At 39.7% G+C, this 138,070-nt stretch overlaps 3 protein-coding genes across 8 annotated transcripts; 2 read left to right on the top strand and 1 right to left on the bottom strand.

Moving 5' to 3' along the window:
* The first annotated feature begins 19,516 nt into the window (after window positions 1-19,516).
* fli1 (Fli-1 proto-oncogene, ETS transcription factor) lies at window positions 19,517-51,768 on the top strand. 5 transcript variants are annotated; one of them, XM_056234247.1, is made up of 10 exons: window positions 19,518-19,631; window positions 21,873-21,960; window positions 30,660-30,871; window positions 30,973-31,124; window positions 32,205-32,408; window positions 41,569-41,637; window positions 48,964-49,023; window positions 49,319-49,381; window positions 49,591-49,638; window positions 50,899-51,768. In XM_056234247.1, the coding sequence occupies exons 2-10, from the start codon at window positions 21,916-21,918 to the stop codon at window positions 51,414-51,416; spliced, it is 1,371 nt and encodes a 456-aa protein (XP_056090222.1). In that variant the 5' UTR covers window positions 19,518-19,631; window positions 21,873-21,915; the 3' UTR covers window positions 51,417-51,768. The 5 variants fall into 5 exon arrangements, with proteins under 5 accessions (XP_056090225.1, XP_056090222.1, XP_056090221.1 ...); XM_056234246.1 differs by having other exon boundaries at window positions 21,873-21,987; XM_056234250.1 differs by lacking the exon at window positions 32,205-32,408 and having other exon boundaries at window positions 19,517-19,631; window positions 21,873-21,987.
* A 2,148-nt stretch (window positions 51,769-53,916) lies between these two features.
* kcnj5 (potassium inwardly rectifying channel subfamily J member 5) lies at window positions 53,917-109,053 on the top strand. The gene is made up of 4 exons (XM_056234254.1): window positions 53,917-53,957; window positions 97,841-97,923; window positions 99,611-100,487; window positions 108,257-109,053. Exons 2-4 carry the CDS (start codon window positions 97,861-97,863, stop codon window positions 108,598-108,600), a joined length of 1,284 nt encoding a protein of 427 aa, XP_056090229.1. The 5' UTR covers window positions 53,917-53,957; window positions 97,841-97,860; the 3' UTR covers window positions 108,601-109,053.
* Window positions 54,829-57,742, bottom strand: LOC130070006 (ATP-sensitive inward rectifier potassium channel 1-like). Of its 2 annotated transcripts, none has more exons than XM_056234255.1 (2): window positions 57,526-57,742; window positions 54,829-56,038 (listed from the first exon to the last, which is right to left on the bottom strand). In XM_056234255.1, the coding sequence occupies exon 2, from the start codon at window positions 56,023-56,025 to the stop codon at window positions 54,907-54,909; it is 1,119 nt and encodes a 372-aa protein (XP_056090230.1). In that variant the 5' UTR covers window positions 56,026-56,038; window positions 57,526-57,742; the 3' UTR covers window positions 54,829-54,906. The 2 variants fall into 2 exon arrangements, with proteins under 2 accessions (XP_056090230.1, XP_056090231.1); XM_056234256.1 differs by having other exon boundaries at window positions 54,829-56,034.
* Window positions 109,054-138,070: the final 29,017 nt, after the last annotated feature.

Below are 138,070 nucleotides of genomic sequence, written 5' to 3'. Positions count from 1 at the left end.
ATTTTAGACATTCTACTAAATATGAGTAACTTTGCAGCTACATTTCAACTAACTCTTATTAGACTATTAGTAGAACTCAAAACCATATGAGTCTCCGCTCCTCCACATCGGTGTAAAGCTCTTGAGTAACTGTGCTTCATTACTATACTTAACTTTTATTACTAAGAACTCTCATTAGAGTATTAGTAGACTGTTAGATTAGGGTTAGGGCTAGTGGAATAAGTTGACGTAGTTGTAAAGTTATTTTATAGTCAGTTGAATGTCTGTTGAGGAGCATCAAAATAAAGTGTTAGCAGATATTAAGCAGAAAGTCTACTAATACTCTAATGAGAAGTGGACCATTGTAAATGGATCTTTTACAAATGCTATCCGGGAGATTTCTCAAAGATGAATGCAATGGTGCCAATAATTCAGAAAGCCCCGTTCTTAAGGAGTAGCTTTAGCCCTTGATATTATCTTTAATTAAGTCGCCAATACTTTGGACGAGGCCTGCTAAGTCATACAAACATCCCCAGTATTTGATGCCTTGGAAAATGTAGCTTTCTCCAGATGTTCAAGTTTCTCGAAGGTTCTAGCAACACAAAGGCCAGGCTAGGACTTCTGCCCTTCCACCGGGCTTCGCTGGGCCTCGTAACCTCCGATACGCTCCCTGGTCGGGACACTTGTGCCGGAACTCATTCTGAGGAGCTTTGTTTGTCCGAGGCAACCCGGGAGCAGGGAGTGTCGCTCGGCCGCTGTTGACCACAATCGGATATAGTTCTGCTCAATGGAGGTGTGAACCTTGGCCAACAGTGAGAAAAGGTCATAGTGACTCAAGAACCCTGCATGAACTGAGTACAGTGTTAAGAAGACATGTGTTGCTGTATTACATAAAACAATTGCTTTCCCTTAAAGGGATAGTTCCCCCAAAATTTAAAATTACCCCATGATTCACTCCCCCTCAAGCCATCCTAGGTGTATATGACATTCTTCTTTCAGACGAATCAGAGTTATATTAAAAAATGTCCTGGCTCTTCCAAGCTTTATAATGGCAGTGAACGGCCGTTTCTGTTTTGAAGTCCATAAAAGTGCATCTATCCATGATAAAAGTGCATCTATCCATGATAAAAGTGCATCTATCCATGATAAAAGTGCATCTATCCAACAGAAAAGTGCATCTATCCATTATAAAAGTGCATCTATCCATCATAAAAGTGCATCTATCCATTATAAAAGTGCATCTATCCATCATAAAAGTGCATCTATCCATAATAAAAGTGCATCTATCCATGATAAAAGTGCATATATCCATTATACAAGTGCATCTATCCATGATAAAAGTGCATCTATCCATGATAAAAGTGCATCTATCCAACATAAAAGTGCATCTATCCATTATAAAAGTGCATCTATCCATCATAAAAGTGCATCTATCCATTATAAAGTGCATCTATCCAACATAAAAGTGCATCTATCCATTATAAAGTGCATCTATCCATGATAAAAGTGCATCTATCCATAATAAAAGTGCATCTATCCATTATAAAGTGCATCTATCCATCATAAAAGTGCATCTATCCATCATAAAAGTGCATCTATCCATAATAAAAGTGCATCTATCCATCATAAAAGTGCATCTATCCATAATAAAAGTGCATCTATCCATCATAAAAGTGCATCTATCCATTATAAAGTGCATCTATCCATCATAAAAGTGCATCTATCCATAATAAAAGTGCATCTATCCATTATAAAGTGCATCTATCCATAATAAAAGTGCATCTATCCAAGATAAAAGTGCATCTATCCATTATAAAGTGCATCTATTCATGATAAAAGTGCATCTATCCACAATAAAAGTGCATCTATCCATGATAAAAGTGCATCTATCCATTATAAAGTGCATCTATCCATGATAAAAGTGCATCTACATTATAAAGTGCATCTACCCATGATAAAAGTGCATCTATCCATTATAAAGTGCATCTATCCATGATAAAAGTGCATCTATCCATAATAAAAGTGCATCTATCCATGATAAAAGTGCATCTATCCATAATAAAAGTGCATCTATCCATTATACAAGTGCATCTATCCATGATAAAAGTGCATCTATCCATTATAAAAGTGCATCTATCCATGATAAAAGTGCATCTATCCATGATAAAAGTGCATCTATCCATCATAAAAATACATCTATCCATTGTAAAAGTGCATCTATCCATCCTAAAAGTGCATCTATCCATCATAAAAGTGCATCTATCCATGATAAAAGTGCATCTATCCATTATACAAGTGCATCTATCCATGACAAAAGTGCATCTATCCATAATAAAAGTGCATCTATCCATCATAAAAGTGCATCTATCCATGATAAAAGTGCATCTATCCATCATAAAAATACATCTATCCATTATAAAAGTGCATCTATCCATCAAAAAAGTGCATCTATCCATTATAAAAGTGCATCTATCCATCATAAAAGTGCATCTATCCATCATAAAAATACATCTATCCATTATAAAAGTGCATCTATCCATCATAAAAGTGCATCTATCCATAATAAAAGTGCATCTATCCATCATAAAAATACATCTATCCATTATAAAAGTGCATCTATCCATCATAAAAGTGCATCTATCCATCATAAAAGTGCATATATCCCTGATAAAAGTGCATCTATCCATGATAAAAGTGCATCTATCCATTATAAAAGTGCATCTATCCAACATAAAAGTGCATCTATTCATCATAAAAGTGCATCTATCCATAATAAAAGTGCATCTATCCATCATAAAAGTGCATCAATCCATCATCAAAGTGCATCTATCCATAATAAAAGTGCATCTTTCCATAATAAAAGTGCATCTATCCATGATAAAAGTGCATCTTTCCATCATAAAAGTACATCTATCCATTATACAAGTGCATCTATCCATCATAAAAGTGCATCTATCCATCATAAAAGTGCATCCATCCATTATAAAAGTGCATCTATCCATCATAAAAGTGCATCCATCCATTATAAAAGTGCATCTATCCATCATAAAAGTGTGTCTATCCATTATAAAAGTGCATCTATCCATCATAAAAGTGCATCTATCCATCATAAAAGTGCATCTATCCATGACAAAAGTGCATCTATCCATGATAAAAGTGCATCTATCCATAATAAAAGTGCATCTATCCATGATAAAAGTGCATCTATCCATGATAAAAGTGCATCTATCCATCATAAAAGTGCATCTATCCATAATAAAAGTGCATCTATCCATGATAAAAGTGCATCTTTCCATCATAAAAGTACATCTATCCATTATACAAGTGCATCTATCCATCATAAAAGTGCATCTATCCATCATAAAAGTGCATCCATCCATTATAAAAGTGCATCTATCCATCATAAAAGTGCATCTATCCATGATAAAAGTGCATCTATCCATCATAAAAGTGCATCTATCCAACATAAAAGTGCATCTATCCATCATAAAAGTGCATCTATCCATTATAAAGTGCATCTATCCATGATAAAAGTACATCTGTCCTTAATAAAAGTGCATCTGTCCATGATAAAAGTGCATCTATCCATTATAAAGTGCATCTATCCATGATAAAAGTGCATCTATCCATTATAAAGTGCATCTATCCATGATAAAAGTGTATCTATCCATAATAAAAGTGCATCTATCCATAATAAAAGTTCATCTATCCTTAATAAAAGTGCATCTATTCATTATAAAGTGCATCTATCCATGATAAAAGTGCATCTATCCATTATAAAGTGCATCTATCCATGATAATAGTGCATCTATCCATAATAAAAGTGCATCTATCCATCATAAAAGTGCATCTATCCATAATAAAAGTGCATCCATCCATTATAAAAGTGAATCTATCCATAATAAAAGTGCATATATCCATGATAAAAGTGCATCTATCCATTATAAAGTGCATCTATCCATGATAAAAGTGCATATATCCATTATAAAGTGCATCTATCCATTATAAAGTGCATCTATCCATTATAAAGTGCATCTATCCATGATAAAAGTGCATCTATCCATTATAAAGTGCATCTATCCATTATAAAGTGCATCTATCCATTATAAAGTGCATCTATCCATGATAAAAGTGCATCTATCCATCATAAAAGTGCATCTATCCATCATAAAAGTGCATCTATCCATTCTAAAATGCATCTATCCATGATAAAGTGCAAGTGCATCTACTTTTAAAGCAGAGAGAGAGTGTAAAAAACTCAATTATTCAAACTGAGTATATCAAACCAAATAAATCTTCTCTTAGGTCTGCTATTGCAGGTGTTTCACCTCAGAGTGTGTCTTTATGGAGATGGATCACAGCACAGTTTAATGTGTGCCAGTGGAGCAGATTGTCTGTTTGGAAAGGAAGAAAAGAAGACTAAAAATAAGGGCAATCCAACGATAGAGCAAAAATTAATTCTTAGTCTTGATAAGAGACTGGGATCAGTCCAAAACAAACAAGCCTCCACATCCAACAGCACAGAACTTCTCTTCATTAGTGCTCGAAAATCTGACATTTAAAGCGCACACACACACACACACACACACACACACACACACACACACACACACACACACTGTAATTAGGAGGGAAAAGTTGTGTGGATCAGTTTTCATCCATTACTCCTCTTTTCACAAGAAAAAGTGCCAAACACAGATTAATATTAGTGCATCTCTGTGTGCGTTTGTGTGGCTTTTGGGAGAAATGTCCTTAAAGTGGCCTGTTCCGTGTGTGTGCTGATGGGCCATGGTAAGAGTTGAGTGACTCCAGCTGTCATGGTCTCTGTTTATAGCACAGCTTTCACGGCAAATTAGAAAGCCACCAAAAGGATAAGAGATAAACTGTTCCAAAACTTCCAACTGATTTGGTTTTTAACCAATCACTCAGCTTCATATCAATTCTGAATATCACAATTGGCATAAGATATACATTTATAATATAAAATATTTTTTGTTTTGTTTTTGTTTTTTGGAAACTTACCATAATTACGAGATTTGTGCTTGTAAAAAGCGTTAACGTCCTCGACTTAGAGCTCTAACTCTGATCTCGTTATTATGTTAATCCGTCATAACGTGAATGAGCCACTAGTTCCGGTCCTCAAATCTGATTGGTCGAGCAGCATTGTTCCAAACGTCCAACAGCAATGGGACTTTTCACTGTTTGTATCACTCCGCTTGTCCGGTTAGTTCCAGATAGACTGTTATGTTGTTCATGAGCAATGAAAAACTAATGATAGCAAAGCTATTTGATAATTCAGAATTTTCAATATAAATGACTTTAAAATTCAGCTCCGTATGACAGTTATTTTAAGCCCTATCCAGCCCGATCTCACGGCAATTCGTACGAATTTTACGAGGTAACTAATTCGTACTAATTCATACGACCTCACTCGTACAAATGCGTACGATTTTTGCTAATTCGTACATATTTTACGAGTTACCAAATTCGTATGAATTCGTACGAATGACCTACCCCTGACCCCGCCCCTAAACCTACCCATCACGTGGGTTTAGACAAATCGTACGAATTCGTACGAGTGAGGTCGTATTAATTAGTACAAATTAGCCACCTTTTAATCACTCGTACGAATTCGTACGAATTGGTCGTGAGATAGCGTTGGCCCTATCCCACACATTTCAGCCCTCCAAAAGCTCTTACAGTAAAAGGTACAGTTTTCAAAATAAATAGGCGGTAGGGGTTATGACTGATGATCAAAATAGGGGCAAGGATATTTGTGACTCCTTCTGCATTATTGTTACGCCAGTATGTGGCGAAAGTTTTCTGACTTCATAAGTGAATCGTTGATTCATTCATTCAAACGATTCATTCAGGAAGGAAACAAGTGACTTAATAAGAGGGAGTCTTTGAATCATTCAACCGATTCGTTCAAAAACACAGAATCATTCATAAACAAAACACCACTGTATGTTTCTGCCGTAGTCATATGGCCTTAAGGCCTGTTCACACCGGGACGAATTTAACGCCGTTAAATTTAAAAACGCCGTCGTTTAACGCCTCGTGACTAAACAAAGGGCGCCAATGTGAGTGTGCACACCGACACGAAAAACGCCACGCGTAAAAGCGTCATTTTTTAAAAAACGCCTCGGGTTCGTTTTTTTGGTTTGACGCGCCGCGTCAAAAACTATCCGACCAATGAGATTGGCGCTTTTACTCACGTGTCTGGAGCTTCTGAAGTTACAGTAAAACACAACTTGGGGGCGCTCAAACACAAAACGGTCTTGCTGAGCACACATACGTAACGGCGAAGAAGATGCGCCAAGTAGCGTCTACACCATAGTTATATAATAAAGGCTAGATGTCTCGTCCGCGCTGTTGCCCAAATATGGTCTTTATTATGGACATCTATGGTGTTTAGACGCTACTTGGCGCATCTTCTTCGCCATTACGTATGTGTGCTCAGCAAGACCGTTTTGTGTTTGAGCGCCCCCAAGTTGTGTTTTACTGTAACTTGTAGAGCTGCTGGTCTCGTTGGTGTCGGAACATAAAGAACTATATGACAAACGCGACAGCGACTACAAAATAGGACTATTTCTGTTTTACATTAAGCGCCATCTAATGTCAGGGAATGAATTTGCATGTTCACTCGGCTCATCGCCAGCGAAAATCGCTTGGGTGTGAACACAAAAACCGCGTTGAAAAACGCTGACGAATAACGCGCGCCGATATTCGTCCCGGTGTGTACGGGGCTTAAGTCGTCGCTGATGTTCTTGGTGAAGTTTTCAAAATTGTGATGGAGATTTGGAAAGCCTATCTTTTGAACTAATAATTGCAGATCTTGCAATAAAGAAGTTCCATACAAACACAACAGTGTCTGGACACTAATTGTTTACATGTAGTCCATGTATCTGTTGCACAGCAATATCCAGTCACGAGAGTGCATTATGAACATTTATCAGCATATATAATGAGTTAATGAGGCTATAACCTTTTTAAATAATAATCCTGTGGGCTGTTTACACTACACCGTTTTCAACAAAAAAATTTTTTGGGGTGCCGAAAAACACAAACTTTGAAAACGTTGTCAGTGTAAACAACAAAAAACGCGAATCTCTGAAGACGATGACATCATGCACATGCGTATCACGTGTTCAACCTACAGTGTTGCATCGCCATCTAATGGCCTGGCAGGAGAATACAGCGTTTTTAGTCGTTTTCGCGGATCCGTGTAAATGGGGATCGTTTTGACAATGGTGTCGTCTGTACGCTGAAAACTCAAAGGAAAAACTTCTCCTTTTTAAGCTAGGCCCAAACCTGGTCCCATATCTGTGATGTTCAATGTCCATTTAGTACATCCATCAAAACAGTTCCCACAATGGCTTTCAGGTGTTCCCGCTTATGTTAGGTTGTAAGCAGAGTGTCATAACCTGCAGACCATCTTGAGGCTGTATTTGCTGTATCCGGATGAAAATTGATGGCTGACCGTTGGGAGATGGAGAAGATCTGGGTTCAGCTGAAGGGTTTCGATTACAGACACATAAATAATCAGCCCTCGTTCCCATCAAACTTCACTCTAAAATGGAACAACTCCCGGATTTTCCCAACACACACACACAAATGCTAATGTGCTTATTATGTACAGCCAACCAGACAACAGTATGAACACACACACACACACACACACACTAGACTAGATTACACCAACCACAAAACAATAGGAGTATTTTTAGACATGGTTTAAGGAAGTAGAGTCTATCCTGTAGTCTGACATTAATGGTCGAAATGGATTGAGCTCTTTTTCTCTCCCTCTCTTTTTTCTTTGCTGGTGATTAAACCCCTTCTTTGCTCTTATCAGCAGTCTAGTGAATGTGGTTTGTTCTTGTCCTATATTTAATCTGAGCTCAAATCAGCGGCCCCATGCAAGCCTCTCGTCCCAAAGACGACTCCTCCACCTCTGCCCACAGTATCTGCCTCTGCCTGCCCGCGTACGCTCATTTATTTTAAACTTAGAAGATGAAATGACATGATAACTGAGGAAGATTGCAGCAGGGACGTCATACATAGGTTTTTTAAAACTAAATCTGACTGCCAGTGATCGCCATGTATTTGTGTTTAGCTGTGACATTCTGCTAATCATTTTATTTGTGTTCCATGAGAAAAAAAAATTACCAAACAATATGAGGGTGGGTAGATAATGACAGAATTTCCCATTTAAAGAAAGTCATTGTTGTTGTCATTATGTTCAAATACTCTAATATGCAGGGACCACAATGAGTGAACATTTAAAATCAGTTTGAGCAGGATTGATACTAGCAGACACATTGTATTAATGATCCATGAAGTTCTATATTGTAACAGAGATGTAAGTTTGAAGATACAGGTGTGTGTGTGTGTGTTTGTTTTTGTGATATATGAGGACACAAATGTGTATAATGACATGCATATTACACTGGTATTACAACTTACACGTGATATATGAGGACATTGCATGAGTCCTCATATTTCAAATAGCTTAAAAAACATAAAAAACAATGTTTTTTTTTAAATGTAAAAATGCAGCATGTCTCCTGTGATGGGTAGGTTTAGGGATAGGGGCAGTGTAGGGGGATAGAATATACAGTTTGTCCAGTATAAAAGTCATTACGCCTATGGAATGTCCTCATATATCACAAAAAAAAAGCTGTGTGTGTGTGTGTGTGTGTGTGTGTGTGTGTGTGTGTGTGTGTGTGTGTGTGTGTGTGTGTGTGTGTGTGTGTGTGTGTGTGTGTGTGTGTGTGTGTGTGTGTGTGTGTGTGTGTGTGTGTGTGTGTGTGAGGGAATGTGTGTCAGTGCGGCGACACGTTTGCATGTGAGTGTGTGGGTGCAGAGTGTGTTTGTCTTTGCCTCTAGATGTATTTTTGTGGATTTTGCTGTACATGTCTGTGTGTTTGTGCTTATGAGTTCCACTCCCTCAAAATATAATAATATATATATTAATATGTTTAATAATTAATTGGATCGGAGCTACAACAAATTCACAAAACACAATTTTGGGATAATATATGGTCAACAACATCTCACATTTTCAGTCATGATTTTATTGTTTTGTTTATTCTGTTTTAGAAAAGCAAATCTTTGTGTTCAATGTGTATAATATATGTAGACACTGATGGTTATGTATATATGTTTTGGTCTCTTCCATAGCTCAACTCTGCCCTCTATCAGTCAATGGAAATTATTACAGTACTTTATGTATTCTGAAGTGTGTGTGACTGTGTGTGTGTGTGTGTGTGTAGTTGGTATTTCCTACATTTATGTCCTGTAAAACAAAAGAAACAATTTTCAAAAAAGCAGCCGAATGGAAGTAAAAATAAGTACCAGTAAATTTTGAAAAGGTAAAATTAAACTTTATGAGGACTTTTTTTGTTTTGGTCCCTATGAGGAAAACAGCTAATAAAGCATACTAAATTAAGTGTTTTGAAAGTCTAAAAATGTCCCCATAAAACATGGAAACCAGTGTGTGTGTGTGTGTGTGTGTGTGTGTGTGTGTGTGTGTGTGTGTGTGTGTGTGTGTGTGTGTGTGTGTGTTGGCACATAACCACAGAAAATGTTCTGTCTCTTTAAGGATGAGGAAGAATGCTGTGGTTTTTGCCAGGGCGTTTAGAGCAGTGCCCCTGCAGTCAGTCACACATGCACCGTTTTTAGGCTTAACTCCCTGTCTCTCCTTTTGGAAGTTTGCTTTCCAACTCCATCCTTTGAGACAGGCATCCCATGTCATGTTGTGCATCTGATCATTTAATCTTTAGTTAATTCTCTAACTAAATAGTCAGCAAACCCCCTCACTTATCAGGCAAACGTAACGTGTGTGTGTGGCTTGGTCTGTTTCCAGTTTCATACGTTTGTTTGTTGCCCCAGGGAAATGAGAGAAGGAGGGGTTCACTTTGTGCCTCCCAAAAAGGCCTATCTGTGCATACAAACACATTAGGCTTTAAAGTGACTTGCAAAAAGATAGTAGATGATGGAAATGAAGGCTGAAAGTCTAGCAGCTGAGATATGGACAAAGCAGTTGCAGTGTCCGGATGTGTCCTTTCCTGCATCCCTGACATTGCTGATTAAGTTCATTTATATGAGTGGAAAGTTTCATTGAATGTCCTTGTAATTGCTATGTCCATTTGATTAGTGAATTAAATGGTGCCGAATTTTAAATATGTTTTACTCATTTTATGTCACAACCTTTCTTTGCACAATTAAGTCTCATGGTTCTCGCTTTCTTGCCTCAAAGCTAGCTCAAAGAACCCCCTAGTGGAGGAGAACCACCACCGCATGTTTCAGTGAGACAAGGGATCAATAGTATCCTGCTTTATTGGATCCAGATTTGAGCGTCGGAGCCACAGATGAATGAGTTTTGTAGTCTGGTGAGCGGCTCACGTGGAGTTCAGGCTGTCAGACACGTCTGGTGGGGGTTTTGGGGAGTGAGAGCAAATGCCTGAGAAAAAGAGCATGGCACGGTAAACCTGAGAGTCCTGTCCCACTTCCCCAGGAACAACACGCTCTCTCACGGGCCCGGGCTGTGGACAGAAATGAGAGGTGACAGCGTATTCATTTCAGTTGCTGCTTTCTTTAAGGGCCCGCTAAAAGCCTGTTGAATGATGAGTGGTCAGAGGATTTATTGAGGAGAGATGACTTTAAATTTTCTTAGACGAGGTGTGCAGTCATATGCCTTGACTTGCTGTTTTCCACCAAGGATTTTGTTTTCCTCCACATGGCCCTGGCTAGTATTAAATGCTAAGATGAATGCCATGGAGTTTCATAGAAGGCCGATGAATTAAATGAGAACAGATCAAATTAATAGCTGTGATTTGGCGCTCGGTCTGGGTAAAAATATTGGTTTCAGATGAATGCAATCGTCATTCGAACAAACCTTACTTTGAAAACCTTTACAGCGCATCTCGTCCTGCTGAACTAGCGATCCAAAAGTGGGCTTCGGTTTTTACGTGTTCGCTAAGGCAGGGGTTCTCAAAGAAAATGTGGGGCCAGGGACCCCTTATAGGGCAGAAAAATTTCTAAGAACCCTCTCATAATTAAAACAGTGATACATATAGGTGGGAGTATGATTCCTTGGCGTAAATGGTCCCCATCTGTAAATATTGAATTTTGCAATAATACAGCATTTTCTGGAAAATAAGTTAAAAAAAAATACAGTTAATTAAAACATTTATAAAAACGTATATAACATTATGAACACATTATAAACACGTATTTTATTTTATAATACAAATAAATAGCCTAATAGTGGCATTCAGCCTAAACTAATTTATTTAAAGTGAAACTAAAACTTGGGCTTATTCGGCAAAAGTCCAACATTTCCATATCCGCATGTTTGGATGCTAAACTATTATTTATTATGTAAACAAGGCTTTGTACATCACTCTTATCCCAATATGCATGTAAAACAGCATACTTCACATGCGCACAAATAGTTTGGAGTAGCCTCAATGGACGGTGACGCAGCCTGACTATTTAAACTGAGGCAAATAACTTTCTCTATATTTAGATGACTGATTGTTTAGTTTGATGAATAGGCTGTGATATCAATTTAGAGATGCTAACTGATATGTTATTTGGCGCAATCACTTGAATTTTTTTCCGTATAGCAGCTGAAACAACTTAAAGAGTAAGACAACATTCAAAACTGTACATTAAAAATAACAACAACACGTTTGATTTTGTAAAATAAAGAAAACAAACCGGATGCGTTGTAATCTCGTGCTCCATGACCTTCTTCTTGGGAGCACGTCACAAAAATGAACCAAAACACAGGGAATGATAAATATGTCTATAAAAACCTTTAAAGGCCCACTGAAGTGCCTTGGAACACGCTTTGTATGATGCATTGACGTAATTTCCACTGAAACCGGAAGTTAAGGCGGGACATATTGAATGGCTCCTCCCCCTTTTTCAAATAGCCAATAGTGTTTAGTTTACCTCACAGACTGCAAGTCGTACTTGACAGCACCATGGAAGCGAATCCGAGCGCTGATGCTACGTTGGATTCAATGGTAGAGCTGTGAATAAATTCTAGCAATTTCATTCTTAACCAACGTACAGTTGTAAAGCAGAATAAAACTCGAGCGTTTGAGGAACCGAACACACACTCCAACCCATATTGCTCCGTGACGTGTCAACGATCGCTTTGGCCAGGTGGTGTTTATAGCATAGGAGGCGGAGCTTTAGATTCTAGAGAGCTTTTGATTGGACAGAAGACGTGATGAGAAGCTGAAGTCCGTGGTGATGTCATAACAATCTGTGACCCATTTTAGCGGAAGTGAGAGACTGTAGTTTTGAATACTTATATCTCCTAAATGGGAATTTTGTCATTGTTTTGGAACACACCAGCTTATTCATAACCTTAAGCCTTAACAAAATTTTGATTGCAGGGGGCCTTTTAGTGTCTATTTTGTGCTTATTTTACGTTAAATGCATATAAGTCACTTTTGGAATATAAGTCACAGCACTTTTTAGATGATAAAAACATCCACTTTACGCTCATGGAGTCAACTTTGCGCGATACGGAGCAGAACTCGGAAACTGGAGTATAGCCTACTTTCTTCTGAACGCTCAGCTCGCACATGCACCTTGCTTTATACATTCGGCAGTATGAATATGCTAATCATTCGCGTCTAAACTAAGTACATGTAGCCTATACAGTGGACTTAACTCACCCATGTATCGTAAAACAGGACAATGCAATAACAATAGTGTGTACTGTGAAATAAATCAAAGAAAAGCATTTCTTTTGAGTTGTTACGCAAACTGCACGTGACACACAGTGCGAACAGTGTACGATTAGAATAAAATGGTTCTTATGAGTCCGCTCTTTTTTAGTGAATCAGACACATTCCCAAAAAGAAGAACGTCACTTATGAATTTAAATGAGTAGGTCAAAAAGGCAACTTACATGTTTGAATCTCTATGACACAAAATAGCCTACTGTATAATTTACAGCCTTAAAGGTGCAGTGTGTATTTTTTAGCGCCATCTAGCGGCTCGGTTGCGAGTTGCACTAATGGCTCAGCCCACTGCTCACCCCTCCCTTTCGAAGAAGCTACGGTGGCTCAAACGGGACAAACATCGTCGTCTGAGACAGCAGAGAATAGCCAGAGTAAGCCAAGAGTGTGTAACATTGTCACTGTTTCTGTACCACAGTCCATTATAAACCACATCATGGATAAAGTTTACAAAGCCATATAGGTGAGGATCAAGGGTCTTAATATATAATATAATAATAGTAATCAGCTGATTGTCTCACAAACGTAACCAGCACATTTCTCCCCACATAGCAACCCATAATACAGCGAGGGAGAAGAACCACTCTATATGCAACTATATATGTTTTCTAACAGGGTAGTAAAAGTTTAGCTGGCTAATATGAGCTGTTACTGTGGCTGAGCTGGTTAAAGCGTAAAGCCTTGTTTAAACTCGACGCGTCCGCATGAGCCCAAAGGTGCGCGCGAAAGAAATGACGTGATTGTAACAGCGCGCGCGCCTCCGCGTCCCCTAGACACCATTTACTACACACAATAGGCTTTTTTTCACTGATTTTGAAAACTCTTCGCGATCGACTTAAAATGCTTCCAAGATCGACTTGTCGACCGCGATCGACGGGTTGGTGATTCCTGTAACATTACTGTTTTACGGTCAATGACAAGAGTGCTAATCAGCTGTCTCACGAACGTAACCAGCACATTTATCCCAACATAGCAAAGCCATAACACAGCGAGAGAGAAGAACTAAGTTACATGAAACAATCCAACTACATATTTTACACCACTGACAAGGGGAAAGTCACTACTCACGGTGTTTAAGGCTAGCTTCTAGCTTTCTGCTGCTTCTCTTTCAAGGTAGTGACGAAACGCGCTCGTTAGCGCTGTGTGTTCGCGGTCGGCTACGGTAGAAACATGACGTCACAACATGTCGACCTTCATAGAAGGGGGTGCCCGCGGTTATGTAGATATAAATGTCTCATTCTAAGGTAATAAACACATTACGCTTTATTAAGTAAGTTCTTTATACACCACTGAAAACATAGTTATGGATGTCATATTGCATTTCTGTTAATAGATACTCAAAATTTTTACACATTGCACCTTTAAAGGGTAAAATTTCTGAAACTGACCAGAAAGTCCTTATAGATGCATGTTAAGAATGTGATTAACTAAATTAATTGTCTAATTTTATAGTTTGCTATTCTGGAGGTATAAACTAAAATCATTCTGAATGAAAGACAACCTGATGTCTGATTAAACCAGATGTGTGACATTAGTGCAATGTCATCTATTTCTCCGTTTGGATGGAGGGAACACAGTCGTGATGATTGGTGTCTTATGAGGAAGTTCAGCACTTTCACTGCCACTGGTAAGACCTTACCTTTATAAATGCTCTCTTATAAACCAACCACAGCGTTTAATTTCCCTTTGCAAATTCGAATGACACGCATGAGTGGTCTGCTGTTTGCATATACAGATACATTTCCAGATCCAGTTTCACCTGTCTGTGAAATTCATATTACAAACCATGAATCTAAAGAGTCCACACTCAACACATGAAATCCATGCGAGGCTTCGTGAATAAGGACAGGGAAAAGTGGACAGCCCTCTCCAGGTGTTCATATGTGTAGTTTTATGAGGGCTAAGGGAGTAGAGAATAAGATTAAGTCACACGATTTTGCAGAACTTTTCACAATCTCCAGAGCTGAAATCACTGACATTTAAGTATGAACGAGTCTGATTGGAGTTTGAGAAAGCCCTTGGGTTTATCCTGTTGCGTGTGGGCCTTGACGGGGTTAGCGTGAAAAGAGTTGCCCTGCCTTCACTGGTGCCGGCATCTCATTTTCCCGTTCCCCAAAGATGTGGAAAATGAGCTATCTTCATCTCGTTTGCTCTCTTGCTTCTCCAGTTAAATAAATAAGACATTACGCTGGAGGACCCAGGCCTTCATTACTACATACTCGATGTAATCAGACACGTCTGTATGTTTCTGCATATTCCTAAATAGACATATATTAGAGAGGTCCCAGGAGGAGGAGTTGGACCTTTGAGATAAGTCACACCAGCCATGGGGGCTGATCACAGATGGGATCCAGGAATTCGTCTCTTCGTGAGAGACAGTTACATTTGTAACCGTTTTATGGAGACTGATCTGGTTCAAATATGTCCTTTTCTTGAGTGTATTCCTGATCCCCTTTAACCTTTGATTGCATCATTCGGTTCTGGGGTGTGTTTCCCAAAAGCATCGTTGGCCAACTATGATTGCAATTTCCATTGAACTCTATTGGTAACGACGGATCTTGTGACCATAGTTGGCTTTGGGAAACGCACTCCTGAATAGTAATACCAAGTGATGCATAAAATATAAACTGTCGTGTTCAAAAGTTGACAGTTTTTTAAAGGGATACTCCACTTTTTTTGGAAATAGGCTCATTTTACAACTCCCCCAAAGTTAAACTGTTGAGTTTTACCGTTTTTGAATCCATTCAGCCGATCTCCGGTTCTGGCGGTACCACTTTTAGCTTAGCATACATCATTGAAGTGGACAAGACCATTAGCATTTCTAAAAAAAAAAATGACCAAAGAGTTTACATATTTTTCCTATTTAAAACTTGACTCTTCTGTAGTTACATCGTGCACTAAGACCGACGGAAAATGTAAAGTTGCGATTTTCTAGGCTGATATGGCTAGGAACTAAACTCTCATTCCTGCGCAATAATCAAGAAACCTCACTGCCGTACCATGAGAGCAGCAGGCGTAATGATATGACGCAGCGCCTGAAAAAAGGCCACCTTCCGTCAACACAACGGAACTATTTTCAGGCGCTGCGTCATATCATTACGCCTGCTGCACTCATGGTACGGCAGTGAGGTTTCTTGATTATTGCGCAGGAATGAGAGTATAGTTCCTAGCCATATCAGCCTAGAAATTCGCAACTTTACATTTTCCGTCGGTCTTAGTGCATGATGTAACTACAGAAGAGTCAAGTTTTAAATAGGAAAAATATCGAAACTCTGTGGTCATTTTTTTTTTAGAAATGCTAATGGTCTTGTCCACTTCAACGATGTATGCTAAGCTATGCTAAAAGTGGTACCGCCAGAACCGGAGATCGGCTGAATGGATTCAAAAATGGTACAACTCAACAGTTTAACTCTGGGGGAGTTGTAAAATGAGCCTATTTCCAAAAAAGTGGAGTATCCCTTTAAAGTAAAAAAAAAACATTTGAAAAAACTTAAAGCAAAAAGCTGATAAAAATGCGTTTTGTCAAAGACTAAGTGCAGATCAGATTCAGAACGATGGTCAGAAAACAGATGGAGTAGATCGAGTCCATCAACACCACTAAAGCTTCACAGTCCTGTAGCTCGTCCTGGGTCGACATTTCACTCAGTAACATTAGGCAGTTTTGATTTATATGCTGTTTAACGTTGATGATCGCGTTATTTTACATATGCATCTGCTTACATATGCTGCTTATTCTTCACATTTCTTTTGATCAGGAGATCCAGTACTCTTTCAGAAGATGTGTAATAGCGCCCCCTACCCTATAACAGTGAAAACACAGAAAACAAGAAATGCCCGTATAAATGGCGAGGAAAGAGTTAAAATGTAACACTATAGGCTTGGGACATTTAGGGTATCTTTACATGACAATGATGTACTTAAAAAGACACTTACAGATGACAAATTTGTCAAAATGATCCCCGTACACACGGATAACACAACGCTATCTCACGACCAATACGTACGAATTCGTACGAGTGATTAAAAGGTGGCTAATTCGTACTAATTCATACGACCTCACTCGCACGAATTCGTACGATTTGTCTAAACCCACGTGATGGGTAGGTTTAGGGGCGGGGTCAGGGGTAGGTCATTCGTACGAATTCATACGAATTTGGTAACTCGTAAAATATGTACGAATTAGCAAAAATCGTACGAATGTGTACGAGTGAGGTCGTATGAATTAGTACGAATTAGCCACCTCGTAAAATTCGTACGAATTGCCGTGAGATCAGGCTGGATAACACGGAAACGAGGAAAGTCGCTGTACTCTTCAGCCAGGCCAGTAGGTGGCGATATCACTTTGTAAAGAAACACTACGCGTCTATAGACTGAACACTTAATACGCATGAGCATGTTGTCACCGTTTTCACAAATTCACGTTTTTGTAATTTACTTGATAACGGTATAGTTTTAAAAAACTCGCTCTTTGAAACCCGTCTTCAAAAGTTTCAGCCCCCCTAAATGCCGTTGTTGTGTAAATAAATGGCCAACAAGTTGAAAAAACGGTGTTGTGTAAACGGCCCCTAAGTTTGTCAAGAGAGGACATAGGCCATTTCTATTGAGAACAGTTGTTTGAATATCTTTGTATTTTCATTCCTTTAACATTTGTATTCCTGTTCCTTATTACTGACCTTGATATGAGTAGCAACAGTAACAGTGTTAAAGCAACAAGACAAAGGAATGGAAAAAACAACCATTTTCTGAGAACTATAACACTAGCAGTGTTTATTGTTCTGTACTCCTGTCATAAGGCATTTGGATGGAAGTGCGTCATCCAGCCATTGATGTGTTCTCAATCCCGACATCTGTACAATTCCAGGAGTTACTTAGACAGTATATATTGACAAATAAAAAAAATAAAAATAATAATAATACTGCATATAGAGGTGACGGAAATAAAGCTTTTCTATGTTGGTTAAAGATTGCAAGAATTGTACATGTTGTAAATGACAGTCAGACACTGCTAGTAAAGTGCCGGTTGCCTTCAGATATGTTTCCCGTCTGGCTAAGGTGGCAATTTCCTGCTATTGTTCAAAAGAATGTATGTGATCTTACGAGAACGTGGCGTGTTATTCCCAACACGGTTTATCTCAGAGTTTACGGGTTTACCTAAATCAGTCAGGTAAATTTAGACACATGGGAACATTTTATTTTTTCAATACTATTTTATTATTAGTTGTCACATTTGTATAACAATCTAGTTTTGGGACCATGAGCTCAAACTAAATTATTACAAAAATCCTTTAGAAACAACACATATAATCCTTATGCAATACATTTTACATTGTGTAATAATTGTTTACAAAAGCAAGCAATTTGTATGGTAACACTTTATTTTAAGGTGACATACATGTTACTACATTTACTTACTAACAATAAATTGTGCATAACTAACCCTAAACCAGACCCTATCCCTATTAGGGTTAAGTAAGTACATGTAGTAAATTAATATTACTTGTATAATGTAACAACGTCACCTTAAAATAAAGGGTAACACTTTATTTAGTGTCCTTGTTACATGTACTTACCATATAATAACAGCAAATTATGCACAATTAGATGCAACTAACCCTCCTCAACCAAACCCTAACCCTATAGTTAATGCTAATTAATATTACCCAGTACTTATAATTACACTGTAATGACATCTTAAAATAGTGTATAACCAAATAAAGTGTAACCATTTGTACAATCACAAGCAACTCCACAATATGATTTGGCTACATATTAAGTGTTGTTAATTTGTAAAATACCCAGTAGCCTATATATGCTGATATCTAACCCTTGTAAGGATGATAAGTGTCATCAAGCTTAAAAACTGTCAGGCCTGATGTGAGAACCGCCTTCAGGTCAGATCAACGAGGAGTGTATATTAAGTGTTTGGTTCCCTGCTGATATCCAAACGTCACGCATCAGCAGATCTGCCCACTGTAAACCTGCCGCTGGTTCTTTGAAGGAGTTTTCTGGTGGAGGAAATGGAGTTAGTGAAGTGAACAGGGTCAACCAAACAGGAAAGAGACGCTCACGGGCGACGCGTGGATGGGACATGATATACTAAATAAACTAAATCATTAGCCAAAACATAAATGCTATTTATTATTTTAAATGGATTTTTTCTTGTAAAAAATATCACGAAGCACAAACAGAGACATTTTTTTTATTTATTAGTTTTTCAAATGGTGTGAAAGAAATAGTACTGAGCCCCTAAAGGAACATTGTGGTGCGGGAAATAAATATGAGATGGGGAAAAATAATAAGTCAATGCTATTGCGTTCTTTCACGAATGTTTTGCGTTCCCCGTGAAACTTTGCGTTCCCTTGCAAAAACTTTTGAGCTCAAGTTTCTCGGGGAAAGCAAAACATTTGCAAGGGAACTAAAAAGTACTCTATTAACAATTTTTTTTTCCCTCCATCTCATGTTTTTTCTTTCACCGTGTCCCTTTAGGGGCTCCGTAACAAAATCAGCAAATGTATCGAATGAATGACATTTGAAAACTTTGAATGTTTTTAAATGTTAATATAGTGTCTGCAGAAGATATTCGGATGTCCTCAAGTAAGCTTCACGATTTCCCCCCTCTCTCTCTCCTTCTCTTTTATGGTCTTGTGCTCATTTCAGTCAGATTTCCCTTATTTCACGGTTCAGTGGATGTGCAGGGGTGAGCTCGCGCGTTCTCATTGGTCAGCCAGCCGCCTCTCTCTCATCTCTCTTTCCCCATTCATACATCCCTCCTCTCCTCCTCAGCATTACTCACACTTATCCATGACAATCACTTTCTCATAGACGGGACTAATTATTTAAGACTGGAAACGAGTTCAAAGTTACCGAGAGACAAAGACCAGACAGGTGAGTTTGTGTACGGTGTGTGAGGTTCAGAAGCTGAGCATGTGTTCTTTCTGTTTTAGTAGTTCAGTCGCTCTGCAATGGTCTTGAATAAAAACACATGCACGTGGAGCTACTTTTTATTTTGAATTCCTTGTGCATTTTGTTATGTCGCTTCTTTGCTCTGTCCCAATGTGTTGACAGTCGAGGGAAAAGCTATTTGATTGATAACACGCACACGCTTCAAATGCAACACTAGACGCTCTTCGGAGGAGAGACGATGCAGTTACTTAACAGTCCTGTTGAGCCTCCAGTCATTTAATTGGCCACAGATGCGGAATTCTATGCTCTTTTACCGTTTAGAAATTGGATGCATTTGGGAAAGTTTATGAGGCGAGCCCAGCCCTCGCCCGCAGGAGCCCGGGGTCTGACGCTGCGAATATAAATCGAGCGAATTATAAGACTCCTGATTTATTCATTACGGTCAGTATGTTCAGGTATCGAAATGTCAACATCTCGTTCCTTATCGCGATGACAGGCAACTGACGAATGCATTTTAATTTTCATAATTGGCGTGTTGCATATTTCGTTTATTGTTGCATTATTCGATCTGTAAAGTGTGTAAACACGTATGATGCTTTATGCACAAATTGATTTCAAAGAAATGTTGTTTCAGTAGTCAAGTTCAATATGAAATTACAACTAGAACTGAAAACACAAGGTGAATTTTCGCTTGCATTTTTTTTTTTCGTAAACACAAAATGACAACCTGCAGTCGTACATTTAAATTACTTTAAATTACGATTGATGAAGAAAGCCGCGTTGACGCACTGAAAAATAGAAATACAGAAATGACTTTAATAAGTTTAGTGGATTGAAACAAAGCTGATATTAGCCTATACTACGCAATGAATGAATATAAAATACTGTTTTTTACACTGATGGTTCGGGAAATCTGACCTGGTTATCAAGAAAGGCCTTCCTCTGTTTTGCTATAAAACCTAAACACTCGACAAACCAAAAAAAAGTTGTAGCCTATTTATTATTATAGGCTACCGATGCAACTCATCACCATGCTATTCATCAAACAAAATCACCATTAAATAAGTATAGCCTCTAAAGAAGGATAAATACTCTTTATGTGTGTCAATTTGATGTGTCAAAAGTGTGCGTTTGCCTATTTCTCTTGTGTTCTGATATGGCCATCGGGTATTTTGATTGTGTTGCTGAACTGCTGAGGAATGTTGAATAATTCTAGTGCCAGTCTGCTCTGTAATTGCACGCCGAGGGAAAGGCAAAAGACACCGTCCCCGAGGTGCCCTTTCACCCCAGACTCTGTAAGCTACACTTATTAAAACGAAAAGTGTTTCAATATGTGTCTGCTCTGGAAGTGAAGGGGCTGGGCCTGTACTGCACTAATTGACTTATCTCATATAGCACATATAGAAACATATCCAAAAACGAAAGAAGAACGGGAAAGAAAAGAAAAAGCATTAAACGGATACATTGTTTATATAATCATAACATGCAAAAATTAATTCATTATTATTATTATTATTATTATTATTAATGATGGCTTCACTGACACCTTAGCCATACTTCATGAAACAGAGGCGTATGAGGTTAATAAAAAAATAAAAAAATAAAAATTGAACCTCTGGAGGGATGAAAGGTAAAAGCTACAATTCTTAAAGGAATAAATGCAGCTCTGTTTCACTGTGCTCCGGTCTTGCCTCTCATAAGCTCATGAACCAGATCTGACCTCTCTGTTTAGATTGGCTGGATGTGGTTTTACGGGCTGGAAAGCAAGGTGCCCAAATATACACAATAACTGCTGCGTTGCAAACGATTTGACCATAAATATCCAATGCAGGTATACAGAAAATGCAGATACATGAGTTTTATCTATGAAAACATCTCTGTAGTGGATGAAGAAATGTATTTCTTAGAATCTGAGACGCAAATCAATATTGAGAGGAAATGGCTTAGCTGTTCGTGGAGGAGAATTCGTCAAAAATTCAATAAATGAAATATTTGTGTCCAGATTTGTGAGATAGGAATTAATGAATGACTATAATGAATGAATTTCAGTAGACTAGAATCAAGTAAATTTTTAGAAGTTAAGACACTTTTCTTGGGGTGGGGATCAGAATTAAGTCAGAATTAAGGAACAAATATGGCTTTTTGTCTAATTATTATTATTATTATAGATTTTTTGTAGACTCTAGTTTCCCCTAAGATGACATGTGGACTTGTTTTTTGAAGGGGCCGTGAAGTGAACATCACACATTTCCGGGCTCTCTGTCCAATGAAAATGTTTCAGACCGTCCCCGACACTTCGTCTTACGTCAAGGTAAGACAACATCGTCACTACGAGCAGGTAATGTTGGAGGAAACAGACTGGAACTTCTAAATTGCCTTTTTCCTCTTACGAGTTACATGGTGATGATGATGACTGACGTAAATGGTTTGTAAAAACGCAGATTCGCCTCTCGTCATATTTGCCGTAAAATGAATGTTTAGTTTGACGACTGGGTTCGTTTGTTTACTACACATCTCTCTAGCTTGATCTGAACATTGAATGAAGGGACAGGCCATCTTTGACCTTCACAAATGTTACTTATATTGTACATTATTGCATTTGACATGGTGCCCTTTTTTCCTCTCTCTACATGCTTTTAAAGAATGTAAACATTGCAAATGGCAGACATCTGTTTTTGCATGAACGACCAACCAGGGAAGTTTCCATTTAGAATTCAAACTCGAGCTGTTTAAGGAATCTCTGATGGGTTCGAGTCCACTGTAGAAGCCACTGAACACATTCAGACTGACATTGAGGATACCACTTCTACTGAATTGCGCTCTTTCTGATGCAAACATGGTTAAATACCTCTCTATGAAAGGTATTAGTATCACTGTTCATTTTTTAAAGGATGAAATTTGCATATTTTGATGGTTATTTATGGCAAAGTGCCACAGCAATAACTTTAATGTATCAGAAGGCTTAGTGCACAGCATACAGACAGAGCCATGAAAATGAAGTATTGTGCCTGCTAAAGTCATTCATTATATCTTTACAATCAGCATACTTTCCAGAGCCGAGTTGTTATGTTATGGAGACTTATTGCCCCCCTGCATAAGGGAGCTTTTCATGCAGACGCTATAGTTTGTGTTCCTCCACAGAGGGGCTGCGTTTCACAGTCCCACGAACAGTCCTCGATTTGTTTCGAGACATTAGCAGCGCAGGAATGTTGAGGGAAAACCTTCTCTTTGAAATCCAGCTTTCTCTCCACAGACTGAATAATAAATAGTACACTGCATGGCATTGGAGTCGGGCTGCATACAAACAACAATAAAACGAAGCAATAGAAAGAGTCTTTGAGAAGATTATTATTATTATTATTATTTTATGTTTGTTATTTTTTTCATTTTGCATGTATTCTTATTTTTAAACAAGTAAACAAGTGTCTGTGTTATAAGACAGTCTTCTCCCAAAACCAAAACTAAGTTTTTGTTTTGGTCAAAATTTAGAAATATTTAACAAATGTGTTCCAGAAGTGACCCCTTTCCTTTTCACATTTCCGGGTTTCTCAGAAGCGGAAGTCATAGTTGGGTAAACTTGTATAGCGGTGAATGAGAGACTACATAAAAAGTGTTCCCATTTGCTCAAATAGCAAAATAAAAACTTTTCATAACTTTCAAAAAGAGCAACCTCACAGCAGCATTCACTAGTTTCTGGGGGGGATTTTTTGTCATTTGACACAAAGGTAATATAATACAAAGTAGTGTTATAAATGTAGGGTACATACATTTAAAAAACATATATAAAACGTTGCAGGATTTATGATTTATGACCGTTAAAACGCGTCATCACAGTCCGCCAGATATCATATTTGAATGTTGTTGCTGCCGGGCAGAATTTCAGCGGGAAATGGATTTACCTCAGCACGCCTCAAGAAAGGCAAGTTTCAGAGAAATATTCAGCCTCATTCAGGCGAAGCCATGAGTTAAGGTTTTTGTTTGGTTAAGGCCGGGCGAGACTGGAGCTTTCCAATAAAAATAAATCTCAAATTAATTATGGCCCGGAGCAGGAGGCCAGACAGTTTGGTGTTGTGTGCTGCAGTCTCTATTTTTTCGATGTGCGTGTCAGCTCGTGACGGTCTCGCGCAACCTGAGAAGCACCATGCGATTACCGGTAATGTGTTTCGAATATTTGTCTAAAATCGTAAGATAGATAGATAAGGTATATTGGCTACTTGTAGATCAACCTTTAGTTATGTAATTGTATGGTCGAAAGTCCATTTACCACCAGAGGAAGCCTCTGGCCTCACTTTGGGTTAGTCTTACTCAGGCACTTCAGGGTTTTTCCAGTAGCGTTGGGCCACTGGCTTCCCACAGGTCGTGGTTGGGAGAAATGCCTGGCTGTCAAGCTCCAGCGTCGAGCCAGATGTTCTGTGGCTCACTACATAAACCAACATGCATTTGTTTATTGGCCTTCCAAAATGTTTGTTACCGCTGGACTCATAATGACCTGGGCAAGTGCCACGCGGGAAAAGAGACTGGTTTTCTTTCTTTTTTTAGGTTTAATGATGCACCTCTTAGATATGTTTGCTCCATAAATAAAAAAATTATTTATTTTGGACTTGTTATCATTACATCTTGAAAGTTGAAAACACACTGTATCTGGAAAGAAACATGGTTTAGACAAGAAGATGATACCTAAATTGTGGATTTCTAGAGGAAGATAAGACTGTCGTCATCAAAAGATCGACAAAATGTTTGCTTGAAAGGACTGTGAATGAAACGACTGTGTTCACTATTTATCTTAGCTTCGAGTAAAGAGACGTCTCATTTATAACAATCGAAATAGAGACCATAAAACATAATTATACTGTCATTAGTGACCCCTCTCCGCCAGATCTCAGTCTCGTCATGCGCTCAGAGATAATGGTGTTTTAATTAAAAGAATTGTGGAGTCTAAGCGGCCCCTCTAGGGAAACATATGTTTCAGCTATCAAGTCCCACGCTCTGTGAAAATGATGCCCACCCTTCCACTGCAACACGCATACATGTCGCAAAACCTGATATGATGATCCACATCTGCATTACTCAACCATAAGTAGCCTAATGTAAGATTAGTTCCGACTAAAACCCAATTCCTCTCCTTCTGCTTTGTCAGATCCCTCTACTTGTCTTATATTCCCCACTCAATTAGGAATGCAGAACACAGAAATTGATAAATATATGCCAACACCGTTTATTTGAATAAAAGAAAAATCAGGGTTGTTTTGTGCACGAGAGAGGCACGGACTCGAAATGGTTAAACAAGGTGTCTCCGTTAATTACTGCGCAGGCCTCAGGCAGGAGAAGCCTTGACCCCTAGCAGGATCCAGATGTGGAGCTCTCGAGGGGGCCTCCCCCTCCCCCTCCCAGACCCCCATGTCGCAAACAGCGTAAGTCAGCCGGCGCAGACTCAGTCTCGCTCCCCGAGGCTTGGCCCTCTCGGTCAGGGGGTCTCAGGATCCGGGGGTCTGGCTGCGCGTCTTGCGCTCGGTAATGCAGCTCACCTTTAAAAAAAAAAAATCGTAGGGGTGGAGATACACTCGCATTTAGAGAGATTGGTAAATACAAAAAAAAAAAAAAGAACGCTGGGCTGTTTTAACATGTTTGGGTCACATATGGACAACCCCAACCGTTGGTTTACTTTTTTTTAACCCAACTGTTGGTTTAAACTTTTTATTTTATTTTTTAAACCCAACGGTTGGTTTAAAAAGTTAAACATTTTAAAACCCGACTGTTAGTTTAAACTTTTTAAAACTGTTTAACCCAACGGTTGGTTTAAACTTTTTACATTTTTAAACCCAAAGGTTTTGGTTTTAATGTTTTAATCTGGTAAACCCAACGGTTGGTTTATTTATTTATTTTATTTTATTTAAAATTGTAAACCCAACCTTTGGGGTTTGTCTATATTTGACCTAAACATGGGTTGAAACAACCCAGCATTTTTTTTAGAGTGTAATATTTATTCAAAATAGAATTATTGACACTACACTGCAAAATCGGTTTAAATCGTGATAAATAATGTGTATTTCAATCTTTTTCCAGAACGAAAGTAAATATTTACTGTAGAAATATTGTCTAGAATAGAGACTGTTCCCCTCATTGCACATGAAGACATGAAAGAAAGAAAAAAGTGAGGCCATGTGCTATTGATTTGGAGAATTGTTGAACAGCAAGCACTCGAGAGGTATCAGCCTCTCTATATGATCCATATACAGCCAGTGTTTCTGGAGAAATGCTATGCGTGTGCATTCAGAAGCGCGCACACGTGTGGAGCAGACAGACTCGACGCTGCGGGCTTCGCTTTTATTAATGGAAACCCATATTAGCAGCGAAAGAAGTTCGGACAGGCTCGTCACATTCTTCACTTCACATGGGTACATCCAACTCGCGTTTTCGTTTATAGCGGAATAGCGATCATAATATCATCCCGTTATGAATTCGATTTCAACAAACCTGTATGACAATAACCATCTGCATTCAAACGATTTATAAAGTTATTATTTTATTATAATATTTTTCTCTCCACTTATTCTTTGTCTTTTTTTTCTTTTTTAGAGTTTTATTATTAATTATTATGTTTAACACACAGTGATTCTAACAAATCTATGTCTATTTTAATGTTGGAAAAAGCGCAACAAATGTGAAGAGCTGGCATGCATTCTGTAAATATTTCCAGGCAAAAACATGTACAGAGGAAAGAAACACTATTGTTTTGGTGTCTTATCTTCTCGGGACAAATATCCTGCTTTGGGTGCCGTAATGAAGGCAGGGCCAGTGACACACACACACACACACACACACACACACACGCACGCACGCACGGCTTCCTTCTCAAGCGCAGTGACTTCACTTCCCAAATTTAGAGGAAAAAAACCATCCGGCGAAACTGTCTCTGTCTCTCCGCCACATATCGGGGCTGGAATTAATTCAGACGCGTGTCATGTTTGGAATATTGTCGGGCTCCACTGAAAATTGCGCAAAATGGACGGAACTATTAAGGTAAGAGCGGAGGAGAGGGATCTTTCTGAGATGGACAGAGTTTGAGAGCTTGTAGTCTGGGACTTTTCAGCCGCTCCGAGTTGCGCTTTTCCTCTTCTCTCTCTCTCTCTCTCTCTCTCTCTCTCTCTCCCTCTCTCTCTCCAAGTTTCCTTTTCCTTTTCGTCGAAACTTTGTTGAAAGTTGAAAACTGTAGCGGAGGATACGAGCGTTCAGACGGACTCGACGCGCGCTCTTGGACGCTCGTGAAAACGCACGGGCTGTTTGTGATGGAGTAAAGATGTTTCGCCAAGAAAGGAAAAAGTTTCGTTTTAAAGATTAGAATAGCGAACGTCCGGTGCTCGACGAGGCTGCTTTGAGTTTTCAGTATATCGTGGCGCGCGCGCGCGCGTGTGTGTGTGTGTCTGTGTGTGAATGCAGTGCAGTGGTTTATATAAATCATAAAGCTTTAGGCTGGAGATGTGGCTGCGCAATTGGAGTGGCACCGTGCCGAGGTTTTCCAACCATTCATATAGTTCAAAAGCCGAGCCCACCCACAGTAAAATATCACTCCACGTTCTTTCCCTTCTTCTGATAACTGATAATAATTGCTATAGTGTGCTCTTGAATGGGTTGTGCGTACACAACGACTACAGTCCACAGAGTAAAACAACAACAACAAAACTTGCGCTCTATTTAGAAGAATAAGTTATGTGTGGTCCACGCCGCTGATCTGTGCATTTCGATATTTAGAGTAATCTAGCATGGAGTTTTATATTTATATATATATATATTTAAATAGGTAATCCTCATATTCAATCTCTGATTAAAAACAACTATCAATATTTGAATTAAAATGTTACGAGCATCAAATAAGGTAATGATCACTGATTAATTGTTGACTCTTGTCTGGAGGGGAGGGCTGCACATTCAAACACTCCTTTTTTTGCGGTCATATAAGTGGTTTTGGGTGTGGTATATGTTTGGGGCCGTACACATTATGCTTGTTTTAGATTGTATCATGTTAAATAGACTGTTTCGATTGCAGTGGGGTGACTGAGGACACATGGATGATGATTTTAATGAAGCCTTATAGTTCAAAGGGCATAAAATTATTGTTGCAAGTTGTATAGCATTGAGAAAAGAAGTTATTGTATGATAATGGTTGGCATTACTTGTTAATATAGCATATTATTAGTAGAAGTATTAGTATTATAACAATTCCAACATATAATTCATTTCTATTCTTTACTATTGTAGCTATGTATCTTTGGAAATAAGTTTAATTTGAATAAATCATAACTCAGTTTAAATAATATACTAATATATTCTGATGAACACTAATCTTATGTAAGTTATATATATTGCACTGTTCAAAAGCTGGAAACATTACTATTTTTAATGTTTTTGAAAGAAGTCTCTTATGCTCATCAAGATCAAGAATACAGAAAAATAGTAATATTGTAAAATATTATTGATTTAAAATATTTATTTTTTTCTTGTAATATACTTTAAAATATAATTTATGTCTCTGATGTAGAGCTGAATTTTATCAGCCATACTCCAGTGTTCGGTGCGTCAAATCATTGCATGAGCAACCCTCATATATACATTAAACATTATATTAAACATTAAAAATACGTGTAATATACTTGCAATATACTTTGTAATATAGATACATTAAACATTAAACATTAAAAAATGCTTGTAATATACTTGTAATATACTTCAAAATAGAATATATTTCTCTGATGCAGAGCAGAATTTTCATCAGCCATACTCGTGTTCAGTGTCAAATCATTGCATGAACAATATATATATATATATAAAACACTAAACCTAAACTTTTGACTTTAAATGAAGTACATAGTGTATAAAATACAACTAATATAATGTGTGACTCGTAATTATCTTGAAATGTCGTCATCAATTATTCATTTTTATAATTGCATCTTCTGTATCATGAATGTGTGTGTTAGTCCTTTGGAGTTTGACTCGGATAGCTCTCTTGATTGATTTTTAACTGTTCACTTTAGTCGACAATGAGGAGGGTGTCTCAATCCATGGGTGTTTCCTGTCCCACACAATCTGGTTTCCTGTCAGGTTTCCTTTTCCTCCTTAAACAAAAGACAGGAATGGCCTCTGTATAAAATAGCACTGTGCTTTTAATGTGTCTGTACATCCCGACATCATGACTCGTCTTCTGTGGGACAAGCGATGATGATCGTGGCTATTCAATTTCTCACATGCAAATGTTCAAAATAGCTTTTTCTAGAGATCATTTCTAATATACGGTATGGCATTTCTAATATGGCTCAGTGTAAATCTCCAACACCGAACCAGTGTAACCCTGTGGTTCTGCATGGTTTAAGCGAGCCATGCAGACACGGCCAATTTATAGCTCAAGGAAATTGGCACCTTTGCGAGTATTTTAACCTCATTGTAAGAAGAAGCTGCACTTGTGCGCTGACCATTGCTTAGCACTCGATTTCACAGAGATGAAGGAATTTCGCCTTTTGACAGGCCCGTATGTACGAGCGTGAGTGTGGAATTAGATTTTCCTATTTTTACAGCCCTCTGTAATCTTGGGAAAGACTGACTGCCAATCATGAATTATATGGTGGAGGCTGATATGTCTGCGTGTAAGTAACGTGTAACAGTCATAATAGCAGCTCTGGCCTTATCTGGCAGCATGAAGGCATTCCTTAACTCTGCCATACTTATCATGCCACCGGCCTGCTGCTGTGGGTCGCCCCGATACTGTCCGCGGGACACTGATCAAATTGATGACGACTGTCAGCAAAGTTCGAAAAAACCCAATAGGGAAAATTAATAACTGCTGATGGAGTGTCCCAAGATCCCCTTAGCCAGAGACGGAATGGTTAATTGTGAAATGCATGCATTTGGATGCTTAATGGTGTGTATGTTTCGATTAAAAAATGCCAAAGAGGAAGCATTCTTTTGTTATCGAACAGTATCAAAGCCTTAATCTCCAAAATCACCCTCAAAGTCTATGTGCATATTTTTTTAATGGTGAATTTTCACATTTATTGAGTATAAAGTTTTACAGGTGTTTGTAACTGAAATAAGAGGGAAATCTAGGCGACTGATTGGAGATAGTCTTCATGAAACCGAAAGAAAGCTTTGAGTGAGAAGTGAATGGAGACGATCACATGCACGTGTAGACGCGGATCTCTCCGGAGGAGCCTGTCTGCCGCGTTTGTTTTCTTTAATAAAACTACATCACCCCAGCTGAGCGCCTGCAACAAGAGCAAATGTAGAAGTGACCTTGCCTCTGTTCCGTCTCTCATATGAGTCATGAACCAGAAATCTTTGGCTTATTGAAAGTCACATTTTAAAATTCTTCTCGGAAACAAAAGGTTTAAAAGTCAATGTTAAGTTGTACGGTTGTGTTTATTTTCCCCCAATAATAACTCTGAAGTAAATGGCTGAATTTTATTATTATTATTATTATTATTATTATTGTTGTTTCTATGCACCTGATACATAAAACTGTGAAGTCAACATGAAATCAAAATGTGCGACCTTGTTTACTTTTCCAATGCAAATTCCCAATTTTAGTGTCCACAATTCATTGGTGCACATTATTCCAAGAAAAAAAAAATTGATCAAAACAGAATAAATTTCTCCATCTCTGACACATGACATCACAAATCCCTCTTTTTTTAACTCCTCCCCTTCCAACACCTACTCTTCACAATCCCATCAATGCCCAGTGGTCCTTTTTTATTTCGTTTTTTTGTATTGAATATCCGTTTCACATTTATGTCAAATAAAGTACACCTGCGTTTCATGTTGACTTCACATATTAAATATATGAAAGCAATCAATTGCACTGCTTCCTTTGCGCTCCGCATCTGTGGTTCTAATGCCCTTCAGCGAGCAACAATTTAGAAATGTGTGTTGCCTTGATTACACACGATGAACTGAAAGTCATTTGTCATGTGCTTTAATGAGAAACAGTGATGTAGCTTGCGCTCTACAATCCTCCAGGAGGCGCTGTCAGTGGTGAGTGAAGACCAGTCTCTGTTTGAGCCTCCATACGCTTCTGCTGCTCCTTTACCCAAGACGGACATGACTGCGTCCGGCACACAGGATTACGCTCAGACACACAAGATCAACCCTATTCCTCCTCAGCAGGAGTGGATCAGCCAGCCGGTGCGAGTTAATGTCAAACGAGAATATGACCACATCAATGGATCCAGGTACCTCCTCATTTGTTAAGACCATTATTCTGTTGTTCTGTCTGAGATAAGCATTAGTAAGCAATAACCTTTCTCTCTCTCTCTCTCTCTCTCCCTGGCAGAGAGTCCCCGGTGGACTGTAGTGTGGGCAAATGCAATAAAATGGTGGGTGGGACCGACACATCTCAGATGAACTATACTGGCTACATGGATGAGAAGTGTGCTCCGCCTCCAAACATGACAACCAATGAGAGGAGAGTTATCGTCCCAGCAGGTATTCATTGTTCGTCAACATTAGGGGTGTACCGATACCCTCATGTCACGATTCGATACATATCACCATACTGAACTCACGATATGATATTATTGCGAGACTCCAAGACTTATTATAAAAGGTTAACAAAAAATGTACTCTTGATTAAAATGCCAAATTTGATATGGATATAATTTGACTTGGTGCTGGAAACCCAATGCACAGGACAACAGAGACACCAGAATAAAAAAAAAATCATGATTCTGAAGCTGAAAATACAGAATTATTTTAGACGAATAAAATAACGCTTGCACTCTGTCACTGACTAGATCTATTTAAAATAATGTAGGACACTTTTTACTGGTAGCATAAGACATTTGGCATTATCAAGACCCACAAATATTCCCCCATTGCATTATTATGCTTTATATTAAATGTTATTCCTCACACAGTAAGTATTATGAGTGAACTATACACAATACATATTGTCTCTTTCCACGATACATATTGTTGCAATTTTTGTATTGCAAGACATGATATATTGTTACACCCCTAGTCAACATAAATCCATAACATATTGAATGCTACATCAGGGGTACAACGTTAATACCAAAAAGATATTAAAATAAAATAGTTGAATATCAAATGTTCAGTTCTATTAAAGGTGTGTAAGCTGCACCAAACTGAAGTTATGTTTCCAAACATAAGGAAGCCAGCAGTGGCCATGCATTATTATTATTATTATTATTATTATTATTATGTTCTTGGTTTCTTGAGATTGTGATTGATTTTCCTCATAATCCCAATGATTGTTATATCTGGAGAAAATAAGATAATGATGCATGACCTTTGGTTGTTTATTGGAGTCATAACTTTTGCATTTCTGTTTGGTGCCACTAATGTTGCAGAAATTATTACTTAGTTTATCTGAAAATGTTTCAGTACAACAAGACAGTAAAAGATCTGTTCTCTGCTTTAGTACTCACTTTAAAACAGTTACTGTCTTTTCACACTTAAACCAATGAACGCTGCTTGTAAGCTATATCTAAACCTTGAGTCTTCAGCTAATGTGTGGCTTTATTTTGTGTTTTGCCATCTCAGACCCTTCTCTCTGGTCTCCAGACCATGTGCGGCAATGGTTAGACTGGGCCATTAAAGAGTATGGTCTTCAGGAGATCGACACAGCCATGTTCCACAACACCGATGGAAAAGAGCTTTGCAAGATGAGTAAAGAGGACTTCCTGAGACTTACCAGCGTTTATAACACGGAGGTCCTGCTCTCACATCTCAATTACCTCAGGGAAAGTAAGTCCACCCGATTTATTGTATTCGATTGAGATTGGATAGTTTGGGTCTTTCACTTTTGCTGCATTTCTCTTACTGGGTTTGTGCCTACATATGTGTCAACTTGTTTTATTCTATGGATTGCTTTATGACGTCAATATACTGTATATTGCAACATATCTCAACCACAATATTATAATATTTTTGTCAGAAAAAAAAATGGTTGTACCATTTCAAAAGGTACTACACTCTAAAAAATGCTGGGTTGTTTCAACCCAAATTTGGGTCAAATATGGACAAACCCAAATGTTGGGTTAAAAATGTAATTAACGAGTTCGTTTGCCCATAAAATCTTTAAGATATTAGGTTAAACTTATTTGGCTTGCTGTCCGCTGGAGAGGGGCTCGATGAAGCAGCTTCAACTCGAGCTCTGATATACCCCCCAGTGGCTAAATGTAGGACCTGTTAATTAAAGGGCAAGGTACCTAAGATGAAGGTGGAGTTTGGGGAGGTGGAGGGATACTGGAACAGCTGATACTAGGGAGAGGTAAGCGGCTGCTTATATACTCTGTTTGTTGATTGAAAGATTGGATGGGCTCGCTCCTCCCTAACTTACGTTTAGGAACTTCATTTAAAACATTTACAGGTGAAAGTTGAAGTTGGGTTAAAATTTAAAATTCCTTTTTGAACCCAACATTTGGGTTTGTCCATATTTGACCCAATTTTGGGTTAAAACAACCCAGCATTGTTTAGAGTGTAATATGAACACTTTAGGTAATAATAGGGGATTTTGTACTAGTTATGGGAACTAACCACTAGGGCGTTCGCCCGAGAACTAAATGTTCCCCTAGTGCCATTTTCCTGGTTGCATTCACACTGACAGTAGGAACTCTGAAGTGACGTAAAATAGCATAAGCCTAAGTTGATCGTAGAACAATTGCCACTAATGGTCTCTACGATCAATGCTCTCGATGCTTTTGGAAAACGCAGCCCTTGTTGTTGTGCGGGACTTTTATTTTGACGGCGCTGAGATCACTAGAGCACACAATGCTCCCATTCTCCGTCTTCATTAGTTTACGATATTTTTAACAGTCCTGTCTAATATGCTATTGGATAGAACTGTTAAACAAAGAAAGTAAACGGTATACGGATAAAATATTGTAGCGTTTGCCGTGTGGTTGATGACCGATGGCGCTAGCTGAGCAGAAATACATAATCATGTTTCGCTTGGTCCCTTCAAAGTTGCGTTGCAGTTCCTCCGTAGGGTAAAGGTTGAGAAGTGCCTGGACTTCGACATCGGCCCATCTATCGCTGTTTTGTGTGTGGAGTAAATGTATACCGTAGCCTATAAACTGTGTTTACACTAGTTTTTAAAAATGGTGGGTGCGCATGCGTTCAGGCCAATCATCGTACACTTCCTAAAAAAGCTGTTCCTTAAATCGATCCGAGTTCCTGCGTCCCAAAAAAGCAGGTACTTCCGCCGAATGTTCCTCCAGTGCCCCTGACATGTACCTTGAAGGTACTAATATGCACCTTTAGGGGTAAATAGGGAACAAAACTGTACCTTTTGAAAGAACACTGCCCCAGTGACCGCTTTTGTACTTTTCTCTGAGTGTATGATAAGACACAGATGAATAACTAATCTCACACTAGTTGAAATGGTGTGACTATCTTTGATAACAGATTGCATTAATGACTTCAAAACAAAACCAGCTTAATTTCAACGTCACTGAACATCCCTCCAAAGCCTTTGCAGTGTTTATATTTTGTTTATGACTATTTATGAAGTGCCAAGCAACTGACCAATAAATTGTTTCCTAACTAGTTCGAAAAGCTTGTATTAATTGTACCACAACAGTAAAAATTTTGGAAGTAATTGTAACTGTTTAATGCATGACCATCCATGCGAGAGATGGAGCCAAAGTGGTCTAGTTTATTCCACATGGTTGCTATCATTGTTTTTGCCACGCCGTGGCACAGTCACTCGAACCACACTGAGATCAAGTTTACAACAATATTTTATAAGATAGTTTGCACATTATTCCACATGAGCGTTTCAGTAGGGAGAGCTCCTGTCTCGCTCCACCTGCTTGACTTTTACTGGACGCATTTGGTTTGGCAGAGTCGCTATGATTATGAATTTCAGCAAGCATCCCATCCCGAGCATCTCCCCCTGAGTGCTTTGGGCCTCAGACTTGGAGAGATGAAGCCCAGGTGCATGGCCTCAGGAAACGAGGCCCATGCAGGCACACTGTTGCACGGGAAAGTTTATCCCTAATTTACAACAGAGGCATCTTGCCCCATTTCTCTTCCAAGGGATTTCTTATGTTATTTCCCTTCGTTTTTTTGGCAAGAATCCCATGGCTTTGGCGAAAACTAAGTCCACTCATCCACTTGAATACTCCAGTGCCATCTATAAGTGAGATGTCGGGAGGATACGCCGCATCTGTGCGTGGATCGTCGCTTTGTTTGCACGAGAACTACATCGGTAAACAGAAGCTACGCGTTCTCTGAAGGGTCGCGTTTAGATGCAGTTTGCTGGGATGGTGAGAGCAGCTGGCCCGTCCAAACATTATGACAGCAGCTCGCCTTGAGGTGGGTGGAGTCCCAACAGGGCCGAGTGCTTAAAAACGGTCCTCCTTAAAAAACAGTGATGGATTCTGCTGTGAGGTAATGGGAACTTTATTCCGTGGGTGTCAACGGTTTTGTGCCGGTGGCCAGGCTGTGGGCCTGCATACAGACTCGCAGTTTAACAGAGAGCCATTGTGAGTTGTAGGGCAGAGCTCGGCCTGTCTGTGAGCTGTCAGGTGTTGTTTTTTAGTTTTTTTTTAAGAGAACTGGGTTTTTTAGTTTTCATTAGGGACGATTGCCTCGGGACTGAGCCAGAGCTTACGCGCCGGGCATTGTGGATCTGCCTTCTGCTCTTTCTTTGATTTAGCCTGTGTGTTTTGGAAACAGAAGAAAAAGTTCGTAATCCTCCACTCCACCATTTGTATTGCCTTGGAAGGCGTCCCGAGTGAAAATCAAATAATAAGAAGAGAGATGGTCTTGTCCCATCTACCAGAGGCTACTCGCTCTCTGCCAAAAGATATTTGAGTTCCTTTTACCTGTTTGTGACTTTATAAGGGTTAGTTCATCCCCCAAATTTAAAATTCTGTCATCATTTACTCACCCTCATTTCATTCCAAACATTTTTTTTTTTTTTTACACAAAAGGAGATATTTTGAAATACGATTGATGTCAGTGGTCCACAACAATATGGTCCAAAGCAATATAGTATCCCCTCAAAAATATTCCTTTTGTGTTCCAGAGAAGAACAATAAAAACTCTTCTGATATTGAAAACATAATCTGATATTCATGGTAAAAAATAAAAAGGAGGTTGTGGCTGCTTTACTGTAAAAATACATAGAAAATGTATGTCAATTTGTGTTTGTGTTCACTGTAAAGATATAACTGTAATTATACGATGACTTGTTCTTTTTCACTTCCAAAAACTGTTTATTTAACAGTATGTCTCACTTGTCACCGTATATAGTAAGGCAACTTACTGTTCACCAATTAACATAAATCATTTTTACAGTCTTTTAACATTAAGAGTTGACACATTCTTCAAAATATAGTACATTTTTGGGTGAACTATCCCTTTAAGAGGACCATGTGTTATGTAGTTTACATGTAGGAATGTGTGTACATGTATGTAGGACCATATGTTTAACTTTCTCTTGAGCCCCGGGGCTCGGGGTTAGAAACCAAAGATGATCATTTTCCTCTTGTAACACAAACAAACACAATCACAGCCCTCCACAATAAAGCCCTCTGGTTCTGCTCACACACTCGGTCTGGATCCGCAAACACACGCACACACACACCCTGCTTCCCTCGGCCTGCTGCGTGTTTCCGGTCCCCGCTGTCCGCGAATGTGTCAGTCCGCAGTGTAATCGTTTCATACACATATGTAGATGCTGTGGAGAGTCTGATTAGCATTCCTGTGTGTTATTAAGTCTATACACAGCGGAGCAGGGCAGGGACGGGCACCGCCTCTGGTCAAACTGCAGGCAAACGCTGACTCATACACACACACACACACACGCGCGCGCATCATAACCAGCCGAAGACGCAGAGCTGGTGAATATGTTCGCTGGTGTGTTTGGTGATGCTGAAGCTCAATGGTGATGATATCTGTAGGAGGTTTTGTTTTGACTTCGCAGTTGGTCAGTTATTCAGATTTTATTAGCGATTGCCGCCCACTCACCAATGTGCTTTCAATTTGGCTGCAATTTGAGAATTTGTTGGAATTTCATTGCAGGAGGGGAGCGGTGCTGAACTGCCTTTAGCTCAACTTACACACTGTACAGACTGGAAAGGTGTGTGTGTGTGTGTGTGTGTGTGTGCATGTGTTAGAACGCTTCCAGGAGTAAGACTATATATGCACAGAAATACACACTTATGCTCACAAAGATGTAATGCTCTTGTTGAATTACTTGCAGCTCTTGTGATGAATGTGTTTTCAGCTACTGAATTCAGTTTATCTTGTTTAATTAAAATAAAAAAGGGTCACTTTATGGTAGTTGTATTAAGGAAAGAAGCTTAATCATCTCATTATAATGCTGAAAGAGTAGTAGTTTAGCACAATCCTTTAAGAAGAATATCATTAATATTGTGTTTTTAATATCATGAAAACTTCCACAGTTTACATGATATTAATTTTGACATTTAGAACTGAATTGAAAAGGCTTAATTCAAACTCTAATTCAATTCCTACATTTTAGTGCAGTTTTTGTTAATTGCTTACACACTAAAAGTGGCACTTGAGGTATATATGTCTAATCTTCAGACCAAGTCTGCAAAATTGCGTGCATTTCTGCTTTATACTCAGTTTGCAATTGTAAAACAAACTTTTTGCAATATGCTAAACACAGTTCTCTACATTATCATTCAAAACTAACAGCTCGTGTGTTTCATTTAGAAAACACTGCCATTTAAATCGCCACAATCATTTCCCTATACCCAACGGTCATGTGTGAAAACACTAATACATAAATTGATCACTTAGAAATCAAAACTCAATGTTTTGAGAAACAAATACATTTTTTACCCTTGCATTTCTGTTCATTTAGTAAATATACAGTAGGCCTACACTGAATATGGATGTCAAGTCAAGTCAATTTTATGTCTAAAGTGCTTTATACAATTCAGGCTATTTCAAAGCAGCTTTACAACATAACATATTCAAATTCACATATTTAAATTCTGCTGCTCTAACTAGCCAATAGTGTCAATATTCAGCTCAGGTTAGTTCAGTTTTGATTCTGTTCAGTTCAATAACTGTAAAATGTATTATTGTGCATACATACTGTATATACAGTGTATGCACATACATACATTGAAGAAGCAAAAGACTCTAGATAGAAGTGTTTTACATCTGTCACATCCGTGTGTAGTTCGGCGTGTATGTGGCTAATCATTGGATGGATTGTGTGTATGCAAAAACACCATTTTCAGAAGAGTTCAAATAGTTTTGAATAAAGTGTTTGCTTTTGCAATAGATGTGTGATGTTTTGCATGTTGTGTGTTTTGTGGTTTTGTATGTTGAGTATTGAGAAAATGAGCCATGGTTTCATAAATTGAAAGCATTTTTTTTACAATTTAGCTAATAGAATCGCAATTTGAATGTAAAGAAGTATATCTAAAAATGTATTGGAATTCAAAGAAATTCATATAACACATTTTTGACTTGAAAAGCTAAATTTGTCATTGAGGGTTTTATTTTTGATGAAAGGTCTGAGAAAAAAGTTGACAGACACACACACAGTTGCTGCAGGTCTGGCTGTAGTTATGAGACAGACTGGTCACAGTGATAATTCAGAGTGGGACATTCAGAGACCGTTGATGGTTTACACAGACCATAAACATATGAACAGCCTATTCTCTCTCTCTCTCTCTCTCTCTCTCTCTCTCTCTCTCTCTCTCTCTCTCTCTCTCTCTCTCTCTCTCTCTGTTTCTCTCTAGCTCTCTCTCCCTTTCCCACAAGCTTTTATTGATCTGTCCTCCATTTGTGGTGGATTATCGCTTATGTTGGATGTTTCAGCACCTTCCTAAATACTGTTGTGGGATTTTGTGCATCTCTGGATCCACATTTCTACTGTACAGCTTCTGGAAGATTGAGTCATAACTTATAAAGTCTGGGATTAAACCTGAGCACTGTTGTAGTCTCACATCGGCTGTTCTTCTGTTTTCTGTGCTGATGAGTTTGCGGTCTGTGTTATATGTGTTGTGTAATGAACACTAATGCAATGATCCAGACCTGCAACAGAACTGAATTCATTTCCAATTCGAATGTGAATGTAAAAAAGATGTAAAGTGAATTGGGATGGAGGGATGGATGGACGGACGGACGGATTGATGGATGGATATAGATGGATGGATATAGATGGATGGATGGATGGATATAGATGGATGGATGGACGGACGGACGGACGGATTGATGGATGGATGGATGGATGGATGGATGGATGGATATAGATGGATGGATGGATGGATGGATGGATGGATGGATAGATGGATGGATGGATATGGATGGATATGGATGGATGGATAGATGGATGGATGGAGGGATGGATGGATAGATGGATGGATGATATGGATGGATATAGATGGATGGAAGGATGGATGGATGGATGGATGGATGGATATAGATGGATGGATGGATATGGATGGATGGATATAGATGGATGGATGGATATGGATGGATGGATGGATGGATGGATAGATGGATGGATGATATGGATGGATATAGATGGATGGATGGATATGGATGGATGGATATAGATGGATGGATGGATATGGATGGATGGATGGATGGATGGATGGATAGATGGATGGATGATATGGATGGATATAGATGGATGGAAGGATGGATGGATGGATGGATGGATATAGATGGATGGATGGATGGATGGATATGGATGGATGGATATGGATGGATGGATGGATGGATGGATGGATGGATGGATGGAAGGATGGATAGATGGATGGATGGATATGGATGGATATAGATGGATGGAAGGATGGATGGATGGATGGATATAGATGGATGGATATGGATGGATGGATGGATGGATATGGATGGATGGATGGATGGATGGATGGATATAGATGGATGGATGGATATGGATGGATGGATATAGATGGATGGATGGATATGGATGGATGGATGGATGGATGGATGGATAGATGGATGGATGATATGGATGGATATAGATGGATGGAAGGATGGATGGATGGATGGATGGATATAGATGGATGGATGGATGGATGGATATGGATGGATGGATATAGATGGATGGATGGATGGATGGATGGATGGATGGAAGGATGGATGGATAGATGGATGGATGGATATGGATGGATATAGATGGATGGAAGGATGGATGGATGGATGGATATAGATGGATGGATGGATATGGATGGATGGATGGATGGATATGGATGGATGGATGGATGGATGGATATGGATGGATGGATGGATGGATGGATGGATGGAAGGATGGATAGATGGATGGATGGATATGGATGGATGGATGGATATGGATGGATGGATGGATATAGATGGATATGGATGGATGGATGGATGGATGGATGGATGGAAGGATGGATGGATGGATGGATGGATGAATGGATATAGATGGATGGATGGATATAGATGGATGGATGGATATGGATGGATGGATGGATATAGATGGATGGATGGATATGGATGGATGGATGGATGGATGGATGGAAGGATGGACGGACGGACGGATTGATGGATGGATGGATGGATGGACGGACGAATGGATGGATGGATATAGATGGATGGATGGATATAGATGGATGGATGGATGGATGGGTGGATGGATGGATGGATAGATAGATAGTTAAGCGCTTGTAAAACTCAGCTGCTGCTTAACAAAGATGTTGTTGTACCGAACGTTTGTCTTTATTTTTCATGCTGGTTTTCCTATAAAAGTTTCTCTCTCTTTCTTTCATGGATTTGTGGGGGGTTATTTTTGTATAGGAACAGCAGTCTTTGATTGCCATGTGCGGATCGCACCCCACACAAAGCCTGCCCTGTTCTGTGGCCCCAACAGCACCGCTCAGGGGGGTTTAGGGGCCCGGAGGTTAAAATATGTCTTCAATGCGCTCTCCTCCCCCGTAAAAACATACTTACACACATTAAAACACCCTTCTATCTTCTCTGAGCTGATCAAAGAAAAACGACAAATATCACCCCTTCCTTTTCTTCATTCAGAAAAAAATAATGAATCCCTCCTTTCGCATTTGCTGAAATCCCACCGCTTGAACCGTCCGTAGTAGGAAGACTCGTGTTTTGCCAGTGCAATTTTCCTTCTGTTTTCCTTTGCGCTGATTTATGAGTTAAAGCAGCTAAAATTAAGAGAGCGCTTCAGGGACGGCTCGCTGGAAACACTCTCAGACTGCACATGAATGCCTCTCTCTGTGCAAAGTGTAGATTGTGTTTGGATGACAAAAACCGAGGAGCTGGTGTGAAGAGAAATGAATGTTGGGAATCAATGATAGATGTTTAATGCTTGATTAAGTGCCTTGTTACATAATATGCAATTAGATAACTTGTTACAATGTAATTACATAGTTATTACATGTGTATACACCTCAAAACTAAGACATAAGCACATAAATAGGTACAATTTTCATGGCCAACATTTTTTTTTTTACAAATGCTAAAGTTATAAAGCAAAAGCATAACATTAAATATAATATTTGTTTCTAATATTATATAAGTATTGTCATCTGCATTTGATTTTGTTATCCTGGCTGATTTTGAACCTCACCGAATAATCATTTAATATTTAAGAGTGGAATTATTTTTATTATAAAATTGTGTTTATTATATAATTTATACTTTATATTATAATAATAATTTATTTTTAAGAATATAATATATGTTTATTTATATTAATATATTGTGTTATATAATAATATATAATACATTGTATATATCATACCATTATAGTAAACATATTAATTATATAAAGCTAAATGTTTAAGTCTTGTCAGATAATCTATATTGAAAGAAAGTGTATCTGATTTTTAACCTCAATGAATGTATTACTCTGACATCTTTATCATTCTAAAATGTATTTTTGTTGTGTGTGTTTCAGGCAGCTCATCAATATCATACAACACACCATCTCATGCCGACCAGTCTCCTCGCTTGGCTGCCAAAGACGGTATGTTTCGATGATTGTCAACAATCATTTTCATTAGTTCTACACTGTATATACATTTGCAATAATACCATTTCCACTGGGTATCCTTATGGTGCCATCCACGGGTTACTAATTCTGAGGCACAAAAGGCACATAGGTGAACAATGCATATGGAAATGGCATGAGGATTGAGGAAGTCTTAACATTATATCAAAATAATGGCATTACAGAGTGTTTTGTTGGCCCCGTCCCCTCTCTCGGTGTATCAGAGCAGGGCTCCAGGGCCAGCAGGTGCTGTCTTTGTGTGGCGCAAATAAAAAGCATCAAGCATTCAATTTCCACCTGAACATGGACAGCAGAGGGCTCTCAGAGCACAGAGACCATTAGCAAGACAAAAGCCACGTGCCACACTGGAACGAGAGACACAGGGACACACACACAGAGAAAGGCTAGAGACAGGTGTCTCTGTGGACAATACAGCAGAACTGAACTCAAGCGTCTACAAATCGTGTTAATGGAAGACACGTGTACCACAATAACAGTGATGTAGGGGTGTATTGTGCATGAGGACTTGATCTAAACTGATTTTATAGCATTGAAACATTTTTTTTTTGTTAGTCTACTGTAGTATCAATATCTGCTCCAAAATGACTTGTTGCTTGCGATAATAGAAACAATCTGGCATAGTGTAAAATCAGACAGTCATATTTATATATACATACATTTTTATTATTATTATTATTTGAATTTTTTTGCTTGTTTCACCCTTTTACACTTATAGTGTGCATGCTTTTTTTAGTGTCCATTTTTTCCCATTTTGGATTATTTTTCTATTTGCATTAACAGCAACACATAAAACCAGTCAACAACCCAGGGGTTGCTAAATAATGCATTTTTGAAACAGAAACAGTTCGTTTTTGGACAGCGTTGGGCTTTGGATTTTTGTGGATTGTTGTTGAATTGTCTGCTGGGACTTCGAAATCAAAATATTTTTAAATTAAATTCATTATATTATATTATATTATTAATAATAAAAACAATATAAAATAAATCCACGCTGTTGAATCTTCAGCTGTATAAGCTGCAGTCCTTATAGTGTATTATATCAGGTAGGATCAATTGAATATTAAACATCAATTGATTAATATTCATGTGCAAAGCTGCTAAGTTGCCCCCCCCCCCCCCCCCAAAGTTTTTAGATCGCTCATGCGTACATGACCACAGAGATGATAGACAACGATTGCTGTGACTCATTTACGTAATTTACTTGTGTACTTTCCAATGATAACACAAGATACGCATCCAAATTAAATCAGCCTCTCAAACTCATCATGGAAATCGGTTTCCATAAACCATTTAAGGAAATGTTTGACAGTCTCTCTGGAGAACGGAGCACTTTGGTCATTCCCACTTCAGAAAGCACGAGACTGCAATAACAGTGATAGTCCTGAGCTCCTGGGAGTAGTGCTATCTGGAGAAGACCAGAGGACCGGCTATCCTGATCAAAGCCAGAAGTCAGACCACCTGTTCTCAACTCCCAGCCAACAGACTCACATTAGGGTCATTAGTACTGTGAACTTGAAGATAAGATAATGCTGAGAAGGCTGTATGACCTTTGACCCTCTTCTCACAGCTGTCAATCACAGCAGAGCATTAAGTGACGGACAGACTGATGGCAGAGTGTTTCGTGAGAAAACTTCTCGAGCGTCCTTTATATAACGCTGGAATAGTGAAATTTGCTTTAGCTAGTGATCTAATCAAAGGCATAAAAATGCTAAAACTCCTCAAAAAAGTGGCCATTTAACAGGTCGTCGTTTATCAGCAGGAGATCAAACTTTTGATAGCAAGACTTATGGGCTGGATTTATTTTCACTTGCCCTTTCATCTTTGGCCATTTATTTTAGGCCAATTTCACACGGGTAGTTAAAGATTAATACAGATTAATCCTCCACTTAGAACAATAAATAGCATATTATACTGATCTTAACAACTGGCTCTTTTTCAAAGCCCAGTTTGTATATTAAGGCATCGTAAGTTCACTGCCGATAACTGTTCCAAAAAGTAATCAGTCAGCATAGTTATGCTGCCTACTGTGTGTGTGTGTGTGTGTGTGTGTGTGTGTACTACACTCCTGTACTAAGAAGTGTGTTACTAAACAACCAATAAGCGACTAGAACAAAGTAGATAGATAGATAGATAGATAGATAGATAGATAGATAGATAGATAGATAGATAGATAGATAGATAGATAGATAGATAGATAGATAGATAGATAGATAGATAGATAGATAGATAGATGGATGGATGGATGGATGGATGGATGGATAGACAGATGGCTGGAAAGATAGTAGATGGATGGATGGATGAATGGATGGATGGATGGATGGATAGACAGATGGCTGGATAGATAGATGGATGGATGGATGGATGGATGGATAGACATATGGCTGGCTGGCTGGCTGGCTGGCTGGCTGGATGGATGGATGGATGGATGGATGGATGGCTGGATGGATGGATGGATGGATGGCTGGATGGATGGATGAATGGATGGATGGATGGATGGATAGACAGATGGCTGGATAGATAGATGGATGGATGGATGGATGGATAGACATATGGCTGGCTGGCTGGCTGGATGGATGGATGGATGGATGGATGGATGGATGGATGGATGGATGGATAGACATATGGCTGGCTGGCTGGCTGGATGGATGGATGGATGGATGGATGGATGGATGGATGGATGGATGGATGGATGGCTGGATGGATGGATGGATGGATGGATGGATGGATGGATGGATGGATGGATGGATAGACATATGGCTGCCTAGATAGATAGATAGATAGACAGATATAGATAGATAGATAGATAGATAGATAGATAGATAGATAGATAGATAGATAGATAGATAGATAGATAGATAGATAGATAGATAGATAGATAGACAGATAGATAGACAGATGGATGGATGGATGGATGGATGGATGGATACTATTTTGCCCTATATTTAGTGTGTGTTATTGTTTGATTTATACTCATTTCTCTTATTTCAGCATTACACTCAGAGCTGCTGCTTTATTCTCTCACTCGTGTTATGAGGCTTCATGTCAGTCCGGCTCGGCAAACGCAGGGGAACTCTCCATATTTTAGAGTCAAACCGCGTTCTTTTGCACTGTTTTGAATGCGTGAGTGCGTCCCGTATAAACGGCCACTTGGACGGACATTTGAATCTCACTTTAGGCATTGGTTTGCTTAAAAATGCCCATATACCTTGAACTTTTTTACGTCCCGTTTAAACCGTGAGCTAGTCTAGACGTCTGGCTGGGCGAGAATCTTGTTTTGACTCTGAGAGCAGAAGCCTGGTCTCTCGAGGAGACACCACACCCAAACACACACAGCACACTAACAACACAACATGCTGGAGACCGCCTGCTCGGCCCTGTGATATAGAGCCTTCCCTTTTATTCATGGCGGAGAATAGCACGCATTAGTGACAGTGAAGCAAATCTAAATTTATGGCCATCGAATCAGGACAGGAGACATTTAAAAAAAGCATCCGATCCGTTCTATCCATATCCCAGATGCACATCTGTCTGCTGTTTCGCAGTCAAGTTCTGACGTGATTGAATTAGGACTACGGGCCTCGCTGAGAAGATCTGGTGGTGGGATCCGTCAGTGTTCGTTCCTCGTCTCTATCAGACAGTAGCGACGGCCACCACCACTGTTTTCTTTGCAAATTCCGATGATGTGTACCGTCTGCTCTCCATCTCTCTCTCTCTGCCTTGCTCTGTTCTCCCCATCGGTTTCTGACCCCTCTTCTCCTCCTGGCTGCTGTGTGTTTTTTCATGGTGGAGGGGGATGAAAAAACGAGGGAAAAAAAGGCCAGTAAAACAAAGAGAGGTTGTGTGAGCAGACTCGGCAGGCAGGAAACGTAACTCTCTCAGGACTCTCTCTCTCTCTCTCTCTCTCTCTCTCTCTCTCTCTCTCTCTCTCTCTCTCTCTCTCTCTCTCTCTCTCTCTCTCTCTCTCTTCTCTTCGCTTCTCTCCGGCCCTGCTCCAGATCAGATCTGACAGACACCGAGAGAGTGAAGGATGGAAGATCGTTAGAGGGAAAGAGTGAGTGTTTGAGGACAAAGAATGATAGAAGGCCTAAAATAGAGGAACATTAAATGAAAAGCAACTTTTCCCAGAAGTGACATGGATTCAGGGTCTGGGTGTGTAGTGCAGTTCATGCAGTTTCAATATTTATAGTTCAAAAATATGCATCTGAGTTGCCTTGAAGGAATGGTTCATCCAAATGAAATTAAAATAGAGTTATTTTCTCATTATGTTGTCACAAACCCAAATGCTTTTCCCCATGGGACACAAAAAGAGAATTTTTGAAGAATCTTTAACAATGCTTAAGTTTAGAGGTCAGTTAAAATAATGTTATTGGTTCTTGCATGTGTATTGATCTTGAGGACAAAGCAATATGACTTCTGAAGACATGAAATATAAAGTTCTTTAGACTAATTTTAATGATGTTTTTAATATGCTTGTTTATTTGGTAACACTTTAGGTCTCATTTATTAACATTAGTGAATGCATTAGCTAACATGAACTGGCAATGAGGAATATATTTGAAGCATTTATTAATCTTTGCCAAATAAAAATCTCATCGTTAAAAATCTCGTCACAACTTTAGATTTTGATTACTAAATGTTAACTTTGATTAATGAATGCTATAAGAATTGTTCATTGTTAGTTCATGTTAAGTAAACTAATGTTAACAAATGAAACCTTATTGTAAAGTGTTACCGTTTATTTTTTACCTTTGATAATGTCATTATAAAACTGTCGTTTTGTTGAAACTTCTATATGGAACTTTCTTAAAAGTTTAAAGAGAAATATACATTTTTGGGTGATTTATTCCTTTAATCTAAGACTTGAACTAATGTGCTGTGTATTCAATAATGCAATGCGTAAGTCTTCTCCGTCAAGTTCAGCTCTGGATCTCACGATAACCAGGAGCAATGAAAGCCTTGCACTTTCTCACTGAAGGAGATGCTTTTAGAGATTAGCCTCTTCCTTTTTCTTGGATTCTGTTTTTGCTGAGAAACGCTGGCTGGAGATACTGCTTTGCTTTTGAAACGTGGGCCATGTACTTTTATCAGCGCTTTCCAAACTAAACATTTTTCTTTGTCTTCAGAGGATAATGTCTCTAAGTTCCACCCAAACTTGGAAGAGATTTCAAACACAGTGACCAGAAGAGGGCAGTGTTTTATCACAACTGTTCAGGTGGAGTTGTGCACTAAAGTTCGAGCCATCAGGACAGTCATACCACAACGGTTACTTTCAAAGACATAATTCCAGTAAACTAGCATTGGGCCAACATTTTTTGGCCGTCTCTGGCAGTTTCATCCATAGGGTCGTACATAGAGCCCATCTAAAGCCCTAGAGGAAGCACTCGCTCTGGAACCAAGGCCAAAAAGCCCATCTAGGGCATGTAGAAACTTGATTAGTGCCAGTCATTGGTTCATTTCCGTTCGGGAAAAAGGGATCACTACAGTGCTGCAAGGCATGATGGGAATGTTTTAAGAGTACGTTTGAGAATGAAGGGGAATCTGGCCGTTTTCCGAGGAGAACGGATGCGGCGTTGCCATGCGAGAATAAAAACCTGTGTTTCCTGGGATCACTCTTACAGTGAAAACACATGCTTCTTAGACTGAGTTATTAAACATTTTTGGAAATTTGTTCAATAGGTTTCATCCATTCATCCATCCATCCATCCATTCATCCATCTTAATAAATCAGCTAAGCCTTACGTAGGTTTACAGAAAATTTAGAACTTCAAAATGCAACTCTGTGGCAAAACTTTTATTAAAACTATAGGCTATAAAAAAAGGTAACGCTTTATTAAAGGGTCCAATTTTGACTATTAACAAGTGGCTTATTAGCTTGCATATTACTAGGATATTGGCTGTTTATTAGTACTTATAAAGCAATGCTTTATCATATTCTACATTTCTTAATCCTACCTAAAACGTAACAACTACCTTACTAACTATTAATAAGCAGTTATTAGGAGTTTATTGAGGCAAAAGTCATAGTTAATAGTTAGTTAATAGTGAGAATTGGACCTTAATCTAAAGTGTGACCAAATAAATTGATCATTTAGTTTTAGCTATTGATAATAACCCAGCTCTGTGCCACAATGGAATTACTTAATAAGAAATAAGCACATTACAGACTGTGTGAAGATCCAGGCTTGAATCTGTCAGTCGGTGGGACTTTTCTCTCCCAATGCTCTCTATAGCAAGTCCATCCCTATCAGCACAAATATGATTTATATTTCATGCATTAAAAATGAATGCACTATGTGGGGAAGGCCAGGGAAACGATTGCAGCAATGATTTGAAATTGAAATGAGTTTGAGTTGTTAGGAGTTTCTAGTGTTTAAATGAATCCATTTATTAAAAATATGCATGCACTTAACCACCACATACATTTACATTTACTTTTCAAAATGTTCACAGGTTTATTGGAAAGCGTTTGGAAAAGGAACTATTTCATGTGCTAATAAAACATGTTATGGGAGGAAATATTTCATTGTTAGAGCATAACGCATACCACTGAAGCCTGGGAGACGGATATAACTTGTTTCTTGGCTCTGAAATCAGTCACAGTCTGCTGTGTACCTATGTGCTCAAAATGTGTGTGCAATTTGTGGTTGTGTGAGATCTCTAAAAACAAGACGAGCTGATGTTCATGATGTTCTTACCAAACAGATTCAAACTGCAATCCTGACAACGTTATTATTGGCTTCTCAGTGTGATTGCATTAGTATGTGAGTGTGTTGTGAGTTTGTCAGATAAAACCAAACAGCTTGTTGAGTTTTCATGATTTATGGGGACTTTCCATAGACATAATGATTTTTATACTGTATAAACTGTATATTCTCTCCCCTTACACTAACTCTACCCATCACACAAAACGTTTTGCATTTTTACATTTTCAAAAAACATCACTTAGTATGATTTATAAGCTGTTTTCCTCGTGGGGACCAAAATATGTATAAGGATTTCGTATATTGACATCTTTGTGGGGAAATTTTGTCCCCATATTGTAGGGTTACACGACCCCCCCCACCCCCTACTCACTCACACACACACAAACACACACACACACTCACACACACACAGCTTGAGTTTGCTCCTCAGGCAAGGACATTGGATATAAACTGCTATAATCAATCCAAATAAAATTCTGCAGGACCATTAAAACATTTTCCAAAGCCGTACTGAGCTTTTGGAAAAAGCAATAGCAGGTTAGAAAAACACCTTTAAATTCTTTTCTCTTTTCTCCAGATGCGTCCTATGATGCTGTCCGGAGGGCAGGCTGGTCAAACAACATGCACAGCGGCAAAGGTCAGTGTCAGCAGTCCACCTTGATTCATTGCTTTTATTGGGTGGTCAGACACTGAAACGCATCAGTGTTGGTGGGCGATGTTCTTGATCTGAGCGTTGTCCTGGACAGGAGAGTCAGCAGATGGCCAGGCTTTAGTTTAGGGACACTGGGAGCTGGAGAGGCTCATTAAGTGCTTAGCAGTTCGGCCAGCTTTTGCCCTTGTTTTCTTTGGAGCGAGACTTGAGCGTCTGCTCGCCCAGACGAATGTGCTGAACTCTTTTTCTCTCTCTTTCTTTCTTCCTTTCCATTTCTCAGGCTCTCCTACAGTGGTCTCTCAGAACGTGTCCAAGAACAGTGAGCCGGCTCGGCCTCAGCCCGGTAAGCGTTCACATAGATTTCATATTTATGTATTTAGCAGGTGGTAGCCTAAATGTGCATTTGGATTATAGATTCATTGAAGTCATGTCCCTTTTGTTGCTAGTACTATTCTTCTTCAGTTCAGCTAGTAGATCTCCTATAAAATTGTGGAATTTGTCAGCTATCCTAGTGCTAAGGTCACATCCAGATTCATTTCTCTTTCCTTTCAGACCCTTACCAGATATTAGGACCCACTAGCAGTCGACTTGCCAACCCAGGTAACAACAGGAACACTTACTGTACTTTTTTATGTTGTACTTTTAAGAAAAACAGGTCATTTTAGAAACATTGTTTTAAAATATTAATATTTTATCAAAATTCTGGCCAGCACAGATGTTACGGCCAGTAATTAAGAAACGGGTGATTGTATACTATTTCTCTGCTTTTCTAAAATTCTACTATTTGGTCTAAATAGATTTAAAACTAAAACTAAAATAATTTTGGTAACACTTTACAAAAAAGCTCTAACTAACATGATCAAACAGTGAGCAATAATATTATATAATATTATATAATATTCGTTACATGATTTAAAACAGCGTTAACTGTTAAAAATGTTAATTATATTATTTCAGCGATTTGCCAAAGCACAATTTCCCACTTTTTAGTTTAACTTAAACTAAAAATGTACATAAAATAAAGATTAATAAGAACTATACATACATATTTAAAAACTTTTCTTTTTTTTTACACACCAAAATTACTAAAACTTAACTAAGATTAACAATTGAAATATTAAAAAATACACTTCATAATATTAAAAGCAGCAAATCAGTGATAGTAAAAACAACAGTGCTCAAAAATTGCTTAATAAATTTCACAAATAATTGCATTATTTGAATAATTAATTAAATGTTAAATTTTGAAGTAGAAAGTAGTAAAATAGTAGCCTGGTTAAAACCAGACCATTCTCAGTTGTAACTGAGTTATGGTCTGGCAAAGCGTCATAGACAAATAATTTCCAGAGGGGCGTCACCAACGGACGTCGCGGATAGACCTAAACCCAATCAGAGCGATGAAGGAGATGACGTATGCAGAGCGGCGGAGAAACATCTCCGAGTGTTGTTCTTTGCTCGGTTTTTAACTAAAAGGAAACGTTCAAATCGCTTAAAACAGACGCGATAGCTGATTCGAACGAGTGATGTTTGTAATGTAGGCTACAAAATCTGCTTCAAAATCCCAGCGCTGTCTTCATCGTGTAAAGCCCGCCCCAACGCTTCTGATTGGTGCCTCGATTTCGACGGATTGGAAATGGGCTTGAATGAGCTCTTTGCCAGACTAACTTTCAGAGCAAATCTAAATTTGCCGGAAGTTGTCTGGGTTTTCCCAGGCTAAGTAAAATAGTATTTTCTACTAAAACTTTGTTTTATTGACAATTAATTTAATTGCTATATATATATATATAAACAAGACCCATAACAGAAGTGATATTATCACATGCATGTCTGGTAAGATTCCCTCTTGGTGTGGTTGTCCAGGTTCGGGTCAGATCCAGCTGTGGCAGTTCTTGCTCGAGCTTCTCTCTGACAGTGCCAACGCCGGCTGCATCACCTGGGAGGGAACCAACGGAGAGTTCAAGATGACGGACCCCGACGAAGTAGCGCGTCGCTGGGGTGAGCGCAAGAGTAAGCCCAACATGAACTACGACAAACTCAGCCGAGCCCTGCGCTACTACTACGACAAGAACATCATGACCAAAGTGCACGGCAAGCGCTACGCCTACAAGTTTGACTTCCACGGCATCGCTCAGGCCTTGCAGCCCCATCCCACCGAGTCCACCATGTACAAGTACCCCACCGAGCTGCCCTACGTGCCCAGTTACCACGCTCACCAGCAGAAGGTCAACTTCGTTTCGCCCCATCCTCCGTCCATGCCCGTCACGTCCTCCAATTTCTTCGGGCCCACAACCCCATACTGGAGCTCTCCGACAGGTGGGATTTATCCCAATCCCGGCATGCCCCGTCATACCAATTCTCACCTAGGCAGTTACTACTAAACTAAAGCCCCTCACCTCTCACCCGCTCCCCGCATGCCGAAACCTGAACTGCACTCGGAGCGAAGACAAACAAGGACGCTGGAAAGGGAGGGATTTTGGCCGAAACGTTTTGTACAAGGAAGCAGATGTTGAAAGACAGAGAAAGTAAAGACAAAATGGACCAAAAATGGCGGATCCTCTTCAAAATGGAGTACTACTTATTCAAAGGACTTGGGTTGGTGTTTGTTTTGGAGAGTTTGCGCATGTGCCTTTCCACACCCGAAAGCTGCACCGATGGGCCAGAGTCCCTTTCTACCAAATAAAGACCACCTCTATTATGTATAAGTCGGCGTACGTACGAACGACCGACCGACCGACCGAAAAAACGAATCACTGTAAACTCACCCTGTGTGTTAATGCAATTGTGAACCGAGTGTTTATATTTTTGGACCTAGTCCCTGCTTCCCTTTTGGATTTTATCTAAACCCACCTTGGTTACATGAATTTATCTTTTGTAAGTTGTGACTGAAACTCTCTTTTCTAAAGCAAATCTGGCAACTGGAACAAATATTGGCATTCAGCCGCCATTTATCCTCCTTGCTGGAGGACGTGGCGCCTGATTGTTTTTTAGGAGCTTCTCAGGCTAGCTGGCTCAAGCTAAACTCACTTACTCATCTTTAGCACTCCTCTACGCTGATGAAGAAGACGGTGTTGATGTGAAAGCTTTGTCGAATGGATCGAAACCTGCTTTACATTTCTGATGTCCCGTGTGAATCTCACTGCCTCCTCAGTGAAAATCCACTCGTTTTCATCTCAAAACAGCCAAAGTGTTCAAATTCACATGATATTTGTTTGCATTCCTATATGTCTTAAAAATCCTGACTAGATTATTGGATCGCTGAATGCGGGCATCATGCAAAGTACCTCTTTCAAAGAAAAGAAAACAAAATAACAGCTAAAACAGCAGCACAAGACGTTGAAACCAGAGATTCGCGAACGCTGTGCGTTTGTCAGACCTATTTGCTAGTATTTCTTTTTTTTTTTTTTTTTGATCAAAGGTCAACTAGGCATTAAACGCATCTTACTGTATAAATTATGCAGAGCTATTTTCATATGTGACAGTGTTAAGAATCATACGTTAATACGAGTTGACCTCGGTCAAAATGCAAACTTTTTTTATCAGTTACTGAAGGTAGTTTGAACTACGTAGGTGTTTTGTATCTGTACATATGGGCAATAAGTTTATGAATGTTCTCTTGTATTTTTCAGAAAATGCATTTTCTAATGCCGTGACAATAAGAAAGTTATTTTGATATGTAGTTAATATTTGTATTCACTAGAAGCAAATGCCTTACCAAACATGCTTGGAGACAATCGGTTTTCCGAAGTGCCATAATAAACCCTCAATGCCAAATCGTATTACTGGCAAACGTATGTGCCTAAAAAAAAGTGTTCGGACAGTGTTAGTTTCACACAAGCGTTTCCTCTTGTGTATTTTGTAGCATTAAGACAAAAGATGATCGGAAATTCCCAACTGTTCATCACTCTCAGATATGAAGGAATTGTGCTATTTTATATATGCAAGTATTTGGATATTAAATTTATTGCTATATAAATATATATATATGAAATATTGCAATTAATCTTTTTTTTGGTAATTTTGTCGTTTCTGCAATTTATTAAGTATTACCTTTTGTAAAAGGGTCTGTTGAATAGGTAAAATGTGACAAAATAAATGTTTTTACATTAAAAATCTCTCCATATAACTGTGTGTGTGTCATTTGACCAATGCGGCAGTTGAAAAGAAAATACAGGGTATTATTTAAGGTGACGTAGTTACACATTACTACATGTGCTTACTATAGTAATAACAGTATAATTACAAATGCATAATTACAAATAACTAACCCTAAACACTAACCGTAACTCTATAGTAAGTACATACTTAATTAAATTACTCAGTATTTGAATAAGTACAATAAAACTACGTCACCTTAAAATAATATGTAACCAAATATGTGATATTTTGATTGAATTTGTTAAAAGGGTGATGTTCTAAACCGCTAAACTAAACAATGCATTTATATGATCACATTAAATACAGTTGTGAAAAATATGACTATTTTTTATCAAATTTTAAATCACCCTTGCAAACGGACCAATAGAAAAATCTGAGTCTGACTTCTGAATCAATCTTAAGGTCTAGACTACATGATACTTCATCTAATCCAGTACTGAGTGATCATGAACCATCATGAGCACATCTGGGGAGCATGATGGCACATTAAATCTGCTGAGTATTAGTGATTTTTATTAGCAAATTACGTGAGGAGCACGTGAGGAGGCTGTATACACATAGTCGACTCACCTGTGTTCCTCAATGTTTTCCTGCATGCCTCCGTGACCCCGAATCCTCACTCTCGTTTGGTTCCTATCCCAGCCAGGAAGTACTCTGGGTTCGGACCAAAGTCCTCCCCTCGGAGAGCATGCCAAATACTTCTATTACTCTATCTGACGTAATATCAGTGCTAAAGGATTGCACACACATATGGATAGTCTAAGGTAAGATATATTAATTCTAAGTGTTTGGCAGTGAACGCTCTTCAGGGTATTACCTCCATCCCACATCTAATATATTTAATATAAGGCCGTTTATTATTTGATGTGTCATGTAGTGAGTCAGCGGGCCACAGCTTCAGACAACAGAGATGTATCACGCACCACCCTTTCTTACGCGCAACACTGCATGCTTATGCTTTATGAGCTATACAAATTTCCAAGTACTCATCGCTGCTTAGGGCAAAGCTGTGACACCGACTGCTTTGTTTGGCTGTGTTTGATACACATTAGGGCGCTGTTATCTGAGAATGGATATAATGTTGATCCAGCCCTGTGGATGCAAAAAAACCAAGAGTTGTCAACTATAGCTTTGTCTTGTACGCCCCCATGTGGTTTGTTTTAGCCAATGTAGATTGGTTTTAATGGCACCAACTCCAATTATTATTATTTTTTTTATTATAAAAAATTATATTCACAAAGTACAAATGGCATTTACAAATTCAATAATACAATATTAACAATATCTATTCATTTACAAAGGAACACACCATCCCAGAGTGATTCAGAGCATACACATTTAAAATCAGTTCATCTTAGACTTTTATATACAGAGAGGAGTAATAAAAGTCAATCTCGTATTAATGAACTTGCAGTTAATACTCTCATTCCCGACACAATGACCCTGTAACAGAAGCATTCACACTTTTATATTTTTGATATTGTCGGAACAAAGATACAAAAATATTGTTTTCTTGATGCAGTTTTGAATGCTAGTCGCTCTAAAATAAGCGATAAAAGAAATGGACTTTTTCTTTAAATAAGGGGTATTTCAAGAGATAAAAACACTTGTCTTGCTTCTCGTCCTCACTGTGTCCAGTGCTTCTTGTATAGTGCAAGATGTTGAGCTCGCAATGTTGCTCTGTGCAATACAGTACATGTCAGGCAAAAAGTTTTACATTTTGGTGCTGCTGGGCGGCTCAATTTCAATGACCTCAAAGCCCTGGTTATCGATGCCGTTTATGGAGTGGTGATGGTGTCCTGCCTCATTGTGGTAGCAGTAAGCGCAATGAGCCGTTGGTACGGGCACCATTTTGGTGAAGTTGGAAAAGTCCACCCGGTATTTTCCCTCTTTGCTGCGGGAAATGATAGGGAGAAAGTCGTATCCCCACATGATCTCCTGTGGGATGTATGAAGTCCTGACCTGGCAGGACGAGCTGGTGGACTCGGCCGTGCCATCGAAAAACACCACGAGCTCGAACTCCTGCTGGTGCAGAGTGTCTACGGCCATGTCGAAGAACGGGCTGCTTCTGTTGATGACGTGGTAGAGAGTTAAGGGGCAGACGAAAAACAGGTTGTCCTTGGCGGCGTCCACCATGAAGTCGATGTTGACCTGGTCCATGATGATGGTCTCACCTTCAGGGGTGATCGTGGTCCTCAAGAGCTTGCCGTAAACCTGGCTGCCGATCATCAGGGTCTTGCGCAGGTTGGCCACGCGGATCTGAAGGCAAAGAGTGCCTTTTTTAGGGCAGATAACTGCGGATTCGCTGAATGTTATGGTCTTGGCTCTCTTCTTGGGGAGGGCGATTTTTGTCATAACCACACCGCACCAGAAGCAGTTGATTATGGCACCAATAAGACTCTGAATTATAATCAGAGCCACGGCTCCTGTGCAGGCGTTGGTCACGTACAGATTGCCGTAACCGATGGTGGTTTGGGTCTCCAGCGAGAAGAGGAAAGCGTAAGTCAGGTCGGTCACACTGTAGACGCATGGCGTGTGGTTGTTGGCTGGATTCTGCCAAGTCAGATCACCGTTGTCTCTGGCGATCCAGTACCAGATAAGGCCGAAGATGAACCAGCTGAGGGTGAAGGACGCCACGAAGTGCAAGATGACGAAACGCCATCGGGTCTCTACGAAGGTGGTCCATATGTCGAGCACATAGGCGAAGCGGTTTCGGTGCATCACGTTGCCAAACTCGATGTTGCAGCGGCCATCTTTGGTCACCAGGCGATATTTGCGAACCCTCCGCTCCGACATGTACTCTTTCAACACCTCTCTCACGGAGCGAGTCATTTTCAGGATCTGCCTGGGAAGAGAATCAAGCGATATTTGTTACAAACCAAGATTTGATGCAAAACAGCAGAACTGTGGCTTCATTGTGATCCTCTCCAGTCGTTCTGTTGCTACAGCGTTTCAAAGAGGACAGAGAACGTGTTGTCCAACAGACTGGAGTATTTAGGGCTAAACACTTGCTATTGTTATGCATTAGATAAGATAGCCGAATCCTGTACTGTATACGTGCATGTGAACACCTGATGTGATTTCATATTTTGCCAACAGTAAATTACTATTTTGAATGTGGGCCATTTCAAATAACATTCCCAATAATCGCTTTCAGTTGTATTGTTATTAGCAGCTGAAGCTTTTGTGACTTTTTTTTTCTCCAGGATATTATGGCCTGGTTTCACAAACAGGTCTTAGCCTAAGCCAGGATTAGGTTTTAGTTCAATTAGGTTACGTTGCTTTTAAAAACGTGCCATGGAAGAAAAACAAGCAATCCTGATGTGCATCTTGAGGCAAAACAAAGGCACTGACATATTTTAAGATATCTCAGTGCAAGTTGCTTTCAGTTAAAACAGCTCAAACATGCATTTTAGTCTTTAGTCTAGGCTTAAGCGTTGTCTGTGAAACCGGGGGTATTAGAGTTCATTTGAAACTAGCTATAATTTCCCAGGCTGTGCTTAGTGCAAGAAGCAAAGCATGAGTGAGTGTGTTACCATTAATTAGCCAAAAGCCAATCTCTGAACTCTATGCAGAATGAAATCAACACTGCTGAAGTGTCTTTAGTTCAAGGAACCTTACGGAAATCAGTCTTAAGTAATTGATTATCTGCTTCTGTAATCATAGTTTCATTTAAGTGTTCATTTCAGCTGCGGTGAAACCTATGTTTAGGTACGTTTTTCCAAACGACAATTCCAGACAATTAAAAAAAGATGAACTATGCACACAAGTGCAAATTAGTTGAATAAATAAGTGAATCCGAGCACTCGAGCTCAAGAATTTCTTCTCACACCTGACTGTGTTTCGCTTCAGGCTTTGATTCACGATAATTTTACTCCCCTTGACACATTCGGAATGTTTCTTTGTACTTAATTACAACAAAAGCGTTGATAAACGCAGGCGTCGCATGGCAGCGTGTTCAGGGCAGTTAGCTACGGGTAATCTCCGCTTATCTGTCGTTTATGAGCGACTGAGTGCTGCTCGGTTTGCTCCAGATCCATTTGTTCCATCTCCGGAGTGTGCTTAATGTTTAATGCAGAGTCTATTAGAATGCACATCAACTCTGTGCCGAAGCTCAATTACAGCACAGAATAGCAAGTGTTCAGCCCAGCCAGAGGAACCCGCAGTTCTCATCCACCACCAATCATCTGCTGTGCAGATTTATGAATTTAATGTTCCCAAAATACCATGAGGAATATCGGTGCTGATGACTGAACCAGACCGCACATCAGATCAGCAGAGATTTACATTACAGACCAGACACACGTACTCTAAGAAAAAGGTTCAGCTTACCTAGAAAAGTCCGAAAAGGTGCGAATCACAAACTTCTTCAGTCGCTCACCGGCTCTCTTGCTCGTTGTCCTCTCTTTTAAATGTGAGCTAAAGCAGGAAATTGGAAATGAACATGTGTGTGTTACTCATTAATAAGCTGTGTCCCTCCTCAACTGTTTTACACTCCGCTACTCTCTCTTTCTCTTTCTTTCCATCCAGGTGTCTGTGACAACTCATGCCCAACTGTTCCCTTTTCTAGGCTTCCCTCCTACTCACACAGTCATCCTTGTTTATGTATACACAAGTCGACGAGTGTATACACAAAAATGCTTTACACAAGGGGAGCATGCAGGGTGCACTTACTTTCGCATACTCGAGACGGAAGTACGCATCGACACACGCACACACTCCCGCACGCTTGATCGGGACGCCCTGGTATACCCCTACAAAATCACTACTTTCTGCTTTACCATAAATATTCATCAACAGCAGCGATGGTCATGTTTTATTAAGCGATGCATGCAGTGATAAATCAGGCTTCTGGGAATGTTTCAGGTCACCAGCCGGCTGCAAATCTTAAAGGTCACAGGTCACGCTTTGCTGCAACTAAAGAGGATTTGATTTTGGGGATCTATCGATGAATATCTGATGTGTGTATTTGCATTTTTGTACATTTGGATAGAGTGAAAATTACAAAACCACTGTGAGGGCCCACGCTGAAAGTCACCAAGTTCAATATTCAGACACAATCCCCATAGCGAGACTCTCATTTATTAGCAAATGATGTTGAAATGTTGTTTTGATGTGCATTTTAGTGTCTATCCGAACATGCAAAACTATATGTGCGCTAGAAACACCCTTTACTTGTGAATTTTGGCAAATATTAATGAGATCCCGTTTGTATTGCACATCGGATCTGATTCAAAGTCTAGAACAAATAGCTAATAATCATTCCATTCGAGTTTAATCAAGTCTCTCAGATATTCAGAATCTCACTCTTGCTTCTAGCAGAGCAAATCAGATCAGACACGTGATTCTCTGATCTTTTGTTCTTTGGACAGAGAGTGAAAAAATGACAGTGGTTTCAACCTGAGAACTCAAAGCATTTCCACAGAGACTGATTCTACAAGTCTGCTGACATTGATCCAGTCCTTTGACATTGAAATGAGGGACTGATGTTGAAATCGCTTCCTAGAAGTCTTCACTTGCCGTTTTAACAATCAAATCATATGATTAAGAATTTATTAAAAGTTGTAATATGTTACACAAAAGTTAGTTCCTGCACTTAAATCTGATTCTAAATTAGAGACACGCGAAAGTTGTTCCTCCATTGTTTGTAACCAAATAGCAGACTGATCTCATGAAATGGCGTATGTATGACACGCCAATTCGTATTTCCATTTTTGGCGTGCTATCAACACGCATAATCGCTTTTCAGCGTGTTTATCAACGCCTTTGACTTAACGTTATATTACTGTATTATGTATATATAAATATATGACCTACCCCAACCCCGTCCCTAAACCTACCCGTCACTGGGGTTAATACCATTTATGAGTCTTCTCCTACCATCCTAGGAAAAGAAATATCGCTCCACAGATGTAGATATAGATTTTGCTTCGTTTCGCTCGGACATTTAACGGCGTACGCATACACGCGGAATCACTCGGACATTTAACGGCGTACACATACACGCGGAATCACTCGGACATTTAATGGCGTAGACATACACGCAAAAGATTTCGGCGTGGACATACACGCGGATAGCTCAAAATGCGTATAGATAACACGCCACTTGAATTGAAAGTGGCGTGTATGTTTACGCAAAGTCATGATGTCATGTTGCAAATAGACAAAATAACTTCTAAAATGTAAGTTTCTAAGAAATGAAAATATTAAATGTGTTTTAAATTTATATTACAACAATATTAGACTCACAATTGTGATTAACAGTGATATTGTTCACCCAAAAATTCCATCATCTAACGACTTTTAAAGAATGTTTTGGTGACTTTCATGGTATATATATATATATATATAAAAAAAACACATTTCTCAAAATACCTCTTTTGTGTACCACGAAAGAATAAAGAAAGCCATACAGGATTGGAATGACATGGTAAGCCATCCCTTGCTTTAATCATAAAACTAGCAAAGAACGATATTCAAAGCAATGCAACAATGCTTTGATTACTATAATGCGAGTTTCCATTTGTCATCAGCTCATTTCATGATTGGATTTCAAATTGGCCTTGTGTTTTCTAGTTAACTGAATCAATTTAAAGCAATGGTTATTTAGAATCCAGAGAGCCTTGAGCTTTAACACAGATAAATGTTTCTGAAGTAACTTTTGGTTGTTTTTGCATCAGTATTCTGTCTTGTTACAAGGATTACTTTGGGAAGAACTGGGAGAGTTTTCACTTCCGGCAGTGAACAAATGACAAAATATTATTTAGCCTAAAAGATTATTAATTGGATGTCACAGCTGTTGTTTAAATCCCTATTCTGGGGTTTGTTTCCCGTACTATGACGTAACCCGCTGCTTATACCGTAGTACGATGCATCGTTGTAAGAAATCAAATAACCGATCACGACTGTTTCACGAAACCGTATTCTATGGAAGCTTGTTTCCGCCACTGAATAAAAAAAATAATAATAATAATTGCGACTTTTTATCTCACAATTGCGAGATATGAAGTCAGAATTGTGAGAAATAAATTTGCAATTGCGAGATATAAAGTCGCAATTCTGAGAAATAAAGTTGCAATTGCGAGAAAAAAAGACAGAATTGCGACTTTTTATCTCACAATTCTGACTTTTTTTCTCACAATTGCGAGTTTACATCTCGCAATTCTGACTTTATAACACATAATTGCGAGTTTATATCTCGAAATTCTGACATCTTTTCTCAGAATTGATTGATATAAACTTGCAATTGCGAGTTATCAGGCCAATTCTAAGGGGGAAAAAAGACTAACTTTTTTCCCCTCAGAGTAGTTTATATCACAATTCTGACTTTACAACACGCAATTTCGACTTTACATCAATCAATTCTGACTTTAAAACACGCAATTCTGACTTTATAACACGCAATTGCGATTTTATATCACGCAATTCTGACTTTATATCTCACAATTCTGACTTTATATCTCGCAATTCAGACTTTATATCACGCAATTCTGACTTTACATCTCGCAATTCTGACTTTACATCTCGCAATTGTGAGCAAAAAAGTCAGAATTGTGAGATAAAAAGACGCAATTACCTTTTTTATTTTTCATTCAGTGGCGGAAACAAGCTTCCATAGTATTCTCCTGTCAGTCATTCGGCTATAATCTTCATTCAGTTCAATACCTTTGTGAGCTTTGACATGCCGAAGACCGAATTTACCTCAGCAAAGCTTTCAATGGAAAATCCATAATAAGCTTTTCAATAATACCAAACCACAACATGTTGCCTTAGGCCGCCATTCAAGATCACTGATCCAAGAAAGAAGTTTTTCCACACTGACTTTTCTGCTGAACTTATGTGTGTGTAAACAGCAACAGTTGTAAGTTTCAAATGCTTTTTTTGTATACAACAACGCGCCAGCTATACTCTATTTAGAAAATGCTGAGTTTCTATGGCCTGGATGTTTTACTTCACAAATAATTTTGAAATTAATTTCTTTGCATGCATAAAAATTGCCATCAGGACTGAGCAGAACATGTTTTCATGAAAACCTCCCAGCATATAAAATGTTACCAATGAGCACTGAAAGAACTGGAAAAATGCCTAACTTTTTGAACTTTTCCCTCATTCGAATAATTCACAGAAGCATTGCCCTCTTAGTCGAGGTGGCAAAGTAAAGTTTCTCTTCACCCTTCTGTGATCATAATGATATAATCACCTGTGCCAGGTGGCTGAGGGGGTATTTCACTATTGAAGTGTGAACGTTAATGACCATCTTAGTTCCATTGAACGACTCGAGTGAGTCACGCGCTCCAGGCGACACTCCCGCTCATATTTTCTGCTTTTGTCGCCTGCTTTTTTGACTCCTAAATAGTTACCGTATAGCTTCCGGTGGATAATTTGAGCACTCGGACGGTGGTCGAAAATGAGAGCCAAAAGTCATAAGCATTATTTGCTAAGCTAAAATTGATTTAATAAGTTTTTTATTAAAAATGTGAATAATATGTTTTGTATATCATTTACTCCAAGTCCTGGAAATCATTATCATTCATGGCCAATGTATCATTCTTTGTAAAGTCATGGTTTCTATTGGTACATGCTTCGCTCTAATACCAGCAAAAACCTGAATTACTCCATAAACCAACCTTGACCTGACATAAGGGGATCCAAGGAAACAAGTCATGCCTTTAACTGTCATTGAAAGAATGATACTGCCTTTTTTTATTTTGGTGTCTAGTGGACTTAAAGGGAAAGTTCACCCAAAAATGAAAATGGGTACATTATAGGATAATTACATTTTTTGGTGAACTATCCCTTTAAACAAATGACTGTTTAAAATGCAGATGTGCCAACTTAAAGTTCATTGTTCTCCACTCACGTGTGTATTCACAAGTTGTAATGCCATGAAGGGCCTATAGCTGTGGGGTGTAATCATGAGTGGTTCATCAAGAACTCATTTCATACCCAACAGACAAACTTCCAGATTTCAGAATTCATCCATCCTGGACTATATGCTATGGACCAAACTGATACTGCACAAATTGTTACACTACATAACACTGACAGATTTGGCAGGCACATTTATCTAAAGCAAAGTACATTGCATTCGAGGTTCATCAGTTCATGCAGGAATCGAACCCGTGACTTTGTCTTTGTCGGCAGCATTTACTACTGTTTGAGATCCAGAGAAAATGAACATCAAATGTGTGATTGTGCGTAAATATTTTTTGTGTGAATTTGTAGAAAAAACCAAATCTATTTTCACAAATGTATTGTGTTAATAAAACACGCACACATCTTGGAAACGCGCAAATGATTTGATTTAAAATGATGCAAAAATCAAATTAAAATATCCAGTCTTCTTTAAAATTGAATTGATTAAAAAAAGAGTCCGATTAATTTGGAGCAGCACTCATGTTTTTGTGCCCAATCATTATTATTATTTTTTTATCTGAAGATGTTTCATTTTCATGCTTCTTTTTTCAGAATCTGCTTTTTTTCTTAGCTTGAGTAGCTGAACTACTTTAAATTGATTTTTGTCCTGAATCTGGCATTTCAGCCGTGGACAGAAAAATTAGAGTTAAAAACTGCAACTCACCTTCCTTTAGTGCGGAGAACACAGCACCTCGATCAGTCAATAATACAGCCTACGTTGGCACTTCCTTCTCATATATTGCGCTGATTCTGCATTTCAAACCTCTTTTTATATTCATACTCAGTTTCTGAGAGTACAAAGAGTTCATAAAATAGATACGTAGTGCTTTATAAAGTAGCAAAAACCTGTTCCGTGTGGTTGCCTTGATAAACTACAGCCGTCAGAGCTGGTGTCTGGCCAGCAGAAAGCTGTCAGTATAAGCAAGGCCAAGGACGCTTGGCAAACAGCGGCTGTATATTTGCCAACAATCCTTGTTTAATTCAAGAAGGAAAGCATCGGAGAAAAAGCCTGATTTTCTGCTCTACGTCTTGCATGAAACATCACCTCTTAAGAATATTTATGGCACCTGCAAATGGAACCATTGCAATTCCGGTGCTTTCTGAAAGGTGTCACTGCGGAGCAAACACACACAATTGATGCTTGCTAATTCAGCGTTCTCATTAATAATCAGCTTCAAGACTTCAGAGTTGCACATGAAATCTCAGTCCTGAATGTAACTGCAATATCTGGATAGTCTGTGAACACACCGCTAATGCGACAAACTAATCCTCTCTTCTGATAACATGACAAGCGTTCATGTTATACTCGCTTATGTGGGCGCTGAACAGCACTTCAAGCTAAACTGAAACAGCCCAGTGTGATTTATTATCAAACTCAGAGGGGGAGTAAAGCGCACTGGATTATTGAACACTATAGTCTGACAATATTCATTAGTAATGTTGTCACCTACATTTAAGTGAAGAACATATCTTAAAGTGATAGTTTAACCAGAAATGAAAAACCCTGTCATCATTTTCTCGCCCTCATGTTGTTTCAGACCTGTATGTATTAACAGTTTTGGCGACCATTGACTTCTGTTGTATAGACAGAAAAAAAAAGTTGTCAAAATATAATCTTCCACATTACATATATATTTGATTCATGCTCCACGGAAGAAAGAAACTTTGGTTTGGAACGACATGAGGTTATTATTGTTAACTAAAACCATAAAAAAACACATTTTCATTACATTATCTCATTTAATTTTCGTTACAAGCTGTTCACACGTTGGTTATAAAAAATAAAAAGCGATGAATACATTAAAATTCTTACGTATAGCCTCTTCAAGCTGAAGTAGGCAACTAAAATAAATAAAAATAACACTAAAATAATATTGTCAAAACAAAAAACTAAATTACTCAAACTTGAACTATAATTCAAATGAATATAAAATAGAATCAAAATATTAACAAAAACTATTACAGCATAAAACAACACTATAGGGTGAGAAAATCACGACTGAATTTTTATCTTTGGGTGAATTATCCTTTTAAAGCCTGACATGGTCCACAAAAGCCATTCAGTGTCAATATAATGTTCCTTGTTCTAAGTAATTGTCTCTGAACAAAGCAAAATACAGAGAATAAAGTGTTTTCTCTATGATAGAACATTTCTATGTTTAGTCAAAGACGCTCATGTAACATTACACAGAGGAAGATGGTAATGCGTATTTATATGCAAAATTATTCATGGAGTTCCTAGTTGTAATTATGATTTGAAGGGATGTTCAGGTGCAACTTTAAAGTTTGCAACTGATAATTATGATACTTCTGACAGCATGAAAGCAGCATTAGCCAACTCGATAGAGGACTATTGGGAACATACTGAAACCACCAATGATGCACTATAGAGATAATCCTGTGTTTAACAATGTTTGTTTTTACAGAAAAGCTAATTAATCGTATACCAGTTGAAATGGTAGAGAAATGACCATTACATAAACACTAGCTCAATGCAAAAGACGTCTGCAGTGAACACAGAACAAAATCTCAAGGGCATGTTATAACATAAAATATGACGCATATTTTCGTACTGACGAAAACAAAAATTGGTTGAAAAAAAAAAAAACACCCCAACCACAAAGTTTTGTTATCACATCAACTATGAGGCACATTTCCCTGTTAAGAGAATACAAGAGATAAAAGATGTCATGTCACTCTGGTGACAATAACACTTGCTTCACACACGGACAACAAATGTAACCAAGCCTCAAGGACTGTGGCATTTGCAAATGAATTGTAACACAAGATAATTAAACAAAAAAAGAGTAAGTATTCATCCGTATAAGTCAATATTTGGTGGAACCACCTTGGGCTCCAATTACAGCTACAGTTTTTTGGGGGAACGTGTCCGTTTTAAACATCTGAATCCTGCATTTTTTACCCATTCGTCTTGGCAAAACTGCTATTTAATAATAAACGGAGCAATTCCAATAGGATCCTCTCACCATCGGGCCCTAATTAAAGTTGCTCAAGAAATAAATTGTCAAAGCTCTGTCAGTTCACATAGGGACTTGTTAGTGAACAGGGACCATTAGTGAATGCTAGTTTTTAAGTCTTGCCATCAGATTGAGGTCTGGCTTTCGACTTATAGTAGCTTTAGAAGTGTGTATTAGGGACCGTTTACACAACATCATTTCAAACTGAAAACTTTTTATGTGTTTTGTTTTACACAACAATAGCGTTTTAGCCGCCTGAAAACGCAAACATTTGAAAACAGGTTTCAAAGTGCAAGTATTTGCAACCGCTACCGTTAACATGAATTTGTGAAAATGGTTACATCATGCACAAGCATATTTCGTGTTCAGTTACAGTAATGAGCAGCAGAATACAGTGATTTTAGTCGGTTTCGGATCTGTGTGAACGGGAATCGTTTTGACGACGTTGTCATCTTTTAACACAAAGGAAAAACATTTCTGTTTTTAGTACATCATTGTCGTGTAAACATGCCCTAAATGTCATTGTCCTCACATTGTAACTTCCACACCAGTCTCTCAAGCCTTTTGCAGACTAAATTAGGTTTTCTCAAGAATTGCCCATTTGCCTACATCCATCTTCCCCTCAGTATCTCCTTACACAACAAGGACCACTGTTTGAGTGTGGGAATAAAGTGTTTCATGCATTTGGCAAATGCTTTTATCTAAACTAAGTTTCTGAACATTGCATTCAAATTAGACATTTATCATTTCACGTATGCCTTAATATTATTAATTCATTCATCATTGTCATTAGGATACGTACCAAAAACTTTTAAGCTGGCTGTTTATTAGACCTCTTGATCCTGGAATATTAGTTCCCTTTCGTTGTCACTCCGAGTTCCGTCGGATGACGACGAATGGGGGTTTCGCTTAGAAGCCAATCAACTTCAAGTACTTCAAAACGAGCCAATGGCAAAGAAATGCCATGGGTCTGCGGAATTTGCATAGCGTAACTCCGCCTCACCTCGTGAGTATATAAGGAGAACGCTGGCAGCAAACCGGCATGTTTTCGCTTTGGAGCCAAGTTAATCCTTCGTTCCACAGCCATCTCTGTACTGTCAGTTCTTCAGACGAGCGAGATTCTCTGGTGTTGGTGTGACGGCGATCTCCGGCGAGGACGCGCTTCCTGCTTTTCTGTCCGTGATTCGACAGCGAGTGTGTTTCTCCCCGGGCGCTTCAACACAGTCAGAGTTTCTTTTCTCACAAAAGAGCTTGCACGCGGCACGTCTTTTTAAAGATGCCTCGCCCGTGCACTTCTGGTTGCGGTAGACTCGTTGATGACTCTGATGGGCACGAGTGGTGCATAGTGTGTTTGGGCATTAATCACGCTAGAGCAGCACTCGTGGATGACTCATGTTCTCTCTGTGGGAACATGACCATCGCAGCATTACGATCAAGACTCGGTGATCTCGCAAGAGTGAGGGTCCCCTCATCCACACCCCGATCTACTGACTCTAGAAATAGAGCTAGTACTTCGGCTGGTGGCCAGGGTGATCTGAGGATGACGGTTTGGAACAAAGCGCCGACTATCAGTCCGTGCCCAGCCGCATCCTCTCCAGTGCTGCAACCCGTGAGTGTTCGGGGGATTCCGGCGGGATCATCTTCGGGTGTCCCGCGGGTTTCCTTTGACGCTCCAGAGGATGACGCGATGTCTATCGCAGCATCACAAGGTGGGTCTGAGTCTTCTGGAAGTGAAGACTCATCACAGCTGCCACCTTCGGGTGTGAATACAGTTGTGCTAGAGTCTGATCCAGAGATGACGGCCATGCTGTCTCGAGCCGCCGCGAGCATCGGGTTAGAGTGGAACCCTCCGCCCTGCCCCGAGCGCTCGCGGCTGGATGACTGGTATTTGGGTCAGGCTGCGGACCCCCGTCCGCGTCAGGCCCCGATACCTTTCTTCCCGGACGTGCATGATGAGATCTCGAAGTCCTGGAAGACTCCCATGTCTTCCCGTGACCGCTCGCTGATTTCATCCGCCTTTCCTCCCCTCGATGAGGCCGCTGCCCGTGGGTACACTGGGCTCCCCCCGGTTGAACGCTCTGTTGCGATGCTACTGTGTCCTCAGAGCGCTTCTTCTCGTGGTGAGCCTAAGCACCCATCCAAAGCCTGTATGTACTCGTCTGCGTTAGTGGCGAAGTCCTACAGAGCTGCGGGACAGGCAGCCGCCTCTTTGCATGCCATGGCCATTCTGCAGGTCTACCAGGCCCAGATGCTCAGGGACATGCACGAGGGCAGGACAGACCCGGGGCTCTTCAATGAGCTGCGCGCCGCCACCGACCTTGCTCTCCGAGCGACGAAGGTGACCGCACGCTCCCTGGGTTTGGTGATGTCCACAGCCGTGGTCCAGGAGAGACACCTCTGGCTTAATCTTGCTGATGTGGAGGATGCCGAGCGGTCCCGGCTGCTCGACACCCCCATATCGCAAGATGGCCTTTTCGGCGGTGCAGTCGAGGATTTTGCCCAACAGTTCTCGACTGCCCAGAAACAGACTGAGGCTATTAAGCACATTCTGCCCCGACGGCCCGCTGCTGCCTCCACTCAGCCGACCGGGCAGAATACTCAGTCTGTTTCCCGCCGAGGGCGCCCTCCTACGGCTCCCACCCCTCCCGCCCGGCCCAAGCAGCAGCCTTCACCCGGGCCCGGTCGCGGAGGAGGCCGTAGGAAGGCGCCCCAGCCCTCTCCAGTCCCGCCCCCCGCTAAATGCCGGGTCAAGCGGCGCTCCTGAGACGGGCTGCTCAGGGATGATGTACACTTCTCAGGAGGCCCTCCACCGGGGGAGAATCTTGAGAGAAGTGACACATTCATCTCTGAGCACACAGAGTTCTCGGACGACACGGTGCGCCGCCCCCGGGCCGTGCACCCCTCGTCCTCCTCTGTCCCAGAGCCGGATGACAGTGCGCGCCGTCCCCGGACCGTGCCGCTCTCATCCCCCTCTGTCGCCAGACCCCTGGCAGAGCAGACCCCCGTGGAACGTTCGTCCTTCCCTGGTCTGCTCTGTCAGGACGCGGTCTATGACTGTACCCCCACACCGGGCCGCTATGCCGTCCACGTCTGGGTCAGCCATACCGCCTCGCTGCTCCACCGACGGGAAGTCTGTGGTTCGGATGACCCCGCTGGTACAGTCCTTGGGAGCCTGGCTAGAGCTTCCCAACCTGTCCCGCTGGGTCGCACGAACGATCAGGCTCGGCTACGCGATTCAGTTCGCGCGGTCTCCTCCCCGCTTCAGGGGAGTCCGCTCCACTTTGGTCGGTGGCAATGCCCCTATCATGAGAGCGGAGGTTGCTACCCTGCTGGCGAAGGGTGCGATCGAGACTGTCCCTCCAGCCGAAATGAAGACCGGCTTCTACAGCCCGTATTTCATTGTCCCGAAGAAAACCGGTGGGTTACGGCCAATCCTGGACCTGCGCGTTCTGAACCGCTCCCTTCACAGGCTGCCGTTCAAGATGCTCACCGCCAAACGCGTTTTCGAATGTGTGCGGCACCAGGATTGGTTTGCAGCGATCGACCTGAAGGACGCCTACTTTCATGTCTCCATTCTCCCTCGACACAGACCGTTCCTTCGGTTTGCTTTCGAGGGTCAGGCATATCAGTACGCAGTTCTCCCATTCGGGCTAGCCCTGTCCCCTCGCGTCTTTACGAAGGTCGTCGAGGCAGCCCTTGTTCCCCTCCGGGAACACGGGGTTCGCATTCTGAACTATCTCGACGACTGGCTGATTCTAGCTCACTCTCGAGATCAGCTTTGCGAACACAGGGATTTGGTACTCCGCCATGTAGCCCGTTTGGGCCTTCGGGTCAACTGGGAGAAGAGCAAACTTTGCCCCGCGCAGAGGATCTCTTTTCTCGGTATGGAGATCGACTCGGTCGCCATGTCCGCGCAGCTTACGAGCGAGCGCGCGCAGTCACTGCTGACTTGCCTGAGACAGTTCGAGGGCAAGAGTGCGGTTCCACTGAAACTTTTTCAGAGGCTCCTGGGGCATATGGCATCTGCAGCCGCGGCAACGCCGCTCGGATTGCTTCATATGAGACCGCTTCAGCTTTGGCTTCGCGACCGAGTCCCGAGGTGGGCATGGCAACACGGCACGCTCCGAGTACCAGTTACTCCGACCTGCCGTCAGACCTTCACCCCGTGGGGGAACCTCAGTTTTCTACGGGCAGGAGTGCCTCTGGAACGAGCTTCCCGGCATGTTGTTGTAACGACAGATGCCTCCACCACGGGCTGGGGTGCCATGTGCAATGGACGTGCTGCCGCGGGCTCCTGGACAGGACCCCACCGCTTATGGCACATCAATTGCCTCGAGTTGCTGGCTGTACAGCTCGCCCTGCGCCGCTTCCGAGCCGTGCTCTCGGGCCAGCATGTACTAGTCCGATCAGACAATACCGCGACCGTAGCGTACATCAACCGTCAAGGTGGTCTGCGCTCCCGCCGTATGTCGCAACTCGCCCGCCACCTCCTCTTATGGAGTCAGAAGCATCTGAGGTCGCTTCGAGCCATTTTTATCCCTGGAGCCCTGAACTGTGCAGCCGACGAGCTGTCACGGCTTCAGCCCCTCCCCGGAGATTGGCGACTCCATCCCCAGACGGTTCAGCTGATTTGGGACCAGTTCGGGGACGCACAGATAGATCTGTTTGCCTCTCACGACTCGACCCATTGCGCCCAGTATTATTCCCTGACCGAGGGCACGCTCGGCACGGATGCTCTGGCGCACAGCTGGCCGCGGGGCCGCAAATATGCGTTTCCCCCAGTGAGCCTTCTTGCGCAACTCCTGCGCAAGGTCAGGGAGGACGAGGAGCAGGTCACTCTGGTCGCGCCGTACTGGCCCACCCGGACCTGGTTCTCCGAACTTGTACTCCTCGCGACAGCACCTCCTTGGCCCATACCTCTGAGGAAGGACCTACTTTCTCAGGGACGGGGCACCCTATGGCACCCTCGTCCCGATCTTTGGAACCTCCACGTGTGGCTCCTGGACGGGACGAGGCAGGTTTGAGTACCCTGCCACCAGCGGTGGCGGCTACCATCACTTCCGCTAGAGCGTCGTCCACGAGACACCTCTATGCGTTGAAGTGGAACCTCTTCGTCAACTGGTGCTCTTCTCACCGAGAAGACCCCCGGAGATGTTCGATCAACGTCGTGCTTTCCTTCCTTCAAGAGGGGTTGGAGCGAAGGCTGTCTCCCTCCACCCTCAAGGTCTATGTCGCCGCTATTGCCGCACAGCATGATCTTATAGAAGGTAAGTCGGTGGGGAAGCATGACCTGATCGTCAGGTTCCTGAGAGGAGCGAGGAGACTGAATCCTCCTCGCCCTCCTCTCGTACCCTCTTGGGACCTCGCAGTGGTCCTAACTGCCCTGCGTAGTGCTCCCTTTGAGCCTTTGCAGTCAGTCGAGCTTAACTTCCTATCTATGAAGACAGCGCTTCTGACTGCATTGGCCTCCGTTAAGAGGGTGGGGGACCTGCACGCATTCTCCGTTGACGAAGCGTGCCTAGAATTCGGGCCGGGCTATTCTCACGTGATCCTGAGACCCCGGCTTGGATATGTGCCCAAGGTTCCTACCACTCCCTTCCGGGACCAGGTGGCGAACCTGCAAGCGCTGCCCCCGGAGGAGGCAGACCCAGCCTTGGCACTGCTCTGTCCAGTACGTGCTCTTCGCATCTATGTAGACAGAACGCAGTGTTTCAGGACCTCAGACCAGCTCTTTGTCTGTTATGGTGGGAAGCTGAAGGGAAAGGCTCTCTCCAAGCAAAGGTTGTCTCACTGGATAGTGGACGCCATTGCTTTGGCATACCAGCAGCAAGGTCGACCGTGCCCCCTTGGTGTGACTGCCCACTCCACCCGGAGTGTGGCATCCTCTTGGGCTCTAGCGCATGGCGCCTCGCTAACAGACATCTGCAGAGCTGCAGGCTGGGCGACACCTAACACATTCGCCAGATTCTACAATCTCCGAGTGGAGCCTGTGTCCTCTCATGTACTCGCTTCAACCAGCTAGTACCGGACCCGCTCAGGTGTCTTCGCTTGCTCGCCATTCCACTCCACGGACTGGATACGTGCGATTATTCTCCTCAGGTGAGCTTCTCCGAAAGCCCTGAGTTCCTCCAGCACTTCTGATGCTGGCGCCAGTGTCTATTGCCTGCGCGTCGGCTAGGTGCCTCCCGTGTGCATGGTACCTCCCTGAGCTACCCCCACATGTGTATTCCCACTGTAAGCCTCTCTGAGCATGTGTCTTTCCCTTGGCAAGCCACCTTGCCACCCCTGGGGTTGAAATATTCCACCTGCGGCTGGACACCCCAGTGATTCCCCATATGCATCCCTCGGGTCATATGTGTATTTTTAAGTCCCCCCCTCTGGGTTGGCAGTAATTGCATACTTCCCTAAAAGATCTGGGATATGCTCCCCAGTGTACCTTGGTATTCCTGTGTTAAATAGGAGTCCTTCGTCCGTGCTAGTCTCACGACAGGGATCTCAGATTTACGCAGGGCACTGGAAGACAGCTGAGAAGGTGGCGTGATTAGACTGGTATCCCCATTCGTCGTCATCCGACGGAACTCGGAGTGACAACGAAAGGGAACGTCTCGGTTACGGATGTAACCCTCGTTCCCTGAGTAGGGAACGGAGACGTTCCGTCTTCCTGCCACTTTCCGCTGTACCGCGGGGATCGCCTGAACTCAGGTTGGCTCCTCAGCGAAGAAACATGCCGGTTTGCTGCCAGCGTTCTCCTTATATACTCACGAGGTGAGGCGGAGTTACGCTATGCAAATTCCGCAGACCCATGGCATTTCTTTGCCATTGGCTCGTTTTGAAGTACTTGAAGTTGATTGGCTTCTAAGCGAAACCCCCATTCGTCGTCATCCGACGGAACGTCTCCGTTCCCTACTCAGGGAACGAGGGTTACATCCGTAACCGAGACGTTAATTACACACTGATCTCGAATCTACCTTTTCTGTCAAAAATACTAGAAATGATATCTGCGAGGATTTCCAGTCAGGATTTAGCAGCCTGTTCTCACGTAAATGCGTCTCTATAGCACGCATTGTGTATTATCGTGCAATTTATACGCGAAAATGAGTTTTTACGTGCATATGATACGCAGTTTTCGCGTGCATTTGATACGCAGTTCATTTGCGTGTAATACACACGCACCCCACACCACTACTAAACCTACCCTAACCAACCCATGCGTATCCTATGCACGTAAAAACTAATTTGCGCGTATAAATAACACGATAAACACACTGCGTGCTATAGAGACGCATTTAGTGTGATCGGGTTGGGATTTAGACAGTATAGACTCATTAGAATTTCAAATTATTTGCTCTTATCGTCCGATCGAGGTTGTATGTCTCTATTAGTGTTACTGGATCTTAGTGATTTAATACTTAAAACATTATTTTGAATACACTTGAAATTATGTTGGCATTTGTGGAATTGTATTGGCATAGTTTAAATCATACTTATCTGACAGTTATCAATTTGCAGCAGTTCAATTCCAAATGAAGAGATGTTATATCGATCACAAGTTTAGTATGGAGTACCTCAAGGCTCAGTACTGGGACCGTTGCTGTTCCCCCTGCACATGCCACCCTTGAGAGATCGATACTCTTTAGTTAGTTTTCACTGTTATGCTGATGATACTCAGCTCTATGTTTCTTCACACCCTGACAAAACATACCAATTCACAAAATTAACAGAATGCATTGATATAAAAATTGGATTATGATTTTTCATACTACTTAAATCTGAAGCCAGATCCGGGTCATATTCAGATCAAATGGCGGACCTGCACCTACACCAGACCTCATTGCAGCCCTGAATGTCAGCAGAAACCGTATCTACTTAAAGGATTAGTTCACTTTAAAAAAAAAATTTGCTGATAATTTACTCACCCCCATGTCATCCAAGATGTCCATGTCTTTCTTTCTTCAGTCGAAAAGAAATTAAGGTTTTTGATGAAAACATTCCAGGATTTTTCTCCATATAATGCACTTTGCTGGGCACCAAACGGTTCAAGGTCCAAAAGACAGTTTCAGTGCAAACTGCAAACTGTTCAAAGGGCTTTAAACGACACCAGACGATGAATAAGGGTCTTATCAAGCGAAACGATCGGTCATTTAAAAAATAAATAACAAAGTTTAAGTTTTATAAGCACAAATGCTCGCCTTGCTCTGTTCTGTGCGACACTCCTGTTCGAACTCGTTCATCAAAATGAACGAATCTTTTTCCGAGTCAATTCGTTCCTTTCGTTCGTTAAATGAACCAAATGATTTGAAAAAAGATTTGTTCATTTTGATGAACAAGTTCGAACAGGAGAGTCACGAACGTGCATCACAGAACAGAGCAAGGCGAGCATTTGACATTATTAAACTTAAACGTTGTTATTTATTTTTTAAATGAGCGATCGTTTCGCTTGATGAGACCATTATTCATCGTCTGGAATCGTTTAAAGCCATTTGAACAGTTTGCAGTTTGCACTGAAACTGTCTTTTGGACCTTGAACCGTTTGGTGCCCCGTAAAGTGCATTATATGGAGAAAAAACCTTGAATGTTTTCATCAAAAACCTTAATTTCTTTTCGACTGAAGAAAGAAAGACATGGACATCTTGGATGACATGGGGGTGAGTAAATTATCAGCAAAAGGTTTTTTAAAAGTGAACTAATCCTTTAAACAATCCCCTTTGAAGACCTTCACAGCGCACAGATCCTCAGCACAGAACACAAGGACCAGACACGACCTCTGCACAGATCCCTATGGCCATCTTCGTCTCCATACCAGCGTGATGAATCCGATCTTCAAGCAGAAGGAACTGGACGAAATATGTTGAATGCTACCGATCCACAATCTGCCTTGTGATGCAGCCTGAATCATAATCACAGCATGTTCGTTCGAGAACTGGCCCTCGACTGAGTCTGGTTTCTCCCAAGGTTTTTGTTCTCCATTTCTGTCACTGATGGAGTTTGGGATCTTTGCCACTGTCGCCTCTGGCTTGCTTAGTTGGAGACACTTAATATTCAGCAATATCACTGACAGTATTGTATGAGAACTGGACTGAAATGGACGATGACTGTTTTCTGCAGAACTGCTGTATAAATGAATTGAACTCATTTTGATGTACACAGTTATTGAACTGAAATGAATAAACACTGAACTGATTTCAAGTGAATGGTGACTGTTAACTATTGTATATTGTTCTTAGAGCAGCTGAATTGAATTCTGTTTGCATCATTGAATCTTTATTTTCCATTTTATCACTGTAAAGCCGCTTTGAAACAATCTGTAGCGTATAGAAATAAAGGTGACTTGACTGTTCCCTGTGATTCAAAACCATGACTTCACCATCACTTTGTTTTAAATGAACAAACACAGATGTAAATGCCTTTGTTAGTTGGTACTGTACCTTACAATGTCAATAGGAAAATGAACTTTGTATTTGATGTTATAACATTCCCCAGGGCCGTGTTATTTATTTATTTTTCCCCTTCGTGCACTTCAATAGGAAAATATGTATCATAGTTTATGTCAAACGTTTGAAATCCTTACGTCAAGGGTTTTTGCCTGCAGACTATTTTTAGTAATGTATTATTTTAGTGTTTATTTTAATCGCCATTTAATTTTTCTTCTGAAGTATTGTTTTTATATCGGTTTGCCATGGAATAAAAAAATACTTTTGATGTCACTGTAAGAAGTATCAATGACTTGTTGCACAATTTATTTATTGTTTTTCTTTGCAATAACTTGTACTAGTGAATCATTTAAAATAAGACCAAAGTGCATTAAGTAAATAGGGTCAATTTGAATGTAATATGTTCTCTTTGTTTTAATGCGTTGTCAAATGGAATTATTCGATTTAATATTAATGTTACAATTAACTGTTAAAACATATTAAAAGAGAGATAACACTCAGTTGCTGCACTAGATCTAATAAGACATGGCCAAAGTAAAATGAAACACTTTTTTTTTAACAATTTAGTAGGTCTATTTTTAGTAGGTCTATATAAATATATTTCAATTTATTCCTGTGATGGCTGAATTTTCAGCAACCAAAAGAAGATTTTTTTTTTTTTAAATACTGATCCCAAACTTTTGAACCGAAGTGTAGATACAGTATGTGTAGGGATGTCTCACAACCTCAAGATAAATTGATTTCTTTGCAAACCTACAGTCGCTCAACTTGAGGTAAATCCAATCAACTTTTCCAATCCAAAAGTGTGTTTCACCGAGGACCATATGAAGGACCTTTAGAAATGTTCCAGAACCACCAATGATGCACTGGGGGACAAACTGTGCTGTTTTTATCCCACAGCAAAAAAAAAACCCTTCAGAAGGAAAATGGTAAATATTGCAATAAACAGTGCTGCAAATGACCGCTAACAAAAACACTAAACAATAAGGTCTGAAGGGTATGTTAACAGCAAATATGATATTTTCCATTTTGAGGAAGAAAAAAGGGAAAATATATATATTTAGCATGACCCAAAAGAGTATGTTATAACATCAAATATGAAGCAAACTTTCCTAGTGATGATGCATGGAAAAAAAACAAAGAGATTAATGTCCTTGGTCCATAAAAAAAACTTAATTAAGTTACTAAACAGTACTAAAATATAAAATAACATATTTAAAAAAAATAAAAATAAACTAGTTGCCAAAGTTGCCAATATTTCTCATTTTCTTTGATTTAGCTTGATGTACTGAAATAACTTAAACTAGACATTAAAAAAAAATAATAACAAAAATAACAAAAACATAACAAAATAACTAAAACTAAAATGAAAATGTTTTCACACACACACACATATATATATATATATATATATATATATATATATTATAACTTATTTTCATTTTAGTTTTAGTTATTTTGTTATGTTTTTATTTTAATGTCTATAGTTTACACACACATTATACATACAAAATTGAGCTATCGAAAATGTATTTAGCTTGGCTAATTGCTCATAAAATATTAAATGTGAGTATAATCTGATATTATTCTAAGTGTTATAATTAATGACAGAATTTTCATTTTTGGGTGAATATCCCTTTAAGAGAAACTCCTTTAAACTTTAGGGAAAGTTAAACAGAATAGTTGACATTAGCAAGCCTGACATCTCATATTGCACCATTGAATTACAAAGATGGTCAATCCAATTTCTGAAATCACATCTTGCAATTTTACTTGATATTATTTTGTCTGTCTGAAAAAAAATAAAAAAGATAATAATAATGTTGTTTCAACTTTAAAAAGTAAGTATTTGTGCTGCCTTAAAATGTTACGTTTAGTCAACTTAAAATGCAAAGTTCTACTAAGTGACAACTTGAATATTTGAGTTGACAAAACTTAAAATTGTAAGGCAGAAACAACATTTTATTTTGACAGTATAACAAACTGGTGCATGTGTACTTGTTTTACTTACCAAACTAAAGAAAAAACACATTCTTTACTTCTCTTAAATGTGTGAAACAAAATGTCATTTGAAAATAATTTCATAAAAGGCTTTTTAAAAGGCTTTATCTAGTTCAAAAAGTCGTAGAAGACTGTTTTTGGTTCAGGGTTGAATAGCATGCATCCTCTTTTTGATATTGTGTTCGGAGCAATCATAGACAAACGCTCAAAAATTGTACAGTATGCTCATTGACCAATGAATGAAACTTGAATGTTTATCAGATTGTCAAAATCACAACACTGCCATATTCCACATGCATATTAAGTAAATCAGTCATACATTTAATTTTTAACTATAATTTGATATATTTGTCCAATGAATACTGTTTGCATTTTACAGATCTACTACACAAATAAGGTGATGTTTTTCCTTATGTAGTGTGTGGGAGTAAATGACAAGATCCTGACCACGAGCAACATTTCTACCTGTACAAAACAACAAGAACACAAATGTACCAAAAAAAGACAACCAACCCACACAATATGAGCAGTCTGGCGATATGGATTTCATCGCGTCAGTCCTCAACAGTCTTTCTGCTTAAAACAACTTAACCAACAAGTATCGATGCCTCTTATACAAAAAAAAAACAGATTCATTCGAAGCGAGCACTTTCAAGCACTTATATCTGAGGTTCCTCACACTCCATTTTCTGCATTCAAATGGTATTTCAATGCTTAGTCAAAGATTCCTTTAGACAAACTCCTGCAGGAAAACAGCTCAGACTGCCTGGTTACAAAAAAAAAACTCCACTGTGTGTGTCCTCGGTCAATAAGTTGAATATTTGAGTGCAGAGTAACGTCCTTCTGCTTCAACCGTTACATTTCTCCATATCGCTTCTCCCTCTAAAGCTCCTAATATAAATATTCACTGCTTTTGCTCAGTCAGCTGCTGAATATTCAACACACGCTGCATTCGGTTTCCACTGACACTTCTTGGAAACCAGAAACTCTCCTAACTAAACATCTAGGAACATTAGGAAACTGTATTTTGTAAAATCCAAATAAGCTTTACATGTCTTTATTTGAAAGGGTTTAAAAGCAACGTTCTTCATGCATCCATAAACAATTATTGCATGACAGACGGTAGACAATTAACTCTTTCACTGCCAGCGTTTTTGAAAGAAGTTGCCAGCCATTTTTGATCATTTTCACAAAAGTTTCATGGCTCCCAGAATATTTTGTTTGAATGTCTGAATATGCAATCAATGGAGTAGATCGAGTCCATCAACGCCACTAAAGCTTCACAGTCCTGCAGCGTCGACATTTCATTCAGTAACATTAGGCAGTTTTGATTTATATGCTGTTTAATGTTGCTGATCGCGTTATTTTACGTATGCATCTGCCTACATATGATATAACTTGTTTCTGCTTCTTCTTCACCTGTGTTTTGATCTGGAGATTCAGTACTCTTTCAGAAGATGTGTAATAGCGCCCCCTACCGTACAACAGTGAAAACACGTGCCGTTGTCCCGCTGCAGGAGGCATGAGGACTGCAGAAGTGAACAGAGCGTTAAACTCTAATGTCTGTAATGTAAGACGCCTTGTAGGACATTTCTTTTTTCCCCAATAATAGACATGTCATTGTCATTACTGGAAGCTCAGAGGCCTTGACTCAAACATATGTATAAGTCCGGGACTACATCTCCCATAAGTCTGTGTGGTAGCATAATATTTACTTTGGCACGCACTATAAATAAAACAGTAGCCTAGTGTATAGCGCGCTCTGGTCTCATCCATTCATTGGATCTTCAAACAAGCGTGTGCTAGTATCAGGTCGCCTTTATTTAATGAAATGTGGGCATGAGGAAGGTTTGGGTTTTGTCATTGAGAACTCCTTGTTTGACGCGTGAGCGAACTGCTTTTAAAGAAGAACCATCTGGATGATTTTTAATACCTCTCTTTCTATCTTTTTATTCGTTTTGTTTTTTGTTTGTGTGGCGAATTACCCAGTTCTTTTTGGAGACAGTGTGTTGATATAATTGTACATTTTTGATTGATTTCCTCTTTTTCTCATCTCTGGTGATTTCGTGCTGCAGGGTCTCCTCATGTGTGTGTTTGGCACGGGTGATTTGAGCTTGTTTTTGAGCGCTGTGAATTCTGTGCTGAATTGGAGTGTGAATTGGTATTAGTGGTTGTATTTGTTCTCTTCACACCCTTGTGGATTGTTGTGAATTTCTGTTTTATTCTCTTTCTCCTTGAATGAGATTTGTATTAGTGTTTTAGACATTTACTATTTTATGCAAAATCTGGTATCTGTTAATTGTAATATAAATTTTACAGTAATTTATTTTTACATTTTTATTTTACAGTTTAATTGTCACACATTACGTATTTAGTAACTATAGTAATAACTATAAATGATGCATAATTGCATGCAACTAAACCTTAACCAACCTTAATCGGCCCAGATCCGGACAACATCTGGTACATGTGGAATCCTAACCGAACCAGATGTGGGCCGGATCTGGGCCGACACTATGGTGCTGTCTAGGGTCAGTACATTCTGCAGTTCACTTCAACCATATTTTAAAGACGAGGTAATTATGAAACTACATATATCTATGTACTTAAGTGTGTAAAAAAAGGCCTGCTTGATGTTTAATTGCTAAATAATAGCATTTAACATTAATTGAAAATATAATTTAATTGCAATTAACATGCAGTAATGTGTCAAAAAATATTACATTCAGTTTGCACTGAAGTAATATTATTTTAAGTATATCATTTCCATAATAAGGACTCCTTTTCAAAGAAGGATTTGCCAAATTCATAAATGTAAATATTTCGCTTATTCCATGAACAACTAAAATGAGCAACAACTAAGAAAAATAAAAGTCACGCAATTCAAAGGCTGCGAGTTGTTCTCAATACTTAAAGGTTCACTAAATTACATTTGTGTTTGGCCATCAGCTCAGCTCTGGAGCACAGTTATGAATTACTGCATGTTGACTGATGGGAAAGTTAAATCAATTAAATAAGAAATTCTCTTGAAAATGTCAAAGTTTGATGGTGTGGTTTAAGTCAGTCAAATTACAGAACGTGTCTAGACATGTAATTGGCAACAACCATGACGATTTGCGATTTAATGATTTTTGAGATTTCCACAGCCTGAAGCCTTCATTTAATGTGTACACTTTTTTAAACATTTGTCAGAAGCAGCTACAATCGAAAACACTCAAATAGACCTTTGACATCAGCAATCTTGATGGCACCATCAATATTCATGGTACACATGCTGTGCACTTCATCTGTTCCTCAGAGCCCTGAAACACCTAAATGAAATAAAATCAGGCATTTAACCAATGCTGTGATTCACTTTTGTTGCACAAGTAGCTAACTGACCCCATGGCATTGGCCAATTCGTCCACATTTTCTACTTCACATCATCAGCACTGAACAATATCTTTCCCTCTCTGCATGCAGCCTATATAGTGCTCCATGAAGACACTTCAGCATCAGCCAATCATTCTCTGGGCTTTTCCGTCTCCCAGCACTGTTAACATTCCTGAAGTGCAAATGACCAAACAGTACAACCTCCAACAACAAATGACACGGTCTAACCGATGACACCTTAACGCCAACTTAACCCCAGTAGGAGATCTTAAATCGTTTCCATTCTCCTGGTTCAATCGTCACCTTATGTTCACAGCTAATTGAACACCTGGAGCCAAATCCCCACAGTGACACACAATTAACCCTAGCATGCATATGTGCATTTATTTATTTATTTCTCTCTTTGCACATTCCACAAATTCATTAACTATGCCTTTGATCATGTGAGATGATAACTGGACACTTTATTTACACCTTGCTAATACCGGGTTGGACCTCCTTTTGCCTTCAGAACTGCATTAATTCTTAATGGCATTGATTCAACAAGGTGCCAGAAACATTCCTCTGAGATTCTGGTCCATATTGACATGATAACGTCACGCCGTTTCTGCTGTTCACTGAATCTTTTTCTGACTATATTCTCTGTAAACTCTGTAAAAAAGATTTCTGAAATACTCAAAACAGCCCGTCTGGCACCAACAACCACGCCACGTTCAAAGTCACTTAAATCACATGTCTTCTCCATTCTGATGCTCAGTTTGAACTTCAGCAGATCATCTTCACCATGTCTACATGTCTAAATGCATTAGGTTACTGCCATGTAATTGGCTGATTAGATATTTGCATTAACGAGCAGCTGAACGTGTACCATAAAGTGGCCGGTAAGCATATCCAACACATATTTCCATATGTGTGTTTATTTATTGATTTTTTTAGGTAATATCATGTGCTTGTTTAGACTTACATACAAAGAAACCGTAATTAAAGCAATTTACTGTATAATTCATCTTATCTGTACCACTCACACTTATTTATTTATTTATTTTATAAAAAAAAAAAAAAAAAATTGTAATAATTGGCTGTCCCCAATGGGAAATTGAATCAGATTTACAAGGTAGGGATGGTGATTTAGCTATGTTTGCTTAGGGTTTTAAATGTATGAATATAAAAATGAAAAGGCAAAAGTTGTGCTAAATAAAGATATCCTCTGAAAACAAATGTTCATAGACATTTTTCTCATTCAGTGATCAGAGCAAAGCAAATTACTGTCAGACTGCTACAAGACAATGCTTTTTTCATTCTGTCTCTATCATTTATTCAAATTCATACCGGAGAACAATGAGAGAAATGTGAGAATGTGAAATAAAATAAATGTAGTCTTCAACATTACATCTGCTAATTAAACACTTTCAACATATTACGGAATGGTTCAACTTTATTTAAACATCATTTACACACTGATACACATTGCATTGATTACAGCTGGCCTCATCTAACCAGATGAAATTAAAAATGATCGATTTAAGACACACTGCATTGACACACTGTCTTTCCTTTTCCTACCACCGGTCTCACGTCTATATAACCTTCCTCTCAACACTCTAGTGATCCAGTGAACAAAATAAAGAAATAAATAACAAGCTTGGAGTAATGAAGGACCAAGGCCTTGATTATACTTAGAGGATTGATAACCCATTGAAAATGTTTATTGATTTTGCAATTACAGGGTCGGTTGACTGATGCAGCATCGCACAATGCTTTATCACACATTAAAAAGAGAGCAAATTAAGTGCTGTAGTGTTTCTTCATTCACAGTTTGTTCTCAAAGCACAATACTGAGACCACTATTTTGAGTTTAGAAGTCTCTTAAAAGTGATTCCGGCACAATATAATGTAAGTGTGCTTACTTAAGGACTTTCTTAAAATCTGCTAAATATCCAGAGACAACTATAAGTGTAACCATTGGTGCTATCAAAACATGTCTCAGTTTATTTTGTGCATCCCAAACAGCAAAATGAGGCCTATAACTGTTTGCTAGCATTCCCCAAATGTGTGCAACCTACTTTTTTTACCATTCATTTATTGATTTATTTGTTTGTTTGCTTGCTTGCAAAAGCATACAGCTCAAATTGACAATTTAACAAGACATGGCAGCTCATAGTGACCGAAAAGAAATAGACTGAATCATTTTAAACATTGCATCCCTTGTGAAAAAGAAGTTACTGAATGTGCAATTATAGAGTACTTTAAATCTTAAAAGTAAAAAAAAAAAAAGAACCTTTAAGGGTCCAAAGACATTCAGTTTGCCATAATTATATTCATTTAAAGTATATTATTTACATAATCTGTACTCTTTCTTTTTCACAAGGGACATAATGTTCCTTCACATCACAGGCTCCTTTACACTGCCACTCGGTCATGTCAATCGGTGCACACTGTATATTCGCTCCGTTGTGCACACGAATCAATAACCAACATTCAAGCATTGGATTGGATCCCTGTGTAAGAAGAAGGATTGGAATCCTGTGTAAATGCATTTATGCGACTATGTGCAGCATTTAGGAGTGTGAAAACAATATTTGCCGCTTCTATGCAGAATGAATTGCACAAATTAACCACCAAAAATGGGACCCGTCTACACCAGCGGGATGCCCTTTACACCAATGGCCACCGTGATCCAATACTGGACTCATTGGTTTTACATTCCCAGCCAACATTTCAAAGTGGAAGCAATGTAGGCACAGGTTTGTGTGTGTGTGTTTTTAGGCTTACGGTTTTGGTCCCAAATGGGTTTGTTCCATGTTGACCCATTCTGAATAAATCCTATTAGGGGCCCAAACCTCAAGACCATAGTGTGTCTACACCATGAACTGTTGGCTGGGAGTGTAAAACCATCGAGTCCAGTGTTGGATCACGGTGGCCAGTGGCGTAAAGGGCATCCCGCTGGCGCCTGCACTGAAACACATGCGTGGGCAGTTTTAGCGTTAATAGAAGCTGCAGAATCTACTGGCGTTGGGCGGAGACAGGACATGATGTCGTGTGTGACTGCATGTGTTTGTGTGAGACTGCAGAGTCATAAATCAGAGTCCATTCGCATGTTGGAAGTGCGTGGGGAGACGGCCTCATGTTTAACCTTGCTGTAGTGCTCCTCGCCATCCCGAAACATCTGCTCGCCTCAATGTGACGACCTTGCAGAGCAAACGTCCAACTTTATCTCTCGCAAACACACTCTGAATCAGTCCTGCCCCTCCTCTCGGCTTCTGTACATACAGTATCTTCCAGAACTGCGCTGTGGTGAATCTCACCCTCGGGCTGTTCTTCAGCAAAAAAAAAAAAAAAAGAGAGAGAGGAATTGATTATCCGGCACATCTAGCACGACTCCTTCTCTCCCTCGTCTCGTTTTCACGCAGTTGCGTAAACCTCAGCCTGCAGAATCCAACTCATCACGCACTAGGATGAGTCCACACACACACACACACACATGCGCGCGAGTACGAAAGGACAAATCCTGCGCGGGGAGACGGAGGAACAGGGGGATGTGGGGGAGGAAACATCCTCTCATGCTCACTTTCACATCCCTCCCTCTCTCTTTCTCTCGCTCTCTCTCTCTCGCTCGCATCCTCCAGGAGAGCGAGGTAAGGAGGTGGTGGAGCGCTGTGTGTGTCGAGTCAGTGAGGCAGTTGAGATGAGCACATCAGAGCTGGAGTCAGAACAGAGCGCAGATGCCCTAACATGACACCGCACAGATACCTCTGCGCTCCGATGAAGGTAAGTCTGAGAGGAGGGAGAGAACAGAGTCCGATTGAATGGGGTCTCTATATCACCATGCCTCTTGAGAAGGATCTGCATGCTGAGAGGAACAGAGAGCCGGCGGGGATCACGGGATTACCCCATCGGCGACCCCTGTCCCATTGAGACGCCGAGCGTTCGCTCCTCATCCACAATGCCATGGATCTAAAACGCCTTCCGGCACGCGAGGCTGTGTGTCTCCCCAGCGTTCCCGGGTTAGAGAGTGAGCACGTGTTTTAGTGCATTGCAGGAGTTTCGCAAGCCTTGCCAGTTGCATTGCAGGAGAACTTGCATGTGAGTGCATGCACGTGTGCGTTTGCGTGTGCGTTCACGTGCGTGTGTGTTGCGGCGACCGCACACTTTCTAGAGGAGAACCGAGTGAATGTCTGTCGGCGGGAGTCATATCGATTCTCTCTGATTCTTGGTTACAGGGGTATTAGTCCTCTCGCCCGGGGCTTCGACCACAAGCTGAGATGTTCCTCCGTCCAGCCTCTCTGGTCCTGTCACACTTAGAGTCTCCAGATAACTCAGCTCCGAAAGCAGCGGACAAAGCGGGCGCTGCTCGATAAAGGGGACGATTATAAAAGCCAGCTCAATCGTGGTTTCAAGGAGAGGGAATGAGTGCGAGATTGTGAATTTTTCATAGTTTGCTTGCATAGCTAATGTGTAAAATGTGCTGTACGGTTTCACTTTACCTTCACTCATGTCATGTTTAAATATACATGGAGTTACTAGAAACACAAACATTGTGCAGATTTTGTATCCTCTAACCTCAGGCTTAAACGTAACTCTCACTCTTTTAGATTTTCTTTAAGACATTATTTAGTATGTTTACTAAGCAGTTTTTCCCTGTGGGGATTGTTGGCTGTTGCTCATAAATGGGAGTGATTTTAGTGTTTACTATCCTCGTGGGGATATTTGTTCCCTACATTATAGGCAAAGCCTGATCAACACACACACACACACACCTAAGCACATAAATGCAGTAAGGAGGTTTCAGCCTACTCCATTTGCAGAATGGTCAGTGTTTGCTAGAGTTTGCGCATCATTTAAGTCTCTGGTCGCCATGGCACAGTTGATTCTGATGGAGTGACCTTTGACCTCTTTGCCTTCACGAGAATTCCCTAAACTCTGAGCAAAACAGCTGCGTCACACACACACCAAAGACCTTACTCAATTACCTTCTGCCAATGTTACCAGTGTGAATTACTAAAGGGAGAATTATTTACCGACTCAAACTATGACTTTAATTAGTCAATCTCGCACTCATGAATTTGTTTTTCAATGCAACTACAATTAATGTGGGATGAAATTATGTTCCTATTTTATGGCTTCAGAGTATAGTGCATGTCATATGGAATATTTCTTATATGCGTTGTTTGCGTTCAGCAAGCTGACGTTTTTTTTTTTTTACTGTTTCACTTGTTGTTCCATAAAATAAATAAGTCATATAGATTTGAGCTTTATTTTATTATTTTTGTTTAATGTGGAGTTCCATGAGAGAAGCCACAGATTTGCAATGGCATGAGGATGAGTGAATAATGGCATAATTTAAATTCAAATCTATTCCTTCAGAACTGGGCATAACATATTCAGCAAAGTGAGCACAGAAAACACTTGCAATCGTGACCATGCAGCAGAAATACGCTTCTCTCAAGTCATGGTCAGGCTAGTTGTTCTTGAAAAGTCAGAGTGATCTTACACTTCACATTTGTGGAAGTCCCAACTGATACTGGGTTGCCTTGAAAGAAATTAATTTTGCACACAGACTGTGTTTGTGTGGATGTGTGTGTGGACGTGCACCAAATAGGAGTGAGATCCGAGCAGAAAAGTCCTCAAGCGCAATCCATCTCCTCGTTCATAATTAGATCAAACTTCTGTCTAATACATTCAGAGTATTTCATGTCTGCTGCAGTTTGAGAGGATTTCTCTTTCCTGCTGCATTGATCCGTATGCTCTGAAAGTCTAGGACAGGTCTTTAAATGAAATCTTATGGTGGGTCATTCATCTCATGGTGTACTTTTTCAACTTCGCTCAGGTAATTCAACTTTATTAATCACAGCTTAATTATTTAAATAATGGCGAGAGAATAAACAGGATGGAAATAAAGAGCTAAAGTCAATGGTCAAAATTGTGATCATAGTGATTTATGTTTATCAAACAGAATACAGTGTTTTGCAGTTATAACCACGGAATATCACCAAATTCATTTAATCCATTGAACTTACTGATGTTTGTTTTCACATCAACTGATGTCACTTCCTGACAGATGATGTCATTGAGGAAATAACTTTTGTTAAAGAGATTTTGTTACAAAGGATTTTAAGGATGGGAATTGATATTGAAGACAAAATATCCTTTAAATTACTAACAAAAATACATTCGTATTATACCAACGACATTGTCAAAACAGAAACACCCATTTTTCTTCGAATTTTAGCAAATATTGGGAAATAAATTGAAAAAAATGGCAACATAAATGTATTTTTATTCAGTTCTACCTCATGATATTGTGATAAAAATAAACTCTCTTGACAATACATGAAATACATAATTATAATTATAACAAATTATGCATATACATAGAAAATAACGAGCTAACAAGTCTATTCAACCTGAACAAACCAGACTTAAGAAGACAAATAAACCACTGAAAGACTAGAATACACAAGGAAACCAAGAAATAAAAGACAGGAACTAGACCTTTAAGACGTAACAAAATAAAAGACATTCAAATGAGAAATAGTTAAGCATTCACATCTTTGTCAGACATTTCAAGTTGGACTTTAATGAAAGCTTCAGCTTCTCCTGCATGTGACCTCATGTAAAAACACCCCAACATTTAAAGGTATTATAACCACTTTTACTTTTGTTCCTCCACTTTTTTTGCAAGAGAGTATAAATGTATGAATTACAGAGAATTAATTGAGTGATTAGGTACTTTGAAGCTCTCTCGGTGTTGTGAGTGTTGCCATAGAAACACTCGTTTCTGAGTCTGAGGATGCGGACAGCTCAGCGTAGAAGTTATGGTAATTCTCAAATACGTGAAAGCAGTATCACATTTGAAAGTAGATCTTCTTTTTACACTCCAGCCTGTCACGCAGTTCTGTGACATATAGAGCTGACGTGAGCAACACAGTGGGAAGTAATACGGCACTCGTAAAACAGACGATCTGCTCCGTGCCGTAACAGAGAATCATTCCTTCACCTCCTGCCTCGTAAACACGGCAGGCCTTACGGTTGTGTGTGTGTGTGTGTGCCTGTGTGAAACTGACAGCGTGCAATAAAAGCAGACATAACAGATAATGAAAAGGCAAGATGAAGGAACAAAAGGCGTGGCTAAACGGCAGATTTACAGTGACGTTCAGGCCTGGTTTCTGCATCGAGATGCATGCACACGATGCTGCCGACACACTCACGCAAACAAATCAGAGATGCATCAGGACATCTGATGTGTATCTGGAAGAAAACAAGCTCAAGGCTTCGCTAAATATAGCAGGTATTGATTTATAAGCATGAAAAGATGTGCTTGGAGAAATATTACAACAAACACAATCAAAAGTTTGCCAGACGCTTTATTTTAGCTGCATCCAATCTAGGACATCTTTGGCCGTGAAAGACTGCAGTGTGTATGTGTGTGTGTGTACTTGTATAGTTATCTTTGTGAGGACCAGTTTGAGTTTTAAACCATCAGAGTGAGGTCCCCAAGGGTTAAGGTTAGAGTTGGGATAAGGTTAGGGATCGCATTATATCAATGAATGTCCCCACAAAGATCAGTGTCCTCACATCATGCAAGTGTGTGTGTGTGTTTGTGCATGAGATTGCATCAGTCATTCAGAAGTCAAGAAGGTGATCAATGTCAAATCGATGAAGCACCATATACATTAGCTATGTTTCCAACCACACGTTTTTATCCGCATTAAGTGATATCGAATGAAAAATGCCTTATGGAAACAGTAAAATTCGATTGAAGTTCATGAATATCGACTCAAATGAAATACGATCGGTCTCATCGGATTTTATCTTGATGGATATACGGCTTATGCGATAATCGCGGATGGAAACGTTATTATGGTGCGATCCATTTTGCCTAGTAAAACTTTGTTCGCAAATGTTGGCTTGAATGTTGTGCAATTCGGTGAGAAATTGAATGGAAAAACCTTAACATGTCTCAAATCAATTCGATATACCAATTTGATCGCAAAACAGCATGTGACGTCATTACGCACAGGTTTTTATCCGCTTTAAAGCCTTTTGATGGAAACACACTTTCACCAGCTTTATTCGCATGAGGTTTTTTTACCGAACTTCAGATAATTCGATTGAAAAGTGGATGGAAACATGGCTATTGTTATAGATGTATATTGTATATATTACATTGTTGTAACATTAGAAATGTCAGACATTTGTTCTGTGACGCTTTTAAAGACTTGTTTTTTTAGTTTCCCTCAAAATTCAGCAAAATTCCCAATCGTGTGAATACCTAGTGAGACGCAAAAAATATCACCTTTTTGTTACACGATAAGTTTAGTGAAGATACTGATTAATAAAAAATTTAGGAATAGTTCATTTTGGAAAAAGAATTTAATACTTTACCAAGAAAATATTTCAACTCAATACATCATTTAGGGCCAGATTTACTAACAGCGTGTGCCAGCACAAACCCTATTGGCATTAAAAAACTACTGTTTAGATTTACTAAATGAAGTTTTATGTAAACAAAGTTCGGGAGGAGCATGTTCAGGTAATCATCCAATCAGCGCAAGAAGAAGCCAGTATAAATAAAGCCTTCCCTTACCTCCTGTCTCATGACTAATTTCTCAGCATCCCACCACCACCCCTTCACCCCACATTCGGCTGGGTCCGCTCATAGTTACCTATGATCTCTAAAGTTATGGGGGGAGTACTCTGGGGTCGGGCCGAATTCTGAGCTCGGAGCCCTCCCCCCGGACAGCAAGCCAAATACGCATTATAATATTACATCTGATTTCATTAACATGTAAACTCGTGAAAGACATGCAGTGAAACATTAGCACTGGAAAGGCTTTATTTTTGCGTCTGACCTTTTGTAGGAGTTTCCCTTTCAGACGCAAAATGTATGGGAGGAGAGTATTTAAATGAATCACGCAAGGAATTAACTAAGGTTTGCGCTAGTCAATTTACGTGACATTATTTTCCGCCCAAAAAAGCAAGTCTTGAACCAGACGCTAATTTACGCTGCTCTTGATAGATCGCATTGGTCATTATGGAAACGATCCGGCTGCGTCTGTGTTCTTTCATTTACGTCAGTAAATCAAGCGCAGATCTTTCCGCCCCCATTGGCGCTTTTATGGAATTGCGCTCTCAAGCTAATTTGCCCTGTTTAGTAAATCTGGCCCTTTGTCTATAATGAGGCATAGATTTCTAGAAAATCCCTTTTTTCCTTTATCGTCGACACTGTTATTTGTTATTGAACCGTGAATGGAAATCCAAACAGATTGCATCGTATAGGTGTCCTCCTGGCTCAGTATAGAGAGCTCCCAGTAAGAGCTTTGATTTCCAGTACAGTGAGCTCTGATTTACAGTGTGTTTGTGCAGAACAGATGGTCTTGTCTTCAGGAGGATCTGAATGCGCTGCACCAATCATTTCACGTGTGCTGACATTTTGAATATTTCCCAGAGATTCCCCAGAGATCCCAGTCCATTATCACTGGATTACAAGTGTTCCCAAAAGAAAAGGATTTAGCATTTTTATCGACAGAGTCGGACTTAAGGTGTTTTAAGTGGCCTTGTTGAGGCGGTGATTCAGTGATCGAGGAATGCTAATTAGGGCAGTTGGACACGGCGCTCACTTTGGCAGACCCGATGCTGCAAATCACTTCAGGGAGCTGACAGGCCATCTGATAAACACAGGAGAGAGTGTTGAAGAGCCTGTTCTCTACTTAACACAACCCACCCCCAGCAAACACACACGTACACATCCAGCCAGGGCCGCCTAGAGAGCACGGCCTTGTTAGCACTCTTGAGTGAGTGTCGTTGGACCAGGGATGTATGCATTCATGCACACCCTATAAAGCCTTTTGGAGTGGGTGTGATTTGGCCGCCGATGTGAACTTCCCGAAGCATCACTTGTGTTGGTGTGGGACGGCGAGGAAGGTCGCTGTCATGGCGCCAGTGCCGGCTTAGTTTCAGCCACTGCTATTCCTGTCACTGATAGGACGCTCTCTCCGAGACGCACTCCTTTCATTAGGCTAATTGTCCTTAGTGTGGAATGGATGTCTTCTTGAAGGCTTGGTGTCATTTAGAGCGATAGGGACACTAATACACACTTGCACGGCTGAACACACACGCAGGCGAGTGAATGTGGAGCTGGCAGCGAGCCGCGCTGGATGCTGTTCGTTCCAGGGGCATTTTAACTCATTTGCCCCGACTAACCTCAAAGTGTCATAACAGTTTCAGATATAGACAGCCGAGCCATCATCCGCTGTGTGTGTGTGTGTGTGCATGCACGTTCAAACACATTCGCACTCACACCAAAGACGACGCTGCATCGAGGACATTGACGAAGTGTCCGAACGCAGGGTATGTTCCAATCTCTCATAAAATAGACTTTGTTTTTTAGGTCCCTTTGACCTGAAGTAACGATACATTTGCATGTCTGTGGTTCTCATTATATGCAGGTAAACAAATAAACTAAATCTTTTTTTCTAAGTGTATTATTTTGACTTTCAGCTTTATATTTTAGGATTTAAAATATAACCCGCCGAAGATCCCTCCAGTTTGGGAACACCTTTTTTTTAAAGGGATGGTTCATCCAAAAATCTACTTTTTATCATAATTTACTCACCCTCAAGTCATTGCAAATCTATATGAATTTCTTTTTTCTGTGAGACACAAAATTGTGCGGTCATTCTTTTTAATGCAATTTCAATGCAAGAGGACTAGTATGGTGAACGGGAGGGGACATGTTCTGTTCACTTAGTCTTGCCGTGGCCACGAGATATTAATTCGCCATTTTAACTTGTGGGAACGTGATAAACTTCATATGTTGAGGGAACAAAATCTATTTCTCGTAGCCACGAGTTAAATACGTAAACATCCTGTGTGACCATAGCAACCTGGAATTATCAGAAATGGATAGGCCTATAATAAGATTTATTTTTAATTAAGAATGACAAAATACGGCCGGAATTAAGAAATTATTATAGTAATGCCTATAGTCTATAGGCAACATATATAATATAATAGGCAACAATATACACAATATAATAGGCAACATGTTAATATAATAATCGCAAGTTTTACTTAATTACAAATAAATCTTATTATAGGCCTATCTATTTCTAATAATTCCAGGTTGCCATGGGTTGTTTACGCATTTAACTTGTGGAAACGAGAAATAGATTTCATTCTTCAACACATGAAGTCGTGGCCACGAGAAAAATATGTTGTTCTCTCATCGTATGATCTCAAGGCCACAACTATACATCGCGTGGCCACGACTTAAGGATGTCGTTACCTCGACTTATCACGTTCCCACGAATTAAAGGGGGGGGTTCAGGATTTTGGACATCGGACCTCATTTCCAAGTTAGCCTGGGTGTTATTTATCAGTGGAGACAGTTTCATCCAGTCGTTCCAGTTGCATAGTTCGCCGGTGCTAGGCTAGCGCGAGTCACCGGTATATGCTAGCCTGCCATTAAACAGTTTTACCCACTCCACAGTACACCAAAAGCAAATAAATTATAACGCCAGACTATCGGTGTAAATGTCTGTTGAGAGTATAATGTTAGAATTCAAAGTACCTTTGCATCGCAATGATCGCATTACATTTACAGGAACTAGTTTCTCAGTAGTGGCGGAATTTTACTTTACTCCGGTTAGTAGTACTGCGCCGAAAAGTAAACCTTTGCCTAGGTTTCCTATATCCTTACCGGTTGCCTAGGTATCTTAATATCGCCGCTGCTGTAGACAGCGCTAATAAATACAGGGAACAAAGTATAACTATTGCAATGCGATGAAAGGGTAGTTTGATTTCTAACATTATTCTCTCAACAGACATTTACACCGATAGTCTGGCGTTATCATTTATTTGCTTTTGTTGTACTGTGGAGTGGGTCAAACTGTGTTTAACGGCAGGCTAGCAGTTACCGTTGACTCGCGCTAGCCTAGCACCGGTGAACTATGCAACTGGAACGACTGGATGAAATTTTTTGAAAACCGTCTCCACTGATAAATAACACACAGGCTAACTTGGAAATGAAGCCCGATGTCCAAAAACCTTTAATATCTCGTGGCCACGACAAAACTAAGTGAACCGAACATGTCCCCTCCCGCTCACCATAGACTACAGCTTTTAAGCTTCAAAAAAGGATGCAAAAGTATCATAAATGTTTTCCATGACAAACTATATTTTACATTTTTCGATAATGCCTTTTCCACATAGTTATCATCAGGCTTCTGAAAACTTGGAATACAGCTCACAAGTCAAATGGACGACTTTAATAATACTTGCATGGCTCCACTTTAAAGCTTGACAGCTTAATATCTGTTCATTATGAAATCATTTTTTCAGGCAACTGTGTTTGACTAGTTGGGACAACATTTGGGGGAATTCTTTTCATCTAGCTTAGGTTTTTATGTTGCTTCAACTAATTCACATTTAGTTGCTTTTTTACAGTGTAAAATGTGCTTGTTACAGTGCCATTGTTATGACCAAACACTGTTAAAATTATAGGATTTTTTTTGTTTAATGCATCATAGCTTCACTGTGATGTTGCTGGGCATTCCAATGAATTTTAAAATCTCCTACAGAAGTCCTTATTAAGGGCAGCATTTGCACAGGGACTGTGTGAATTGTAACAAAATGCTATGTTGAAGAGTGGAAAGAGGACGCTCTTCGATGTCTCCACCAATCAGAAGTCTGGCTTGTTCTGTTTGTTTTGATGACTCTTCAGAATTGCTTACTCCTACGAAATAAAAAGGGAAGAGAGCAAAAAGCGCAACCCCTGACTGCAGGACATGGATGAATGAACTCGTCTCTGAGTAGTAAAACGCAGCGCTGCAGTGTGAGCTTTATTCCTCCTCTAGCAGTCATTGCTCTCCCATGTGTTTGAGTATCGGGTTGTTGGACATCACTGGTACTGCAGTGTGTCGTTGACAAAAACACGTGGGTCGCTCCCCAGACATTGCAGGAAATGTCTCTCTTTGCCATAAAGCAGCTGGTCCTGTTTGTTTGGGGAGGTTTTACCAGCCCTGCAGGTCCAGCGAATGAAGTGTTTCCCTGCGTGTTGCGCTGATCTGCTGTAAGAGGCAATGATGAAGGGGTGAGAGTGTGTGTGAGAAACTGAATCCTCCCACTAAACCCTGCCATTCAAACACTAATTAGTATTGATACAAGTGCACGCCTGGAGTGTCTCACTCACGGGAAAAGAGATCACCTTTCAGAGGGAAAAGAAGCTGATGTTGACAAATTATGCAGCATCTTTTCCAGTGCAATTAAAGCAGTCTGACAGCCAAAACTGTTGCTGTACAAACATCATTCCAGCCACTTAGAGATACTGATGCCGGTCAGAAAGTAATAGAGCATACGAGAGCTGACATTTTCCACCATATAAATATCTCACCAGAATAAGTTTCCATTAACAGATGTCGCATGTGTTTTTGATCCAGTGATGCAGACATGACTCTCCTCTGGACACTGCTACTGAAAAGTATGATTCCTGAACAAATGATTCATTCGCTTAATTTTAATTATTCAAAAACACACAGCACAACCAGTGTAGTCCTATTCCCAAATTATGACTTTTTTTTTTTTTTAAAAGCCAGCATTCTCCACCATAAAAATTATCTCACCAGAATAAGTTTCCAATAACAGATGTCTGTCACATGTGTTTTGATCCAGTGACGCAGTGAACTTTTGAATTATAATACGCTTAAAGTACGATTCCTGAACGAATGATTCATCCGGTTGATTTGAATTATTCAAAAACACACAACAGCACAACCAGTGTAGTCCTATTCCCGAACACATGACTCTGATGAAACAGTTATGGTGAATCAAACGCATACAGTTTAGTCTGAATCTTTGTCAAATGACTCTTATGAATCAGTTCTTTTTAGTGAATCAAAAACATACAGCCCAGTGCCGATTCATGAATCAGTGATGAGTCGCTACTTTTTAGTGTGAATTTATCAACAGGCCAACAGCACACAAATGCGTTGTACTCAAGGCTCATGGGAGATTTAGATCATTAACTCCTGGTTGTTCATGACAATGTATTGTTAAAGTGGTGATGAACTGAGAAATCAAATTTTCCTTGAGCTTTTGACATCTAAGAGGTCATCATATTATAAGAATATCCTGTAAGTTGCAGAACTGAAAACGTCCTTGTTAGTCCAATAAAAGCTTTTATTGACACCAGGCTCAGCAAACGACTCGTTTTTCAAAGTGGGGAACTACGTTCAACTCATTATAATATGCAAAACTGTTATCCACTCACAGCAGTGGGCGTTTACTTCCAAGTCTTCAATGCGAGACGCCCATAAAAACCGAGCGTTTTTGAGCCAGGCTCAAAACTAGGGTAGAAAATAGCCAATTACTTATTCATTTTGATGTTTTTGAATGTAAAAACCAAGCGAACGTCGTAAGTTGACCTCAGACAACAATATAAAAAAAAAATAAAAAGCCAGTTCATGACCCCTTTAAAGAGATTGGAACATACCCTTTTATAAAAACAGAACGCATGAAATATGTAACCATAGTTTTGTTTTAGTGTGATTAGTCTTTAAAATGTCTGTAAACACACCTTCAATACGATATTATTGCAACGTTGTGTTCATGCAGTGGCTTTTTTTTTCCTCAAATATTTCTTTCTTGAAAGTATCGATAGAATCGGTAATGAACTGTTACGGAATCAGAACCAGAATCGTTGAACATAAGCTTGTCTTTGTCCATCTTTCTCTCTCTCACTCTCTCTCTCTCTCTCTCTCTCTTACTCTCTGGCTTGCAAAAAGCATTGCTCCTCTAAAAGCTTGATAAGGAGCTTGTTGCCTCCTCGGAACCGCCAGATAAGCAGGAGGGAACAGACTCTGCTCTGGCGCACTTCACCGGCGTGCAACCATCAAAGTCACATGGAGCTGCACTGGGACCGTTTTGTCATAAAATGTGGAAATGGCAGAGGACAGAATGTTGTGGAGGCCTGCCGTCTGTCTGTGATGTATTCTCCATGTGCATTCGGATGCGGGTCACGTCAGTGTGCCCTTTCACTGCAGACCTGTCAGTCAACACTGTATTCCTGAGTGGATGGCAGCTCTGACGTGCCATCTGCGCGCAAGCAGGGCCGAGCAAATAGAGATGAGTGATGTAACTTCGGTGGAGTGGAATTAGACAAATAAGAACAAGGGTCAAACAAAGGACTTGAATCTCCAGCGAGGCCGGCCTTCAAATTCCTGTAAAATTACAAATTGAATTTAGCTATATTACGAGAGGCTTTCTATCTAGGGTGCACTAATTAGTCAGAGATCAGCTGTTGGCCAATACATATAACACCAGGTTTTGTGTGTTTAGCTCTTCGCGGTGATGATTATCTCATTCCCGACTGTGAGGGTTATTTTCTCCGAGCTCAAACTGTGTGTGTGTGGCCATTACAGGGCATGGAAGAAAAATATGCAGCAGCATTTTGTGGTAATTTGCTCCCGGGGTTCATCGGTTCACCTGATTACTCTACATTGATTTGCTCTCCTAGATGATCAATACCTATTTTAAGGTCTTTTTTTTTTTTTAAGCGATGGGGGATTTGAAAAATATCCCCCTAAATAGAGAGCATTATCTCTCTCTCTCTGGTTCTCACTCGCTTCCTTTTTTACTCTGTGTTTCAGAAGAAAATATCTATGCCATTACTTAACTAATATCCTAAACAGCTTTCAGATCCCTTAGTGAGTGAACATGACTGGCATGACTTGCAGATATGCTGTCGGGGATCAATTTTTTGCTGTCATTTGTCACCTTATGCAAGCGATTAGCATAGACGAAGCTGCGTGATATTAGCGACGGGAGCACAGGTGCAGTGTGGGAGTGACCAGGATCTGGAGCTGAATGATTGCTTAATGCACCATGTCATAACATCTGAACTAGAAGTTAAACTAACAGAAATCCAGTTTTCCATAACATTGACCTGTTAATGGAAACAAAACAATACAGTTAGATGAAACGTAAAAACCTAGTGAACGTAGGCAGGGGTGTCCAAACTTCGCAGGACAGGAGCAGGGTCGGACACACCTAAGTTAAGGCGTGTTGAACTTGATTTCTGTTGGACCTCTTTGTTGATCCTGGAACAAGATTAAAAATAAAAAAAATAAAAAAAATAGAATGAAAAGAATGAATAAATGAACATTACAATCGTTTATGTCAAGTTTTGGCTTACAACCAGGGTTAGATGCTTCTACATCAGTGTAACATCCCAACGCTATCTCACGACCAATTCGTCCGAATTTGACGAGTGATTAAAAGATGGCTAATTCGTACAAATTCGTACGACCTCACTCGTACGAATTTGTACGATTTGTCTAAACCCACGTGATGGGTAGGTTTAGGGGCGGGGTCAGGGGTAGGTCATTCGTACGAATTCATACGAATTGGGCAACTCGTCAAATATGTACGTTTTAGCAAAAATCGGACTAATTCGTACGAGTGAGGTCGTACGAATTGTTACGAATTAGCCATCTTTTAATCACTCGTCAAATTCGGACGAATTGGTCGTGAGATCGGGTTGAACATCCCACTGATGTTAGGGATAAGTTGTGGTAGGGTTGGGTTTAGGGGTGGGGATGTATTAGGAATACATTTTCGGACAGAAATGTTGTTCCAGGATCAACAAAATATGTTGATCCAGGAACATGTCTTACTTGGCAAAATCATGGTGCATCATAGACACTCCATTTGCGTAAACTATTTTATTTATTTATTTATATATTTATTTACATATTTATTTATTTATTTATTTATTTATTTCATTTTAGTTTATTTTAGTTTATTTTAGTTTGTTTATTAATTATGTCCAGATTATTTAAATTAATTTAATTTAATTTAATTTAATTTAATTTTATTTTATTTTATTTTATTTTATTTTATTTTATTTTATTTTATTTTATTTTATTTTATTTTATTTTACTGTTCAGATCTTCTAACTACAGAAAAGTCTCAATAAAATAGCTCATTTAAATAAAGATTCATCAAAAGGATTCAGGATATCATCTTTTTGTCCTACACTACAGCAGCACTTTCTGCTCAGGCCGTATCAGCTCAGAGAGTAGCTCAATAGATTTGACAGGTGAACAGTAAAAGTGTCCGAATGGAGATAGCGAGCTGCCAGGAGCGAGGAGTATATACACAGAGGTGCTCACCCAGGTTGGCGTAACTTCTGTGTGTTAGTATGACGGAGAGCTTGACTGGATGATGGAGACAGCAGCAGCTTTCATGGCGTGACGGTGCTGATGCAGTCAGTCTTTAGGGAGCAGGGAACAGCTGAGACTGCCAGTCTGTTTTAGGCACAAATTAAACTCAATCCACACACTCAGAAAGTACATCTCCCTTGTGAGCTTTGATTTAATCCTTCAAGTAACCATCGGAGATGTTCTCCCAAAGGTGTCCGTGTGTGTGCGTCTTACAGTCACGTCACATTTAAGCAGTCAGGTTAAGTTATTCTGTTTGCCCATTAGAGAGTCAAACAGCCATGGTCGAACAGCTTTTCCCGAGGTGTTTGACATGATAAATCTGTTTACTCACCTAATTGAGAGAGGGTGAGACAGTGAGTGAGATATTAGCTGATCAGATTAACGCTGATTTTGAATGATCCTTGTTTGCTCATGTGAATCTGTAAACAGTGGTAATCCTAAAACCAACCATTCCATGTTTCCATAGGACACAATAATCCATGTAATGACATTTGTCCATCCAAAAGCAATAATGCTAATGTATCGAGGCTTAGCCCATGCTCAGACTAGTAAATCCCTAGGATCATTGACTATTCATTAAGGTCTACTCAATATTGTTTTCCCCTAATTAAAAGTGTTACACACAAGGAAACGTGTTTAAAAGCATAGTGTGCATGGTTATTTACTAAGCAATAAGCATGGGCAATTGTGTTGTTTTATTCTTTTGAGTTATCTCTCTCTGTTTCAGGTTTGCAGTCGAAGCTGAGGATGGCAGGAGATTCTCGCGTCCACATGGACCACGACATGGAGATAGGAGTGACTCCGAGAGAGGTCAGCCGGCCCCAATATCACTGGCAGCTTCAGTAGTGGTGTAAAATGAGCATCTACTGTAGTAGATCACCCAGCCTACATGCACGCAAACCATACAACTATGCATATTATACAATCAAAATAAGAGGAATGTTTATGTATTTACGTTTTCAGTATATTTGAATCATTAATAAATCAAAAGACCTTGGCCTTCGAATACGTTTTATTTTTTTATTAATAATGTGGGAGGCTGAAAAACACTGGGAACTAAATAATGGGTCAAGGACGTAATTAACTATAAAATCCAGGCAACAGTTGTCAACAATCTGCATTGTGTGCTGTTCTTACATTATAATTGTCAGGCCATTGCATGGTCATTATACTATGTTATGGCTATTAAATAAAATAGCTGGTTACACATTATCTGTGTAATAATCTAAATATATACATATTTTATATTTTTATAAAGTTCTGTATGTTGTGTGGATATTGTTATGAATTTAAATAATTTGTTTAAATGTATAATAATTAATGCATATTTTTATATTTATCATATAATCTATATAATTAATGCATAGTTCATTTATGACTTTAAAATGAATACTGAATGTAATATCTCTCTATCTTGAAGTACAAAGTTGGAGGCACACCAAATACTAAAAATTGGCTCTTGTTGTAGATATTTATTTTGCGATGTTTACAAAAAGTGTCTGTTTTATATATTTTTTTTATTTTTTGCCCAAGATCTGGCTTTGTTTTACAGAAAATGGAGGGCCGCAGGTGTTTGTGCAGCATGAGGTCTCTGTTTGTGCCAGTCTTTTTCATAAGCACTTTAAGGCTTGCCTACAGTATAATTGGCTGCCACCAGCTTAACATGATTCCACATTTCAATTAACAAACAAGTACAATCTTCAACAAATGGAGAGACAATGTGCCAAAGCGTCCTTGTCTCATGTGGAGGACACTGTGCTGTTGAATTGGGAGGGAGGCAAGGATTCTTATCTGGGCTTGCCAGTGTCCCATAGGGAAGAGGAAGGCAATGGGGGAAGTGTCCCATTGAGCTGTCATAGAACAAAAAATTAAAAAAATGGACTGGGGCCAAAGATAGAGAGCAAAAGAGAGTCATGGGGATGAAAAGAGCAGCACTAGAAAAAAGAAAAAGCCACCAGTGCTTTTACAATGTTGCAGTAATCTGCATGTGCCGTATGTGCCGAGACGTACTGTGAAAATGTCATGACAGTAGCAAAGATCAGAGCACTTACGTTGTTAGGAAGGAACAGCGGGAACGTACCTCTGCTTGATGTTGGCAACTATGTGATCCATGGCTGTCATTGCCTGGCTTATAGCAGCTCAGTGAAGAGATAGGCTGAGGCAGATGGGAGCCATGTTGACCTGGCATGCAAAATATGCTACGTAGATGATTCTGGTGGGACTAGATTGCAACACCATATGACGTGTTGGAAGCATCACATCCTGCATGTATTATTCCTCAACAAACCAATGGTCTCCCTAGAACTCCCTAACAGTGATGCTTAATATAGGTCTACAGGTTCAGACTTGCTGATATTGTAGCCGTTTTATCATCATCATCATCATCATTATTTTGAATCAGTTGCTTACTCTGGAAGGAAAAGCTCAGCAAAGATTTCTATGTCACATTGATCCTGTTACCCAAGAATGAATTTGTTACTTTTTCTCTCTCTTACAGCAGGTGAAGAAACTCCCCAAGCACCTGAGGGAATCACAAATCCCTACGGATCGCACCCACCTCATCTCAGATCCTGTTAAGAAACCCCGCCAGCGCTATGTACAGAAAGACGGCAAGTGCAATGTCCATCATGGAAACGTTCAAGAGACATATCGCTATCTCAGCGACCTCTTCACAACACTGGTTGACTTACGTTGGCGCCTCAGTTTCTTTATTTTCACCTTGGTCTATGTGGTCAACTGGCTCTTCTTTGGGTTTTTGTGGTGGCTTATCGCGCTCATACGAGGAGATCTCCTACACGGCGATGAGGAGGGCTGGACCCCATGTGTGGAAAACCTCAACAGCTTTGTCTCGGCTTTCCTCTTTTCCATTGAAACTGAGACCACCATTGGCTACGGCTACCGTGTCATCACGGAGAAGTGCCCAGAAGGGATCATACTTCTACTGATACAGGCCATCTTGGGGTCCATTGTCAACGCCATGATGGTGGGCTGCATGTTCGTAAAGATCTCGCAACCCAAGAACCGAGCAGAGACGCTGATGTTCTCCCACAAGGCCGTGATATCTGTGAGGGACAACAAGATGTGCCTGATGTTTAGAGTGGGTGACCTGAGGAATTCCCACATTGTGGAAGCGTCAATCCGTGCCAAACTTATTCGTTCGCAGCAGACCAAGGAGGGCGAGTTCATTCCGCTCAACCAGACGGACATCAACATTGGCTTTGACACAGGAGACGATCGCCTCTTCCTGGTGTCGCCTCTCATTATCTCACACGAGATCAATGAGAAGAGTCCTTTCTGGGAGATGTCCCGGGCTCAGATAGAAAAGGAAGAGTTTGAGATTGTCGTCATCTTGGAGGGCATGGTCGAAGCTACAGGTATGTTCTCCTTGACATCAAGCAATTCAACTCTTGACCTGTAAGTGTCATAGTCTCCATGAGTTAGAAATGACAGAAATAAAGCTTTGCATTAACCCCCTCTATACTATCAGTCATTTGGAATGGCTTCAAGGAGCAAGTTGTGCATTAACTGCCAAGCTCTGCAGTTGACCTCAATGAATTTTCCATTATTATTTTTTTGTGGCAAGCGAGGAACTTAAAGGTCAGTCATTTAAATATACAAAACTGCTCCGGCATTATTCATTTGCTGACAGTGCTGAGTCATCCCTTCCATAAGTATGCTGACTACACGAAATAACATTTAAAAACTGACAAGAAGATAAATGTTTTGATATTGATGCTGTGTTTCCGACACATGAGTTGGGTTGGGTCTGAGAGCCTCTTGTTGTCTGGCTAGCCATGTCCTTGCAAACCTGTCCAGGCTGGAAAGAGGTGAAAGGTGATGAAAGTACTCCGGGTATGTTCCACTCTGCTGGAGGGGATCCTTTGTAAAGCTTATTGGAGCAAAAAAAAGTTGCTTTTTCCACTCTTCATTTTAATTAACATTGTTCCAGTTCTTAGGTCAGTGAAACTCAATAACGGTCAGGCAGTTCAATGAGGAAACTGCTTTTAAAATGTCTTTGAGAGCACAGTATTATACCTTAAGACATCAGTAGGCTACATTCAGACTGCAGGCAAAAGTGGCCCAAATCTGATTTTTTTGCTCAGATCTGATTTTTTTTTTTTATAACAGTGAGAACAGCGCAAAACTTGTGGAATATGATCTTTTCGATTCTGATTTGGGCCACTTCTATATGTGGTCTTACAGCATGATCTCATGAAATATGCTCTCTATGCTGTAGCACGCATTGTATTTATCGTGCAATTTGTACGTGAAAATTACTTTTTACGTGCATATGATACGCAGTTTTGCACTTTATGGCGTGTAATTTATACACTTTATACCCCACACCATTAATCCTACCCAAGGTGTTTACAATGCATATCATATGCACGTAAAAAAAACTATTTTTCGTGTATAAATTGCACGATAAATACAACGCATGCTATAGAGACGCATTTCATGAGATCGGGTTGGGTCCTAAATCAGATGTAGGTCGGATGTTTTGCAATGCGACCTCAGTCATATCGGAATTCATGCAACTTTTACGTCACTCTAGATCGACATTTGTCACAATTCTGCGCTGATGGGATGGTGAGCTGTTATACCAACACATTCTCATCCTTTGGCGTCATATAGGTGACGCCATATGACATTTCGTCGAAATCTTACGCACATGGCATCCTTTAGCGTCAATATAACACGCACTGTTATGGGTAGGTTTAGGTCTGGGGTAGGGTTACGGTTATGACGCCTTGGGATCGCCTGCGCACAAATTCGCTGGCTTCTGCGGCACATAACCTTATAAATAAACACGTAAATGCTGACTTCAGTTACCTCCATATTTACTTCCGTTTGACAGTGTGCTGCGTGCCGTTGTCGTTCTTTTGTTCATGCGGTTCAGTTCACGACCGTAACCAATTAACACTCGAATCTGATATTGGCCACATTTAAAAGATAATGTGAACAGCCAAACAAACAAACAAAAAAATCGGATCTGAACAATAAATCAGGACTGAGCATTAAGGCTTGCAGTGTTGCACGTAGCCTAAAACACACTACACAACAAAGAGCCCAGGGTGTTGTGGCATTCAGATTGATTATTAATAATGCTATTAATGGGGAGGTACTGTAGCAGTCCTGAGACAGTTTGTTCAATTTTCAGGGCCATCTAATTTTTCCATTACTTAAAAAATGTGTCATAGTCTGCTTAACGCAATCAATGTAATATTATTTAGGAACAGTCTGTACTAGGTTAAGCAATACCAGTTTAATACCTGGGCTTTAGCAGCAAACATATGCCATCTGAATATATGAAAGTGGATGGATTTATCTAGAGATCTCATTCTCAGCTACTTGGTTAACCTTGCAGAACACTGTGTGCAATATTGATTTGAGAAGATTTCTTTATTCTTGGGGCTGTTTGGGGAATAAAGAGGCCTGTATTGTCTAATTGCAGATTCATTCCCAGGCTGAAACATTTCCCATGGTTTATCAGATATATCAGGTGAATGTTTGCAATTCAAATTACTTATTGGGCCTTTGTCCAAAAAGAACTTACACTGCTAATCTAAATCCAATTTATTATACATGCTTCCCCGTGAAGGCATCCAATTTTTTGCTTGTTTTGCAGTGAATACCAATGAGGATTCAGCAAAGAAAAGGTGAAAAGCATTGTATGATTTCATGCATTCTTAATGCAAAAATTTGCATGTTTGGAGGTTTTTATTCCACAAACATGCAATTCTTATTGATTGATTTATCCAAGGATCTAATGGGAAGAATTTAATCTTACACTAACCTTGCTCTGGGCCCTAGACGCCATATGACATATCAGCAGTCTCCTCAACCTTCCTGTCACTATGAAATGTTTCCCACTTTCCACTGTAGAGATGTGCCTACGTCAGCGCATGTCAATGGCCATGTGCTATGATGTCTTTGATCTCCTGAAGTCTGTGTAAATTACGCCTTTGACAGATCACCAGGTATAGATCAGAGTGCTGTTGGCCAGGATAAGCCTATACAAATAGGCTCGCTGACCAGATCGAAGTCATTGCTAATGAGGGATGATGGCTTCCTTTAGATGTGCAGTACAGAGAGCTAATGACCTGGTGTGTGTAATAAGGTCACAAACATCCAGGTGTCTGATTTGTCAAATTTAGCAATGCTTTAATTCAGCCCTGGCATGTGTCAGAGATGATGGATAGCCGCTTTGGTCTAGTCTATTATTTTTCCAGTAGTGAGGGTCAGGAGTTCTATAGGGAGTCTCTCGAGTACTCCTTGCAATTTGCATGAACGTGACGAGACTGTAATGATGGTTAGTCAGATGTAATTTGCATCATATAATTGTTGCTACATAAGCAGTTTTCGTTGTAGAAATGTGCTTGATCCTGAACGATACGATCGGGAACAACAGCTTTTCCCTAATGAAAGATTCATCACACTGCAGAACAAGACATCCAAACATATTTGAGACACTCTGTTCCAAAAGCTATAGTGAGCTGACTACATAGGCAGCAGTTTAAAGGATTAGTTCATTTCAGAATACAAATTTCCTGATCATTTACTCACCCCCATTTCATCCAAGATGTTCATGTCTTTCTTTCTTCAGTCGAAAAGAAATGAAGGTTTTTGAGGAAAACATTCTAGGATTTTTGTCCATATAATGGACTTCAGTGGTTATTAACTGATTGAAGGTCCAGATGTGAGTTCCAGTGCAGCTTCAAAGTCTCGACACGATCCCAGCCGAGGAATAAGAGTCTTATCTAGACAAACCATCGGTCATTTTCTAATAAAATCATATATACTTTTCAACCACAAATGCTCGTCTTGCACTAGCTGTGATGCGCCACACATTACGTAATCACGTTGGAAAGGTCAGGCGGTAACGTGACATAAGCGGAAAATGTAACTCCATCTCATTTTCTAGTCCAACTTCAAAATCGTCTGACATCTTTGGTTTACCTTTTTGTTTATTTTTAAATTCTTTTGTAAAGGGCGTTTGACTTGGTCTTTGCACGTTGGCTTTGTAAACACTAGGTCTGTACTTCTGCCTACGTCACGCGTGACCTTTCAACGTGATTATGTAATGTGTGGCGCATCACTGTGCTAGTGTAAGTTAAGTTGTCATTAAAAAGTATATAAATGTTTTTTTTTTAGAAAATAAGTGATGGTTTGTCTAGATCAGACTCTTACTCCTCGGCTGGATCGTGTCGAGACTTTGAAGCTGCACTGAAACTCACATCTGGACCTTCGACCCGTTGGACCCCATTGAAGTCACCATATGGAGAAAAATCCTTGAATGTTTCTCTCAAAAACCTTTATTTCTTTTCGACTGAAGAAAGAAAGACATGAACATCTTGGATGATGTGGGGAGAGTAAATAATCAGGATTTTTTTTATTCTGGAGTGAACTAATCCTTTAAAGCTTAATTTGCTAACTTTGATTATGCTACCTCTTAGGCTCAATCCCAATTCACCCCTTGCCCCTACCCCTTGTTTTCGAGTGTACCCCTTGGCCCTTAAAACAGAGTTACAAGGGCCAAGGGGTTAAAATATTACCCTACGAAATGGAACAACCCTTCATGAACCCGAAACGTCATCAGTCGTCGGCGATGGCTCTGCCGTTACAGAGTTTTTACAGGATTTCTCCATGACAACGACTGACAATCTTGACTTTTGCTGCTCTTAACTTTGAGGAAACATGATGCTTATAACGTTCCTTCCTCGAAATGTATGTCTTTTCTGTTTCGGAAAGGTAATTTATTATACAATTTCTTAATTTAAATGACTATATTATTATTATAAGAGTAAACAAAGTGCACGGTGGTGTCATCTGGCGCTAAATTTAAATGTTTAACCGTTTGCGAAGCCATCTCGCCGGTGATTCGCGATGTATTCTGCGAACTTTCTCGTAGCCTCTGAAAAATCTCAGTTTCGAGGGCTATGTAGCCCTACCCCTCAGCCCTAACCTCGATCTCAACAAGAATCGGGACACCCTACCCCTTGACGTGAACGCGCAAAACGGAGGGGCAAGGGGTGAATTGGGATTGAGCCTTAAGATGCTTTCTTTTCCAAGCATTGCACACATTATTTGCTGAGAAGACAAAAGCATTGCAATGAAATGTTGATTATCAAAACAATTCTTCAGCAAAAAGCAAATATTTCAATCTGACTGTTCTACCACATGTGCTTGATATGATATTTTAGCAACATCTTTAAGCCAAACTCTGGTGTGCTTTGTGTAAGGAGCGCTACATATTAGTACTTGATACCTACATAGGGCATTTAAAGTTGATCATTGGTATTGCTTCTGGGCTGGCTATTATGCAGTACAATTAACACTGAAAGTTTATAAGCAGATCACAAATGTCTAACCATATGGATTTAAAATCAATCGGGTTTTGGATGCTTGTCTTCTCATCAGCATAATAAATGCCTAAAACACAGCAGCCCATTGAGTGCTCATAACCAACCAGCATCTACTAAACATGTCCGATGGCATTGAGATAGGCCTCTCTGTGTTTTAAGTAGAACCCATTAACTTTCCATTCATTTTGCTATTAATGAGTCTCAAACCCACAGAAAAGAACTTGCTTTGAATTAATGTTCTATAACTAATATAGATTTTTAAAGGCTGGCTTTATGAGGTGGTGTGTTGATTAAGGGAGGAACTGCGGAGGCAGTTTAAAGGTTATTGATGTGTGCTTGAACAGTTTAAATTTTAACGCTGACTATTAGTGCTGGATTTTCATTTAAAGCTCAGACAAACCTGTGGAGAATTCTGGCGTCCTCGGTGGTTTTCACTTCTCATGTCTATGAACCATAAGATAAGTGCTAAGTGCTTAACCAATATTTGTTTACAGATTTGTTTAATTACCCAGGTGAGTTACATGGCATTTGATATCATGTGTACTAATCCATGCACACAGATTTATAATATAATTCATAATGTAGTACGTTAAAGCGAAATGATGAAAATGGCAAAGACAACAGCAGCTCCTATATTGGTGCTTCTTATCAGAGGAGAAATGATAGCACTCATATGTGTCAGTAGCTTTCAGTGTCACCGTTGTTCTCCACAAATAGGCATAGGAACTCCTGGCCTTGAGGTGCTGTGCCTTTATTTATAGATTTGAAAAGCATCTTCATGCATGAAACCGGCCTTTGCTAGGTTACTGAGATCAACACACCCTCTCCATGTCTTTCACTCAAACACGCACAGAGAAAAAGAGAGTAAACTACAATGCTAAATGAGTTACACACACTCCCACACACTCGTGTCGCTCTAAAACATGTGAAGTAAAGGCAGGGGGAGTCAGGGACTCTCAGAGCGTTACGTTCATTTATGTTTCAATCAATGCAACATTGTAGATCAGTGGTTTTCAATTGGTTTTGCTTCAGGGGGCAGATTTTACATCAAGGGGCGACCCAGCACAGTACTAAGTTTGTTTATGCAAAAGTAGGTAAAAATGTACTTGTAGATCATAGAGATGAATCTTTTAAAAGTACCTTTTCAGATGCCAATGCATGATTATATTATTAATTGCTAATCTCATTAGCATTCAGTGATCCTCTCCCTTCAGTGACGGGCTTGCAACCCTTTTTGGGGTTTTGACGCACCAGTTGAGAACCACTGACGTAGATTGTGACACTGTTGGGTTTATATGCTGTCGTGGTTTAATTCTCTATAATCTTTAATTACAGTTGTATCTATAATATATGACATCACTGAGTATTACACCTATAATCATGAGGTTTTAGTCTAGTATTATTCTTAATGTTTTGCAAAAACATAAATGCAGTGATTAACAACTTGGACTTTTTCCGTGATTACAGGTCTACACTAAAAGTACTGCATGATTTTGAGTTTTTGATCCCATTAAGGCAAAACATAAATTGCTGAGGTGAGACATGCATACAAATTTAGGGAATTTCCTTTTATCCTCTAGCTGTTTTAGAGGGTGTGTATGAGGTCACGTCAAAAGATAATGATCATCTTGAGGTTTTGTTTTTTGTGTTTTGCATCCTGTCTTCTGTGTATGAAAATGGACGTGATGGATGTGGAAGTGGGAAGCACACAGCACATTAACTCAGGTTTACATGAAAACTTAGTGATATGGGCCAACAATTCTGTTTCAAGCTGTTTTCAAATCATCGTAACTGAAGACACACACTGCACCAAATAGTAAATGAAATATGCCGTTTGATCACTGTTATGCCTTTGGCTTCCAGCTCATGCTACATTATGTTACACCCAAAACCATTCAGGAAAGGAAATGTAAAACAATCCGCTTTACAAACAAACTTCACTTCCCTTGGGCACAAACCCAGAATTAGTGACAGAATTAGCACTCCTGTGCAAAACTACTCACTCATCGACTCATTTACTATACGTGTATTGCATTATGTTTTATTTCGCAGGGGAATGTCATTCTTTTTTTGCTTATTATAAATGAATTAATACATTGGTAAAAAATAAAATCTAATAACTAATTCCCCAGTTTGATTTTGCTGCATTTTATTTGCATTTTCAGAAACCATGCAGCAAAGTTTCAATTATATTTCAGGATGCGTCTTTTTAAAAATAAAGCAATAAAAATAAAGTTAACAAACATCCTGAAATATAACTGAGATGAATTTAATTTGATTATTCTTACCACCATTTCCTGTTGCCCAAAAGACAACATAAAGCAAGTAAAAAGTGGCACATCTTACCCCCACGCGAATACGTTGATGGAATTCGATATCCACAGTATGTCATTTTACCACAGAAAGAAGAGAACATTGTGTCATTGAAATAAAAAATGATTGAAAGACAGAAAGCAAAAGCAATGTTGCGATGTGATAGACATTACGGAGCTCTTTTCGTTTCTTGGCTCTAAAATGGCAGCGTAATGTGAAATGCAGCTCACGAACTGATACGGCCCATATCTCACCGCAAAAACGTGTAACTCCAATATCATCTGACCGGTACAGCTATTGTAAACATTGACAGCCTGTCTCATAAATAATTTCTTTCTCTCCCTCTCTCCCCTTTGTCTTTCCTCTGTGTGTGTGTGTGTGTGTGTACATAACCGTGTTCATGTGTCTTTGTATGTACCTGCATGTCTGCGTGTCTGCGCCCATATTTCCCTCCATGTATCCAGGCATGACGTGTCAGGCGCGCAGCTCCTACCTGGACTCGGAAGTGCTGTGGGGCTACCGCTTCACCCCGGTGCTTTCCCTGGAAAAGGGCTTCTACGAAGTCGACTACAACAACTTTCACGACATATACGAGACCAACACCCCCACCTGTAGCGCTAAAGAACTGTCCGCTCGATTAAAAGAGAGCCCGCTCCTCCCTCACCTGCCTCTCCTCAGCCCCGACCTCAGGCAACACACGCCAGACCCCTTCTCCACCCAAACCTCGCGGGACGACACGGAGAAGGACGGCGAGAAGCCGGCGGAGACAAACAATGGCTCTGCCAACCGTTTAGAGGAGAACCCTTGAGGGAAACCCACAGACTCAAGGACTTTGTAGTGACTGGCAAGCTTCTTTCCCCTTGCATGGAGAGATATCCTTGCAAAATCCATGCAATACGACCCTCTAGAGAGCCGAGCTGATGTGTAGATCAAGGTTAGACGCACAAACCGATGAGAACCCGTATATTTATACCGCACACGTTATTGACGCCTACACATACTCGATTTTAGCTTTATCAACTTTGTCGTGCAGATTTTCATGGTATCGATCAACGCCCTGTACCTCAAGGACGAAATAGTAGCCATATATTGTACACATCAGTCCCACCGCAAAATGAACGACCGGGAGGTCAAACCTCTTAATCGAACCATAACAGAAAAGCAGCTTTAATAGAATCCCGATGCAAAGACTCTTACGAGAAATATGAAGCCAAACGCAACGCTTGTGTATTTAACCACGGCGAAGGCCCCCGGTGTTGGTTTCTTTAAGCTATTCTATTGTATGTTTTATCTGCATTATAATGATCAATTTCCCCTAAAGGCCTGTTCACACCAAGACAAATAACTATAAGGATAACTATATTAGCATCCACACATGTTCGGTTTATTATAAGCGCACGCGCAGTTATGTTGTTTGCGGCTTTAAAAGCGTGAGCTCTTTAAACTCAAGTGGATTCTGATTGGCTGTAAATGATTTGATCATTCATTACCTGGAAAAAAAGAGGATGATATTTTCATAATAGTTTTATAATAGTTATCGTCTTTGGTGTGAGCGGGCCTCTTACTGAAGTGCATTATTGCATGTGTTTCGGCTTGAATTTGAGACAATTTGAAGGCTGGGAAATGTTTGCTGGTGCACCCGACAAAAGCACAAGCGCTGCAGTGTGTAAACCTGCAGTACACTAAAATAACGGCGAAGAATGGAAATATTGCACATGGATTGTCTCTGTGAAGGATTGGTTGACCTGCTGAGTTCAGTCTTGCCCTGTCCGCACTCCTGGACTCATATTTTGTCTCTATCACATTTGATTTGTGTGCAAGTTTGAGGCCACGCGCGCGAGACTGTCAGTCCCGTTTCCAAGCGGTCCGAAGAACTGCTTTAAAGCATGAACCCTAACGCAAGTTCTATACACTTTCTGAACAGGGTATTTTCTATAAGGCATGCAGACTTCAAAAACACAAATGCTTTCTACAAAAATTGTACAACTAAATTATGGATGAAGGTGAGAGGAAAGCTCCACTTCCAGCAGAGACTTTACAGAAGAGGTTATCTGCAGTTTAGAGGGATCTCACCTGTGACCAGTCATTTTCACTGAATAATATTATATGCAGGCAATTTACATAAATAAAATGAATAAAGAAACTTATAATTGAAAACTGGTTTTGTTGTTTGTACATGGGGAATAAATTAAAACAATGCAAGATGCAATGTGTGTGGTTCAATTAGAGCAGTTGATAAATGATGATGATGATTTATAGGCGAGAATATTATTAACAAGTGGCTTTGAATATATACACTTTTTTTTCTTCCATATCATCGAACAGGACACACACATTTAGGTTCTTTGAGCTGTTTGTTTTTATATAATTTCCTGCCTTTTGTTGCAAGTCAAATTCAAGATTATCTGAATACATTTTCTTGAAGGTTTCAAATGTCAGGGCATGTGTGCTAATCACTTTTTTCATTCTTATTTATTCTTTTATTTATTACTTATTACCAACTTATGTTTGTTTGTTTGTTTGTTTGTTTGTTTGTGTAATGTATTCAGGACAAACAGACTACACTTTTTTTTTTTTTTACAGCAGATGCTGAGAGTTTTTCTGCTTGGCTCTGAGAAATTTTGTTCCCTTAATTATCTTTTTAACAATATGCTTTGTTCTGGCCATATGTTACGGTGCTCCTTCTGCCCACGTACATATGCATTATTCAAAGATGAGAGAAAATTAGTTATCTGCAGAAATTGGGTCACATAAAAGTTACTTACATTTCTCTAAATGTATCACACATCAAGTTCTTATGAGGAAAATGCCCTAGTGTGCGTGACACAGCCGACTGCGCTGGGAACACATATCAATTCATAATACCTCTGAGTTTAACTGGTGCTTACCCGGGCATGTTCCTCAACATCCGTCTTCATGCTCCCTGAAAGTTGCTTAGCGACAAATAAAATAGTTTAATAAGAACAACAACGGTTCAAATGCCAGACGGCTTACAGTTTTGTCACATAGGATCTAAAATAGGATGGTATTTCATCTCTTTGCACAATACAAGCGATATTGCCTGTGAAACTCAAATAAGCAGCGTAATCCCTCAGTAAAATGCATTTTTGCGTTTACATTGATTTTACCATTGTAGGAAAGCCTAAAATCCTCCAGACTGTGATATTTCTTTAATACATGTCCACAAAAGTTGTGTTTGTGGCCACATGATTAAAGACACCCATGTGTAATACACAGTTACGTATAGGGATGTCCTGAGCCGGTTGTTCAAGCATGTTTTAACTGATCGCTATCAGCTATCCAAGCCATTTTCCGTCAGCTGTCACCAGTGTTCATTTTGAGAGCAAATTTTTGAAAAATGTGCTCATCATCTTCCAGACATCGGTTCTGACTGGATCTCTTCCCAAACAGTCTTTCCTTTACATTTTTATCAACAGTGTCAAAAATGTCAATAGATTTTCGTCATAGTGTTTGTCAATCAAAACTGTTTTTTTTATTTAGTTATCGTCTCGTTTTATAGTTCATTAGCCTGCTGGTTACAGCTGTCAAAGCTGTTATACACCTCAAGCTCCTCACAAAGATTAAAAATGTCCGATTACTGTATTCCGGAAAATAAATCTTTAAGCGGCATTTAAACAAATGCAAAGAAATCGATTTTTTTATAGGCCTATATCAATTGTTTGATCAATTCAAGCGTAACTTTTTTTGTGAGTGGAATGCTTGTTATCTTTCTTTAAAATAAATAGCATGGTTGGACATTTTGTTATGTAATGCATAAGATTTGTAAATGTGACTTAAGTGTGTAAATAGCTTTTGGAGACATACAGTCCTCTGGAAGTGATGTTCACCCAACAAATAGGCCTTTATACTCCAGCTGGACTGAGAACAGGGCCACCATACATATGTCCGCTGGTTTTCAGAGGTATATATTTATATGAAAACAGGCGGTCCAATGGCGTCAGGATGTACGTATTTATACAACAATATGGATTTGTATACATGGATACGTCACAGGAACATGCTGGTCTTCCTTTCTCTTCTCATTGTTTCAAAACAAATATCGATGACAGCGACTATAGGGCTGTTCCCAATTCCCAGTCCATTACCATATTTGGCCATGAGAAACGGATAATGAATACTCCTGAATAACATAAATAATATTCATTCAATTGATTATAGAATTAGCAATATCGAAACATTATGTCCAATAGAAATGATATTTTCCTTGTAAACTCCTAACATGCAACACTTTGAAATGTCTTTTCTAAGAGGATTCGAATGAAAAGAAAGAGCACAGACTGTTGTGTAGTCAAGAAGTCACGCACTATTAAGAAATGCAATGAAACGCAGAGAACAGACTTGTTAGTGCTGTTTGTTTGTGCAAATTTAAGATGGCAAGGGAGAGAAATGCACCGCCGAGAGCCAGCGGTTCTGCATCGGATTGAGAGAGAAAATATCTGGGATATTGTATACAAAGTCAGCTTCTCACGACTGAGGCTTCTTCACACCTGCAGTTAACATGCATTCACAATGATTGGATCACAGTCAAACGGCACTTGACCTCGGTAAAAGTCAGATTCGGTGTAAAAGACACATCACTAAAACACATTCGCTGGTGGTCATGGATGGATTCTGTCCACATTTGAAGTAGATGCTAATGTGTTTTTCTTAATCATGCAGAGATGTGCAAGCAATGGGCCGATATGTGAGCAGCTTTTGTATCTGATTTAATTCTGACATAAAAGAGTAGCCTATAAAGGTCTTAGGGAATGTAATTCCGTTGTCTGTTTCATCACAATATTAATTATACATCTCAGCTGCAATTACATGCATGCATTTGCCAGACATTTTTATCCAACATAATTTACAGTGCTGATTTTTTTATCCGCATTGGTGTTCCCGATTGGTTTCTCTATCAGAGATTTGCAGGATCAGTCTAGTATGCATCAAATCATCATGTGTTAGACTTATACAACAGTCCTAGATCAAATCCCTTGGTCAAGTCTAACCCTCCCACATTGGAAAGTTTCTTCTGCAGTCCTCCAGACATTTCTGATGCTGAGATCTATTTGAGAGTCTTACAGTAAAGCAACCATTGTTTTCCAAGAGCTCAGAAAACAAGGCATTCAAGAGATTTCAGCCAGTTATTATAGACAAACATCAAAACTGATCATCCACTATTTGCTCAAGTGTCAAAAATGAAAATTTCATTTAAAAGATGTGCATTCAATGCGCCGTTCTTCTTGAATGGCATTTGTGGTCGAGAGTAGAAAGGCAAGCAAAACAGTCATTTAATCTCTTTCACTCTTTATGGAAATGCAAGGTTTATTCATGTAGTGAGACTCTACACACATACACACACATACATTATATATATATAGAGAGAGAGAGAGAGATTTTGAAAATAATGTTTAATATATTTACACTCACACAAGGTGTAGAACAAATGTTACACTCTAAAAATGCTGGGTTGTTTCAACCCAAATATGGGTCAAATATGGACAAACTCAAATGTTGGGTTAAAAATGTAATTAAAAAATTTACAGTTGAAAGTGAAAGTTGAAGTTGGGTTAAATTTGAAATTACATTTTTAACCCAACATTTGGGTTTGTCCATATTTGACCCAAATTTGTGTTAAAACAACCCAGCATCGTTTGGAGTGTATAAATACATTTCACTTGACGCCGCTTACACCACATGGCATTCATTTCACTCCATTTCACTTACTCGCTTTACATTTAGACTTGTTGTCAGTGAATCTCCAACACATCATTATGATGCAGCGAGGATGTGTTTGTTCTGGATGAGCATTTATAAGTTTATCTACGGAGGACACCCACTGCAGTTTCCTGCTGGAACATGATTTCTCAGTCTTATCACGGACAACATGCGTTTGTAAGGCCACATCTGTACAGAGAAGCTGCTAACAGAGATCTGGTGCTCTTTCTCTGGTCCCAGGTCTGTTCTGATAGCATTAAAAAACATGCTTGATGCAAACAATACAGTTTATATAACAGCGCACAGATTGACTGGATTAAAATCCTAAACCATTGAAATAAAGACTGTGCTCATCTGAACATCCATTATGGTTAATTGAGTGTTGAAAGAGACAGGTACTCTTCAATCTGACTGCCAAAATTGATGGATTTCAAGCACCACAGAATTATGCAACATTTCCATCCATGAGTTGATCCGTCGCAGAGATGGTTTTCACACTGTGCAGAGGACAAAAGCATCTGTGGAAAATGGCTGCACTAAACAGAAAATTGGGATGATTTTCAAGGTTTCTCTCGCAGCTCCATCAATCTTGGAGCAAGAACATATGGCTGAGCTGAGAAGGAAAACCTCTATCAATAGTGCGGCAATAATCTCTGAAAAGAAAGCAGAGCGATGAGAGAGGATGAGCAGGGGGGTTGAGTCTTCCTCCGTGTGTTTGCTGGTGTGGACTTCATGAGTTTTCTCCAAAACAATGTGAGGGGAAGGACGTGTATAGAAGCTGATGGCTGGAAGGGGTGAGAGAGAAAACTGGCTATGGATGAAAGATCAGAGCCTCGAGCCCAAACAGAGTCCGGAATCCATGCTGACAGAGAGAGAGAGAGAGAGAGAGAGAGAGAGAGAGAGAGAGAGAGAGAGAGAGAGAGACATTCATCTGCAGGATTTCCATCGGATTTTATTGTTTCTGTTTTAGTATTATTTAATTTTTTATTTTACGTTTCCCTTTTTCGTTTTAATTTAAGTGTTTTTGTCTAAACAATCTTGGCATTGTTTTTATTTTTCTGTTAACATTTTATTTCAAGTAACTAAAAGTTGATGTTTTTTTTAAAAGGTTTTAGTTTTATAACTTAAACTTTTAACTATAATAAGCGCAATCTGGATCTTTATTCAAAAATACATCTTTTTTTTTAGGGTCATAACATGTCAAAATGATTGATCATAATCATCTCGTATGTGTGGGTGCAAGGTTTATTAATGCTTTCTTTCTTTATTTAATTATTTATTTATTTCCTTCTTTCTTTCCTTCCTTCCTTGAAAAAAATATATTTAAACATTTCTTTTTTTTAAACAATGGATAAGATATGTACTCTCACACATATCCAAAGTGTAAGGAAAACATGTTGTTTCTTTATTCCTTTGTCTCGATGACATTTTTGGAGTCCTTTATTTCAGACCTATTTCATGTTGTTCTCTCAAATATATTTCAAACATCAGACTTTGTGTGTTTTAAACGTTTTTGTTACTATTATTTATTTGTTATTATTATTATATATATTGCAGGATGGTTCAGAACATGGCTTAGATGTTTCTCAAAACATGACTGTATTCGTGTGTGTGTGTGTGTGTGTGTGTGTGTGTGTAGGGCTATTATAAACACAAAAGTTGTGGACCGCCAGATGCAGTTTGGGCCCAGAGAGCATGAGTCAGACTGTTTATAAGTGTGTGTGTGTGTGTGTGTGTGTGTGTGTGTGTGTGTGTGTGTGTGTGTGTGTGTGTGTGTGTGTGTGTGTGTATTATGAAAGTTGTTTTGGAGTATACTGTACGTGGGAGTGGGTTAGGCAGACCTCTACAGCCCGGCTAAAGGGACTAAGAGCCTTATTTATGAATAAAAATATCTCTCTAAAAGGCCTCTCTCATCGAGTGGGTTCCTCGTTTCCTCACTCTATATATAAGTGTCCATGAAAAGGCTGAATCTCAGAAGAGCAGAGTGACATTTACAAATGATCATTCTCGTACGGTTACGTTCTCTTGCATTAGAAAGCATTGCGTGAAACATGCAACTGTACACTAAAGGGAAATCTGTACGATTTTTAGAAGAATCCTGAATATTGCATGTTAATTAGAATTTCATTAGAATTTACATGTTCATGTTTCTTCTAGCTGAAGTGTAAATATGTTTCTTGAACATGTTAACGGAATAGTTCACATTAGTATTTAAGATTATTGATTCTATCTATGATTCTATCATTTACTAATGTATACCGACCGACCCACCTGTAACCTAATTGGATGATTGGGTCTATTTTGGACAAATTTACCAAAATTGAAGTTGGTAGCTGCCCTAACTCTCGTTATTTATGAGAGTTCACCAGAGAAGAACAGGTTTGAGGTTCATAAATGAATCATTCTTTTGAGTTGGATCTTTTCAGTGAATCACTTTATTTGGTTCAAATCTGGTCTGAACGATTTGTTTATATGGATCTCGATTTTACCTCACAGACTCAGTCATTCAGTCACGATGGTTAACAGCCCACCGCAGGGGAAAATGTCCCCCAAAAAAGTGAGCAATTACATTTCGATCTGTTTCTCACAAGAATACTGTATTGAATGGCTTCAGAAGACTTAGAATATAGTGAATGGACCAATTGCATTACTTTAATGGTGCTTTTGTGTCCTTTTTTGAAGCAAACAGCACAGTCTAAGCAGTGTTTGTGTTCAATAGAAGAATAAAATAGTCATACAGGTTTGGGTGGGTGAAAAATTTGATGACATTAATTATTATACACAATTATAAACGTGAAATATGTTATATTAGGCTATATGGCTCAAGAAGATGTGCATAATTAGCACTCAAAATGAAAAAGAATATCACATATGGCTTTTTTAATTGGTTGCCTGAAGACAGTCCTGCACACAACTGAAATAGTTCAGACTAGCTATAAGAGATTTCTGAAAAACTCACTCCACCAAGAAATGTACAGCTGCGATTTATGTTTCCTAAGAGCTCACATTGCTGTTGTATTTCTGTAAAGTCCTTAGAGACTTAGTTCCTCTTGTCACATCAGAATTGCCTTGTTAGACCCTTAAAAACCATACATGTTCTTCCCCTATGGCTATCTTTGACCTCGGTCTCACAGACATTACCTATTCATTGGTAGAAAGGTAATTAAATCCAGCAGAGATCTTCATTGTCGGGGGTTAGTGTGCATAATCTGCGCTCCACACTTACCTCAGCTCTTCAGATGGATCTACAGATCACAGTTATTTTTAAAACACAGTAGAGGTTACTTATTTGTGGTAATGGACTCTTTTTGGGATGAATGAACAAAGAAAAGGAAACGAAAGAGACCTAGACTGATTTGTTGCGCTGCCAGCCCTTTTGTCTCGGTTTCTTTGTTTTCACAGTTTTTATAGAGTGATCTAATCTCTTCTTTGGGTTCTGAGTTATGCAATACCAAATGCCTTATCCAAGACCGTGATTATGAACATAAGCCATTCCAACATTCACTACTATAAGCACTGAACTGAAATGATGAGAATATCCCAGATCTGGAGAGTAAGAGAACTGTCCAGTTTCTTATCGGAAAAAACACAGTTTTCACCAAATTAAATATTTTTTTTTATCTAAGCACAGGGGTGTGTTTCCCAAAACATCGTTAGCAAACTATGGTCGCAAGTTCCGTCGTTATCAGCATAGTTGAACGAGTCGGTGTTTCCGAAGCAGAGTGTCTTGTTTTCATGACATGTGGACTCAATAAATCCTTATCTTGAGAAAAATAAGCAAACTGACATACAGTGCAATCTATATCTTTTATTTAGAATACATACAAATGTAATTTACGTCTTTTAGTTTGTCAAGAGATTCAAAGTGTCGTTTTTGAAGAGTGCGCATGTGTGGACGAGCTCTAGTACGAGTGAACGAATCTGAAAATAAAGCAAAATAACTGAGAAAAATGAGAAATAGTCCTCAGATGTCATGTCCGTAATTTATAGCTTTCGGGAAACAGTCGTGACTAGCTAGTTGATTTCTTCAATGATGCATCGCATAAAGCAGCGAGTTACGTTGTTGCGCGGGAAACACACCCCTGAACAGTTTCCACATTTTTTTTATAAATCGTTTGAGTGAATGATTCAATGACCTATTCGTAAGAGTTGTGTCTGACTTTATTCTTCATTTTATATAACTTTATTCTTGTACAGATGGCGCTGAATTAAGCAGTGCATGTGTGTTCGACAAATATTGCACATAAATCCACTTTGTCTGTGATAAAGTATGCAAACACAGTGCAAGCGTGACTACGGGAAGCAGAAAGTGTCCGACTTGATGGATTCGTTTTCAATCGCAGACGGCAACTCTTGCCAAACACACACGGTCTGCGCCGCTTCAAGTCATACACTCTTAAAGGGTTAGTTCACCCCAAAAATGTAAACTCTGTCAGTAATTACTCTCCCTCATGTTGTTCAACCCCGTAAGACTTTCGCTCATCTTCAGAACACAAATTAAGATATTTTTGATTAAATCTGAGAGCTGGATCACTCCTCCATAGGCTTCCTAAGGGATTGAAACTGGCCGGCCCAGCAAAGTTATGAAGACATTGTTAAAATAGTCCGAGTGACTACAGTGGCTCAATCTTAAGTTTATCAAGCGACGAGAATACTATTTGTGTGCAAAAACAACCAAAAATAGCGACTTTATTCAACTATTCATTTCCTTCCCTGTGTGCCTCGAGATTTCACGTAGTGGAACTGCGCAAAGCTTCTAGGTTGTACGTCACACGCATCACACACATGACCAGCGTCGGCCAATAGTGAGCCTGCGTGTGACGTACAATACAGAAGCGCTGCGCTGTTACACTACGTGAACTGGAGGGAAAGAGAGAGGGAAATGAAGAGAGAGGGAAATGAATAGTTGAATAAAGTCATTATTTTTGTTTGTTTTTTGCGCACAAAAAGTATTCTCGTCGCTTGATAAACTTAAGATTGAGCCACTGTAGTCACTCGGACTATTTTAACGATGTCTTTCATAACTTTTGGGGCGGCAAGTTTCAATCCCTTAAGAAGCCTATGGAGGAGTGATCCAGCTCTCAGATTTAAGCACAAATATCTTAATTTGTGTTCCGAAGATGAACGAAAGTCTTACGGGGTTGGAACAACATGAGGGAGAGGAATTACTGACAGAGTTTTCATTTTTGGGTGAACTAACCCTTTAAAGAAAGACTTGCTTTATTACTGAATGAATAGGTTGAATGAATGATTCAGTTACTCACTCATTTAAACAGTCTTTTGCCGCCACCTACTGGTGGTTTTAGTTTCATATTTAAAAGTGTGATTTATTTTTCCCCATAATTTTATATTTCTGCATTCAAAATTGTATGCTCAAAACAATGCAAGGTCCTGGGTTTGATTTTCATGGAATGCATGAACCGATAAAATATATACACTGATTGCAATGTACATTCCAAAGCTAAGTTAATGTAATATGTGATCACAATATAAGGTTTAAACCTCAAATATCTGTCTTTCTCTCTCTCACAGACACACCATTCTCTGTGCTCTCTCTCTCAAAAACAAAGCCCTGGGCCTGTTTATTCTGAAGATATTAGCTTGTTTCAGCATCTGCTGCTTCAATCCCCCAAAGAGTCACAGTTACATAGAGAACGCATGATAAAGTGCAAACGAATACCATTTATTTTTACTTATTTCAATTATATGATTCTATAAAAACTGTTTACTTTGGTGGGGTGGTTTGTCCTAGTTTGAGATCATCTGTAGGACGTAAATGACAGAGTATAGTTTGAAGAAGACAATATATTGTCAGTTTTTTTAGAAGAACCTCTTCATAAAATCGTGGTTCTGCTGAAAAGCAACTACTGTAAGCAGAACTCATCACAAACTTATCATGACCCCAACCAGAGCCAGAGGTCTAATAACTTTATTACATTTTCGACAGGACTGGAGTTAAAATGAGTGCCACTGTCAGAAAGAGAAAAGGAAAGGGGGAGCGAGAGAGCAAGAGAGAGATGGTCTTTCAATCTGTCTTTTTCCCTTTTCCCCTTCTCGCAAATGAAACCTTTCACTCAGCAGTCAAACTGAGGCTAGTTAAAGTTTAATTACAACATCAATAGATGGATGTGGGCCCACAGTGTTCTCCCTATAACATTCCTCTTCTTCTGCCGGGACAAGACATTGGAAAGGAGGGCTTTTATTATCCAATTTTACCTTGTTGGATTTTCCACAAAATGCCAAATTGAAATTCAATTTTCTCTGAACTTTTATCTCAAATTGACCCAAAATATAATAAAATTGAATACAATTAATTAAAAAATAATAAAGCACAATTTAATTTAATTTAAATGTATCAAAATTCCAAATCTTAAGAAATAACTAATAATAAAGAGATGGTTATTATAATAAGAAATTCAATTTCCCCTGAACTTTTAAAGATGAAAAGAGTTACTTACCCTATAAATAAAAAATAAATAAAATGTATTAAAAATACAAATATAAGATTAGAAACCTCAGGAAGCACCTTCTAATAAAGCTCCACACAGAAAGCCTCAGACTGCAGGACTCATTGCTGTTCACGGGCTGCTGCTGATTGGATGAGATGAACTGTCTTTAGAGGGAGATTACGCTGTCACACACTGGGACGATCCCTTTCTAGCCAGAGTCTGCCGAGGAACACACAACCCCAAAAACAGCCTGCTGATACACATTGGTCTTTTTTTCCACATCCATCCTTTTATCCATTTCTTTCTCTGTCTCTGCTGAGTAATTCCCTTACTGAGTATTTTGAAAGTGAGAAGAATCTTTTCTGTGTCAATGATGAAATGCATTACTTTTTTTAACAAGTTCATGAAAAATGAAATGTGGTTTAGTTTACAAAGTGCCAAAATGACATGGGAGTGTTACACATTTTATATAAATGTTTTATATATTTCACAATAAAATAAAATATAATGCAATAAAACCCAAAATCTATTATAATGGCAAAGAGAAGAATTATTAAAATGTTATTCTAGCAGATCTAGTAGCCTGTATAGTGTCATGATTCTGCCATCATGTCTTTGATTTCTCTAGTCTTGTGGCAGGACCATGGCAGACCCATGTTTGGTGTACAAGCACATGGCCTTTTCCTTGGGCCATGTGCTTGTGTTGTCTCGTTACGTAACCCCGCCCCCTTGTTATCCTCGTCTTGTCATTATTGTCTAGTCAGTTTCACCTGTTCTTGTCATTAGTGTCTCCCTATATTATCTCCTTGTGTTTGCTGTCCTTTGTCGGTTCATTGTCAAACTCTGTCTATCATTGATCATCGTGTGTCTATCTTTGTAGCACGCTTCTGTGAGTACTTTGTCTAGAATCCAGTTTAGTGTATTGTGAGTTTTTGTTATTAGTTCCTGCCTAGTCAAGTTCTAGTCGAGTCTTTATTTATTATAGTCTTAGTCTTTCTTGTTGCCTCTAGTCTTGTTTTGCCCCCTCATGGGTTTTGTCTTCAATAAATTGTGTGTAGAGCATTCAGTCTGCTTTTGGGTTCGTCTATCTGCACCCTCATAACAGTATAGTACAGTTAAGAGCCATTGAGTTGAAGTATAGAGTCCAAAAGTGCTGTCCACTTTTTCAGCAGTCTTGATTCCAGAAGTACTTTTCCCATTAATTTTTCCCATAGGGCTCTTTGAAAAGTCTTTGTTAAAGAGATATAAGCCATGAACCAATCCAATCATCTATGAGGTGAACCACAACATTACAAACTAGCAGAAAAAAAGTATTTGAAAATCGACAAAAAGACAACCCAGACAGCAACATAGTGTCAGCCCAGATCCGGCCCACATCTGGTACGTGCCGGATCCGGGCCGACACTGTTGCTGTCTGGAAGGTATTTTAAAGACAAACACTGAAGGAAGGGAAGGAAAGAACTACAATCACATGTAAATTGCAAAAGATATAATTGAATTAAAAACACTGATTGGTTGAAATTTCTTTGCAGAATCATGAGTAATGCAGTTTCTCACCACTTTAAAACATGATTATTTAACAAATACATTGAAATAATGCTTCATTAAAGCAAATGCCATTGATTAACAATGTCGTAGCTCGAGGTATACACTCACCTAAAGGATTATTAGGAACACCATACTAATACTGTGTTTGACCCCCTTTCGCCTTCAGAACTGCCTTAATTCTACGTGGCATTGATTCAACAAGGTGCTGAAAGCATTCTTTAGAAATGTTGGCCCATATTGATAGGATAGCATCTTGCAGTTGATGGAGATTTGTGGGATGCACATCCAGGGCACGAAGCTCCCGTTCCACCACATCCCAAAGATGCTCTATTGGGTTGAGATCTGGTGACTGTGGGGGCCATTTTAGTACAGTGAACTCATTGTCATGTTCAAGAAACCAATTTGAAAGGATTCGAGCTTTGTGATATGGTGCATTATCCTGCTGGAAGTAGCCATCAGAGGATGGGTACATGGTGGCCATAAAGGGATGGACATGGTCAGAAACAATGCTCAGGTAGGCCGTGGCATTTAAACGATGCCCAATTGGCACTAAGGGGCCTAAAGTGTGCCAAGAAAACATCCCCCACACCATTACACCACCACCACCAGCCTGCACAGTGGTGACAAGGCATGATGGATCCATGTTCTCATTCTGTTTACGCCAAATTCTGACTCTACCATCTGAATGTCAAACAGAAATCGAGACTCATCAGACCAGGCAACATTTTTCCAGTCTTCAACTGTCCAATATTGGTGAGCTCTTGCAAATTGTTGCCTCTTTTTCCTATTTGTAGTGGAGATGAGTGGTACCCGGTGGGGTCTTCTGCTGTTGTAGCCCATCCGCCTCAAGGTTGTGCGTGTTGTGGCTTCACAAATGCTTTGCTGCATACCTCGGTTGTAACAAGTGGTTATTTCAGTCAAAGTTGCTCTTCTATCAGCTTGAATCAGTCGGCCCATTCTCCTCTGACCTCTAGCATCAACAAGGCATTTTAGCCCACAGGACTGCCGCATACTGGATGCTTTTCCCTTTTCACACCATTCTTTGTAAACCCTAGAAATGGTTGTGTGTGAAAATCGCAGTAACTGAGCAGATTGTGAAATACTCAGACCGGCCCGTCTGGCACCAACAACCATGCCACGCTCAAAATTGCTTAAATCACCTTTCTTTCCCATTCAGACATTCAGTTTGGAGTTCAGGAGATTGTCTTGACCAGGACCACACCCCTAAATGCATTGAAGCAACTGCCATGTGATTGGTTGATTAGATAATTGCATTAATGAGAAATTGAACAGGTGTTCCTAATAATCCTTTAGGTGAGTGTATGTCTGTCTTTAACAGTTTAAGAGTTATCCAATCTTCATTTCCATATGAAGAAAAGCACTGTGATTTTTACTTACAGAACCTGAATGCTGCACTCCATTTGGCATAAATGGATGGTTAGAAAAATGTATGCTCTTTATAAATGTAAAAATGTCTTCAGACTCACAACAGGTTAGAATTGTTTAAGAACGCACACACATTAGGTGGAGCTGTAGAATGAGTAGGAGAGGAACACAGGTAGCCCGGAGCCAGATACTTCAAACTGTAGACATCCCTCTGTGAGGAACAGCTTGCAGAAAATCCAATATTTCTCCTGACGCATCAAACACAAAGGTCAACAGGTACAGGACGTATTGTTCTGGGACCTTCATGATTGCGTCAAAATTCAAAACCAAGCTGCTATATGAGTCTCCACTCCTCCACACCGGTGTAAAGCTCTCGAGTAACTGTGCTTCATTACTATACTTAATACATGTACAAACATTTTAGTGACCATTAGTGACAACAATTTTTTTTTTTTTTTACAAAATTTGAGACCCCCTTCAAATTTTGCTTTTGAGGCTTTCAGGGGGTCTCATGGGTTAATCGGGGTGGTCGAGTCCCCCCATATTTCGCACTTTGCTTGTATTACTAATAACTGTGCTTCATTACTATACTTAACCTTGTATTACTAAGAACTCTCATTAGAGTATAAGTAGACTGTTAGATTAGGGTTCGGGTTGGTAGAATAAGTTGACGTAGTTGCAAAGTTACTTATAGTCAGAATGTCTGTTGAGGAGCATCACAATAAAGAGTTAGCATATATTAAGCAGACTAATACTCTAATAGAGTTAGTTGACATGTAATTGCAAAGTTACTTATAGTTAGTAGAATGTCTAAAGTGGACTATGGGAATAAAGTGTAACCTTTTCTTTAAAGAGTGAGTAATTGCTAGTAAAACTCACAAATAATTACAAAGAAATGGCAATAACACATTGAATTAAGTATAAAGACTGTACTTCTGTATTTTATTCACAACTTCGAAAAATCTGTTTGTTTGGGTTTTTTGACAGTATAGCTAACAAGTCCATATTTCAAACTTTAGCTCGATTTCTCAGTGTGATTCACACTCCTGCTCTTCAACTTGCATTCCTTTCCCAGAAAATAAACAGAAAAACAAAGTGATAAAGACTATCCCCTGGGATCGCAGAGCTGTGTGTACATTCGGAGGCTGCGATGGCAGAACACGTTAAAGCAGATTGGATGTGTCAGTTATTATTCAGTATTCAGAATGGATGAGTCCTCCAGCACCTACGAAGAGTTATAATGGAGTGGAATTCAATAGGATGAAACCGTTTATAATCAATAGCCTGAAATGCGTCAGTAAGAGCTGGATTTTCACAATGAATGCCGCTGGGTGTGGATTTTGTGTGTGTAAATTAGTCCAGGAGCTCAGGGACTTCTGTCCTGCAGCTGTATCTCTGTGTCTCGTCCCTCAGGATAACCATCATGTCCTCAGAGACTCTCTCTCTCTCTCTCCTTTTCCGTGTATTGGAAACCTCTTGGGCACATATTCCTGGAACTCCAGCCACGGGAGAGAGGAAAAGAGGAGTAAAGGTACAAAAGATGAATTATTCAATCTGTCCTTCAGAGTTACATCGGATAAATAGACAGATAGATCATTCATGTTTTATACCTGGGGTCTCTGAGACACTGAGCAAAAAATGTCAGCTGTGGTTATCAAAGTGTCCCGTAAAAAATACGGTAGCAACATTTTTAGATTTTCAGATTTAACTTAATTTTGCTGTCAAACAAAATATATATTGCATTAACTGCTCTAATGTTAATATAGCAACTACCACTTTTATATACTCTAACAACCACCTTAAAAACACAAAATATAAGGAAAAAATCAGAAGAAGAAAAATATAGCTGCAAGCTGCCAATCAGGGCCAAGCAATGAACACGGCAAACTGAAGGAGGAGAGGCGAAAAAATAGAATACAGAACATTTTAAAATGTTGAGTCTTAATGTAAGATATTGAATGTGATCAAAATGAGGAGTGTAATCAAGTATCAATAATTCAATTAAATAAATACATTTGTTTCTAGGACAAGGGGTTTAAAAGTTAGAACAACTATTTTAAAAAGTGATTTTTTTTTTAACTGGTGATGGCGCTATAGAGTTGGTCCCAGAGACCCCACATTTGGCCAGATTACTATTCACGACCACTACTATGAGACCCTGTCCACACGGACATGGGTATTTTTATAACCGTGACTTTTTTTACGCGGTTCGGCCGTTCGTCCACACGAAAACACACTGAAACCAAACATTTTTGAAAACCCCTGCCAGGGTGAGGATTTTCAGAAACGCCGGTTACAGTGTTGTCGTGTAGACAGTGAAACCGGGGTTTTGCCTTGCGACGTCAGACTGTGCGCCATTATCCGCTGTGTTTGACGTCAGATTTGCGCTTCTGATTGGCCAACGTGGCTTTACGGTTAAGGTTCATATCGCCGCCTGCTGGCGTGGCATGCTCTTGACCGCGCTTGATAGCGTGTTTTTGTGTTTTCATGTAGACGGAGACCGAGCATGTGTGGACGAGGTTTTTTTTTAAACGCTGTAGGGAAAACTCCGGTTATAAAAATACCCGTGTCCGTGTGGACAAGGCCTAAAGGCCCGTACACACCGGGACGAATATCGGCGCGCGTTATTCGTCAACGTTTTTTAACGCTTTTTTTGTGTTCACACCCAAGCGATTTTCGCTGGCGATGAGCCGAGTGGACATGCCAATTCATTCCCTGACATTAGATGGCGCTTAATGTAAAATAGAAATAGTCCTATGTTGTAGTCGCTGTCGCGTTTGTCATATAGTTCTTTATGTTCCGACACCAACGAGACCAGCAGCTCTACATTCATCTTGCCTTGCATCTTCCTCGTCTTATTTCTTCCCGGCAGTGTAGACGCTACTTGGCGTATATCTTCTTCGCCGTTACGTATGTGTGCTCGGCAAGACCGTTTTGTGTTTGAGCGCCCCCAAGTTGTGTTTTACTGTAACTTCAGAAGCTCCAGACACGTGAGTAAAAGCGCCAATCTCATTGGTCGGATAGTTTTTAACGCGGCGCGTCAAACCCAAAAAACGAACCCGAGGCGTTTTTAAAAAAATGGCGCTTTTACGCGTGGCGTTTTTCGTGTCGGTGTGCACACTCACATTGGCGCCCTTTGTTTAGTCACGAGGCGTTAAACGTCGGCGAATTTCGCCGGTGTGAACAGGCCTTAAGTGTGCCAAATTTCATGGTACGGTTCCTAAGGCTGCCTTTGAATCCCATTGGGGAGGAATAATAATAAAGAAAACCAAAAGAAACAAAAGGGGCCACAGAACATTCAGTGCTTGGTCCCTAAAAAAAGTGCTGGTAATTTACTGCCTGGACAGTATCTATTAAGTTGACAGATATTTCCTTTAACACAACACAATGCAATGCGTAACACAAAATACATGCAAAAACACCTGTGAAAAAAAATCTGATTTAACAGCACAATGTGCCCTATTTTATCATTGTGCCTTTTCTTAGAGTCCAGGTTGTAAAGAGAACGCCACATCATGATGAATCCTGTTATAAACACATGCAAAACACCATCATGGTAACACACACGACAAAACATTAATTTAACACCATAGGATGTAACATGAACCTGGGGGAGGGGGGGGGAGTTATTTTGATAATAAACTATGAAAAGTGAGCTGTCACAGATTTCTGACAGTGTCAATTTACACTTTTTCACTATAAATTATGAGATCATTTCATTTAAGATTAATACAAGTCAGCTGAACCTAAACTCTGACCTTTTCGCAGATTGGGTTAGTATGTTGATGTGATAAATTTGACCTACATTTGAAATGAGAATAAAAATAATGTCCATAACTTTAATGTATTTGATTCAACACAATGGAATGAAATAATGTTCATTACGTATTTGAAAGATTTTTTCCCCTAACTTATGTTACAATTGCCCCAAATCTCACAGACACGAAGAGAATCCAGTAATATGAGTGACCCCAGACAGCAACATAGTGTCGGCCCAGATCCGGTACCCGTGGACTCCACATGTACTGTACCAGATGTGGCCTGGGTCTGGGCCGGGAGGCATGATATCTTTAGATAAATACTGGACATGCAAACACATTTACATTTATGCATTTGGCAGATGCTTTTATTCAAAGCGACTTGCATTGCATTCTCAATGCACATTTTATTAGCTCTTGCTTTCCCTGCGAATCGAACCCATGACCTTGGTGTTGTTAGTGCCATGCTTTACTGTTTGAGCTACAGAAAAAACAATTTTGTGCCACAAAATAATATATAATAATATAGATATATCCACAGTGAGAGCTTTCCTGGGTATATGTTGAGGGTTGATGTCCAGTTAAAGCATTAAAATAAAAGTTTTCTTGAACTCCCGTGCACTCCTTGAAAGCAGCATTTGTTTAGATATCTGTCTTGTTATGGGATAACCCATCATCACCTGAACGCTCATGATCAAGTCACGAGTGTTGCGGCAGAACGGCGGCATGCGGTGCCATGACAGAGAAACAGAGCCTGGCATCAGCAGCGCCAATCCATTTACAGTCAACATATTGCATTCAGGCCAGCGTGTTTGGCCACACACAAAGAGCTTCAAGGAGCAGGTTACGGATCACATGCCTGTGAGAACTGAACGTATTTACGTCTCTGACTTCCTTAAGGAGTCTCAACTTCTCCTTTTTTGGCATGAGAATTGCAGGAGACCTTTTGAAACACTTTACCGTTACTGTATTAATGGTAGGAGCCCCAGAGATCCCAATAATATAGGTGCAAAACAAATATTCATTTTTAAAATAACCTCTTCATTTCTTGTTCATTTGACCTAACTGGTTCCCAGAAGGCAGATTTTAGGCATTGCAGCTCTAACCCATCTTTTGCATCATTCAGTAGATATGCACTTTTCAGCAATGTGAATTTTATCCAATAAAACAATATGAATTGGACCAAGAGCTGCATGATTAATAGTTAGGATTGCAATCTCGATCCAAACACCCACGCGATCTTATTCCTAAATGACAGCGATTCATCTCTGTCTATTAAACCTTTGACAAGTAGCCTACGATCACAGAGAACACTCAGATCTGTGTTGGCGCTGGTTGTCATGTGGGTATAGACAACCCGTCTTTCCAGCCAGTGTTTCTGCGTTACGCTTATTCAAATTATCCCAGAAAAACTGGAATAAAAGTTTGGATGTAAACACTGATGTCTGCGGTAGCGATCAAAATAGTGCAAATCACCTTTTGAAAGTAACTTGACGCTTCAAATCAAGATTGTTTCAAATACATACATCAACAACTGTCGACGACTGTAAAAAATGTATTTGTCATTGAATCATTCATTCAAGAGATTCGTTCAAAAACGCTGATTCATCTCATAATAAAACAAGTGAAGTATTTGAGTGAGTCATTGAATTATTCATTTCAAACCGATTTAAAAAAGAAATCGAATTCAGTAAATACTTTTTTAAATTGCAGCAATTAACATTTTCTCAGAGCCTCTTGTAAATTACATGTTATTTTCTAATCAGAATCGTCATGATCTCTATAAAGAAAAGTAAAAAAGATTAGCAATTTATCCAATCGTGCCACTCTAATTTGACCCCACCAAAAACACTGACTAATCCTAAAATGCAATGATAATAATAATAATAATAATAAAGCAAATTCAAAATCTAAACAACAAAAAACAATATTATAAATAGCATGTGAACATTCATTTTATAGTTAGAGCCATTATGTAGAATAACATTTTCTCCAAGGATTTTTTTTTTTTGCATATTTTTTGCAAGTTAAAATAAAATAATCAAATAAATGTAAATTTTTATAAAAAAAAAACTTAAAGCATTGTATTTATTATCAGTTCTCAGAAGATCAGTACAATTCATCAACTTACTGTGTAAATGCAAATAAAAAAACATGATTTTCACTAACAGTAAGTCATGCACGCACATGAGATACGTGTATGTGTGTGTGTGTGGTGATGTAGGGCAGTGGCGGTCCTTAATTGTGCATTCTCATTCAGGTGTATACAAACGATGTGTACTGAACAAAGACATGAGGGCAATCCGCCTGAACAGCTGGGCTCATGTCACAGCGCTACACCTCAGTGAACACAGCCAGGGAAGACACGCCAACTAATGACAAACAAACCTGAGAGGAGACGTGTTGAGGAGGAGATGCCCGCTGACTCCAATCAAAGCACTGATTTCAAAATCCGGTTGCTGAGGACACTCGTGCAGTTGCGTAAACCTACGGTATGAGATTCAGATCTTTAGCTAGATAGACATGTGTGTTGACATGTAGACAAAGATTGTCATCTGGTAGTTTATGGAGCAGGGAAAACCCTGTGCAAACCTACCAGCATCAGAGTCGTAACATGAGTTTCAAACACGCAGTGGACGTGATGATAGGCAATTAAAATAGCAATTCTCTGCCGTTTTTCAAAATTTTGCTATAGACTAAGGCAGCGTTTACACTGCAGGTCTTGAAACCCAAATCTGATTTGTTGACTATATCCATTTTTTGATGACTAGCTTACATCTTCTTTTAAAAGTGACCCATATGACAACCCAAGGTAGACGTATTGAGGCTTAGGAGAAAAGGAAATAAAACGAAAAGGAAGTAAAACTGTGCGAATTGCAATGGACGCAGATGAAAATGTGTTCCTTGAAATACAATGTAAGTCAAATGCATAAATGTAATGTAGATGAAATGATAATGCAAGCTTTTGCTTTGCACACCATCTTTAAAGGTCAGCAAAACATTCACCTGAGTTGACCCCATTTGCCCCCGTCGCTTTTTCAATGACACACAACTCACATTGACAGGGAAATATCCAATCTGTCGCATGCAAATGCACGATTTATTTACATATATAAATGAGGCTAGGGCTGCGCGATACTGGAAAAAAACCTGACATTGCGATTTTTTGTTTTTCTGCAGTTCAGTTCATTTATTTCTAAAGCACATTTAAAACCAGTCACAAGGCTGACCAAAGTGCTGTACAAGCATAAGCTAAGGATCAAGGAGAAAACAGCTAAGAAACTACATGTACAGATTTAAAACAGAAAACAATGAAGTCATACATTATGTACAATTAAATTAAAATATATTATAAAAACAATTATTGTGTTGGTTTAAAGGTGCATTGCGCAACTTTTCATGTTAAAACTACCTGTTTTTCTATCCTATACATGCTTAAAGAACTGCCTGATGGGCTGAATGAGCCCTTCTCTGCGCACTGAGATTGCCTCTATAATCCTGTACAGTAAAATATATAAGAGGGATTCGGGCTCGAATTTGAGACTGGGCGTGCGCGGTCACGCTCACCAGGCTATGTCTCGCAGGTTTGTGTATTCGCCGGCGCCGCCATTCTCAGCATCAGCGAAGACAACTCGTGCGTCAAAGGTAGAAGATGGATTCAAAGAGACCGGCTTGTAGTCCATTCTAAACGCCAACGCAAACTCCACGTAAAGTAAAGAAAAGAAAAATTTTGTCTAGAGCAACCAAAAGGTCCAAATTGGAGTCAGACAGGCGTCGGAGTAAGACGAGAGTCAACCTCGGGAAGGCATTCAACATATGGAGCGATCTCCTGTCTGCTCTTGGTCTCAAACGGGATCCTCAGTTGGCTTTTTTCTTGATAAAACGGTATGATATAGCCCAGTCTCTAATGTTTGATACGGCCAATCTATGTATGACAACAAATGACGATGCGTAAGATGTGTATTGCTTTAGTGTAAGCTAGATACATGTACAATCAGAATTGGTTTTACTACCATTGTTAGTGAACAGTTTCATAAACTAGGAATTGTGTTCGGAAGAATAGTACAACATGAAACATAAAACATATCCAATAAAAGATGCGTGTGGTCCAAGAGCGTGCACAACTCTGGTTGCAGTTTTGCTTGTCGCCAGAGGGGGCGTAGTTCTGCAGAAACTCAGAGACTTGCGTTTTGCACCTTTAACATAAAACTTTTAGTACATTGAACAAATTGGTTTAATGATCAACAGAAACTCAAAATATTATGTTATCTGAACAACTTTAGACCCATTTATGTAGGACTTAATTAAGTCCATCTTTATATGTAATTTCAGAATAACTCAAACAAGTAATTTATGTGCTTTAGTTCTTTAAAGGAAAAGACACAATGATTTAAAATACTCCAAAGTAAAACTTTTAATTTGACATTATTAACAATGCGGGTGCTTTTTGTAAGTGTACTTAAGTGTGTTAAGAAACACAGTCATGAAACTCTACTCTCTTTAAGTTACTTACTTACAGTAAGTGGCCTTTTATTTCATATAATATCTGAAAGTACAGTTTAAAAAATATATGTAACGCTATCTCACGACCAATTCGTCCGAATTTGACGAGTGATTAAAAGATGGCTAATTCGTACGAATTCGTACGACCTCACTCGTACGAATTGGTACGATTTGTCTAAACCCACGTGATGGGTAGGTTTAGGGGCGGGGTCAGGGGTAGGTCATTGGTACGAATTCATACGAATTGGGCAACTCGTCAAATATGTACGATTTAGCAAAAATCTTACTAATTCGTACGAGTGAGGTCGTACGAATTGTTACGAATTAGCCATATTCTAATCACTCGTCAAATTCGGACGAATTGGTCCTGAGATCGGGTTGGTTTAATATTAAGATATATTAGGCTATTATATCCAGAGTTTCAAAACATTGCTTCGGTAACACTTTACAATAAGGTTCATTAGGTAACATTAGTTAATGTATTTACTTAATGTGTAACATGAACTAACAATGAGCAATATATTTGTTAATGTTAGTTAATAATATTTGTTAACGTTAGCTTTTCCTGTAGCTCAAACAGCGTTGGCGTTTGCAACGCTAAGGTCATGGGTTCGATTCCCAGGGAAAGCAAGAACTGATAAGAATGTAAAATGTGTACCTTGAAATGCAATGGATGAAAGCGTCTGCCAAATGCATAAATGTAAATGTAATCAAAATCTATTTAGCTATTAAAAGACCCCAGGGTCCCTCAGATATCAAACAGAAAATGATGGTTAAGGCAATTGCTCATTTGTAATCACTTTGAATAAACCTATCTGTTAAATGGCTAAATGTAAATGCATTTGCAACTAATCTGACCTTAAAGGGATACTCCACTTTTTTTGGAAATAGGCTCATTTTACAACTCCCCCGGAGGTAAACTGTTGAGTTTTACCGTTTTTGAATCCATTCAGCCGATCTCCGGTTCTGGCGGTACCACTTTTAGCATAGCTTAGCATACATCATTGAAGTGGACAAGACCATTAGCATTTCTAAAAAAAAAATGACCAAAGAGTTTTGATATTTTTCCTATTTAAAACTTGACTCTTCTGTAGTTACATCGTGCACTAAGACCGACGGAGTATCAAAAAATATCAAAACTCTTTGGTCATTTTTTTTTTAGAAATGCTAATGGTCTTGTCCACTTCAATGATGTATGCTAAGCTATGCTAAAAGTGGTACCACCAGAACCGGAGATCGGCTGAATGGATTCAAAAACGGTAAAACTCAACAGTTTACCTCTGGGGGAGTTGTAAAATGAGCCTATTTCCAAAAAAAGTGGAGTATCCCTTTAAGCTAGGTAATAAAAATGGTTTCTCTCACTTGTGTGTCAGATGTCTCCATCTTTAGACATCAAAACAAACCGCTGCTGATAATAACAGAAGCCGAATGTGCACAAAAAGAGCCCCATATCTACCTCTTCACCAAAATGTGCCGTGCTATCAGTGTGTGTGCGCTCTTACCTGCACTTCACAGCGTGTGGGAAGGAAAGACCAGTTCAGGATTGGCACAATTTTTAAGAGAGAGTGGGTGCGCTGAGCTCAACACAGCGTTCACATTATCTGTGCTCAACGATATCTTAGCTTTCAAAGAATAGTTTCAGAATTCAAACACAAAAAAAGCAGCAGATTTGTTGGCACATGAAAACAGTTCAAGTGTGTAAAGAGAGCTGATTTTGCTATCGCAATTATGGGAAAAAAGCAGCAGCTCTTCTCTGAGCCAAGAATTACACGCAAGCATCATGATGATGATGCAGGAGAAAATTATTTAAGAGCAACCACTTCGCCAGCTCGACTATCATTTGCATACACTTTTCATGCGAGGCACCTACAGTGATTACTGGCGCATTTAAACATCACACAAATCTGCCATTTACCAGCCGATGGGTCATTTATACTTGAATTTTAAATGTGAAAATATGCTACTAACTACTCTTATCATACACATCGATGGAGGCATCACGCTAGCAATCTTTTGACACAAACATGCGTATACCCACACCTACAGGCTTTTGTTTGACAAGGTGTCCCATGATAACTTGCACTGACCTTGTTTTTGGTTGTCATATAAACAGATATTCTTTGATTATGTAACTGCGTGTTGCATAACACACACTAGGATGACCAATCAGGTATGACAAAGCAATGCATGGTGGTTGTGCACTGATTCTGCAGGGGTAATGAAACCGCCAGTGTTCAGACACTCCAGCCTGTGAAGAAGAGGGCCAGTGACGCACTTGAATAACTCTGTTGTGCCCTTAACTACTTCACAATCACAAGTGGCCATCCTTCCCTACAGAGAGAAGCTGCAGCTGCAATTTCTGTCTGCACAGAACTCAAATATAGGAGAACGTGGAGAAGAACTTGATGACAAAAGGGCTGAAGAATAACATGTGCATCTTAATAATAGTCCTTACAATTACACACACCAGCTCTGGTTCATCGAGTCGTGACATGGTGAAATGCACTTATGCCATTTATCTGATATATCCACGATATGTAAGATTGCCAGATCGGGTCACGTTTCTGTAGTGCGAATTTGACTTGCTTTACGGCAAGCGTTACGATTGCCGATAGGTGGAGCGTACTCGACAAGTAGACTACAACAACACTTTCATAAAATCATGCATCATACTCTACCTTGTCTGTGGCCATTGTTGATTCCAAAGCCGGCGCTGGATAAACAGCGAGCGTGCGTGCGACAGTATGATGCGCTAGGCTAAATTATTTACGACAGCGGTAATGGACAATTCCGCTTCCAACCTGTAGGGCGACAGCAGAGGAAAAGTTACTTGGTGTTGCTTTAATGAATTACTTATAAACTGAAAGTATTCAGAAATGCTTAATTGGGTGTTATTTACAATGAAAAGAAATTTGATTAAAGTTTAAATGCATATTGAGTGTTTCTAGAACTTAACATCTTTATATGTACAGTAATTTCATAATTATATTGTCTTTGAAATATGATTAAAGTGTAGGCTTACCTTGTTCATTAATCTTGTAGTAAATGCAAGTAGCCTAGAATTTAAAAATATACTTTTAAGATTTGAAGTACACGGCGAGTGCACATTCAATACAATTAAGTACACTTATGTTTTCACGAGGGGGTTCTCGGACATTAAAACTTTGAAACTGGTGGTTCAGTGAATCGATGGAACATTACTGTTGGAAATGTCCAAAGGAGGCAGATCTCCGTCAAAAAAAGCCTGATTTGTGAAAGTATAATTTAGTCCAGTGTGTAAACTAATAATTTCAATGTTTTTACTAGATTATTTTAACACATAGATACATCTATACTTAATTAGTGGTTTCTCTATGGGACATAGAATTTAATATTCATTAAAGGATAATTCCGGTAGGCCTATTTAGCACTTTGAGTCTATTTTCTAGTTTGTTTTGGATGAACTAGAGTGGTGGACACAGAAATGTTGACGATGGGTCCTGTCTCGACTTTTTGACTCTTATAGGATCGCCTCTGACCGCTTCAGAGTGGCTGTCTATGAGCATGCTCAAACATGTCCTTAAAACAACTCTTAACGTTCGTTTTCAAAACTGTGCAACTCACCGAGTGGTTAGTGGTGTTCGTTGATGATTAAAAACAAATATATCGGCGCAATGTATGCTTTCAATCCGTGTTATTTGCTATAGTGGAACTATTTTTTCAGATACCTCACAACCGCGTATAAACTTCCGCTCGATATTTGAGTCTGAAGCGTTAGCACACTCCCGACCACTTGATGGCGACAACCACTTTGCCGCAGTTGCTCAGCTCACGCTAGCCTTCTGAGAGACGGAGAACCGAGCGAAAAGACTACAACCAAATGTAAACAGACCCCTTTCCGTTTCCGGTAGCGCAGTAATATCCTCCAGCAGACATCAATGCGATTTTACAAAATACCAAATAAAAACACGACAGAAACTGTATTTCGCTATGCTACTTGTTTTTAATCATCAACGAACCAACACAGTCTCATCCCAAGAAGTCATATAACTGACGTCTTGGGACGTCTTTTGACCATACGTCAATATCCGCCTTTTTAGGGTACCCTTAAACGTTGGTTTATGACGATCCTGGGACGTCATACAACTGACGCTTTACCTTTAACGTCAGTTAGGTGACGGGGTAGGTTTAGGGGTAGGTTTAGGTCTGGGGTAGAGTTAGGATCCGATAACGTCATCTAACCGACGTTTAAGGGTACCCTAAAAAGGCGGATATTGACGTATGGTCAAAAGACGTCCCAAGACGTCAGTTATATGACGTCTTGGGATGAGACTGCGCTGAACGAACACCACTAACCACTCGGTGAGTTGCATAGTTTTGAAAACGAACGTTAAGGGTTGTTTTAAGGACATGTTTGAGCATGCCCATAGACAGCCACTCTGAAGCGCTCAGAGGCGATTCTAAAATAGTCAAAAAGTCGAGACAGGACCCATCGTCAACATTTCTAAGTCCACCACTCTAGTTCATCCAAAACAAACTAGAAAATAGACTTAAAGTGCTAAATACCGGAATTATCCTTTAAGCAGTCCGCCATACTGGAACGGTCAAAGCCGGTCCGTGAACATTTCGAGAGCAAGTTAACTGAGCATCTACAACCATACTTAGACGCATGTATGAATATCTAAATCTACAAAAGACTTAAGCGTCAGCTAACACAACATTAAACAGCTACCATAGTAAAAGTGAAAACATTAAAAAGCATAGTTAAAACCAGAGTTGTATTGAGTTAATACATAAAAACACAAACCAACACATTCTCACCTGTGAGAGGGTATCCCATTTCTTCGGGAATTTAAATCTCGGCAGGTTTCACAACTAAGCTGCGCAATGTTGTAGCATTGAGTCTTCGAAATCACCCGCTATACTCTCATTCACATTAGTCCACGAATATAATCCACTTGAAGGAGTGAATGAAAACGAGTGAGTGAGTGCGCATGAAGTGCTGCCGCTTTTGCATAGTTTGTGCTTGCTGTTTACCCAGACAGCAACATAGTGTCGGCCCAGATCCGGTACACATGGAATCCACACGTACCAGATGTGGGCCGGATCTGGGCCGACACTATGTTGCTGTCTGGGTAATAAATACTCATTTAAAACTTGCAGCTCCAGTAGTAAGATGAAAAGATTAATAACTCTGTCATGGAATCTATGAATAAACCTCAATTAAACAACTGAATAATCAGTTAAAAAGGAATGTATACCTGTATGATATTACGCTGTAGCCACATTGGACCAGCGGTTTGGAAAATGGATGGATAATTTAGCTGCGGGCGCCATCTTCTGGTCAGACGCGGGAATTAACTCTCACAGTGCATTATGGGTATTCTCTAGCCGTTGATTGTAAACTTGTTATTGCTTTGCATTGTGGGATTGATTGAGTGCACTCGGTAACGTCCACTATGGTTTCAGACACCACTACAAATGGCTGTTCCCTCAAATAGTGCTCTATTTAAGGGTAGGCTATAGGGGACGATTTCAGACACAGTCTTCCTGCGAGTGACGACACGCTGACCGGCGACGTGTCTGGAGCGGTCGGATGTAGCATCTACCTATAGACCTAATGTGCCAGAGAAACACGCGATCAGACATGTTTAGAAATGTGTCTTTGAACTTCCGTTTTTGCGGTAGCAAATGCTCTATGTCAAAGAGCATTTATCTGCATGGTGAAGTGGATTTACTTATTGTAGAGTTACTGAAAGTTACCATGAGCATTGTAATATTTAAAGCAGATGTCATAACAAATGTCAGTAGACTGTGAAGTTTATAAAACAAGCGGTTCATTCAGAAATCCGTAAGATCTTCCCTTCATGCTGTGGAAATACGAAACAGAAGACAGAACTCAAAAAGTGCAGTGCTAAAAAGGGGCAGGGATACATAAGGTCTGTGATTGAACAGATCTGATTCAAATGATTTCATAACAAACGGACATTGCTAGGACATGTTAGCATGTTGCTAAGCTAACGGTGTAGTTCTAAGAAGCATAAAAGCAAACATCACACACAAATATTTTGTATAAATATCATCTTTAATATTGTACTGACTATTTCTTTGTCTATACAACATTGCATGAAATAGTATATTTATCATTATTATCCCACTTTGTCCACCATTTTGGATGCATTTATCCACGGAACTGCGCAATCTATTGTGAGATTGCCTGTCAGCAAATAGCAGGTAAGAGTCTTAACTTCTAGAACAGTCTTTGTTTCTGGTGTGTACATGTGATGACTTCATATGCAACCTGCAATTATGGGTCTGATTTATGAAAGCCGTTGGTGCATGGTTTGCATCACTCATTTGAACGACACCAAAAGTTCACCTCTCACTAGGTATTGCTTGCTGTATTGGGCTGCCGAGTCCAAATGAGGCCTTGCAATCTGGCAGTGTATTCTTCGGGCACTGACAAATCTCCAGATGTTCCTTCCTCTGCGAAGCTCTGAGTAATGAATATGACTCAAAAAAAAGGCAGCTCCCCCCACTTCAAATAGAAACAATATCCATAAAGCAGAACGTGAACATACGGCCATCATGTACATGTGATGTGCTTCAGTGCAAGCATTTAGACTCGTGTTTCACTCTCCCTGTAAACAGAGCTCGCTCACACTGTCGTGTAGATGAATCGCCCTCTTCAGGCTGTGCGAGGTATTGCTACAGATATTCGGGTGATGACTTCACAATCACTTATGCTCAAAAATTGGGTTACACTTTATTTTAAGATGTCATTGTTACAGTGTAATGTTAATTAACTACATGTACTTACTATAGGGTAAGGGTTTGGTTGAGGGTTAGTTGCATGTAATTATGCATACTTTACTGTTATTACTATGGTAAGTACATGTAACATATGTAACAAGGTCACTGTAAAATAAAGTGTTAC

This window comes from Rhinichthys klamathensis, unplaced genomic scaffold, assembly GCF_029890125.1.
Source record: "Rhinichthys klamathensis goyatoka isolate OS25496 unplaced genomic scaffold, OSU_Roscu_1.1 h1tg000391l_1, whole genome shotgun sequence".
In the NCBI taxonomy this organism is placed as follows: domain Eukaryota; kingdom Metazoa; phylum Chordata; class Actinopteri; order Cypriniformes; family Leuciscidae; genus Rhinichthys; species Rhinichthys klamathensis.
Note: the sequence above shows the minus strand (reverse complement) of the source record. Positions and strands in the feature narration are given on the sequence as shown.

Coding starts and splice junctions, on each gene's coding strand:
- kcnj5 (XM_056234254.1), top strand. CDS start 97,861: ATGGCAGGAGATTCTCGCGTCCACATGGACCACGACATGGAGATAGGA. Junction 97,924..99,610: donor TAGGAGTGACTCCGAGAGAG/GTCAGCCGGCCC, acceptor TCTCTCTTACAG/CAGGTGAAGAAACTCCCCAA. Junction 100,488..108,256: donor GGGCATGGTCGAAGCTACAG/GTATGTTCTCCT, acceptor CCATGTATCCAG/GCATGACGTGTCAGGCGCGC.
- LOC130070006 (XM_056234255.1), bottom strand. CDS start 56,025: ATGACTCGCTCCGTGAGAGAGGTGTTGAAAGAGTACATGTCGGAGCGG.
- fli1 (XM_056234246.1), top strand. CDS start 21,916: ATGAAAATGTTTCAGACCGTCCCCGACACTTCGTCTTACGTCAAGGTA. Junction 30,872..30,972: donor GACCACATCAATGGATCCAG/GTACCTCCTCAT, acceptor TCTCCCTGGCAG/AGAGTCCCCGGTGGACTGTA. Junction 49,639..50,898: donor CAGTCGACTTGCCAACCCAG/GTAACAACAGGA, acceptor GTGGTTGTCCAG/GTTCGGGTCAGATCCAGCTG.